Source organism: Pipistrellus hanaki (assembly GCF_964339955.1).
Source record: "Pipistrellus hanaki genome assembly, chromosome: 10".
NCBI classification, from domain to species: domain Eukaryota; kingdom Metazoa; phylum Chordata; class Mammalia; order Chiroptera; family Vespertilionidae; genus Pipistrellus; species Pipistrellus hanaki.
In genome coordinates, this window is record NC_140512.1 from 34,958,535 (window position 1) to 35,102,713 (window position 144,179).

Genomic DNA, 144,179 nt, shown 5'->3' on the forward strand with positions numbered 1-144,179 from the left:
TCAGACAAGGAAAAAGATCATTTAATTAAGCTTTGAAGTCTCTCAAACACAAAGGACATGGAAAAACCCAAAGGACAGAAATTGATCTTGAATTATGAACAGCCTAAATTATGATCCTAAAGCTAAAGAAGATAAATGATGGTGTTTGAGTCTTAGTGCTTGCTGAATGGTCTCTAGCTGCTACAATTCTTTTTAAAAAATGTATCTTTGAACAGATCAGGAAAATAGTACAAATACATCATTCTCCATCAAATTGTGCTCTTCATTTTGAGTCCAGAGCGCTACTAGAAAGATTAAGGGTCTCACATTGGAATCCAATCACCTCATATATGAAATGGATATTTTAAAAAATAGATGTAAAAAGCACACTGAAGAAGGGACAGATCACTGTCAAAATATGCAAACGTTGTATGTTTATTCAAATTTATTGAAACAATTTGGTCTTGGGCTAAATTATAGCCACCTTTTCTTTTTTCTTTTTTTATGTGTGTTCTAAACCATGATTTGTAGTTCCTTTCATTTTATATTTCAGCACGTTCAATAGGTCAACTATGGAGAGACTGAGTGTACATAAAAAGTACCAATTTGTATATATGGATTTCAAAACTTATTTCTGCCTTTTTTTATGGATTGTCTGGTTAAATTTAGGCAAATTATCTAACATCTCAAAGCCACAGTTTTCTATCTTGACAATAGAGATAACCCTTCTACAAATACTAGAAAATGTTAACAAGTTAAATGAGCTTTCTGCACTCACTATTTTGGTAAAGAATGTATCGTTTCATTATACCCCATTTATTCATTATCTTGTAAATTATTTTATGAAGTCTCAATTGGTGGAGCACATCTATGCTATTACATTATTTTCTGCTGTCAGCTACTTTTTTCTCATTATATGCATGTTACTAAGGAATGCTAGACATCTGAAGGTGGCTACAGTCCATTTCAGTATAAAGGGATAATAGAATGTATGGTGTGGTGTTTGTGTGTGTGTGTGTGTGTGTGTGTGTGTGTGTGTGTGTGTGTGGTTCATTTTGCTGCAAAAAGCTTTATTGTTTTATTTGGTCCAATGCATGGAGAGGCCTTCAGGTTGGCTAAAAGAATGGCTAGTAATTTCGGGAAGAGGCTCAGATAAAAGCCAGACATCTGGGCTCCAAAGGCTCCTAATTGTGCTTGAGGCTGAGCCTTTCAAAGAGATACCTGCCCAGCCCAGCCTGGGCGTCAGTCAGGTGTCTCCCATCTTCTTAATGAGTTTTACCTGCTCACCCACGAAGTGGTTCTCCTGGAAGTCAGAACTGAGGGTCTGTGTGGGGAGAACCCAGGGCCGGCAGCTCCACAAGGGCCTGGTTCAGGTTCCTCTCCAAGGCCAGGGCTCCTTCCCTGGCCTCCTGAGTTTTGCCCACTCACTGAAGGAAGGCTTTTCAGCATAGCACGTCCTGGAAGAGAATGCAGCCATCGTGTTGGTTTTGCAACTTTAAGAGATGCTCAGGTCCCCAAAAAGGCGAAGAAGGCAGAAGAAATGGCCCACACCCTGGATAGCCACATCATCGCGGTTAAAATAGAAACCCAGAGAGAAGTAGATGTGGGAGGCCCGCAGATGCAGGCTGGCCAGGCGGTTGACTGCAGCCTCCACCTTAGTGGAATAGTTCTGATGGATTTGGGAGCTCATGGTTGTTCAGCAATGAGTTGGCTGGTCTTGGAGGTGGTGACTGGATAAGACTCAGAGAGTGGCTGGAGGCTGGAAGAAGGGGCATTCCTGGGTCTGTTCAGTTTAAACACTTGAAGCAAGAAACAGAACTGGGAACACTGGGAGCACTGCCAGTAGAACGAATGTTGCTACACTTTTCTAAATACTTCTCTCTGACTTTTGGACTAAGCATTTCTTTTGTCTGCTTCTATTATGTTGTTTAATAGTTTCTCAATTGCAAGGAAAGAATTAAAATATTCTCCCCCCAAATTTGTCTCCCTTCTATTATCTTAGATACATGTTTGTCATATGTAGGCAGTTCATAGCAACTAATTTACATTTTCATTTTTATGCAACTTTCAAAAGTATTGCACCTTTCATTTTCTGTTTGTTTAAACTGTCCCATGGAATACTGAAAGTTGATATTTAGTGATGTGGTAAAGGAGATAATGAAGTTCTTAAAGTCTCTGAGAAATTGAGCTCTTCTCTGCTCCCTCTCACTGGTTGTCTGAGATACAAATTAAAATTTGCACATAGAAAGGCCTTGAAAGTAGAACTATAATAAACATTATGATGTCAGCTGGATGGGGGAAGCTGAGAAGAGTTGGCTTACATTAACCCATTATATTAATTAATGGTCATGAAATGATGGGACGTACTCATACAAAGAGAGCTCAACTGCTTCAAGGTTATAGCAGAATATGAGTCTGAAAACGTTGACAAAAATCAAAATTATAAATATTCATATTTTCCTCTAGATTCTTGTTTTGTCTTGGAAGAAATATAACCCAGAAAAGTGAAATGACCTACACAGGTTGTTACTCATTTAATCCTTGAATAAGACGTTTAACCTTTAAGATTTCAAAATATATTTCTCTCTAAAATTGGGGTGATTGAAGTGGAATCTGATTCCTTGCTTCTGCCAGAAAGTTTTTTATGAATCCTAAGAGCTCTGTAACTTTCCATTGATCTGAATTGTGTCTCATTTTCCACAGAAAGGGCAATAACAATAGTTATTGAGTCCTTACTATTAAGTTCCATTTGCTGCCTTGGATCTATGGCACCTGATGCAGACAGATATGCTGATAATACAGGGTCTTCATGGCTTCATCACTTGACTAAACAAATAAATTATATTTAATATTTTAATTAATGTCATAGAGAAGGAAAGAATTATGGTTACTAAAATGTGATTCTCCAGTTTATTTTAGCTCTCTAACAATTTTGGTGAAGCAAAGTACAATATTACAATCTGAATATACTATAGTGTTTTGGACAAAGATGTGGGCTCTGTGCAGGGTCAGACTGTATTCAAATCCTTATTTACACTATTCTTTTATTTATTTATTTATTTATTTATTTATTTATTTATTTATTTAATAGAGAGAGTGGAAGGAGGGAGGAGAGACAGAAAGAGAGAAATAGCTATGTGAGAGAGGCACATCAATTGGTTGCCTCCCACATGCACCCTGACCAGGGCCAGTGATTGAGCCTGCAACTGAGGTACATGTCTAGAATTGAAACCTGGACCCTTCAGTCCCCAGGCTGAGGCTCTATCCACTGAGCCAAACTGGCTAGGGCTATATATACTTTTCTGAAGCTTTAGTCTTGATTTTCATTATGTTGATCAGATGAGATAATTTGATAGTTTTCATCAATTATTAAATAATAATAAGTATGTAGAACAATGCTTAAAATGTATTTTAAATTAAAAATAAATAAATATTAAAGATAAATAAAATGTAATAAATATATATCAAATTAACTGAAATGTTATTGTCAGATATGAATATGATTAGCAAATTTCCTTAATGTCTACTATTTGAATTTGTCGCCTACTTTTTCTCCATGAAAATAATCGATGAATGCAATATAACATATGTGGCAATAGTTTTGACCTTTAGGATTATGAGCCTCATGCTCACTCTATTTGGATTTTCCACCACCCACCTCTTGCTTAATATTCTAGACACTTGGGGAGTAAACTCAGAGACTAAATTTAAAAAATTGTCTTCAAGCTCAAAATTCACACAAATAACCTATTCAAATACTAAAATCAACCCAATATAAAATAACTAAATTGAACATACTAGTAAAAGACATGAAGATATATTGCATGAACTTTAAACATTGTTTCTCCAGTGATGGGAGTTTGGTCTCAGCCAGGAGGGAGTGGCCTAAATATTGCCAATGTGTGAAAAGGGATCTTTTAAAGCTATATAGACTTCTTACATCTCCAATGACCATATAATGACAAGACCGATTGTAAGTGAAATGCTGAGTCCTTTACAGAAGACCAAAAATCATTTTATGTTCTTCACAGAAATAAGCCAATCCAATGAATTAATTTGGACCACTAATGGATTTAATCTTTAGGGCCAATTCTCTCTGTAAAAATTTCAATACTGAAGTAAGGGTAGTGGGAAAATTGCAAACTAAAATATCTATACTAATAAAAGGGTAATATGCTAATTAGACTGGATAGACCAGACATCTTCCAGGCATCACTCTGGACGTCCTTCCTGACAAAGCTGGGGCCCAGGCAAAGCTGCCCAGGGTCCCGGGTGCCTGCGGCTAGTCAGAGGGAGGGAAGCCCAGGTTCCAGGTGCCTGCAGCTGGCCAGATGGAGGGAAGCCTGTATCCTGGGTGCAGGGGCTGAGGCAGAGGTGGTTAGGGGCCATCAGACAGGCAGACTAGCAATTAAAGGTGATCAGGCTGGCAGGCGAGTGATTAGGGGCAATCAGGCAGGCAGGCAGGTGAACAGTTATGAGCCAGAGGTCCTGGATTGTGAGAGGGTGCAGGCTTGCAGGCTGGGCTGAGGGACCCCCCATCCCCTGTGCACAAATTTCTGTATATATAAAAGCTTAAGCAATTGTTCAACCATTTGACTGGTAGCTATGACACACACTGACCACCAGGGGGCAGACGCTTAACTCACAGGCATGGAAACATGGAACAGACTAATAAATCTCAGTGGGAAAGAGGGAGGGGGGAGGGCAGGAAGAGATTAACCAAAGATCTTACATGCATACTCGAGGCCCAGATCCATGTACCAGTGGGGTCCCTAGGCCTGGCCTGTGCCCTCTCACAATCCAGGACCCCTTGGGGGATGTTAGAGAGCAGGTTTTTAGTATTCAACTAAAAAAATGAAAACAAGCTTCAGTTATCTTAGTGGTTCATAAAGCATTAAAGCACTGGAAAGTAGTAGCAATTAAATATGTTTGTTTTAAAAATTCAGACATTTGTACAGTTATAACCAATGAGAACTAAATAAGCTGATCGTTATGTGTGGGAAACTAAAATATCAAGATTTAAAGTTCAGCCGAAACCGGTTTGGCTCAGTGGATAGAGCGTCGGTCTGCGGACTGAAAGGTCCCGGGTTCGATTCCGGTCAAGGGCATGTACCTTGGTTGCGGGCACATCCCCTGTAGGGGGTGTGCAAGAGGCAACTGGTCGATGTTTCTCTCTCATCGACGTTTCTAGCTCTCTATCTCTCTCCCTTCCTCTCTGTAAAAAATCAATAAAATATATTTAAAAAAAAAAAGATTTAAAGTTCATCCTAATTGTGGAGCAATTTATGAACATCATCCTAGAATCAGGTGACTCTTACCATTTATTCAAAGCAAAAGCAAAACAAACAAACTCCACTGGAGGAATGCCTATTTTCAAGGTTCCTGTGAGCATGTAGAAGAATATATGCTGACGGAAAGATGTCTAAACTGAAATTCGCTTAATAGGTTATAAATACCCAATGTCTCTTGGTAGATATTGTTACTTCTTTCCTTTTTTCTTTGAAGAATTTTTAAAGTAAAGCTTTGAGAGATTGTTTAATTTGAAAATCACCTCTCTATTTGGTCAGTGCCTTTCCCAAATCTAAGAGAAAGTTATTTAGTAAAATTCTCTTTCCCAAAGTGAGATTTAATAAGGGCAAATGCAAAACAGTCCACATATGACAGGAAAATCACAAATGCAAATACAAACCAGCTAAACTGTAGCGGAATGTCCATTACATCTTTACAATAGTTCTTGGAAAATTCTCTTCAATTAACTGATGAGTGTAGGAAGTAAGAGAGAGTTGTAATGCAGGATTTCAGAATGAAATCAATTCTGGATAACTGCAAATCTCACGGCAGAATTACACAATCCACAGACCTTGCTGCCAGCTGCAGCTGCATGAATGTAACAAACACAAGGTTGTTTGAAAGACAGCAAAAAAATTTGAAGCACTTGAAGACTCAGTGGGGATAGATTCCATCTTAAAAATTAATTTTTAAGCCCTAACCGGTTTGGCTCAGTGGATAGAGCAACGGCCTGTTGACTGAAGGGTTCAGGTTCAATTCCAGTCAAGGGCATGTATCTTGGTTACGGGCACATCCCCAGTAGGGGGTTTGCAAGAGGCAGCTGGTTTATGTTTCTAACTCTCTATCCCTCTCCCTTCCTCTCTATAAAAAATCAATAAAATATATTTTTAAAATTAATTTTTAATCTAAGAAATGAGATTAAAGTAACTATTTACAAAATATGTTGAGTGATTCATATTTTTAAGGATTTAGGTATCATAGAATATGTACATCCTGATGTTAGCTGTTATAAATATTCAATTTTTAAAAAGAATTGCTTTTTTATAAAACATAATTATCAGGGAAATTAATCTTGATCACAATTAATTTGTTAATTTTTTGCTATCAAGAGTTTTCATACATTGATCCATCTTTTATTGCCCTAGCTTACCATGGAAAATAGAGAGAAAGGGACCATAGGAAAGAAATAATGGGGAATAAAGAATTTAATATGATTATTATCACCCTAAATAGTAGTTATCATGGTAATATTTAATATTTGAAATATTTAAAAATCCACATTACTATACTGGGATAGGATATACATATTTTGGACATATTCATGTATCCTCTATAACAGTATATAGGCAAAAGCAGTGAACATCTATCATAATAAACAAATTGTCCTAATAGCATACATTCCAAGATTTTTAGTCTAACCTTACACAATTAATGTGTCATCTATAATAATAAAAGCATAATATGCTAATTAGACTGGACAGCCAAACAACCTTCTGGATATCATTCCGGATGACCTTCTGGATGAAGCTGCAGCAGTGGGGGCTAAGGCAGAGGCAGTTAGAGGTGATCAGGCAGGTAGGCAAGTGGTTAGGGGTGATCAGGTAGGCAGGCAGGCAAGTGAGTGATTAGGAGCCAGCAGTCCTGGATTGCAACAGGGTGCAGGTCAGGCTGAGGGACCCCCCCTGTGCATGAATTTTATGCATTGTGCCTCTATATATATAAAAGCCTCTGCCTGCCTGATCACCCTCCCACCCCCCCACCCCCATGCATGAATTTTGTGCACTGGGCCTCTAGTGTATATATAAATATAAACTGATTGGAGGCCCTGGTTGTATAGTTCAGTTGGTTAGAGCAGCGTTTTTCAACCGCTGTTCCGCGGCACACAGATGTTGCCTGGTGTGCTGTAGGTGCAGACAAGACAAGAATTTTATAATTTTTCACTATTTTGTTTACTTAATATTTCATAATAAAGTAATTATAAAATACTTTCTTTGTGTTTATTTGATTCCTATTCAAGAGAATTACTTTATATATAGTCAATATAGGCACAGAGTTAAATTTTTTAACATTTTCTAATGGTGGTGTGCCTCGTGATTTTTTTCATGAAACAAGTGTGCCTTTGCCCAAAAAAGGTTGAAAAACACTGGGTTAGAGCATTATTCCTGTATGCCAAGGTACATATCTTGCTGCTTATTGATAGCTGTACTGTATAGAAGATGAGTGGGAGGGCGATAAAGCTGCCAGGGAAGTATCACTTAGGTACCACTGACATTAGCTTTTATGGGCGGTTGATTCTATGGGTCAGCCGCCCATGAAAGCCATCCCAGAGCCATCCAAATTCTATGGATGGCTCTGGAAGGCTTTAAAAGCCATAACTGGTATAGACAGTCTGTGGCAAGTCTAGTCCTTTCCTTTTTTCTATTTTCAATACTCTTACAATCTCATTTCTTATTGAAAATATTTAAGCTATTGAAAATACTTCTAAAAAGAGTCATTATTTTCTTGCTGGTTAAACGTGGTTTGAAAACAGACATGTAGTAATATTAATAGTTAACATTTGTTGAGTGCTTAGCCTGACCTAACTGCTGAGCTAAAGCACTTTGAGCACCATATCTCATTTATAAATTAATGATGATTCATTTGCATTTTACCTGTGTTGTGACTAAAGTTCAGCAAGGTTATGTGAAGTAGAGTAAGCCCATTTTTTCGCATAGGTAATTATGCCCTCTGCTGGTAGTTAGAAGTTTCTGTACCATCTACTTTTTAACATGATGCTCTTCACATGAGCATTAGATGCCATCAGCAGGTAGATTAATTATAGACTACTTTCATCACTGGCTTGCTGATCCTCAGATCCGAATTCTACCAGGAAGGCTTTAAAAATGTAAAAGTTCACTTAGGGGAATGAAGGATTCTTATACAAAGTTAGGTCACAGAAAATGATTTTCAAGGTAGAGAAGAAATTGTCTGTGATGGGGCTTGGAGGGGAGGAAGGAGAAATTCTGTTAAAATATCTTGGAATTATTATCAAGAAAAAAGTGCACTGAATTTGGATACTGTGGAAATAATAGGAAATAATTGTCTGTCCCAAGGATGTGGTAATTATCATTAGGAGGGTGGGGGGGGGAGGCAAAAAAGAAATAATAATAACCTAAGCAAAACATTTATAATTTTTTTTTTTGGCAAAACTGAGTATGAGTAAGAATTAAATAATGTCAACTGGAAGGATGTAATTGGAAGACCTAACCATCATTCAAATCTTTGGATTTGCATTCCCACAGTTTCATTTGAAGGGCATCAGATTCAAAAAGTCTCCCTCTGATTTTCTACCTTAGGGGAAAAGTCTATTGTAAGTCTCTACTCCAGGAGTTGGCAGAAGATCAGATTTCTCAGTATATGTGCCTATCTGCAAGATCATCTAGAGGAGGTATTTAACACCATCCACAAGGAAAAGCTAAGATTTGTGGTAGGAAACATGACCTTCTCTTTATCAACTATTCCTCATGCGATCATCATATCAGCAGAATTTATTACAGGGATTACAGTCAATGGATTTCTGATAATCGTCAGCTGTAAGGAATTGATCAAAAGCAGAAAGCTAACACCAATGCAGCTCATTTTAATATGTCTAGGGATGTCTAGAGTTGGTCTGCTGATGATGTTAATGGGACAAACTTTTTTCTCTATGTTCTTTCCACTTTTTTATCGGACAAAAATTTATGGTGCAGTGATGGTGTTCCTTTGGATGTTTTTTAGCTCTGCCAGTGTCTGGTTTGCCACCTGCCTTTCTGTATTTTACTGCCTCAAGTTAGTAGGCTTCACTCATCCCTGGTTTCTTTGGCTGAAATTCAGGATCTCAAAGTTAATGCCTGGGCTGCTTCTGGGAAGCTTGCTGGCCTCGGTGAGCATTGCAATTCTGTCTATCGAGGTAGATTACCCTAAACATGCAACGGACGATGTCACAGACGATGTCCTCAGAAATGCCACACACACCGCATCTAAAATCAAAATTAGTGAAGTGCTTCTTGTCAGTCTTTCACTCCTATTTCCTTTAGCCATATTCCTGTTGTGCACTTTTATGTTACTCATGTCTCTCTACAAGCACACTCATCGGATGCAAAAGGGATCTTGTGGTTTTAGAAGTGTCAGCACAGAAGTCCATATAAATGCCTTAAGAACAGTGCTAACATTCGTTGTTTTCTTTATTTCTTATTTTGCTTCCTTCATAACAAACATGGCATTCATTATTCCTCACGGAACTCAGCGCTACTTTCTGCTGAAGGACATAATGGCAGCATATCCCTCTGGCCACTCGGTTATAATAATCTGGAGTAATTCTAAATTCCAACAGTCACTCAGGAGACTTTTCTGCCTCAAAAGGAATCAATGAAGAGAAGTACCAATGTAAAAACATTTTGTTATTTTCTTAACATGGAGCCAATGGACTTGTGTTTTGTTTTGTTTGCTTTATATGAATTGTGTGTGTTCTCCTATCTGGCAATTTCCTGTCCATCTCCCAAGACATGTGAAGCACTAATTTTGATGTTGGATGGATAGGATATCTCTTTTCTAGGGCTCATGTACTTAAAAATATTGTAATAGTAGCACATTTAAATAGCTAGTCCTTGCATTGGCATGGTAGAAATCAGAATAAAATGCTAAGACTTCTTTTGGCTGATCAATGTAGTTCTGTTATGTCTTCCCAGGTTGTTAAGAATCTTCTGATTTAGGTGAGGAAAATCACATAGATTTAGACTGAACAATAAAATAAATTGGCTATTTGGTTACACATAACTATTTTTCTTTTCTTTTTAAATGTATTTTATTGATTTTGTACAGAGAGGGAGGGAGAGAGACAGAGAGTTAGAAACATCGATGAGAGAGAGTCATCGATCAGCTGTCTCTTACATACCCCCGTACTGGGGATATGCTCGCAACCAAGGTACATGCCCTTGACCGGAATCAAACCCGGGACCTTTCAGTCCCCAAACCGACGCACTATTTATTGAGCCAAACTGGTTTCGGCCACATAACTATTTTTCAAAGACAGTCATGAATGTAAATATTGTTAAAATTCAAATTATGTGTTGAAAGGGCATAAGGCAACGAACCCAGTCACACAGGTTACTGTCTTATTTTGCTTTTGATTTGCTACTAGTTTAGGTTAGTAAATGCTCAGAGCTGTGCATATGCATATACACACACAAATCCAGGGTCTCCATTTTTTAAAAGATGAAGAAATATTTCCCCTGCATTGTTAAACTCATGCCCAAAGAGAATTGAGGGAGGCTGCTGACAATGAATTCCAAGCAGGAAACCATTCAATTGGTGCCTTAACCCTTTGGTGTCTTAATTCCTTCCAACCGAGAATTTCATCTGGAGTATGGCAACAGCAAATGACTTAAAGACCCAGAGAAGATTTTGAAATCTGTTACTAAACTTGAATGGATTCTGCTAATTTTTAAGGATCTTAAAGCGTCTTGCTTTCGGGAAGAAAAGAATTTTACAGTATCTTACATATCCAGAATATCTGTCTGTTTTCATCCGTGAAATTTTCATTGGCTCTTTAAAACAAAAGCAAAAGATGTGTAGTTGTTTTAATTATAAGTAAATTGTAATTAAAATGGATTAGAAGTTGTCAGAATGAAAAAAATAAAATGAGTGTGTGTGCGCGCACATATATATGTGTGTGTGTGTTGTTGTTGTTTTTTAACTTTACCAAATATTTTCACACATAATTGTTCAGTTTATTTTCAGACTATTCTGTAAAGTAGGTAGTGGGATTATCTCAGTTTTATACTTGGAAAAGTAAGATTTGCCTAAGGTCGCTCCACGGTGTAAAGAGAAAAGGTCGATTTCAATAAGAGTGTATATGCTGGAAAACTAGCTCTCTGTGTATTAGACTTAGAGGGGGTGGAAGCCATTAGGGGTGGAATAAGAAAGCGGACAGTGGGCCGAAACCGGTTTGGCTCAATGGATAGAGCGTCGGCCTGGGGACTGAAAGGTCCCGGGTTCGATTCCGGACAAGGGCATGTACCTTGGTTGCGGGCATATCCCCAGTAGGGGGTATGCAAGAGGCAGCTGATCGATGACTCTCTCTCATTGATGTTTCTAACTCTCTATCTCTCTCCCTTCCTCTCTGTACAAAATCAATAAAATATATTTAAAAAAAAAAAAAAAAAAAAAAAAAAAAAGAAAGCGGACAGTGGGAAACAAAGGAATAACATACCAGGTTTGCAATCTTTGTCTGTGGCTCTGCTCTGTGTCACAGATTCCTCAGTGCAGATGCTCACTGACACATGAAAAATGCTAACCAGATTCTATGCTTAGAGTTGAGGGGAATGAGTCATTGATGGGTTTTATGATACTGTACTATAATCCCATGTTATACATAAGTGACAAATCAAAGAAGATATTTAAATGTCATAATTCAATACCCCACTGTCACCTTTGGACAAATCATCTAAACAAAAAATCAGCAAAGAAATATCAATCCTAAATGATTCACTAGACCAGATTGAATTAATCGACATCTTCAGAACATTCCACTCCAAAGCCACAGAATATACATTCTTCTCAAGTGCACATGGGTCATTTTCAAAGATAGACCACATGTTGGGACATAGGCAAAGTTTCTTCAAATTCAAGAAGAGAGAAATCATATCAAGCATCTTCTCAGATCATAGTGGCATAAAACTGTAAATTAACTATAATAAAAATAATCCAAAGAAATCAAACACATGGAGACTAAACAGTATACTATTAAATAAGGACTGGGTTACCAGAGAAATCAAGAAAGAAATTAAAAACGTCCTGCCAACAAATGACAATGAAAACACAACAATCCAAAATCTATGGGACACAGCAAAAGCAGTTTTAAGAAGGAAGTTCTATCTCTACAAGCCTATTGCAAAAAAACAAGAAAAAATGGTACAAATTATCTAATTCTACAACTCAAAGAGTTAGAAAAAAGAGCAACAAGAAAAGCCCAGTGTAAGCAGAAGGAAGGAAATAATAAAAATCAGAGCAGAGATAAATGACATAGAGACCAAAGAAACAATACATAAGATCAACAAAACCAAGAGCTGGTTCTTTGAAAGGATAAACAAAATTGATGAACCTCTAGCCAGGCTAACCAAGAAACAAAGAGAGAGGACCCAAATAAACAAAATCAGAAATGAAAGCGGTGAAATAACAACAGATCCTGCTGAAATACAAAGGATTGTTACAAAAATACTACAGACAACTCTATTCCAACAAACTTGACAACCTCGATGAAATGGACATATTCCTAGAAAAATACAACCTTCCAAAACTCAATCAGGAAGAATCTAAAAATCTCAATAGACCAGTGGCTTGGGAAGAAATTGAAACAGTCATCAAAAAGCTTCCAGCAAACAAAAGCCCAGGGCCAGATGGCTTCACAGGAGAGTTTTTCCAAACATTCAAGGAAGAACTAAAACCTATCCTCCTCAGACTATTCCAAAAAATTCAAGAGGAAGGAACATTTCCAAACTCCTTCTATGAAGCCAGCATCACCCTAATACCAAAACCAGATAAAGACAACTCAATGAATGAGAATTACAGGCCAATACCCCTCATGAACTTAGATGCCAAAATCCTCAACAAAATTCTAGCAAATCGACTCCAGCGGAACATCAGAAAGAACATCCATGACCAAGTAGGATTTATTCCGGGAATGTAAGGATGGTACAATATCCACAAATCAATAAACGTGATACATCACATAAACAAATTGAAAAATAAAAATCATATAGTCATATCAATTGATGCAGAAAAAGCATTTGATAAAATCCAACACCCTTTCCTGATAAAAACTCTCAACCAGGTAGGAGTACAAGGATCATACCTCAACATAATAAAAGCTATATATGATAAACCCACAGCCAACATCATACTCAATGGGAAAAAACTAAAACCATTCCCTCTAAGAACAGGAACAAGACAGGGATGCCCACTCTCACCACTCCTGTTTGACATAGTACTGGAAGTACTAGCCATTGCAATTAGACAAGAAGAAGAAATAAAAGGCATCCAAATTGTAAAAGAAGAAGTAAAGTTATCCTTATTTGCAGATGACATGATATTGTACATAAAAAAACCAAAAGACTCCATCAAAAAACTAATTGACTTAATAAATGAATTTGGCAATGTAGCAGGATACAAAATTAATGCCAAGAAATCTATGGCATTTCTATACACCAATAGTGAACTTACAGAAACAGAGATTAAAAAAGCAATCCCATTTACCATTGCACCAAAAAAATTAAGATACCTAGGAATAAACTTAACTAAGGAGGTAAAAGACCTATACGCAGAAAACTACATGACACAAAAAAGAGATAGAGGAAGATGTAAACAGATGGAAGAACATACCATGTTCATGGATTGGTAGAATCAACATCGTCAAAATGTCCATACTTCCCAAAGCAATTTATAGGTTCAATGTACTCCCCATTAAAATACCAACGGCATATTTCACTGATCTAGAAAGAACTCTCCAAAAATTCATTTGGATCAATAAAAGACCCGGGATAGCCACAGCAATCCTGAGAAAGAAGAGTAAAATAGGAGGGATCTCAACACCAGATTTCAAGCTGTATTACAAAGCCACTGTTCTCAAAACTACCTGGTACTGGCACAAGAACAGACATATAGATCAATGGAATAGAATCGAGAACCCAGATATCAACCCAAATCACTATGCTCAATTAATATTTGACAAAGGAGGCATGAATATACAATGGAGTCAAGATAGTCTCTTCAATAAATGGTGTTGGGAAAATTGGACAGATACATGCAAAAGAATGAAACTACATCATCAACTTACACCATACACAAAAATAAACTCAAAATGGATACAGGACTTAAACATAAGACGGGAAACCATAAAAATACTAGAGGCATCCACAGGCAACAAAATCTCAGACATATGCCAAAAGAACTTCTTCACTGATACTGCCCCTAGGGCAATGGAAGCTAAAGAGAAAATAAACAAATGGGACTACATCAAAATAAAAAGCTTTTTTTACAGCAAAAGAAACCATCAACAAAACAACAAGAAAGCCCACTGTATGGGAGAACATATTTGCAAATGTTATCACTGATAAAGGTTTAATCTCCAACATCTACAGCTTGTACAACTTAATAAAAGGAAGATAAATGAGCCAATTAAAAAATGGGCAATGGACCTAAATAAAATCTTCTCAAAAGAAGGAAGGCCAAGAGGCACATGAAAACATGCTCAAAGTCACTAATTATCCGAGAGATGCAAATCAAAACAACAATGCGGTACCATCTCAAACCTGTCAGAATAGCCAACATCAACAAATGAACAAACGACAAGTGTTGGCGAGGTTGCGGAGAAAAAGGAACCCTCGTGCACTGCTGGTGGGAATGCAGACTGGTCAACCACTGTGGAGAACAGTATGGAGTTTCCTCAAAAAACTAAAAATGGAACTCCCATTTGACCCAGTAATCCCACTCCTAGGAATATATCCCAAGAAATTAGAAATACCAATCAGAAAGGATATATGCACCCCTATGTTCATAGCAGCACAATTTACAATAGCTAGGATTTGGAAACAGCCTAGGTGCCCGTCAGCAGATGATTGGATCCAAAAACCATGGTACATCTACACAATGGAATACTATGCTGCCATAAAAAGGAAGGAATTCTCATCATTTGCAGCAACCTGGATGGAACTGGAGAACATCATGCTGAGTGAAGTAAGCCAGTCAATGAAAGAGAAACACCACATGACCTCACTCATTTATCAATAATAAAGAACATTATAAACTGATGAACCAAAAGAAATAGACAGTAAAGCAACAAGCAGACTGTCAAATTACAGCGGGGAGGGTAGGGAGATCTGGGGGAGATAAGAGATCAACTGAAAGACTTGTATACATGCATATAAGTACAACCAATGGACACAAAACTCTGGGGAGGGAGGGCATGTATGAGAAGTGGGGGGAGGGAGGGCAATGGTAAGAAATGTACACAGATAATAATTTTTTTTTTTAAATCAATCTTTATTGTTCATATTTTTACAAAGGTTCCTCATTTCTTCCCCCCTACACCAGGTTCCCACCCCACCCTCCGCTCCCTCCCCATCCCCCATTGTCCTCATCCATAGGTGCACAGTTTATTTATGTTCAGTCTCTTCCTCCCTCCCTTTCCCCGATAGTAAATACCTTTTCAGATAGTAAATCAGTTACTTAGCATTTTCTCATATCAATAATACATCCACATGCCCAATGATACACTTCACACAAAAGACATTTCCAAATAGGTCAACCAGCCTCATCCAGGCCCCACCCAAGGCACTCACAGATCAACACCCAAGCGCTATACTAACACAACACATCCAGATCTAAGCCTTCATCACTTGATTCAGCAGACCCTCAAGTTCCCGCAAAAGTTTCCAGCCATGTCTGAGAGGCAGCCTTGGGGCGGGGGCAGGCGAGGAGCAAGCTGTTCCGGGCCTGGCTGCTCCGGGCCTGGCCTCTGTTGCTCTGGTTCGTTCCACAACCAGCTGCTCCGGGTCTGGCCACTGCCGCTCCCGACCTAGTTGCTCTGGACTTGGCTGCTGCTGCTCCGGGCCTGGCCGCACCTGACCCGGCTGCTCTGGGCCCGGATGCTCCAGGCCCGGCCGCTCCGGGCCTGGCCGCTCCCAGCCTGGCAGCTGCTGCTCTGGGCCTGGCCACACCCGACCAGGCTGCTCCGGGCCTGGCCGCTCCCAGCCTGGCAGCTGCTGCTCCGGGCCTGGCCGCACCAGACCCGGCTGCTCCGGGCCTGGCCGCTCCCAGCCTGGCAGCTGCTGCTCCGGGCCTGGGTGCACCCGACCCGGCTGCTTTGGGCCTGGCCGCTCCCAGCCTGGCAGCCGCTGCTCCGGGCCTGGCAGCTGCTGCTCCGGGCCTGGCCGCTCCCAGCCTGGCAGCCGCTGCTCCGGGCCTGACCGCTCCCAGCCTGGCAGCTGCTGCCACAGATAATAATTTAATAAAAAAATAAAAAATAAAGGAATACTAGTTAGCAATAAAAAAAATGTCATAATTCAGGAAATAGCACAGAGGTGATAAAGACTGGAACTCCATGAAAAATTATGAGAATTAGAGAGAATAAGGTTTTATAAATTCAGTTTTCTATGTTATGATTTTTAACTTTTAAATTTAAGTTTGCATTTTTGGATACACTAAGTTGTTGGGCTATGTTATACTAATTAATTTAAAAATGGCTAAGTCTATAGTTATATCCTTTTCAAAACAGTTTGCTTCCCCATTATGGTCTATTATAAGTTTTTCAATACCTAGTTTCACAAATGTGTAATGAAATGGCCATTTAAAATCATTAATGGATTTTGTTTTTGCTTTTCAAATATATATATCAAGTTTTCTAAGAAATTCCTGTAGCTCTGCCAGTATTCCTGAGTATGTAACTTATGCAGTATGTATGAAACTTCTGTAATTATTTTAGTCATAAAAATACATAAAGAGCCGAAACCAGTTTGGCTCAGTGGTAGAGCATCGGCCTGTGGACTGAAAGGTCCCAGGTTCGATTCTGGTCAAGGGCATGTACCTTGGTTGCGGGCACATCCCCAGTGGGGGGTGTGCAGGAGGCAGCTGATCGATGATTCTCTCTTGTCGTCGTTTCTAACTCTCTATCCCTCTCTCTTCCTCTCTGTAAAAAATCAATAAAATATATTTTTAAAAACACATAAAGGAAAACATCAATAATGTGTTACCAGGTAAAACAACCTTCTTCTCTCAACAAGTTTTAGAAAGTACCACCTCATTTCCTGCTGCCTCTTCTCTCATTGAAATGTAACTCGTGTGGTTTTATGGGCCTGAATTCATGTAAATAACTATGTTGGATTGTTTTGTTTTGTTTTGTTTTCATTTATCTCAAGCTTCAAATCATTCCTATTCATTTGGTTATTTTCACTTTTGCAATTGTTCCCTTTCATAAAAGAGATAAAATAGAAGTTAAAGTGTTTAGCTACATTATGGCATCTGCTAATATTACTCCTTCTGCCTAAGTAAAGAAACATCCTTATCCTTATTCTGGCATAACTTAGAACCAGTTTTACTTCATGATTAATTTATAGAGTATTTCAAACTGCAGTTACCAGTTATATGATGAAATTATTACTACAATGAATTTTAAGTTAACTTGTTTGTATAAACATATGTTATTCAAGTCGCTTTTTAAAAGTATGAATATTCTTAAGTACCTGGAAACATAAAAGTCAGAGGGTTGAGGTTTTTATTTCCCACATCATGTTATCTTCCCAAATTTGTGGATACTGAGTGGCACATCTCTGCACATTCCCTAGATATTCATGTGCAATAAATTTTTATTACGCACTCAAAATTATCTACCAGAGAGTAGAATTTGGATGGTTCTATATATAACTTGAACCACCTAACCATGAAATAGTATATTTCTATTATAAAATTCTGGAAAGACATTCATGAGAGCATTAAAGAGAATTCCGGTCGTTTTTACGCTGTTCACCCATTCAAATCACCACCTCCCTCTCTTTTTTATTAAGAACGCTGCTATCCTCAAGGATCAGAATTGAACTTAATTGCCCTGAGAATCTGCAGCAATCTTCTCTAACTTCAGGGATCTTTAATTTCCCATGGAAGTAACTGTTAGGACTGATCTTGGCATTTAGCACCATATTCTTATAGACCGATATATTTTCTAGCCACGTATTTATTATTTTATGAAAATCCAGGGCTATATTATATGTATTTTGGCATCCAAAACAACTAATATTAGTGAACTCAACATAAATAGATGCTTGAACATGAGGTTTTTAGAAAGAATCATGTATATCCTTTGGAGAGAAAAAAGAGAAAGCAGGGGGGTGGGTATCAGATAGGTTAATTTTATTTCCAAAATTGTAAGAAATTGAGTAAGCTAAACTCTATTGTCATTTCCATCAGGAAAAAAACACGATAAAATTGAACACTAGGGACACCAGTACCGACAAAATTCTTTGTGTCTGTTTATAAACTGGGATAAAAATCCCAAGTAATGCACTGCCACCCAGTGGCAAACCTTCGCTTTAAATGATATAATAAAGTAGACAAAAGACTACAGCCAGTCCTAGCCAGTTTTGCTCAGTGGAGAGAGCTTCAACCTGAAGATTGAAAGGTCCTGGGTTCAGTTCCGGTGAAGGGCACATGCTCGGGTTATAGGCTCAATCCCCTAGTAGGGGGCATGTAGGAGGCAGCCAATCAATGATTCTCATCATTCATGTTTCTATCTCTCTCTCTCTCCCTTCCTTTCTGAAATCAATAAAAATATATTTTTAAAAAACCAAAACACTATAGCCATTAGGAATCTTGCTTTTGGAACTGTTATATCCTGTGAGGGGGAATAAAAGAAGTTACTACTCAGGTCTTAGGAAAGTTTGGACCAAAAGAAAATAAATAGCCCAAATCAAACAAACAAACAAACTGTTAAGCAAAACAAAAATTATTTATGACTTTAGAAGATAACTGAAGAACTTGAATTTTGCTTGGGTATTCAATATCAATGAATTAATGTTCATTTTTTATATGTCATAGTGGAGCTATGCTTATGCTTAAAAAATAAAAGCATTTTTATCTTTTAGGGGAAACCTCCTAAAAGATAATTACTGATAAAATTATGTGCTATATCACAATATGAGGAATGGAAAGAGATATGTTGGAGGTGTGTTTGAAGAATTTGGGCTAGAAATTGATCACTTTTATGCTAGGTGATGGTTACATGGGGATTCATTACATGATTCTGAAAGAAAAAATCCTATACTTAGATTTATAATTCAACACATAAATATAACTCAATAAGAAAAAAAGCATTAGTACTGATAACACACACACACACACACACACACACACACACACACACACACCTAGAAAAAATAAATTTATTTCAATGGGAAAATATAGGAAAGCAGCTAAGAGTGTGGCCTCTGGAATCAGATTACCTCTGTTATGATACTCTAATAATTTTGGACAAGTTATTAAGCCTCTTTCCTTCTTTACAACATGGGATAGAAATACTACATAAATTATATGGTTGTTTTAAGTAATGAAAGAGACAAATACATACAAAGTGCTTACAACAGAGTCTGGAATATCAAGGTGTTCAATGAATGTTAACCCTTATGAACTATTAGGAAAAAAATTGCAAAATCCAGAAAGCCTCATTCATAACCCTGTTATTCAGGGAATTTAATCACTTTTACTCAAAATAAAGGAAAGTGTTACCTTTTGAAGGTGTGTTTAGTTAAATATTTCACTTGTTACAGTTAGAATTACAGACTTGAGTTGAAATTAATTTTCTTGGAGGCAACATAATATAAACTATACAACCACCAGGGATCAGTATTGTTACAAATGGAACTTCAACTGAAGAATTTTTTTTTAAATATATATATATATTATTGATTTCAGACAGGAAGGGAGAGGAAAAGAGAGATAGGAACATCAATGATGATAGAGAATCATTGATAGGCTGCCTCCTGCACCACTACCCCCCCCCCCCCCCCCCTGCCCAGGGATCACACTCACAACCTGAGCATGGAATTGAACCCAGCACCCTTATGTTCTCAGGCCGAGGCTCTACCCACTGAGCAAACCCAGTTAGGGCTGAAGAATTTTTTGAAACATAATTGACCTCACATTTTATTTAATTACAAAGTGAAAACGCTTATGGAGAGAGTTTCCTTCTTTGTGACTTTTAACATCTCCCATTGGCTTGTGGCAGGATTTAGAGCCACTCACTGAGAAGAGAACCCCGTTTAACTGCAGCTTGCAAAGGTCAAGGAACTCTTGCAAGCCGAGACATTAGTGATGTTTTTTTTAATTAGCTTCTGAAAGTGTACAAATCCTCTTTCAGTTCAAGCTAATGCATTTAAACCATCTAAGAAAAACTTTCTTTTATAACTTACTAAAAGCAATCACAGTTCATGCTACTCCAGGCTCAGCAAATATTTTAGTTTTGTTTAATAATTTTTGTGTCCCTGAAATAAGTTCAGCTCCAGAAATAGAATATGCAACTCTATGTACATTTAAGATTAAGTTGCCAAATTTTAAATAGATTCCCTTATTTTTATCCAGTTTAAAATACTATTTCTGATTTACTTATACAAGAATAAATGAAGTACTGGTCTTCATCATGAAATGAATAGTTTATACAGTATCTTGAATCTTAGCTTACTTTCTTTCAAATTTTCATATACAAGTTTTAAATATTATAACAAAATCCTCAAAATTGCATTTTGCCAATGGAATATTTGTTATTTGGAAAAAACAAATTCCAAATACAATAAGATACAGTATTTATTAGTAACAGTACAATCTTTTCCATATATATATATATATATATATATTCCCAGTATAATTTACCAAACTTTGTGACAACTTATGAAAGAGACATTTTTAAAAAAATATATTTTATTGATTTTATACAGAGAGGAAGGGAGAGAGATAGAGAGTTAGAAACATCGATGAGAGAGAGTCATCAATCTGCTGCCTCTTGCACACCCCCTACTGGGGATATGCCCACAACCAAGGTACATGCCCTTGACCGGAATCGAACCCAGGTCCCTTCAGTCCCCAAGCCGACGCTCTATCCACTGAGCCAAACCGGTTTCAGCAAAAGAGACATTTTGGATTAAAATTTAAGCATTGCACTAAGTACAGGTAATTAATGTTAGAAAATGAACTTCAGCAATATATTTTAATAGTAATACTTATAACAGCATAATACTAAAGCTTGATTTTTATTTATCACCTTTTAATAAGGTGGTAGCCTATAGAAGCTCTACAATCATAGGAACTATAAATAAAGTATTTTCATGATGCTTAAATCATTTTTTAGTGGAGCCAGAAAGAATCCAGTCCCTTGATCAAGTGATCATTATTTTTTCCTGGGTTTCAATGGAATGCTGGAAAATTACCAGTGACATGTCAAAATTCCAGGCTTGGTAGACACTGTTGGTGCTGCCTATATCCTCTCTCTCTATCCTGCCAGAGCATTTCTGCTTAACTTCCTCTCCTTACTGAAGGCTCTGGCTGCTGGAGGGCCACAGGTCAGAAGCGCCCAGCAACAGTCCTGACACTGAACTGAGGGGCCTGTCCTCCAGTGTTCCTCCAGGCTCCCCAAGACAGTGAAGCTCCAGTGAACCCACTTCCTTGGCTTCTTTCCTTTTCCTGTCTTCCTTTCTTCCATTCTTACTCTGTTTTGAGGATCACCTCTGTAAGGTAAACCTCACGTTTTAAAAAAGTTGATTCCGGAAATTCTGATCTCACACCTCTTTGTTCTTTTAGATAGCTGAGGGCTTCCAGAAATCTCTCTTGAATGTTTATCTTCCGTGCATTTCCTTATGAAAACATGGGTGGATTTGGGCATTGTCCTGGATCCTAGGGAAATATGCACTGTGCCAGAAGGAACAGAAAAGTTCCAAAACAACAAGTCACTTTTCAAACTAAAGTTGCCTACATTGAAATTCCCTTGCAGTAACAGTGATAAGAATACTGTCATCACGGCTTTGATTTAGTTTGTGAAAGTTAGATCTCTCAACCATACCTGGAAATGCTGAAAAAAACTTGCCCTTTCTGTTAACACCCAAAGTCAAAGTGATGTTCTAGCCTCAGGTGAAGCTAAGAAGCAGATAAGCGAGAATAATGCTTACTCATTACCAAGCTTTCCTAAAGCAGGCATTGCAAATTCTGTTGGTTTGCATCCTTCACTTAACAAGAAGAATTATATATATAGCCACATATTCTCTTAGAGGATAAATATCATGCTATCTGGGGAGGATATAAATGGTAAAAGGTAAAAATATAGAGAACAATGTGACAACCTGAGTTGAAATATACAAGAAGGACCCTTTTCCAGGGGGATTTTCCAATGATAAAAAAAAAAAAAAAAAAGAGAGAGAGAGAAAAGTTTACTTTGTGGTACAGCACCATTTCTTAAGGTTTAAATTTTCCCCTAGAAGTAGATTTCTTTTCAGAAATCTTAGAGTAGTATCTATTTCTCAAAAGAATTCAAGAGTTATACATATGAACTTTATGTTCATATGTATAAGGTGACATAAACTAAGACAATCAACATTTATTTTGTAGGTTTATGGCACATTAAATCACAGCCTGAATCTTTCTTTTTCTTTTCCCCCCAATATATGTTTTGAAGTTTTGGTGTTTTTGTTTTTTCAAACATTCAAATATATTAAAAGAGAGATCTCTGAGACAAAAACTGTCCTTGGTCCTAACCAGTTTGGCTCAGTGGATAGTGTTGGCCTGAAGACTGTATGGGTCCCGGGTTTGATTCTGGTCAAGGGCAAGTACCTTATATCTCCGTTGCAGGCTGATCCACAGCGCCCCGAAGGGCCCCATGCAGGAGGCAACCAATCCATATGTCTCTCTCACATGGATGTTTCTCTCTCTCTCTCTCTCTCTCTCTCTCTCTCTCTCTCTCTCTCTCTCTCCCCCTCCCTCCCTCCCTCCCTCCCTCTCTCCTTCTCTCTCTCTCTCTCTCTCTCTCTCTCTCTCTCTCTCTCTCTCTCTCTCTCTCTTTCTCTCTCTCTTTCTCTCTCTTTCTCTCCACCCCCTCCCTTCCACTTTCTCTAAAAATCAATGCAAAAGTGTCCAACAACAGCAAAAAATGTCCTTGAAGGTTAGGCTTGGAGAATTTCTGATTCCAGAGGGGGAAAAGTCTTTGCTTTAACATATTAATTAAAATTATTTTCTAAAATTTTGTTTTATTTTAAAATCTTGAGGGAAAATAAACAAATAACTTGAAATTTCTTTGTTTTTGATAACTATTTGCTAATTGTCATTTAAGTGAAGAAAAAAAGAGTAGATACTCATACCACTGACATTTTTATCATGTGAATTATCCTATCTTTTTTTTTTTCAGTTTAACTATGAAAACTAAATGGAATAAAATCAAATGAGGATTTAATAGCTCTGTTTGCATAAGCAACATTAAGTGGAAAGATGAGGCAATGAGTGATATCATTTCCCACAGGATGTTCTGCATAATAAAAATTCCTTGGAATTTTAACAGCTGAGCCAAGAACAAGAAATGCATTCTTTAGAAAAATAAATGTAGCAAATACTGGATTAAATACATTATACAAGTGAGTTTACGATTGTCCTTTTTACTTCACATTATCCTATAACCCAACGACTTTTAATCACTTGTAGTAAATGCACTGGTGCGAATCCCCTTCATCTCTCTCCTGCATTATTGCATAGCCTCCTATCTGGAGGTCCCCCACCTCAGTCTATGCTCAACAAACAGCAGTGTTTGGCTTTTCTAAAAGGCAATTCCTGCCCAGCAAGTGTGGCTCAGTGTTGAGCATGGACCTCTGAACTAGGAGATTCCTGGTCAGGACAAATGCGTGGGTTGCAGGCTTTATCTCCAGTGTGGGGCACACAAGAGGCAGCCAGTCAATGATTCTTTCTCATCATTGATGTTTCTATCTCTTTCTTCCTCTCCCTACCTCTCTGAAATTATAATATATATTTAAAATTAAAAATAAAAGGCAGTTCCCATCATGCCATTCCTCTGCTCAAAACTCCGATGTCTTTACATCTTAAGTCAAAATGTTTTCAGTAGCCTACATGGTCTACTTTATAAGAGACACAGCTTGTAAAGAGGATCTGGAAACAATATCCAGGCTTCTTAACTGCAAAACCTGGTCCATGTGCAAAACCCTTCAATGCACAGGCAGACACTCTATTCACTGAGCCAAAACATTTTTAATATTTTTAAACAAATAAAAGTACTTTCTAAAAAAAAAAAAAAAAAAAAAAAAGTACTATAGTGCCAAACCATAGAAAACACTCAAATACTATTTATGTAGTTCTTCCAATTAATAGTGAGGCTTAAATCAATGAGCACTCTTTATATATTTTAGTGGCCAGATTACTCCATATGTTCACATTACTTTTCCATAAAGTTCCTTGACTTTATTTTGGCTGCATCCTTTTGTTTTTATATATTCCTAATATTCTTAGTTATTTACAGGAAGTGAAAAGATTTTCACAGTCTACCACCCATCATTTAATTTTGTATTTTTTTGTCCTGTTTTGAGGCCACATCTTTAGTTGAACGTAGTCAAAGTGATAAAATTTTCCTTTATATTTATATTTCATGGTATTTTGGGTATTAAGAAATCATTTTTTTTACTCAGAAATCAAATACACATACAGTTTTTAGTATTTAAATTTATATCTCACTTTATAACACATTCTAACTATTTAATAATCTTGTTTGACTTTCTTATTCTATTAGTTTGTTAGGAGATTTCTTAGCTTTTTATTCTCAGACTACAGGCCCGGTGCACTGGGGATGGGGGTCCCTCTGCCCAGCCTGCACCCTCTCCAATCTGGGACCCCTCAGGGGATGTCCCAGGGATCAGTCCTAAACCAGCAGTCGGACATTCCTCTCACAATCCAGAACTGCTGGTTCCCAACCACTTGCTTACCTGCCTGCCTGATTGCCCCTAACTGCTTCTGCCTGCCAGCCTGATCACCCCCTAACCACTCTCCTGCCAGCCTGATCAATGCCTAACTGCTCCCCTCCTGGCCTGATCGCTCCCAACTGCCCTCCCCTGCCAGCCATCTTGTGGTGGCCATCTGTGACCAGATGGGCGCAGCCATCTTGTTCGAGGGCGTGACAGTTGATTTTCATATTACCTATTTATTACATAAGATTACTATCTGCCATTAATAAGTTTTTTTCTAGTAATTACTAATATCTTTTATTATTTTTTCTGATCTTATTGTATTGTCCAAGACTGCCAGTACCCTGTTAGATAGTAATGAGATATTGGGGCTCCTATTATTTTTTTCCTATATTTTTCCAATCAGATAAAATCCTTCTAAATTAAGCATATCAAACTCAAAGGCTAACATGGGCCAAATAAACAAGGCATGTGGCCCATGGGTCGCAAGTTTGACATGCTTGTTCCAAATGTTTTCCATTTGATATTTTATTGCTATAATTTATTATTGTGCCATTAGATAAAGAAGTGTTCCCTTTTTCTTAGTTTTGTCAGATGCAGAATATAGAGTTCTCTGAAATAATAAAGTAAAATATTTTCAACAATCCTTTCGATAAATTTGAATAGTCCATAGAAACCTCCATATATCAAGGTAAGGGGAAGCTAAGAGTGAAAGGAATGCCAGCCAAGTTGCTTAATTTAAACTCATATTAAGAGATGTTGAATCAAGAAGAGAATTAGCTGAAGGAAGTGATTTCTGGTCAGTGGGAAGGAAATCTTGACTTTCTTAAACAATCTGCTATTTTTGGTTTAGGTGAACTAATGAACTTTACTTTTGTAAGTACCTGCACAACAAAATGAAGATCTGATCATGTCTATGCTAAGTAATTGTTGAAGTATTTCTTGAAAATATGAAGTTATTTCTCACAAGCTGGTAAACTCAGGGCTACAAACAAAACTGAATAACATGTTAATTGTAATTATTAATAAATAGACACATTTATAAAAATCAGAGAAACAAAAGTTGTTATAATCTCAAGCAGTTTTAGCTCAATTTTATATTTTAAAACCACAATTATCTTCAGATCTCTACTCACATAAATATAAGCGTAAAGCAAAAATTATCATTTTAAAATCATAAATCTCCACAAGACCTTGGATTCTCAACTTTTCTTTTAGGCATAAGCATTCTCTAATATGTAATCTCCTAAACTGATGATGATGTCCTCTCTCAATAATCTTACAGGGGTTAGCTATTTCCTATATAATAACATAACAATAATAATAACAAATGAGCCGGGACCGGTTTGGCTCAATGGATAGAGCATCGGCTTGGGGACTGAAGGGTCCCGGGTTCGATTCCGGTCAAGGGCATGTACCTTGGTTGTGGGCATATCCCCGGTAGGGGGTGTGCAAGAGGCAGCTGATCGATGACTCTCTCATCGATGTTTCTAACTCTCTATCTCTCTCCCTTCCTCTCTGTATAAAATCAATAAAATATATTAAAAAAAATAATAATAATAACAAATGATTTTATTTATAATAAAAATATAAGATGAAAGTGCTGATTTTATCTACTATAGTAAGCAGGCTTACAAAATATAGATTATTAATCAAAACGGCAGACATTGAAGGCTAATAAAACTTTTACCTTAGTACTTACTGAGGCATTACTGTGCAATTTTTAAATAACTCATTAGTGAAAGGGAAAGTCCTAGATCCTGATTAATGCTCTTTTTTTTTTCTTTAGAAGAAAGGTGAATTTTAAAATAAGTTTTAATTTGTCTAGTATGAAGAGGGATGAAATACCCTTCCTTAGAATATATTTTCACTTTAATCATAACATATCTTTGATAATTACTGGGGCTAAGATCCCTGCTGATTATTAATTAACCTCATGTATATTGACTGTGTAGTCAGGGGTTTGCCATACATGATCTTTTTTAATCCTCAAAGCACTCAAGTTTTTAACTGCAGTTTCTATGCTTAAACCCTCAAATAATTTGGTAAATCAAACGTAAGTTACTAACAGCAGAATGTGTGAACTAAAATATAATAATGCTTTTCCTTGTACTTTCAAAGTTCTTTAGCTTGGCTAATAATCAAACTAATAGAGTCAGACTAAAAGGAGAAAATCAAATTTGTAATATGTATGCACAGAATATTCATATAAGCATGAAAATTCCAAAGACAGTGAGGCAAAATTGGGTATATATGACATTTTGGACATAGGAGAGAAGGAAGGGATGCAGTCTTAGATTTTAGAAGTGAAAATGAGCAATTTGCAGGTAATTGAGGGAGAGCCTGTAAGTAAACTTTTGCTAGAAAAGCCCAAAACAATGAGATGTGTGTTGGGGGTGGGTAAGATGGGGGGTAACTTAGTAAACATACCCCAGGCTAGATGTCCTCCCACCCACCATACTCAATTCAAAGTAGATTTATTTGCCAGTTTTTCTAACAAGTCTCTTGGGCAGAAAAGGAGGGGATGGTGAAACATTTTTCCTGAGACTTACATTCTTAATAACTAGCTTAAAATCAATATCCCAAAAAGCACAGATTTGGGGGTGGCAAAACTTTGGTTTCCTTTAAGGACTACCAGTAAAAGAAATCTATTATTAATTATATTATTTTGTTGTTTGTAATGAAAGGAAAGCAAATAAGTAGCACTCTAGAAGCATTTTTTTCTCCTTGGACAAAAGTCTACTTCCTGTCTTTGGCATATATTTAATTTCAACAACTCTGTGGTCACAATGCTGTGATGAAAATAAAATAAGAGCTTTTCAACTTTAAGAGTCTGCAACTTGGGGAATGAAGATTATTTGAAGCTAACTAGTGTGTGTGTGTGTGTGTGTGTGTGTGTGTATAACAACTCAATGAATTGCATGCACAATGAATCAATTATACTATTTAAGTTAGTTATTTATTTCCAGGGTTAAGCTATGCAACATTTCTCCTTAGTCATTAACATTCTAGAAGATCACCTACCATGAATTCAACCACAAGCTGACACCTCAAACCTCCTGACTCTTAGTAAAAAAACTTACTCACCTTACCTGTTTCTAACTAGCCTGAGAGAAGATTGATAACTTGATTTTTTAATGTAATTTAATCCAAAATCAACTATTCAATGACATCTTTTCAGCAGTTGTTACTGTTATTGTTGTAACTAGCGAGGTTATTAATATTAGTAAAAGGAAGAGAGCAAAGGGGAGGCTAGACATTATAAGCATGGTCATCTGGGCAGCTTCACCTGGAGGCTACAGCCTCACTCCCCAGGGACCCACACAGGTCCATCCTCTGCAGATCACTGAGGGGAGGGATTGAACGAAGGGGGAGGTGGGCACTCTGGCAGTGAAGATGGGAATCAGAAGGTGGAAGTCAGAGAGTGGGCAGCTGGGAAAAATTCTGGACACCTAGCTGATGAGCGTGGAGATAAAATGAGGGTGCTGAGTCAAAATGAAATCATGTTGTTAATGAAATTAGGAATAATAGGAGAAGCATGTTTGGATGGAATGATGAGACTGAGCATGCTGAACTTGACCTTCACAAGGTCAATTAAGTAGCTGTTCAAGTTTGAATCCAGAGATTGCCTAGCTAGGTCAGAGTTAGTGTGATGGGAGTGAGCACTTGACTCAGGCACAAAATTTAAGGGAGATGGGGGGAGCGGGGGGAATCAGTAATTAAGGTCAATAATATTTTAATGCAGTATGTTCTAAAATATCAAAATTAATGCCAAAATGATAAACCAAATACCAAAAGTTCAAGTAAAGGAAGATCAGTATTTCCCTTAAGGCCTCAGCTTTTAGCATGGTCCTGTGAAGCAGTGTTAGCAGTACTGCCTTTACTTAAAGTTTGGTATTTTTATCATGATTTTTGACATTAATTTAAAAATTTTAAAATACTACCTCAAAGTAGTATTGATCTTGATTACTAAACTTTTTTTTGGTACATTCTAGGCATTTGCCTCAGACCTGGTCTACGTGAAAGGGAATTTCACTTACCTATACCAAAGTTTTCTTTTTATTTCTTCATTAAAAGGAAAGGAATTATCACAAAAACTGAAATTGAACTAAACTAATAACTCTGTCTTAAATCCAGAGCTTCAGTTCTCATAATTTTTTTTTCCCTAGAGAAAACAAGAAAAAAAAAATGATTTCCACTTTACAGATAAGGAAATCAAGTCATACGATGAATGACTCAGAACAAAATTTAAACTTCTTGGTGTTGCATTAGACACTCTAGATCAGAAGCCTCTCTCTAGGAACAAGCTGGAAGAAAGTAAAAATATCACCTATACTTACGTGAACAAACCTTGACCAAATAATTTGGATTGAAAGAGTAAGTTTTTGCAAGCAGCATGTGCTTTTGCATTAGACACAGCTTGTCTTCCTCTTTGGCCACTCACCAGCTGAGTGACCTCTGACAAGTTCCAAAGTAGGGGTGTCGAACTCAATCAGAGAAGGGGCCAAAATCTAAAATCCAGCCTAAATCGCAGGTCGAATGGTTTACTGAACAGTCATAAACTGACAATGTCATAAACTGACAGCGGAGTGCAGTGATGACAGCGCGGTGCGGGCCACATTGCAAGGCCTGGCGGGCTGGATTTGGCCCGCGGGCCTTGTGTTTGACACATGTGTTCCAAAGCCTCAGTTTCCTCATCTGTAAAATGAGCCTGACACACCTACCTTTCATTGTCTGGATTAGGAGGGAAAATAATGTAGCTAGTGATATTTATCATCCCGGATCTTGACCTATAACACAGTGTTTCCCAACCTTCTCTCATGATGAGAATCACCTGGTGGAGTTGTTAAAACACAGATTCCTGAATCCCAACTAAGAAGTGCTAAACTAGAATTTTTGAGAACATATAGATAAAATTGCATACCTAACTTAGTGCTCTGTATATAACATCTGTGTTAGAGCACTAGTTAAGTATACAATTTTACCTATATGTTCCCAAAAATTCTAGTTTAGCACTTCTTAGTTGGGATTCAGGAATCTGTGTTTTAACAACTCCACCAGGTGATTCTCATCATGAGAGAAGGTTGGGAAACACTGCTATAACAGATAACACACACAACACAGGAAAATTCCAGATTTTATTTTTAAAGTGGCAGGTGAAATAGAGGTAAATATTATTATACATCTTGCACTTTTTTTTTTTTTTTTACTGTGGTCATATAATATCTATTAAAAACCACTAAGGAAATAAGTGAAGTATACATTGTTAGTGACTTTCAGAGTCTTGCAATTTGGGAAATGATGACAGGAAATGTACATGCATAAAAATCATCTTTCTTACTCTTCACATGGCCAGCAATTTGCTTTTTTAATAACAGTAAGTAAACTCCTTTGCCATTTCAGTTAGATGATTGCAAAATACATAGTAAAGTTCCATCTGTATTTTGCGGTGCTTCGCCTGTGCTGAAGAAGCAAAAATCGGGGGAAAAGGAGAACATTTTTGAAGCCAGATAACAGGTAAGGGGCAAGTCAGACCAAGCACAATGTCACAGCCGCACACAGCCCGCCTGAGAGCACCCCAGGAGCGCAGTACCTCTTCTTTTCAGCAACTGTCTTGACCAAAGGAGGCAGAGAGCTTAACCGCAGCTCCTGAATCCCAGGGGGATTACAGAGTCTGTCCCTGGGGTAAGACCCCCAGCCTTCCAGGTTTTCATCCCGCCCAAAGCTGGTTTTCAAGGCACATTCCAACTGGAAAGATCAGGACAGAGCAACTTCAGCCATCAAGAATGGAGCGAGTGGCCAAAACCTGTTTGGCTCAATGGATAGAGCGTCGGCCTGTCCCGGGTTCGATTCCGGGCAAGGGCATGTACCTTGGTTGTGGGCAGATCCCCAGTAGGGGGTGTGCAGGAAGCAGCTGATCAATGATTCTCTTTCATCGATGTTCCTAACTCTCTATCCCTCTCTCTTCATTTCTGTAAAAAAATTTAAAAAAAAAAAAAAAAAAAAAAAAGAATGGATCGAGTGACCAAGGAAACGAGGGCGTCGATTATAAGGATGATTGTTACCTGGACAGCCACTCTTTCCAAAAAGATGCGCCATCTAGTTTTATCGTTAATCTCCTCCATGTGTTGCCTGGCTCAGAGGAGGCATTTCTGTAACTTCCCTTTGGATTTCAAAATTCCTGAGACTCCCCTTTCCCTCCTGCCTGAGACTCCCCTTTCCCTCCTGCCCTGGGAAGTCCTTGGAGCTCAGGAGAAGGCTCCTGGGAGGAGATCCTCTCCTGGGGAGCCACCGCCGCCCCGGACACTTAGCCCCTCCCGCTTCGGGCCCCGCCTCCCCGCAGGGCGAACCCTATAAAGTCGGGGTGAACTGGGTCCCTCCAGCCGCTCCCGGTTCAGCCCAACTTCAAGGTCAGCAGGTCCCCCGGGGACACCCTCTCCGGAGAGCACGCGCCAGCCATGGCCCAGGAGCTGTACCACCCGGAGTTCGCCCGGGCGGGCAAGAAGGCGGGGCTGCAGGTCTGGAGGATCGAGAAGCTGGAGCTGGTGCCGGTGCCCCGGAGCGCCTACGGCGACTTCTACGTGGGGGACGCGTACCTGGTGCTGCACACGAGCAAGGCGTGCCGGGGCTTCACCTACCGCCTGCACTTCTGGCTGGGTAAGGTCCGGCCCCGGAGGGCGAGCCCGCGCGGAGCTGAGATTCCCCGCTGCGGGGAGGGAGGGTGCAAACGGCACGACCTGGGCACCTGGCTTCAGTTGCGTCCCCCGCGGGGCCGCGCCTTTGGGCTCAGCTGCAGACCCTGGGCTCAGCCAAGTGGGGAGCACCCTTATCCCACTGACTTTGACCTTTGCCGGGTCCATCTCCCGGGTCTGAGGCTGGTTGCTCTGGTTCCGCCCTCTTCCACCTTCCAGCTAAGCCAGGGAGCCGCTGCTGGGCACACCCACCTGGGCGCTGGCCAAGCCCGCTCACCTGCGGACAAGTTCAGTCCTGGTTTCCCTCCTGGGAGGAGACTAAGTCAGACAACTCTGTGGGCATCCCCCGCAGCTGGAGAGGTCTTACGTTGTTTGTTTATTTGTTAATCCCCCCCCCCCCCCCCCCGTCCCCTTGCGTATTTCTTTACTAATTGCTGTGATTCATTCAAGTCTGGCTGCTTCAAGTCAGGATCCTCACCTCCACCGCGCGGCTGGCAGAGTGCTGCTAACATTCCTGTGTATGGTGCTGGCCAACTTGGATAGCAGCAGGAAACAAATAATGCAACAACTAAAGCAGATATTGTCCTGCACATAAATCGCTTCATATGGCCTATTTATGTATTTACAGGAGCTTCTTTATAATGATTATTTTAAAATGTATCTTTTATCCACGTGAGCAAGGACACTCTGGCACAAATCGGCTCCTTCGGCCGTAATTATTTTGGGCTGCACTCAGGCCAGACGCTCAGGACACTGGGCCTTGTGTGTTCTACTTTTCCACCTTCTACTTTTACTCGTAAACATCCTGAATGTCCTGCCTCTCCCCGTGAGCTGCTGCGCCAGTGGGCACACCCCATCTGCTAGTAACAACGTGCCGATTATGAGCCTCACTGGCTCCTTTCAAAACTAGCTTGCCCCCCGGGGACTTGTGTTTCTTATTTTTAGTTTTATTCCTGAGCTTCTGGGAAAACCACACACACATACACTTTCTGAAACTCTGAGAGCCATTATTTTTGCTTCTAACATTTGAAAGTTTTAAGAAAGACAATGGTAGAAAGCATTGAGAAGTGATGTTCCCAATGTTTGTCACCATGTGGAGCGGATACACAGACGTCTATGGGAGAAAGGACTGCTTCAATGATAGCACTTGATAGTAAAATGCGGTGCTTGCTTCAGGATGCTGACGCTGGGTCCCAAACTCATTTTGATTCCCCATTGTAATGTTACTGTTCCTCATAGCCAGTCGTCTATTTTATGTTTTGTACAAAAACAAACAAACAAAAAAAAACAGCAGCACTGAAACCCTAATATATAAATAACCACGTTCATGAGTGAATAATGCTGATAGAAGAATAATGTCCTCACCTTGGTCTTTCTATCCAGAAGTTGTATTTGGGATGAATAAAAGTGAAATGTTACATTTGCCACATTGGTGAACTGAAACGTGAAAGAACTTCATTTCTTGCTATAAATAACAGTTAACTTTAACTTTGTTAGAAGGTTGCAAGAGCTCTTTGAGTAGTTTTTTTTTTTTTTAATTCTATAGGTTCCTTCTTATCCATATAAGGTTTTCAAGTACTGTATCTTCTAAGGTTTACACAGAATCACTATTAATTATTAACAATTAATTATCCACTTAGTGTTCACTAGAAACATTTTTATGATCTTAAATATCTGCTGAAACTGAAGTTAATAGTGTGTTAATTGATAAGTTAATTTCTTCAGTAATTATTTATTTATGGTGCCCAGCATTACATAAGACATTTTTGCATATGAATTATTTTTGAAACTTCCCTGAAAATTTATCATCTCAAAGATGCAATAAGACAAAACATGATATAAGTCAGGTAACATGTGGTAGGCACTATGAAAGACATACTGAGTGTCTGTGGTGAGGGGGAAGCAAAAAAGCCTTTGCAGAAAATGAGGGTAACTAGGAGGGATCTTGTGTCAAGAGAAGATCATGGGGAACATGGAAAAGTTTAGAGTAAAAGAGCCGTCAGGCCTTTAAATGGATTTGTTCATCAGCTCTTCCTGCTTCAGTTCTCTAAAGCAGGCTGGATTTCATCCGGAATATTTCTCTCTAAAACCTAAATTGGGATGAATTCAGAGGATTAATAAAACAGATTGAGAGTAAGTTTGGAAAGGAAGCACTGAAAGCTCAAGAAGAGAGCAAGTTTGACTAAAGGAAATCAGTTGGAAGGCAGGTGAGAGTGCGATTAAAATCAGACTGGAGGGAGAAAAGGTGCACAGGGTAGAAATGAAGGAACAAGCCAGGTAAGAGGGGAAAAGGGAGAAGGGAGAAGTGGGACATCCAATAGGAGAATGGAGTCATCTTGCCTGGTCTCTCCCACAGTGTCTTTCTGTAACACCCTTGCCTGTCTCGGATTATTTCATTTTTTATTTTTGCTTACAAAGTGTAAGAATCTGTGTGTATGACTGAAAGTGTTGCATTGGTCCTTCCTACGCATTTCAGCGTTGTACCTAGTGGTTTAAATGCACCACCTTCTGCTTCTGGTCACTTACAGCATCATGTCTATGAACAGGGCTAGATGATCAAGCTCCTATCTGTCACATCCAGATCTATGCTACCAACACCCACCCCCACCATTTCTCCTTGCCAGTTTTAAACTTTACGTAAATATAGAGCAATGAACATTTGTGGTATACTTAGTCTGCGCTATGCTCTATGTGCTATGCATATCAAACTCAAAGGCTAACATGGGCCAAATAAACAAGGTTTAAGTTTATGTGGGCCACCAAAAAACAAAAGCTTCAATTTTCATAGAAACATAGGTTTATTTCCATAGAGACATGCTGAATGCAAAAAGCTGAAATAAATGAGTAAATGTTAACATAAAATAATAGAACATGTTAATAGAAATTAATATTTTTTTCTTGAACATTAACTTACCAGACACTGAATCACTGCACAAATTAATAAGCGTAAGGCAAATAAACCTATTTTCCTTGTTCTCCCAAAGCGAAATATTTCCTGTATCACACACCAAACAAGTCAGTACGAGACTAATGACATGGCATTCGGCTGCTAAAATATTCGCTGCTGGTATTAATGGAGAGAAATTGTGTGTCTGCGCATAAGGGAAATGAATGAATGCAACACGATTAGAGTCATCAGTCATCAGCGAACGTTGTAGTTCATTATTAATAATTATATATAACAGGATATTGTAAAAATTTAAGTAACAAAATTTTTATTAAAACGTTTCTTGCATACAGTTAATATTGGCTGGGCCACAAAAATGTTGGTTGTGGGCTGTGAGGTTGACATGCTTGCTCTATGCAAAACACTGAGGATCCAAAGAAGTGGATTGCAATATACAAACTACAATACAAGTAACTTACTTACATAAGAGCCAGCAAGGATGTGAGAGACTGGATCTTTGTCTATTGCTTGGGGGAAGGTAATAAGTGAGGGATACTATGCAACTACCATATGACCCAGCATTTGCTGCATGAATGTAAGTTAAGTTTATATTCATGTAGAAACCTATATATGAATGTCCATAGCAACTTTATTTAACTAGACAAAAAACTTGAATCAGCTCCACTATACTTCAACAGGTGCCTGGATAAAAAAAAAATTGTGGCACATCAATAATTAAAGATATTCCTCAGTGATAAAAAGGAACAAACTTTTGATACACATAGCAACTCCGATAAAGCTCAGGCAATTATTCCGAGTAAGAGGAAAAAAAGCCAAAATGTTACATACTAATAGTGTATAATTTTATTTATATACCACTTTCTTTTCTGACGCTGTTTAGCTCTGGCCTATGATGTGCATATTCCTTATAAATATTAACATATTGACATGTGAGATGCCTAAAGATGAACGCTAATAAAGGCTAAAATAATTGCAAAATATTTTAGGAGCCTGATTTTTTTTTTTTTTATCAAATGAGTCTGAATCCTATTAGAATATATGGATATGTCTTCCTGAGCATATTCAGACTGTGGTGTTTTGTTTTTTAATTTAAAAAAGAATTGGAAAGCAGAAACAAAACATTCTTTTATTTATTAACAACATAATATTTTAAAAATATTGTTCTATTGAAGATGATTTGTTGTATTGATATTTTATTCAAAGAAAATTTCCGAGTTGTTTTTTTTTTTTCATCAGAAACTCTGCCATAATCCTTTCCCTTGCTTGGTAAGTGAGGTGCTATCATTTGCCATTTCAGGAAGGGAGTGTTCTCAGGATGAAAGCACAGCAGCTGCCATCTTTACTGTGCAGATGGATGACTATTTGGGTGGCAAACCAGTGCAGAATAGAGAACTTCAAGGCTATGAGTCTACTGACTTTGTTGGTTATTTCAAAGGTGGTCTGAAATATAAGGTAAGCTGCTCTTCAAACAGTTTCTGTAAATGACGCCCTTTCTCTTTCTATTCATGCACACCTCTTGCCTTCATAGAATGAAAGTACACTGAGGGCAGACTTTTATGTTTTATTTTTGTTTTAATCTATTTTGTTCACTGATAGATCACCAGTACCTGATGAATACATAGTAAGTGCTCAATAAATGTTTTTGGGATGTATTGGGCAGTATGTTCACTACTCTGATTTGATTTTACTTAGTAGATTGATTTTTCATAAAGTTAAGAGTTTTCAGCTATGTTATCACAAGGAATTATTGAAATGAAAATTACTTTAATAAATAAGTATTGGTAAATTGGGTATTAACAGTTTTTGTTTTTGATATTCTGAAGCATCTCTGAATTTGCTGCAAATAACCTAGTGATCTGGGAATTTCAGTTGCTAGAATATCTTATAGTATAACAATTATAACTTAATACAAAAAAGTATACACACATTTCCTACATAGTGTGGTTTGACCTTGGAAATGAAATAAATGAAACCATTGAGTTGAACATGTGTGGTTTCAATCCACAAATTCAAATGCATACACTGACACATACACACATGTACACACAGTTTATGCATGTGGGCCTGAAAATCATCAAATGGTTCTATTTTTTTTAAAAAAACAAACAATAAAACCTGTTAAGTTTGTCTGTCTCTATAAGGCCATTTTCAGTAAAAGATAGCTTTTGGGGGGAAATCTCCCAATGACCTTTCTTTGTAGACTGGCCATCCTTCACCACCACCCCCACCCCCCCCAGCCCTAGGATTGTTCAAACAAAGTGTGAGTATACCGTCCCTAGACAAACGTTTTAGAAACAGCCCTTTTCAAAATCAAGCATGCTCCAATAGGGGTTCTACAGATCTCTCAACTCCTCTCAAGCATATTAACTTCATGAAGACCTAGACCTCAGAGATAAACTAGGATCCTGAATATATACTAAACATACCTACTCTGATGCCAAGGTTTCTTTCTGCTCTTATCTAATCAGAGACTTTGTTAAATATTTTGTGATGTCAGTTAGATCAGGACAAACACAAGTTCCCATATCTCTCTTGAAATCATTTTTCTACCCTAGGGTATCAGCCACCCTAAACATGGAACTATTACCTCTTATTTTATTTAATTCACATGAATTCCTAGCTTATATCAAATTATCCTGAAACCTTTCCTTATGTGAGTGAACTCAACATTTTGAAAAAGCTGTTTCTTATATTTACTAAAAGCATGCTGTGCCATTAAACTGGTCATGAGCACATTTCTGCCATATATTACTGGTCTGTCTCAGGGCAAGTATGTAAGCTTTCTGGGCTCAGTTTTCTCATATGTGCAATGGGAATAACAACAGCTTTCACTGTAAGTGTTGTGAGGATTTAGGATTTAATTCATAATACAATACCTATTGTATATGGTACATACACAATCAGTAGGAACTTACCTTATTAGTAATTTTTTCTGGCTATTTGTAGGACTTCTAAAGTCAAACTTCTGGATACATATTTAAAAGTGGACATGATAAAAGTAACTTTACAGTTATTGGATACTTATATTCTAATTGCCAGCATTAAAATCACTGCAAATCAGCATTTTATTAGAAAGAGGGTATTTGCAAATGGAGGTCAAATGTATCAGCAAAGAGAAATTAGTTCACTGTCTTATCAGAAGTGACACTGAGCAGATGATGTGTTGCAGTTGTAACAATATCTGATAGGAAATGTAGAAGCAGAGATAATTTACTACCCAGAATAGCAAAGACTGTTATGCTATACTTAATTTTCATGAATATTATCTCGTTTAATTTAAATAACAGCCCTGTGGTGCAGTTCTATCATTATCACACTATTACAATATGTAAATGGAAGCCTAGAGAGACTATGTACTTGCCAAGGTCTAATAGCTAGTATGTGAGTGGGTGACCATTTGACTCCATTGCCCAAGCTGGTAGTCATACTGGGATGCTCTCAACATTCAGCTAGAAAATATGAGGACCATCTTTTCTTGTCATTGCATTGACTTGAGGTTTTTCCTCTGGGAGGCGTTTTATGGTGTTGGAAGGGGTTATCGAAGACTATTACCACCACTCCCTCCCATTAAATCTCCCATAAATCACGCCTTTCCCAAGAAGACCCAGCCCTTAGCCATAATTGTGAATAGCAACCATCTGACATCTGTCAGCCAGGAAAAGTGTATTTATGGCACCACAGATATAGAGGACTTTGTTGAATGAAAACATCCACTTGTTTTCATTCTGTAGAATTGGTAGAAGGAGGCAGGGAATTTATAGTGTTTATTTAAACAATATTCACAGAACTACTTGCTGTCTGATACAGACATATCTAAAACTTAGTTTTTCTCTTGTGCATTTTTGACATTAAATAGTAGAGATAAAACTAGTTTTAAAATACTGTTAAATGTTCATAGGCTATATATCATTGTGATGATTCATCAGATGACATTAGCCTAAATGTTGTTATATGAATCCTCAGTCTAATCTATATATTTTTATGTTTATCTTTATTTTGAAAGTATTATAGATGTCTCCTTTCCTGGCCCCCCAGTAAACCACCCCCCTCCCCATCCATCTGTACTTGAGACCTCTGACTCTCCTCCAACCTCCTGTAGCTTTTTTTCCTTGAAATCCTTATCTACCTTCTCACTCCATGACTTGGAAATAATTAGTTTCCAAAGGACAAGAGCTACAGCTCCTCCTCCTCCTCCTCCTCCTCCTCCTCCTCCTCCTCCTCCTCCTCCTCCTCCTCCTCCTCTTCTTCTTCTTCTTCTTCTTCTTCTTCTTCTTCTTCTTCTTCTTCTTCTTCTTCTTCTTCTTTGCCTTCCTGTAGCAGGTTTTATACTTTGAAGTTTCTCATAAAATATTTGCAATGTTGATATAGAAAGGACAGAGCCTAACTTAAAAAAGAAAAAATTGTTGATTTGCTAAGGAATTCTCTTCTTCCTATTTAATTTTTCACATGCTCCGAGGTGGCTGTTTTCTCTTGGCGTGGTAGGCTGTTTTGGCACAAGCACCTGTGGTTTCACACATGACTGTGTCTAGTTCGAAGCCTCATCTGTTTTGTTTTCTTTTCTGCCCCCTCCCACTGATCAGGCTGGCGGTGTGGCATCTGGACTAAATCACGTTCTCACCAACGACCTGACCGCCCAGAGGCTCCTGCACGTGAAGGGTCGGAGAGTGGTCAGGGCCACGGAAGTTCCCCTGAGCTGGCACAGTTTCAACCAGGGTGACTGCTTCATCATTGACCTTGGCACTGTAAGTTTTATATTCACCTGTTGACATCAAAAGTAAATTGCCTTCAGATCAAAGCCGATGTACATGTCACGAAACATAATCACTTTTTCTGCACCCTGAAAAGAGGTCATGTTTCTGTGAGATGCAAGGGTATCGTGTGAGTAACTGGCTAGTATTTACATGACACAAAGTGGGACTTCAGAGTTTTTATTTTCTTTGATAGGTTTAGAATGACATAGTGATTTAGTTCTTCCTACCATAGAACAGAAATGAATAATTTTTAAATATATTTTCCCTTCTCTTTGAACAGAACTTCCTCTAATTATTTTTGTCCTTAATTGTTTATAGGAAAACATTGCTTGAGGGGAAAAGTGATTCCCCCAGAGACCAAAGGTTCTAAAGTTTTAAATAGACACAGCATGAGTGTAAGCAGTGTGCCTGAAGAGTTTTGGGCAAAGTCCCTTAAATACACACACATGCACCATACTACTTCACACTTAAAAAAAAAAAATATATATATATATATATATATATATATATATATATATATATATAATATATATATAATATATATATAGTGATTTCAGAGAGGAAGGGAGAGGGATGAGAGAGAATCACTGATTGATTGCCTCCTGCACGCCCCACACTGGGGAACTTAGCCCAGGGCTTGTGCTCTGACTGGGAATCCAACCATGACCTCCTGGTTTATAGGTCGACCCTCAGCTATTAAACCACACTGGCCGGGCTACTTCACACTTTTTAATTATCTCAGGATTATTAGAAGAACAGACATAGGTACAAATATCAAGTATCGTCTTATTTACTCTTTGACCTTGAGCAAGTCATTAATCTATCTGAGCCTTAACTTCCTTATTTATATTTTCATCTTGACTCTGATTTTCAATGTCATTTTTAACCTTAGTTGGCTATGATTCAGTCTCATCTGACACACAGTCACATCTGGAAATGGCAGTTATTATCCCAGTTTCACAAGAAGAAAATCAGCCTTGGAGGGTGTGACAAAGTCACTTGGAATGATACAGGATTGAGTGGTGACCTGGAATAGTATCTGTTTTTTTTGTTTGTTTATTTTATTCCTAGTGCACATCCTTTTCACTACACCAAGTGAACTTGGTAGTATATAAAATGGTATGGCTCTATAAAGTAGTATCTTGTGCCTTGGCGGGTTTGAATCAGTGAATAGAGCATTGGTCCATGAACCAAAGAGTCCCAAGTTTGATTTTGGATATACCTCAGTGCAGGCTTGATCCCCAGGGTGCATGTGGGAGGCAACCAATTGGTGTGTCTCTCCCACATCAATGTTTCTCTCTCTCTCTCAGTCTCCTTCTGCCTTTCCTTCTCTTAAAAAAAATTTTTTTAACAGTTTCAGAATCTACTGAATTCAGAATTGAATATGTTTATTCTGGCTTAGAATTAACTGAAAGTAGTTCTATTGGTGAAATCATTCATTTTGTTAAACATGTATGAATTGACTTTCCACAATGGGCTAATAGATGGGTTTGGTTGTAGATTGGCATTCTAATAACATATACTCTCTTCCCCCAAGTCAGGCCTGCCCCTAGGAGTCTGACCCACAAATTCAGGCTCATAAAAAAGGGACAAAGTCTCTAATATAAAGTTCAAGGCACTTCATCTGTTTAATAGTAAACCATCTTTATTTTATATAGTTAATTATCCTTAATAACTTTGGGGTTGCCACCTACCCTCATTCCTGGAATTAATTTGTTGCAGAGATACTTGAGTTTGATTATCCCTTCTGTGTGGAAGAGATATTTATACTCTATCACACCCTAAAGGGATACCCCAGTAGGAATTGAGCTCTGGATCCCTAAGTACATTGGAAAAAATACCTACAAGATCTATGTTTATGTTAACTAACTTTTAATCAGTTGGTATGTGGCCAAAAATTACTAAATGGTAATAAGATCTTGGAGTTGCCTTAGTGACTTTATTTTGGGTGTGTCAGAGTAAACAAAAAAGGTATGGAGTCACATCTTTCTCTACCATAATGTTATAACTTGAGTTAATTATTTTGTGACCACTTTCTGCATTGACAACACAAAAAGAAACCAGTATAATTTCTTCACATTTGTTTGGTTACCCAGGTGTGACCAACAAAAGCAAACTGGCCAACACTAAGGTTATGATATAACCTAAATCCTGTATCTTGACTCAGTTTGAGGGAATTTGTTTTTTTAATAAATAATCACTATTATTAATATGATATGCCATATACCTTTAAGACATTTACTATGTTAGGATTTCAGACTATAGTAAATACCCTCTAGACATGACAATGTAACCTATTCAACCTAAAGCATGATATTTAAAAATTATCCATTTACTTTGAAAATTAATGCCGTGGCCGGTTTGGTTCAATGGATAGAGTGTCGGCCTGCAGACTGAAGGGTGCCAGGTTTGATTCTGGTCAAGGGCACATTACCTGGATTGCGGGCTTGATCCCCAGTAGGGGGCGTGCAGGAGGCAGCCAATTAATTCTCTCCATCATTGTTTCTATTTCTCTCCCTCTCCCTTTCTCTATGAAATCAATAAAAATATATTAAAATGCATTATTTTTTAAAAAGGGAAATTGTCAACATTTTAGAGGATGTTTTCGATAAGTTGTCTTATATTTAGTGTGTTTTCAGAAAATAGTATGGGACATGGTTAGATCTCACCAATTTGGAATTTACTGGATCTTCGGAAAATGCTTTGAACCATGTATTTTTATGTTGGTGAATGTATATATCATTATTTTCTCACTATTGTTAAAGATATGGGGTATTGGTAGACATTAAATAATAAAATCACATGTAAGTATATTGCGACAAAACACCCATAACTATAGCATGTAAGTGAATAATAACGAAAAAGACCATATTCTCAAAGTTTGGCATCTGGAGTGAACTCCTAGCCAGGAATGGAGAATTTAGTTCCACAGAGCGATGAGTTCCGTTTCCTTGTTCACTTGTTTGGTCAGGTGTGTAACTTTGCCCTACTCCCCATGCTATTTATACTCTATCACCCCCTCATTGTTTCGTCATGCTGCTCTGGAAAAGCAGGCAACACTTCCTCATTCACCAGCAGGTCTTCAACCCACATTTCTGGACTTTCCCTCCCATTCTTTCTTTGAAACTGTTCTTCCTGCAATTTATCCTTCTGATAAATCCCGTGGGCATTTTGATCATTATCCACTTGCAGGAACTAACACACTTCATTACTCCCTTCTGCACCAACCTCACTCTTCCCACCTTCCCCTCCCTTTAAGCCACTCTGTTCTCATTCTTCTGGATGTGGTCTGCCTACCCCCTCACGTTGTTTTGCTCTGGCCTGATCTCTATGTCAGTATTTCTAACTGCCTCCCCAATGTGTTAGCTTGTGTGCATCATGAGAACCTCAAACATGACTCATCTAACCATGGAAATCATCAACTTCACTCTCATTCCCAAACCACTTCTCCTTGTTGTCCTTGTCTTGTGAATAGTGCCACCTCTCGTTCACACCCTCAACCCCCAAATCCAGGAGTTACCCTGACGACTTCTCCCAAATGCTGCGCGTGCGGTCAACCACTATGCCTGGTCCGTGCCGCCTCCTCGCCGTTTCCTCAGTCCTTCCTGTCCACTTTCTCACCACGATACCTGCGCATGGCACTCTCCCTCACATTGGCATGCTTTTGTGCACATTGTTCCTTTGCCTAGAATACTCTCCTTGTCAGCATCACCTTTCTCCAGCAAGCATCAAATATCCTCTCATCTTAACTTTCCAATTCAGATATTGCCTTCTTTATGTGTTCCCTGACCTCTGCCTCTCTCTTCTCCTTCCACTGTCCCATGTCACACCCCCATAGAGTTCTTCGGCACACCTTATCTGAACTTTCCTACCCCTCAGGGCCTTGCCTGTAGTACTTTCCACATCGCCTGTCCATTCACTTATTAACCTCATTTACTCACTTTGTTTCTAGTATTTGGCCCAGAACTTAAAACCACTCAGCAAGTGTTTCAACAGATGGATAGCTGTCCGACATAAAGCATACAATCTCATGCAGTCCTCTGTACAAGGGTGTAATTGTTTTCATTTATAACTCAACCTGACTATATTGCCAAGCTTCAAATTCCAAGGGTAAAACAATCTTGTCTTATTAAGGTGAAGTTTGTTTACTATTAAAGCAATGCAGACTTATCCCACCCATCTCCTTCCTACCCCTAAGGCTCGAATGCACGTGCAGTAGGATGATTTGGGCATGGGGGTTGGGTTGAGAATGGAAGTGTGAGTCTGGTTTGCAGTCTTCAGGCCTCACTCCTCTCTGAACTTCCACTGTGGCCTCCCCATCTCATTCATTCCTGAGCTCTGGGCTTTGGCCGCTGTCCCAAGACATTTGTTGGAAAATATCCGTGGCCTCACTTTGGTCTTCTGATCTGCCCACAAGATCCCTGCTGATTCTGTCAGCACCTCCCTCCTGCCTCCCACTCCAGCCCAGAAACCCTCCCTTGCTTTTCCCTTGCCACACTGGACTTGGGGGGACACTTGTACCACCCTGCTTTTCCCATGCCACACAGGAATTGTGGGAACACTGTAGCCACATGGCCTTTCCCATGCCACACTGGGCTTTTGTGGGGACACTGGTAGCCACATTGCTCCAACTGCCTAGACACTGCCCACCGTCATTTCTGTGTGTGTGTGTGTGTGTGTGTGTGTGTGTTTTAATATATTTTATTGCTTTTACACAGAGAGGAATTGAGAGGGATGGAGAGTTAGAAACGTCGATGAGAGAGATTCATCGACCTGCTGCCTCTTGCACACCCCGTACTGGGGATGTGCCCGCAACCAAGGTACGTGCCCTTGACCAGAATCGAACCCGGGACCTTTCAGTCCGCAGACCGACGCTCTATCCACTGAGCCAAACCAGTTTCGGAGTCATTTCTGTTTTTATGCTCAGGATCATGGATGACTATATGACTAATATGCTGATGGGAAAGTATACCAAGCTCTTTTCAAAGATTCACTGCACCTGATCAGATTCTCCAATTATCTTTTAATCTCCTACTGTTCTATTCTTGGGCCTGACAAACTAGTTTACACCATTCCATGGTTTCTACTCTAGGCCCTAAGGCTAAGACTAGTTCTTGATTTGCAAAACTAGCTATCTAGACTGAAAACTCACTCTTCCCCCAAAATCTTTAACAAAATCAAGGTTCTTTTCAATTAAAACAATGTTGGCTTTCAGGCTTTAGTCTCTGCTATGACTTAAAAATGCTAATTTTAAAACTAAAAAACACGAAGCAAAATCTTCTTTGTTCTGGATAAATTTGTGGGATCCCTTAACACGACCCGCGTGGTTCAGGGCCCACTCAGGGTCCGGTTTCTGGAGAAGGCCACACACTAAAATGAAGAGAGAGACTGGAAAAGAGTTAATTTGGGAAAATGGGGGCCAGGCAGGAAGTCCACCTCTAGTGGGAAGACTAACTGCTCCCTGGCCTTTTACCACTCCTTTTATTGAGATTCTGAAATGAAGACATCTCTTAGGCGGGAAGTTCCAACAGCAGAAAATCAATTTACATTTACATATGATTAACAAATTAAAGTTGCCTCAGGCACCACTATCTCAGCTAGACAATGAGTTAATGGCTCTGACCCTTCAGAGCCATCAAGGTTGGCAAGCTCTTTTTACATTTTATCTCCAGTGACAATGTTAGGTTTTGGTTCCTGGCATAAATTCATCCTTACCTCAAAGTAATGCATTCCACTAGATTTGTGAGGGGAGAGCCTTGAGGCAACAAGAAAAGATAAACCTAATATTAAATCTGTAAAATTTATGGTCAGTGAAAGTAGGGATCAATGGCATTTGCTGTGTGCTTAGTATATGCTGGGTGTGAGGATAAGGTTGAAGGCTCAGGTAGCCTTTGAGAGCCATAGGTGCTGTCAAATGGTGAGAGGTCACAGACACATACACAAGTTAGAGTATTAGCATCATTTGGAAGAGGTTTTTTAAAAAAATCTATACCTGTCATTTGATCTTTAGGATTCTGATTTTAAAGTTTTGGGGTGAGACTTTGGTATAAGTACTTATTAAGCCCCACTTTGATATGGGAAATGTCTGAAGTTGCTAGAACATTAAGGGATTATATAATTGGCGAACCAATGAGTCAATTAAACATAGTTATGTCAACTTATGTGGCTGGCAGAATTGGTTTTTGATAACCTGATGATAAACTTCTTTGGTGTGTTAAATACTTGGATTTGTAGAGAGAACATGATTTCATCTATTCTCACTGTCACTATAAAAAGAACCCTCCAAAGTTGTCCCTGGTCCCAGTAGGTGCCATTGTTACAGAGAACCGGAATAATCAAACAATGCCGGAAAGTTTGGAGTCACACTTTATTACACGTGGGTCCAGATAAAAATGTCTCTCAAACTCTGGGCCCCAACATGGAGGAATTTTCCCTAATTATATGTTTTTACCTTCCTTGTCTCCCAAATATGGGGTGTTTCTGGCCCCCTTTGTAAGTTCTTAAAGAGCCCCTATGTGCTGGGGCCTTGAGACCTCAACCAAAGGTTTGGCCTGGTGCCAGCACTGATAATTTCATCTGGGGAAGGTTTAATGGCCTCTCTGAAGTGGGAGTAGTCTTATTTTCCTTATTATTTAAGTAAGCAAGCATTTACCGAAACCAAATAGCAGGGTTACATTTTCATACAACAGTTTTTATATGAGATGGATGCTTCACCATCACTATCAGCAACTAAACTGGAGTTGTCCAAATCATTTCCCCCTTTCCCTGGCCTCCAGTACATGTCCAAACGGTATGGTTGACCAGTTCTGCAAGGTTTAGCCTACTAAATATCCCTGGATTCTTCTCTTCTCTCCATCACCACTACTCTGCCCTGATTCACGTACAGTTCATTCCCTTCTAAGTCTTTTGGATCTTAGAAGGTAAATAGTTGCCTCTGAAACCATGCTTGCATTACATTTTCTCAGGTCTAGTATGCTTAAATAAGGTTTATGAAAGAGGTATTTCTTCTAAATCCTAGCCAAATCCTATAAATAAAACAATTGAGGTTATAATAAAAGCATTTTTGTAATAATACAGATCCACCTATCTCATCAATTTAGACAGTTTTTAGCTCTATGCAGAATTTTTTTTCTTTTTGCAGCCCACTCCTGGAATTATAAAAAGAAAATTCTTCAAGCATGGTGCCAGTTGAGTACAAAGCTTCCTTGTGCACAGTGGTGAAGTAGTCTTAACCAACCACCTCTAAATAGAGTAGTGTTGAGCAGTACGGTTTATTAATAGTACTACACATGTGTTTCAGCACAGTGGAGCTCTGTTAAAATGAAATGTAATAAACACATTATCCACACATAGTGGAATATAAATTACCGAGTTGCTAAAATTCTGTTTAAGATTTTAAAGCACATTTATAGGTGTAGCTGCCATGATCGAATGAACTATATTTGCATAAAAATTAATTAGCATTGTATGAAAAGGGTGTTTTCATTAATATGACTATTTAACCAGTTCCAGCTTTTAGCAGTATATAATTAGAATCCACTGAAAATTAAGTCTAGTAAATAAGATGTCACATTTATAAAAATATAAGCATAGAGTAAGGTGTAAGCATAATAGAAAACATTCATTTTTGTGCTCAATAGGAAATGTTCTATAACACTTTTTTAAATGATTCAGTCATCTTTGAGCTAAGGAGAAAACTTCACTCTTAAAGTTTTATTATTTTTATGGGTATTTCATAGGTCTGTTTTTACTTTTTTTAAAGTCAAAACTGTAGTCTTGCCCTAACTGGTTTGACTCAGTGGATAGAGCATCAGCCTGCGGACGAAAGGGTCCCAGGTTCCATTCCAGTCAAGGGCATGTACCTTGGTTGTTGGCACATCCCCAGTAGGGGATGTGCAGGAGGCAGCTGATAGATAGTTTTCTCTCATCAATGTTTCTAACTCTCTATTTCTCTCCTTTCTTCTCCATAAAAAAATCAATAAAATATATATTTTTAAAAACCACCAAAAAAAACCCACCTGTAGTCTTAAGAAATGACTATTTACAATTCACTTTTAAACACATTTACCAAGCTTCCATAATGCTTTGCAGTTGCTCATAAAATTTTGTATGATTTTATATAATCTCTTTGAAGTAGGGGAGAGGTCATTATATGACTAAGGTAGGGAGCACAGACATCTGTTAAATAATTGTATAAACACAAAGGAACTCAGTAATGAAAGTTGCTAGTAAGTTTGAGAAATTAAAAAGCTAACTTCTGACCTACCTGCTGAACTACACTGTAGTGTGAGTATTAGAAGTTTGCTTCCTCAGGCCTACTGAGAAGAGAATCATTTACAGAATCACACAGAATGAGGCAGTAAAAGATTCAGAGCTAAGAACCTGTACTCAGGTGAGGAGCTGGCATGGCGCCATTAGATAATTAGATGTTACAGGTTCCCTGTAATTTGTGCTCAGTGCAAGGTGCTCAGGACGGCCAGCAGGAGCCCTCAGCCCTGGGTGAATGCTGGAATCACTTGGGGAAGGCTCGATAAACACACTTGAGATTACCTAAGGGTAGGGTTCAGATATCTGTATTTTCAAAAATCATCTTCCTTCCCAGCCACAGCAATCAGACCAATAAATAAATAAAATTTGGCAGAAATAGCAAAGGAAGACTCAAAACTGGCCTTATTTGCAAATGAAATAATACTATATAGAGAGATGGATCAAGAAAACTATTATAACTGATAAATAAATTCAGTAAATTAGCAGGATACAAAATAAACATTCAGGAATTGGACCCACTTTTATACACCCAGTTTTTATATATAATAAAAAACTAACAGAGGCTGTTGCAGCCGGGTGGCTCGATTGGAGCATCATGCTATACATCAAAAGGTTGCAGGTTTAATTCCTACTCAGGGCACAGACCTTGGTGGAGGGTTCAATCCTCTCGTTGGGGGTACATAGTTTCTCTCTCTGTTTCTCTCTCTTTCATTTCAGGCAAGCAGTAAACTTTTTTTTGAATAAAGAAATGACTCTGGACTAGAAATGTCTTCTAGCCAGAGAAAAGAGTCAATGCCTTTGAATCTTGGGCACTCTTTTATTTTGCTGTTATTAATTTGTAGAGGCCCAGTGCACACAATTTCATGCTTAAGTAGCTTGCTGTGCAGCGAGCCCCACGAGCCCTGCAGTGCCACTGAGCTGTGAGTCCCATCATGCCACGTGAGCCGGGGGTGGGACTGAGAGGTGCTCCACGCACCTCCTGGTGACCAGTCATTTAGTCATTACGGCCACTGGGCTTTTTATATATATAGATTTTCTCTTTTAAAAATTGCAAACATAAAGTCACATAGTCAATGAGTGGCCACTAAGGTCTGTCTCCTTCGCACTTATGGCTATGCTAACCCCCTCTCCAAGACTGACTAGATGAAATATGTGTGGAAACTTTTGAAAACCAAATGTAGTGCAAATATATTATTAGCACTAATTGTCTACATGTCAATTTCTCCTGCTCATTTTCCTGCATTGATCTCTCTATCCCCAAAGTCTAGTTCATATTAGGCACCTATAAATGTGACAATTTTTTAAAAAGGAAAAAACACTGACTTTAGCTACTGCAAAAATTGCGGGCTTTCTTTCTGCATATATATGATTCTCCCTTTGTGTTAAAACTGTGTCTTTTATTTTAAAATCTTTTTTCTGCAAACACAGGAACAGAGATGATGTTTTTGTTTCTACTTGATTGGAACTATATTATTCTAGGGCTTATTTTTATCCTTGATGATATACCTTGGATAATTTTCTATGTCAGTACTGAAACATTTTCCTCAATGTTTAGTCACTGAAGTCTAGTCTCCAGCATCCATGTAATACATTTATATAGCTATCTTTCTGTGGATGAGAAGTTTTGTTTTGTGTGTTTCTTTGTTTTTGAATCCCATGTTTGACTACTATAGAATAGATTCTTAGGAGTGAAATTTTCTGATCTAAAAGCAATTATTTTTTTATATGATGCCAAACTGCTCTCAAAAAAAGCCTGTGTCAGTTAATATCACCCACATAGTATGTGATAATGCCCATTCCCACAACCTGCCAGGCTGAGAGATACTATTAAACTTCTCTTTCGTATTTTTCTTAAAACATATTCAATGTCAAGGGCACATGCCTGGGTTGTGGGTTCAATCCCCAGTGGGAGGCATGCAAGATACAGCCAATAAGTGATTCCCTCTCATCATTTATGTTTCTATCTCTCTCTCTTTTCCTTCCTCTCTGAAATAAATAAATATATTAAAAAATAAAATAAATAAAAAATGCTTAATTTATAATTCTGAGAGCAACAGAATACAGAATAAGATATAAATTAAATATATGAAATAATGTATACCTCAACAACAGATGATTTAAAAATATTTTTATTATTAAATCCTGAAATAACATTGGTTAATAACATTATATAAATTTCAGGTGCACAACTTTATAATAAAACACCTGTATATGCTCATTACCTGAGGTCTAGTCTCCTTCTGTGACCTAATATTTTTTTAATTTTATTTTTTTATACCTTTTGGTAGTTAATCACTATGTGTATTACAATATGTCTAAATGTTCTCCACATATTATTGAGGTGAAAAGATCTGCCTCTTTCTTTTAGAAAATTTACCAGTGGTGTGGTTCCTCGTGCAACAAATATGAGCGCCTGAAGGCCAGCCAGGTGGCCATTGGCATTCGGGACAATGAAAGGAACGGAAGATCTCAACTAATTGTGGTGGATGAAGGGAATGAGCCACCGGAGCTGATAAAGGTATTGTGACTTAGGTTGTGTTTGCAAGGTTACTACTTTTAGGTCAAGCATGCAGGGCAAGGTTGTGTGTGAATGTGTGTTAGTTTCAACAAATTTCTACTATTTAGGCTCAGATTAGGTAAGAGGAGATAGAGTTAGCCACGGTCATGGTACTAGGAAAGCAGAGCATCAAGACTTTGCTCTCACCATTGATATGACTATCAAAGGAAGCCTTGACCCTATGTCAGTGGTTCTTAACCTTTCTGATGCTGCGACCCTTTAATACAGTTCCTCATGTTGTGGTGACCCCCAACCATAAAACTATTTTCGTTGCTAATTCATAACTGTAATTGAATCGTAATGTAAATATCTGTGTTTTCCCATAGTCTTAGGCTCTACATCAGCAGTTCTATTAGCAGGGTCGCCTAAGACGATTGGAAAACACAGATATTTATATTACGATTCATAATGGTAGCAAAATTAATTTTATGTTTTTTATGTAAATATCTGTGTTTTCTGATGGTCTTAGGCAACCCTGCTAGAGGTTATGAAGTAGCAACGAAAATAATTTTATGGTTGGGAGTCACCACAACATGAGGAACTGTATTAAAGGGTCGAGGCATTAGAAAGGTTGAGAACCACTGCAGTCTAGCTGTTTCTGTCTACCATTTATTGAGCTTACTATGTGCCAGGCACAGTTCAAGGCAGCATTCATTTGTTGTTTATTTTTAATGAATCTTTTGTTTGGATTTCTAGTATTTAATTCAGATACCCATTTCATTCCTCATCAATTCATCCAGTGAGGGAAGTTGAAATATTATGAAGAACCCTAAGAAATATATTAACTGTGTAGTTAACCATATGCTGTAATAAAATGATAATATTTGAAATAGTCTTTCACTTTGTCACACCAAAGTTCAACATGAAGACTGTGACCTTACTGATAAGATGTCACTTTTATATGATCAGTCCAAATTGACACCACTTAGCAATCATTTCTGAATGAGGTACATTTTTCCTTGGTTTGCAGGTGGAGTGAGATAATAGTGATAGGGCCTATAAATAGAATAATCTATTTATAAGACAGATGGACCACATGGAAGGGTGGATCTTTGCCCCCACACAGTCTATATCTGACTTGATAAACTAACATAAATATTAAACCAGAATGCAGGTTTCTAATCTTTCTTAAACTAACATAAATATTAAACCAGAACCGGTTTGGCTCAGTGGATAGGGCATCGGCCTGCGGACTGAGAGGTCCCGGGTTCGATTCCGGTCAAGGGCATGTGCCTTGGTTGCGGGCGCGTCCCCGGTAGAGGGTGTGCAAGAGGCAGCTGATCGATGATTCTCTCTCATTGATGTTTCTAACTCTCTATCCCTCTCTCTTCCACTCTGTAATCAATAAAAATAAATCAATAAAAAAAAGTCAACAACTCATAATCCCTTAGTGTTGGTTTTGTAATTAATATTTGTTTACTATCAGGAGGAAATGTATTCACATGTTGTAAAGAACTCTCTAAATCAAGGTCATCTGGATGGTGCTTCTAAGTCCTGTTTTGTGGTGTGTTTTGGGTGTTTTTTTGTGTGTGTGTCATGTTTTTTTGTTGTTTTTTTTCAGAGCAAAGAACCACACTGTTGCAGAACTGGGCTATATTGATAGTACTTGGGCAAATGAAAAAGTGGTATTATGTTTATAGGGGTATTGGGTACATCACAATTTTACAATTACATTGTTTTGGAGATTTTGATATAGATAGGTATATAGATAATTGTAAGTGAAATTCATTGTTATACCATTTTAAATGTGGGAACAAGGTCAGAGAGTCTCTTAGTAGTGGGTCCACCCAGCTCAGATTGCCTGAGGCTACCAAAGGAAGGGATTGTCAGAAAGAGGAGGGGGGATGCTCATTGCAAAGCACAGAAATTAGGAATCCCAAAGGCACACGGTGGAAGTGTCCATTCCAACACTGAGCAGGTAGAAAATGTTCAAAGGGGTCTGAGGTCTTACAGAAAAAGGTCTAATGATCCCAGAAAAGGCAAATGGCCTACAATCGTTACCTGACCACCCGAGCCCATGGAAATCGTCCAGGTGAGACATTCTCTGAGAAGCTACGTGGATGTCAGAAATGCTTGGCAGACCTGTCCTGGTGGTTAAGATGAGCCAGGTTAAAACAAAGCTGATACCACCAAACACCTGAATGTATCACTGAACCAGGGCCAGAGGGCTTTTTAAAAACACAATGCTGAGTTTCTGTCTGAATCTCGGGCTCAGCTCCAGACTTTTGTAGTCTTTACTTCCCAGATGGCTCCAATGGGCGCCAGAGAGAACAATTCTGGCTAAATTTGTTGGCATTCTGGCTTATGTGTTTTAATAACTTGTGAGCTAGCTATCAATGTTATAATAACTTGTAAGTTATATTTCCATGTGAGAGTAACTTGTGAATTAGCTTCCCATATAATAATAATTCATGAATTAACTTTCTTGCGAATTGTACCCTCTAAATCTAATCTCAAATATGTTGATGTTACTTTACCACTTAGCTGGCTAGTGAGGTACAGCTCTCCTAAGCATCACCTGTGCTTTTATTTCCTGTTAGTTTAGCAAACATGTTATCTTCCCTATTAGCAAATATTTACTTGTCTTAAAGCAAGTAAAAACACCATAACAACAAGACTATTATTCTCTTTTACAATTTATTTCTATTTACCATATGCTTGCAAAATCCTGATTTTTTTTTTTCATTTAGGGAAAGAAAATAAGACATAAGAATTACTGAGTAATTAAAATGTTAGTTCACTGACTTTGAACATCACTAAAAACAAAGTCACTGAGAACTGACTTTGTTTTTAGTGAAAAACAGAAGCACAAGGCACACTGAAATGATGAAGATAAGAAGAAGGTGATGTCTCATTTCCCATAGAGAGCAGTGGAGGCTGGGGGCTCTTAGGGGATGAAAATGACATGTGACTGAAGCTCTTGCTACAATGTGTGACTCAGTAGACATTCAGTAAGTGGTAACCATGACTGTGCAGCTTGTAATTCGCTGAACCAACCACGGAATTTATTGCTCAGTCATGCTTCGGCCACACCCAGTCAGCCCAGGCAGAAGTTACACACGGTGTTAGGTAAGACTCTGGGGAGGGGAGGGAACGTTCAAGGCTCCCTTAAAGGAACACCCAGAACATCAGCCTGGTTGGAGACAGTGGTTGGTAGAGACACTGAGAAGCAGTGCAGGGTGGGTAACAGCCAGCTCTGGGAGGGCTGAGGAAGCCAGACGGAGGAGTTAGGCTCTGTCAGGAAGCATTCGGTTCAGAATGATCCAGAGTGCAGATTCCTGGCTTCAGCCTTGCCGGTTACTTAGTTGCTGGCAGTTGGACAATCTTTATTTTGTCAAGTTACCCAGATGTTGCTTGAACACTGAACTTGAAGACCACTGTTCCAGATATAAATCTTTATTTAGAAGTTGTTGTCTTGAAATAGAGGAGTAAAATGAAATAAAGGGCCAGGGTCCAGAATAGATGAAAGGATGAGGGGAGACCGAGGCAGGAGGGAGTTGACAGCAGTAGGTAAAACCCATGACACGGGCGATGAGGGACTTCAGTAGGGTGGGAATTAAGGAATCAGTGACTCTAAACATTACCATAAAAGTGGAATTTAATGACAAGTGGGTAGGAGGTTGAAAGTGGGAGGCAGCAAGCAGTCATAACTGACCACGTGGTTTTCCGTTTGGGTGGGTGGGAGACTGGAGAGTCACTGGCATCACTGGGGAGTGAGAGTGGTGTCTTGTGGAAGGATAGTTCCATTCATGTTAGAAGGTGGTGATACTTTTAAGTAGAAACTTACAGAATATCCTTAACAGAAAGGAGGGCTCAAGCACTCAACCCAGGCATGTACTCTGACCAGGAATTGAACTATAAACTCCTGGTTTCTGGGTTGATGCTCAACTACTGAGACACACCGTTTGGGTTAAAGTATTTTATTGTCCAACTATAATAATGAAAGCATAATATGCTAATTAGACCTTCAGAACAAAGCCAGGGCTGTAAGGGAAGCCCTGGTCCCAGATGCCAGAAGGAAGCCGGTGCTTGCACTTGGAAGAAGGAAGACCCACTCTTGTACAAATTTTGTGCATCAAGCTTCTAGTTGTATAAATAAAAAGATGGGCTTGCCGAAACCGGTTGGCTCAATGGCTAGAGCATCGGCTTGGAGACTGAAAGGTCCCGGGTTCGATTCCAGTCAAGGGCATGTACCTTGGTTGCGGGCATATCCCCAGTGGGGGGTGTGCAGGAGGCAGCTGATCGATGATTCTCTCTCATTGATGTTTCTAACTCTCTATCTCTCTCCCTTCCTGTCTGTACAAAATCAATAAAATATATTTAAATAAATAAATAAATAAATAAATAAAAATAAAAAGATGGGCTTGTTTCCAGAGGAAATAAGTTCTTTAATGCATTCCTAAATTTAAGGCTATGCCTATACTCTTGCAAGGATTAGGATTTGTATACATTTTTATTGTTGTCTGCCATTCAGCAGTTTGAATTTCACACAATATGTTGTAAGGAATGTTGAATATAAAATACAATGGATTTCATTATATATATATATATATATATATATATATATATATATATATGTGTGTGTGTGTGTGTGTGTGTGTGTGTGTGTGTGTATTATATATTTCTTTATTGACTTTTTACAGAGAGGAAGAGAGAGGGATAGAGAGTTAGAATTAACGATGAGAGAAAATCATCGATCAGCTGCCTCTTGCACACCCCCTATGGGGATGTGCCCACAACCAAGATACATGCCCTTGACTGGAATCAAACCTGGGACCTTTCAGTCCGCAGACCAACACTCTATCCATTGAGCCAAATGGGTTTCAGCAGATTTTATTGTATACTAAGTATTTGTTAAATCTAAATGAATACCTTTTGTGCATGTTCAAAACTTAAATTTATGTCAATGTTTTATATCAAATTTTATATAAAAAATCACATAGTTTAGAATAAATTTACATTTTATTCTTGTCCTTAACATTCTGTATTTGTATACATTAATTAAGGATTTCTTATAGAGATTTTTTTGTGTGTGTGATTTGAGTGTACAGAAATTCAAAGCATATTCAAGTATACTTTCTATGAAATAGGTTGCTTGAATTTTTGGAGTGAGTTATATATGAAACAAAAATAAAATTATTCATTTAACAACGAAATTATTGAACATCCACTATACCCCAGACACTATTTTAAGTGCCGAGGATAGATTAGAAAATGAAGCATGATATGGTCATCAAGAACTTGCACTTTATGTAGCCAATAATATGTCAATAATGGTAATAGTACCTTATCCTCAAATAGTAATTTTGAACCAAATCTTTGTAATAATAAATTAATTAAACCTATAGATTGCTTTTTTCAAGAAGCAGAGGTCACAGAAGTGATTCTGTTGCAGAACTAAATTTAGAACTCATATTTTAATTAATTTTTTAAAAATCTTGATTGTTTTTCCCCCCCATTGACTTCTTCTAGCCTACACCTACCTCCCACCCCAGGCCTTCCCCATACTACTGGCTGTGTCCATGGGTTATGCGCATATGCATACATGTTCTTTGGTTAATCTCTTCCCACCTGTCCTTCACTCTGAGATTCAACAGTCTGTTCCATGCTTCTATTCCTACTAATTTTTAATAATATGGACACCTCACCTTATAAACTTGGAATTTTATTTTCTTGGAAGTTCCCATCACTAGCAAACTCAGTATTTATTTGTTTACTTAATGCAATTGATTGGTTTGACCCATAGGAAAAGGCCAGTGTAGTATGATTGCTGAGAAATGTTTGAGTCTGTTCATTTTAATTGCACATATTTTGTAATCTATGTCTTTAGAAATGCTACATGGTTTTCTTTTTTTTAGTTCTGCATTCTTTAAAGAGAGGTCTTTATCTTTAATTTGTGTGCTTTTTTCCAGGTTTTAGGAAAAAAGCCGGTGCTTAGCCATGGAGATGATGACGATGACATCATAGCAGACATAACTAACAGGAAAATGGCTAAACTCTATATGGTGGGTTCACTGTTAGAGTTCTGGGTGTGTTTTTTTTCTCGTTTTGTTTTGTTTTGTTTTTTTCTTGTTAATCTTCACCCCAGGATATTGATTTTCTAGAGAGAGTGGAAGAGAAGGGAAAGGCAAAGAGAGAATCATCAACATGAGAAGGGCTGGTATTGAGGCTACAACTAAGATTCCTGCCCTTGGCTGGAATTGAACCCAAGACCCTTCAGTTCGCAGGCCGATGCTCTAACCACTGAGCAATCTGCCAGGGCAAGTTCTGTTGTTTTTACTGGACTAGATGTAGAGGGGGAGGGACACTTTGCCAAACTGATATTCAAAGAGGAGAAATGTGTAGATAAAATCCATTGTTTTCGCTATTTAGTATATTCATTAAAATTTCTCTTTTCATTATTTTATTAAAAACAAATAAGAGAACTCATTGTTCTAAAAATAAAAACTTACAGTTACTGTTCTAGTTTGCAGCAATGTGTTTTGATATATTACATTTAATAAAATGTATTCTTCATGGAGTAAAAATATTTTGTAAGCTTTTTTCTTATAAACTCTTGATAACCTATAAAATCTTCACTTTATTTCAAATATCCTGTTTAGCCCCAGGGAAGGCTTTCCTTCTTACAGGAGAGCAAAGCTATCAAATCAAGCCGCTGGAAGGAAGCAGGGCAGAAACCAGCCCTGTCCTGGGGACCGGCAGAGCCAGTTCTAGGTCACGTCTGTGGAGAATGATGGGCTGAGTGACCTCGAGCAAGACATGGCCATTCTGGGTCTTCGTTCTCTTATCTGGAAAAACGAGAGAGAGAAAGAGAGAGATTAGATTAGAAGATTACCCAGTTCCTTCGAACTCTATACTTTTATGATTTTATTGCTGATGTAGTAAAAGAAAGCCACAAGATATACCAGTTGAGGAGACTGCTCACATGGGATCGCTTATGTGTTCCCTCCCCTTATAGCTCCCTAAGCACATGGTTGGGAGCAGATTGCCATCTCCTTACAGAATTAAAATTTTCTCGTCTGTTATAGGAAGGAGTTACACTTGCTCTTTAAGTGACTTTCCAGCCCAGAACCACTGATTTTAAGTGAAGATCAAATTACTAACTTGTGCAGCACCACTTCCTTTTTGTAAAGGGGAAATGGATGGCTCAAAGGAAAATGTGGTTACCTCTTCTAAGTACACTGATAATTTTAATAGAAGTCATACTGAAACATCTAAAGACTTCGTGGCTGATTTTTTTTTTTTTTTAGAAATTACTATTTCTAAAACTTATTCTCAACAGCTGAACAAGTATCTTTTAAATCGCTTCATTAACTAAAATGATTCCCCCTCTTGGACAGCCTTAGGGACTAAAGAAATATTTTGCAATGTGAGCATGTTCATCCTGCATCATGGCTCCCTCTTGTGGGACTATCGTGTATTGCATACATCTAAGCTATGAAGTCCACTTGAAAATGCAATACTTTAATTTGGGATCGCTGAATAAAGCAAGCGGGGAAGTAGAGTCAGCCAAGGGCGGTTTTTAGACATGCAGAATTTAAGCCCCATCATGGTGCTGTAAAACTCTTCCTCTGAGCCAGGGGGGAATCTGCATGTTTATCAAGTACCCAAGTGATTACATTGTAGCCTACAAGCTGACCTTTGAAAACCAGTGACTTCTAACCTGAGCATGAATATCACTTTCAAATTTTTAAGTCCACCTTCAACTTAAAAAAATGATCTGTAGTCATTTCCAAACTTCAGAAATCTAGATTAATCATTAATCTGTGGCTGAGGAAGTTTACTTTGATAATTTATACAAAAGTATACTTAAATTATAGTGCCAATATTGGTGGGGAAATATCTATAAGGATAAATGGTAATGTAGCAATGTCTTCCTTAAAACAATGGCCTAGCATTTGGTAGGCACTCAGAAAATGTTAGCTGATTAAATATTTAAGCTTCAGTTTTTTGTGTGTGCGCAATGACTGTGCGATTATTATCTATCTGAAAACATTGGTGTAAAAATAAAGAAATAATCATGTAAAGTTCATACCATGGTGTCTAGTATACGAAAATCTCAACAAGCCATGACCATTATTATGATCACCATTATTTTTTGATGTTTCAGATAAAGAGTCAAAACTTCACATTTTATGAATAGTTCTTTTATCCCAAAGAACTTTTAAAAAGCTTTTGAGGGTATAATTGGCCTCACAGATCTTATTCATTTGCTTTCTTTAAAACAATTTCTTTCATCAAAGTTTTATAGCTTTCACTGCATAATTTTCTCATTTCCTTGATCAAATCTATCTCTAGCTATTTTATTGTTTTTAATATTATAGTGAACAGAATGATTTTCTTTAGATAAAAAAAAAAACATCTTGGTTGAGGTATAATTTACATATGGTAAAAGCTCACCCATTTAAAGTGTACCATTCGGTGATTTTGTTACATTTGCAGAGTTGTGCAGTTATCGCCATAATCTAACGTTGGAACATTTTTATCATCCCCAAATGAGATCATGGCTTTTCTCTTAGGTTTCAGATGCCAGCGGGTCCATGAGGGTGACGCTGGTGGCAGAGGAAAACCCCTTCTCCATGGCCATGCTGCTCTCCGAGGAGTGCTTTATCTTGGACCACGGCGCTGCAAAACAGATTTTCGTATGGAAAGGTGAGAGAGGCCATTGACTTTGGTGCCACACTTCTGATGTATAGCTATTTCTTTAGTAGTGTAAAGAAAACTTCTTTTCTGGTTTAAAAAAAAACACACAACAACCTACCTTTCTGATGTATAAATAGCTCATGTAAATTGCAGACACCAGAGCCACATTTTCTTCTGCCATCATCATTTGTCAGGGATGATGGTGGTAAAAAGGCACTTGGACAATACAAACAATCTTTTTTTATGTGCAGTGCTCATTACTACATTTTAAATATATTTAATGTACTAAAAATTCTTGCCATTTCTCAATGTCATATTTAAATTCAATAATTATGTTTACTTTTGTATACAAACATTACTTGATCATATAATATCCCCCTCACTAAAATTCTGTCTTTTTTTTTTTTTTTTTTTTCATTTATCTTGTACTTTAGGTAAAGATGCTAATCCCCGGGAGAGAAAGGCTGCAATGAAGACAGCTGAACTGTTCCTAGACCAAATGAACTATTCCTCCAAAACCCAAGTATGTATGGGAATGAACTGGCTAGAAAAAAATTAAAACACGGGAGCTCATGACTTCTCCACAGAACTCAGGGAAGAATTAGATTTACAGTAATATGTAGGTGTGAAGCCATTCTTCCCTTGAGTGTGTGCAGTGGTGTGTCATATACCCTCGAACCCTATCTGTGTGGAGGATGGGATTTTGCAGAAACTGGAGAAAACACTCCCATGGGGCTGTGTAGTGAAAATAATAGTTCATCTGTTTCCTCTCAAGTCTTCAAGTCAAAACAGTCAACCACAGATGAATTAGCTAAGAGTGCTTATCAGTTTTCCCTAGAACAGGCTGTGCAGATGTAGACTAATATGTGGTTTCATCAAGGTCAGTTTAGATACTGGCTACTCATTCTTCCTTTTTTAATCTCTCAGACCCGTGTTTTCTCTTCTTTTTTTTAAATCCTTGTCTGAGGACATGTTTATTAGTTGTTTTTAGAAAGAGAGAAAGGACCATTGAGGTGAGAGAGAAACATCGATTTCTAGCCTCATATACACACTCTGACTGGGGATCGAACCCACAACCTAGCCATGTGCCCTGGCCAGGAATCAAACCCACAACCTTTTGGTGTATGGGACAGTGCTCTAACTAACTGAATCTTGGCACTAGTATCATCATGAGATCATTTCTTCTGGGTCACAGACCTCTTATGAACATAATGTAGGGGGGGAAAAACTTACTTGACTGCCATGATAACATAGGAAAGAACTTTATTCTTACTGTAGACATCCAGACTCAGTGGCAATAACTTCAATTATGAGGGGGAAAAAAGGTTGGATTGTTTTAGCTTTATAATATTTAACTAGAGGCCCAGTATATGGATTCGTGCTTGGCCTGGCCTGTGGGCATCCCCCAAGGGGCCCCGGATTGTGAGAGGGCACAGGCCAGGCCAAGGGACCCCACGGGTGTACTATTTGGGCCAGGGAGGGACCGTGGGAGGGCTCCAGGGTGTGTCCAGCCCATATCGCTCAGTCCCAACCAGCTGGACCCCAGCATCAAGCAACCTAACCCTGGTGGTCAGTGAGCATCATATTGGCTGGTCCAATGGTTGAATGAATGGTCAGACACTTAGCATATTCAGTGTTTTTATATAGGACTAGAGGCCCAATGTATGAAGATTCATGCAAGAATGGGCCTTCCTTCCCCTGATGCCAACACCACCTTCATTCAAGCCCAGAGCTGCCTTTCTGCCTTCCCATGCTGCCCAAGGCCCAGAGCAGGTGGGGCAGTGAGGAACGCCTGTGTTGTCACCATAGTGATGACGCAAGCATCCTGCCCCATCCCCGGTCGCTTGGCATCTACATATGCAAGTTAACCCACCATCTTTGTTGGGTTAATTTGCACACTCACTCCTGATTGGCTGGTGGGCGTCACAAACGTACAGTCAATTTGCATCTTACTTTTTTATTAGTGTAGATTATATAGGATAACCTCTCCTTTTGCAGTCATTTAAGGGTCCCAGCTCCTGCGTTTGCTTCTGTCATCACTGAAGCCAGGACAATCTTTTCATTTTCTTACTTTCTTTTTCACTACTAGATTAATGTTTTCTTTCAGTCTCTTATTTTTTTGTTATTATTATTTTAAATTTCAGATTCAAGTTCTTCCAGAAGGAGGTGAAACACCAATCTTCAAACAGTTCTTTAAGGACTGGAGAGATAAAGATCAGAGTGACGGCTTTGGGAAAGTGTATGTCACAGAGAAAGTGGCCCAAGTAAAACAAATTCCATTTGATGCCTCAAAGTTACACAGCTCTCCACAAATGGCAGCCCAGCACAACATGGTGGATGATGGCTCTGGCAAAGTGCAGGTACGTACCGTCTGTTTGTGGGCTTGTTTATATCATCAAGCCCATTTACGCCACTTTATGTGGAAATAGAACTTTAGGGAAATACAAACTTGATAAAATGTGAATTTTACTTATGAATAAAGATGATCCAAGACTGGAAATTAAACTGAGCACTGGAAGCTAGAAGAGATGTTATCTGACCTTCAGTTCCATTTTATAAAGCAGATGTTGGGATTCCAAGAAGTCAGGTGATTTGTGCAAGATCACATAATTGTCATCTTAGATTCCACATGGAGCCCCATCTTGTTTCTTAAATCAGAACTGCTCCAGCTCTCAGAACTGGGGTTGTCTGCAGAAGGGGTGTTGCCCCAAATGTACCAACGACTGTCAGTTTGTCCTTCCCTCGCACGTTCAAGGCATTCACAAGAACAAATTGGACATGTGTTATGTGTTGAAATCAGATCTTTTTAGAGCATTCGAATTAGTTCATTAATTATTCCTTGATTCTTTTTACAAAAATGCTAAAAAAAAAAAAAAATCTAATAATTTTCCTAACTGAAATCTCTTTACACTCAGTCTACTATAGAGTCATCTAACTTCATGACAACTGGGTGATGTCTTACCTCCTTGAGGGCATGCATTGAATATTTTTCTCACTATATCCCCAGGGCTTACCACAGTGCTTGAACCAAAGTAGATAGTAAAGAGATTTCGGAAGTTGTTTTTCTTCCGATCAAAGACGTTGAAGTCGGAATCTAAGCAGCTGTACAGCACTGAGGGAACTGCTAACGGAGCAGTGCCCCTTGTGGCCGTTGGCAGAGGGCTCACAGCTCCTGGGTCTGGCTCCATCTCCTGCTCAGATGCCCTTTTCTGGAGCTGAGCACAGCCATGTCACCCTGTGGCACGTGTGTCCTGGCTACCGCCCATGTCTGGACACAGCATCTCTGAGATGTCCTGCCCGGCCACCCAGAGCCTCTGAAGCCCAGCTCCCTCTGGGCGCTTGGGTTAGCCAGGCCTTGCTGCCATTTGTCGGCTCACCGGAGGGCGTGGGAAGGCTTCTATTGAAAGCACATCTCTCCACCTGCTCGTCTCCAAGTTCCTATCCTCCCCCTTTATAATACAGTGACTTTTAAAATAAAAATACTAACTTTTACTATTAAAAATTATTTAGTAATAGATCTAGACCAACTTTTAAAAAAAAATACGTCTGAGAAGTATTATTAGATCAAGAAAAATACTAATTTGGGCACGCATATTTCAGATTTGGCGTGTGGAAAGCAATGGTAGGATCGAAATTAACCAAAATTCATATGGTGAATTCTATGGCGGTGACTGCTACATTATACTCTACACGTATCCCAGAGGACAGATTATCTACACATGGTAAGTTTCCCTCTGATATAAAACCTCAAGTTTCATTGGGCTAGATAATGCTTCCAAGTCAAATTGCATGAAATTCTATGCAACATAGGATAGAATTGTCCTATAGTTATCCTAGTGAGATTTGTATAGCTTGTAGTGTTTCCTTTCAATATGATTTTGACTATATTTTGTAGCTTCTGCCCACAAGCAGGAGGCATTCGATAACAATCTTTTCTCTAGTCTAGGAAAAAGGTTTTGCTATTCACAGGGGAGTGTTCTCCTAGCTGAATAGCTCATTTCCTGTGCTCAGACATTTGGTGTTATGCTCACGGAATATTCATGGAACAATGAAGTGCCTCCGATATCCAGCCTAGTAGGATTGGCTCATGTTTTCCTACTCAGGTGGAGAATTTTCATTATGGATATGGTTTCCCAAAATAGGTAGCTCCAACTTAAAGCCAGACAGACCCGATAACTCACCTAACTTATAAGGAGCTAAGCCCCATTTCTTTACCTACTACACAATGGAGATAAGGATACCTACCACATGCAGTTCCAGACAGTACACAGGACAAGTCGCGGCTCCACGTTAGCACTTACAGAAAAATGGTGGCTTCTACAGCCACATCATGTCAAACCACAATAACGCAAGCCTCTACTCGAAATGCCTGTGTTAGAAGGTTTTAAAACTTAAATACAAGCTAATTTACTTTGCTTGGGTCCCCTCCAGGCAAGGAGCCAATGCCACGAGAGATGAGCTGACAACCTCTGCCTTCCTGACTGTTCAGCTGGACAGATCGCTGGGAGGAAGTGCTGTGCAGGTAGGGATATTTTTATGAAGTTCAAACTCTACTAGCCCAATGTCTAGTGTAAGCCCCCAACCCAACTTTGAATGGGAACTTGACCTTTTCTAAATATTACCTTTTTTTTTTTTTTTCATTTTGGAATTCAAATACCTCTACTCTTGTGCCATAGCAATTCTCTCAGACTTGAGAAGAGAGGAAGGAAACAGAATAAAAGACAACAAAACCCAAACATACTATCAATAGACTGAAGAGCCTAAAGTAGGGGTGTCGAACTCAATCAGAGAAGGGGCCAAAATCTAAAATCCAGCCTAAATCGCGGGCCGAATGGTTTACTGAACAGTCATAAACTGACAATGTCATAAACTGACAGCGGAGTGCAGTGATGACAGCGCGGTGCGGGCCACATTGCAAGGCCTGGCGGGCTGGATTTGGCCCGCGGGCCTTGTGTTTGACACATGTGGCCTAAAGGGATCTTTCCTTTAGAATCTCATCATATGTCAATATCAGCCCCTTGACATTAAAACTGTTCTGAGTTATCATGTCCAGCTGTTGTTAAGCAGATGTGATAAGGTAGATTATTCCCCCACCCCCTCCCTGCAAAGATGTCAACATCTTAATCTTTTGGACCTGTGAACATGCTATGTTATAAGGCAAAGGGGGATTAAAAATGGAGATAGAATTAAGGAGGCAATGCAGCATTTCTTAAAATAGGAAGATTATCCAGGATGACAGGGTAGATCCAGTGTCATCACAGGACCCTTACAAGTGAAATAAGAAGGCAGGCGGAGTTAGAAGGAGGCAATACAAGAGAGACTCAACCAGCAATTGCTAACTTTGAAGATGCAAGGGGCCCCCACCCAAGGAATACAGGCAGCCTCTAAAAGCTGAGAAAGACAAAGAAATGGGTTCACTCCTAGAGCCTCCAAAGGCACGGGGGCACCTGGATGTCAGGCCAGGGAGACTCGTTTAGGACTTCTGACCTCCAGAACTCTAAGATAAATTGTGCTGATTTAAGTCACTAGAATTATAATCTACCTAATAAAGAGGGAATATGCTAATTGACCATCATGCCCTCAAAGATGGCGGCACCCACAGCCACAAGATGGCAGCGCCCAGTCCCCTCAGCCCCACCGGGGCAGCAGGCACGTGGCAAGGCTGCACCTGCCTCCAGAATCCCCCAGTCCTCTCAGCCCCCCAGCCACCCAGGGCCGCCCAAGCCTTGCTCTGCAGGCTGTGGCAGCAGCAGAAGTGTGATGGGGCATCACCTTCCCCTGATTGCCAGGTCGCCTCCTGCCCCTGAGGGCTCCTGGACTGTGAGAGGGGGCAGGCCGGGCTGAGGGATCCCCCTCCAACGCATGAATTCTCATGCACCGAGCCTCTCGTTTGTAATAAAAGCAATAGGAATTAAATACAGCACTATAAAACAAGCATTGATAAAGATCTTAATTAATAGAACAATGTTTTACACTCTCCCAAATCACAAAAGTATGTAAGGAATGTCTGATGAGAGCATAGACCCTTACTTTTCCCTCTGGGTTCCAGAAGTTTGACTGACACAAAGTCTAGCAAACTGAGGGGGGTGGGGAGTGGAGGAGAGGGAGAAAGAGAAATGGGAAAGAAAGAGGAGAGAAGGGGAGAGAGAACAGGAGCGAATAGGAAAAGAAAGGGGAGGAGAAAGGGAAAAGAAGGGAGAAAGGGATAGGAGGAGAGAAAAGGAAGGAAATCATGGAGAAGGAAAGAGAGGAGAGAAGAAAAAGGAGAAAGGAGAAAAATAGTGTGTAGGAAGAAAGATGGATTCTTTGTTTGGAAGTTTCTAAAAATAAATGTTTCGTTAAGAATGAACGAACCCAAATTCTAAATGATGTTTATACGAATGAGTCAACCAATATATCTGTATTTCTATGTATCTCTATATAGTTCATGTATGTACCTACATCTAGATATCTAGATATAACTATCTACCTATTTATCTAGAGAGAAGTAGACTGAGACAGAGAAAGAGGGAGAGAGAGAAATATTGTACTGACCAATCATAAAAGTTTGAACGTCATGTAATGGGACTCTAGTATCCGTGTCTAGTTCTACCTGTCCTCATTGTGTCAAAGGGACCATTTCCATCCTGGTTTGGCCTTCTTTCCTGTTCTCTCTAGTTCCTCTTCTCATGGTTATGGTGGAATATTTGCTACTTGTTTCAGGACCCTTAGAAGTAATCACAGGAAATTCTTGGTCTCGGCTTATTTAATTCCTCAATGTGTAATTCAAATGCAGACTTCAAGGAGGCTTTGTAACTCTTCCATGTGCTCCAATCTGTCTGTCTACTGTTCTTCCCTCAGGAGTGGCATTGGCTTATCCCTTGCCTATCCAGCTCTCTTCAGTGTGTATGTTTCTCTTCTCTTCCCTCACTTTCTAGCTGAATCAGCTCACACTGCCTGGGTATTTTCTCTGGCTGGCTTTGGGAAAGGAGTCTGTTCCCATCAGTGGGGAAAAGCATCTCCCAGATGGGGGTTTACACTGAGGGCAGGCACTGGTTTGGCTAGCACAGTAACATTCCTGATACAGTAGCACGAGGCATTCCCTTCCCAGGTACGTGTCTTACTAACTTCCTCATGCCTAATGTCAAGTGAGCAAGAGTCTATGTGGTATATGAGTGTTTTGTGGTGTTTTTTTTTTTTTTTTTACTTTGTTTGCAAAGCTTTATAAATGTGTAACTGCTTCTTAGTAATTAAATAGGTGAGTCAGATACTTGAGCACATACAATCTAAGAGGTGGAGGCACAATTTGATCTTCCAGCTAGTTTCCCTTTTGCCTTGGTAGTTGTTGATAGATATACTGTAAAACAAGTTAGCCTATAGGTAAAGGTGCATATTAACTTCTTAAACAATGAAATTTGTTCATTTTTAATTAAATTAATAAGGTGATTGAATTTTTAAATGTACTGGACTATATTTCACCATGAAGTATATTCTTTCCTTGAATTAAATATTTCTAGCTAAAAACTGGCATCTTCTATGCCATTTACCTTTAATATATTTTTTACCAAATTATGTAAAAACTTTGAAGATGTTTATTATGCATTGTATGTTTCACACTTCATAGTAAAATATTTGAGATACCCAATATAGGTATTTATTTCCCTTGTTAGCCAGTTGAATCCTAAGTTGACAAAGTGGTAATGTGTAGTTTAGTCACTAGATGGCAGTAGTTTAATGCATAGACTCAAGTTCTTACCTAATTGCTGTTTTAAACATTTTGTAGAGTACATTAACAGTATTGAAAATTCTTCAACTTACTTTTTCTCTCTCATTTCACAGGTAGAATGAGTCTTAATCAGTGGTCTTCTTCTTTTAGGTTGGCAATTAAGGTTTCCTCAATGTTGTGGCAAGTGCTAAGCTAGCAACAGTGTCAGGTACTCCTAACTAAGCGCCCCCCACGCTTTGGGGTTGTGACTCAACAGACATTTTCATAATTTGCTACTCACTTATTTGAATATCTACTCATTGAAGGATATCGGTGAAATTAATTATTGCCAATGCTCCTTAGGCCTCCCTACAATGGTTTATGCATCAGCATTCCTACTACCCTGGCTTCTAGAAAAGGATGCAACAGAGGAGGTGAGAGAGCCATTAATTTTAGCACAGGGCAGAATAATTCACAAAAATTAGGGAAAAGCACAAAATTTGAACAGTTTATATTTTAAAAATGCATCCATGGTTTATGCAAGAAATAGAAAGTGCATTCCTAATGCAATATCTAGTGTTAAGCTAATGGGTGAAATGAAACAATTTTCCACTTATTTTCTTAAAATTTCTTATCCTGAAAAGTCTTTATAATGTATTTTAAAGTGTTTATGTTAAACAAATTATTATCGTTTCTGAGGTTAAGTTTAAAAATAGAGAGCATATTCTGTTTATTTTTACCTGTTTTTGGTGTTTGGATAGAAATCATTTATCTGTCCCCAGATGGCTTTACAATTATTATTTTCCACATCTGCGTTATAGGGATGTGGAAACTATTAGTATGTTTTAGTGTTGTCTTACTTATAGAGGCATTTGAGTGCACATCTCTTAACCTGAACAATATCCAAATGATGTGAGAAACAACAAGTATATCCCCAAACATCTGCAAAAGTGTTAGTACTCTTTAAAAAAAAAAAAAAAAAGAGTCATTTTCATGAAAGATGGCATAATGCGTCAGCACTTGTTTTTTCTCTTCTGGAGGTGGATGGACATCTGACATCGTTGTGCTTTCTGGGAGCAGAAAGTGGGTGCCGGATGGCAATCTGTCCCCTGAGAAGTGCTGGCCAGGAGAGTGGGGTCTGGAGTAACCAATGTTTCTTAAGTCAGTGAGGAAGCTGGACTTCGTGATTATGAATTAACATCCTCTGTCCATCACTGTTCCTTCGGTTCTTGACTTCTGGTTTCTTATTGTTTGTTTGTTTGTTTATTTGTTTTATTTTTAAAAAGAATAGTAGGAGCACACTTGGAAATACGACCTTCTCTCATGGAAACCCTTTATTTATTTATTTATTTTTTTATCTCCCCTCCCCCAGATTCGAGTCTCCCAGGGCAAAGAACCTGCTCACCTGCTGAGTTTGTTCAAAGACAAACCACTCATTATTTACAAGAACGGGACATCAAAGAGCGGAGGGCAGGCACCTGCTGCCCCCACGCGCCTCTTTCAAGTCCGGAGAAACCTGGCATCCATCACCAGGATTGTGGAGGTAAGTCACGCATTCAGTAAAACCACCTGAGCCCCCAGCAACTATTAGCCTTGAAAAGTTGGCAAGAAAACTCCCTTCACTTTTATAACGAAGCTGGTGTTCACAGTAAAAAACAGTAAAGGCAAGAGAATTGAATAAATAGCTAACTCCACACACTAGGCCGCTCACATTTGTTAATTGCATTATACCAAAGCAAATGGATTTTAAGAATAATGTAACAAATCAAGCTGTCAAAGGCATGAGGCAGCTTACGCTCCACCTTGGAAGGCCTGGGGGAAGATGGATGGCGGGTGGTGATCAGCTGACCACCCTGGGGAATTCGAGAGGGAAACCCCTCGTCTGTACGCCTGTAACAAATGTGGGAAACAGGCTTTGCCACATTGGGCCAGACCGTTACTCAGTGTGACAGCAGCTGTGAAAGAAATCAAGCCCCACGTCACAGTGTCATAGGACAAGAAGGCCTCCAGATAGGGCAGGATATCACTCATATCCCGCTCTCCGTCACTCTTGAAGTCCACATCTCCCAAATCCTAAACTGCCCTTCTCACCCTCCTCCTCAAACATGGACCCTCTGCCAACCCTTCCTCTCTGCACAAGCCACTCAGCTGAGGCCTTAAAACCAGGTAGGTCATAGCATCTCTCCACCTGCAACCTCTTCTCTAAGCCACCCTCTCCCTTCATGCTCTACGGTCCTCGGAGGATGCAGACTCCCATGCAGTCCACTCAAGTAGAAATGGTGTTTTTCTCCCGTGCCAGGTGCAGTGATGGAGGAGGTACCGTCCCCGCTTATCCGATGACTTCTCTTTGTATCAGACTCTCCCTCCCCCAGCCCCTTATGCTGCCATCGACTGAGCAACCAGTCCTTCCTCTCTTAGTCTTGGATGGCTTCAGCCTGGCCTCACTGTCCCCATCACTCTGTCTTCTCTCATCCTCGCTTGCCCTTGAGCCCATTTCATCTCACACTCACCTTGCCATTGGTGACAAGTGTAGCGCCTCGGGTATTGTTTCAGACTAATCTCTGGCAAGCATGCCTTGTCCTTCAGCTCCTTGACTCCAGAATGCATTTTCAGCAATTCTTCAGTCTCATGCCCGAATGCTCAAACCTTTTCTGTCCACCACACCCTTCAGTCCTCCTCTCTTCCCAAATCTCCAACATCCTGCTCTCTACAGATAACAGAATCAGAGTTCACAGAGAATGTAAATGTGATCACACAAAAATCACCTCTACACCCTCCAATTTCACCAAGATGTCTGCATCTGGATATTCTTCACAGCTGTTTTATGAAATAAATTTGAATAGTTAATTTATTTACATTTAATAATATTTTATAATAGTTATCTACAAAATAAATACAAAATCATTTTATAAATTAATACCAATCTATTCTTACCCATAAATTAAAAATAAATAGTAATGTTTGTGTAAAGGATATATTGGCAAATAATTTAATGCATATTTATTACATAAAGAAATAAAACATGTCCTAGCCAGTTTGGCTCAGTGGATAGAGCATTGGCCTGCGGACTGAAGGGTCCCAAATTCGATTTTGGTCAAGGGCACATGTCTCTGTTTCAGGCTGGATCCGCGGTAGGGGCATGCAGGAGGCAGCCAATCAATGATTCTCTTTCATTATTGATGTTTCTATCTCTCCCTCTCCCTTCCTCTCTGAAATCAATAAAAATATATTTGTGGTTGTTTTTTTTGTTTGTTTGTTTGTTTGTTTGTTTGTTTGTTTTGTGTGTGTATGTGTGTGTGTTTTAAAATATATTTTATTGATTCAAAGCCAGAAACATCAATGAGAGAATCATCGATCAGCTGCCTCTTGCACACACCCCCACCGGGGATTTGCCCAAAACCAAGGTACATGCCCTTGACTGGAATAGAACCCGGGACTCTTCAGACCGCAGGCCGATGCTCTATCCACTGAGCCAAACCGGTCTCGGCTGTTTGTTTATTTGTTTGTTTACAAAAGAAATAAAACATGACTCCTATTAAAATGTGACATCTGGGCTTCCTAGGGACTTCTCTGGATTTTTCTCTGTCCTGTGTTATTGTCCCTCCTCCAGTTCACTGTTATGGCAGTCAACACACTTCTCCCGCTTCTGTATTATCAATGTATCCTTCTGTCCCGGATCAGTTATTTCAGGATACAAACATGCCTCTCAGAGACTCTCATCCTCCCTTTAAAGACTGTCTCTTGACCTGGACCATCTCAGTGACATCCTTTCTCTTTAAGCCACAAATCCTCAAAACCCATGTCTTCACTTATTCACCTTCTCTGCTCTCTTAAGCCTATTATTCTCTCTCAGCCACTCCCCTCAGACATCCATTCCCGCCGTCCCACCTGCCTTCTGCCTTCTCCAATCTCACTTGTCTTAACCTCCCACGAACATTTCCACAGTCTCTCTTTCCTGTGTTTGTTTTGAGTCCCCTCCTCCCCCCACGAAGCCTCTGAAACACCACACTCACCGGGATTTCTTCCAAACCCCAGGAGAGCCGCTCTTCCAAGGCAGTCCTGTTGGGTTCTCATCCTCAACTCGTCCCGTGAGCACTTGTGTGCTCCGAGGCCCAGCCTTGGCTCTCTTCAGAGTGGTTTCATTCAGTTATGCAGTTAAAGGCCATCATATGTATTGATCTCTTCCAAAATAGTCTGTGCATGCCTTCTCCTATTCAATTATGACTAATTTTTAAGGAACCTATCAAACTAAAAGATGGGTAGGCTCTCATCTTTGGGCCCCTCAGTTGATTTTTGATGGAAGAGTCTGCGAGAATTGTTGCCTTCCTGGTTTCTTTCCAGTGGACACTTCTCTCTGAGACACAGTGGACTGCTTGGGCCTCCCAAACTGGCCACCACATTCCTACCTCTCTGAAATGCGCTAATTGAAATCATTGTTTCATCTCCTGGGAGATGAACATTTGTAACACTATTTTGTGGGATTTTTTTTCTCATATTTTATTGATTTTTTACAGAGAGGAAAAGAGAGGGATAGTTAGAAATATCAATGAGAGAGAAACACCGATCAGCTACTTCCTACACCATCCCACCTCCCCCTGACTGGGGATGTGCCCACAACTAAGGTACATGCCCTTGACCAGAATCGAACCTGGGACCCTTCAATCTGCAGGCCGATGCTCTATCCACTGAGCCAAACTGGTTAGGGCTGTAACATTCTAATATTTTGGAATGGCTTCCCTGACCCCTCAACATCTGGGCCTGGGTCTCTTGCCACGTGTCTCTCCATCAGCCAAGTTCTTCCTTCTGTACTGATGGGGAGACGTTTGGAGTAGAAATCAGAAGTCATGATTTCTGTAATTCTGTCATCATAGCAGACAGATTCCTTTGAGCTTGGTCCATGAGCGCTCGTTTCTACTGAAAGAGGACAGTAACCGCATCTCCGAATGTCCCCTACCCTGAGACACATCTTTATTATTCCCAACAGCCATTCCTTCCTCCTTAACTGCTCTCTGGGGACAGAGTCCTGACAAACCGGGTGAAATCCTACTCTGCACAGAGTCCATGCCTTGGCCTGGTACCTCAGTGTGGTTAGCCAAACAGCGCCATTTGGCACAGCTGGTAACCAGCTCCCTCCTGAACCACTTCCTTCCTCTTCCTCATCGCTCCATCTCACTCTTGCTCCCTCATTCTTCATCTCCCTGTTACCACACATCACACGGAGTGCCACAGTCATGCAAAAAATGATGCACACTCTCACAGTCACACCGTCACAGCCAGAGGTCCTCACAGTCACTCACACCGAGTCCCAACATCACCAGGTCCTGGATGCAGAGGCACAAGCCCACCTAGACTCTACTCAGGCCCCCTCTCTGAGACTCTGCACAGCCAGTTCCTGCCCAGAGGCGCCCCCGTCAGCCTCAGTCTCCAGCCAGAGTCTGGGCCCACCGGGGTCCCTTCACTCCCTTGTGGCCACATAGAGCAGACTGTTCACCGGGCCGATCCAACACAGTGGCCACAGCGTCTTGGCTGAAAGGAAGGGGCATGTCAGTGCTGTGTTTTTAATCCCCTGTAAATAGTCCTTTATAATTTGAGCGATAATTTATCTGAGCCTGGAGCACTTTTTAGTGAAACTATAGTATTCTCTCTCTGCCTAATTTCAACTCCAGTCCCTGTTTTGTGATTTTAAGGTGTCCCTTTGGTTATCTGATAAACCTCCTGTTTAGCAGGGGAGAGAAAACTGAATGGCTTTGCTTTATCTATATCATTTGTAAAGATTATGCCCTCCTTCCCTCTCTCCTCCCCATTATAGCCTCTCCTTGTTCTTATGGTCCCTTTGAATGTTATCTCTGTCATTTATCACTGAAGGTTGGCTCATTTTGTCCTCAGAGCCCCTGGCTGTGGGCAGTTGAGTTGAGTTAAACGTACACAGACTGCAGTGCTCCTGCCCTGATGTGTGTGAGCCGTGGTGGTGTCCCCGTGCTGCCTGAACAAGCTTTGGGGAGTTGGGGCAGAAGGCGGGATGGTTTGTGCCTGTCACCATTTCTCTGCCATGTTCATTGAGGGGGCAGCAACGCATCTGGCCCATTGTATTGTTTTTCTTCACACTGTAGGTAGATGTGGACGCCAATTCGTTGAATTCCAATGATGTGTTTGTCCTGAAACTGCCACACAATGCTGGCTACACGTGGATAGGAAAAGGCGCCAGCCCGGCGGAGGAGAGGGGAGCGGAGCACGTGGCCGGTGTGCTCCGATGCAGAACCACGAGGATTCGGGAGGGAGAGGAGCCAGGTGTGTGCTGTGGGGCCGGGGCCACCCACCCGAACTTACACTTGGTAGGATTGCTAACCATGTATCTTACTTTTTCCATAACTAGTGCCTTGGTAAAGGTTACTGGTGGAGGAGGGCCTGTAAGAACTCATTAGTTGCCAAAGTGGGTGATGATACCTGATGTATTTAAATAAATTTCTTAACATGAAAGTCGAGGTAAGCTAGTATTTGTTAATGGAACGCTACAGCAGCCAGATGCTCCCGGCAGTGCGCCGGGTAACGCCGAGTGTCTTCCACAGAGGACTTCTGGAATTCCCTCGAAGGGAGGAAGCGCTACCAGACCTCCCCGCTGCTGGAGACCCAGGCCGAAGACCACCCGCCGCGGCTGTACGCCTGCTCCAACAAAACCGGACGGTTCATCGTAAGTGTTGGGGCGGGGGGACTTTCCCGTGTTGGCTGTGTCACTCTCCGATGCTCTGGTTCTCAGTTTTCACGTCCCTGCAAACCACAGGTGGTCCTCTGCACTCCACACAAGGTAGCTTTCAGAGTCAGTGACGTAATGGATGTGAAAGCACAGGGATATTGGAATGTGCCCTATACACCAAGCAGCTCTGAAATATACCAGCTACCACGCACTGGTGCCGGCGCGCATGTGGATGGATCTGCTAATTGAATAATTTGACACTTCTTGTAGGCAAAAAGAGTCGTTTCTGATCCAACTATGTAAATGCTACCTTTCAATTTCCAAGGCTCACCAGGTTGACCAAATAATATATATTATGGAAATATAATCATTGGGCAAAAATCACAGAATGCTACATACCCACTTGCAAAGTAACAGAAATCAGGAGGAATGTTTTATTTCAGTTACTCACAGGCTTTGAATTCCAGTAATTTGGAAGTAAAAGTATTGATGTACTAGTTCAAGAGAGGTTTTGTACTAGGCTCTGGAATATTCTGGTAGCCCATTATCTCAGTTTAACTATAGAAATTCTGTGGTTTAAAAAGTTGCATCCAAATAACTTTTCAGCACATGCTTCTATGATTTCTTATTAGTAATATTTGCTAATATTGCTAATAACTTTGCCAGGCTAGGCTCCTATATAAATACTAGAGGCCCAGTGCACGAAATTTGTGCACTGGGTGTGTTCATGTGTGTGTGTGTGTGTGTGTGTGTGTCTCTCAGCCTAGCCTGCTCCCTCTCCAATCTGGGACCCCTCTCACAATCTAGGACTGCTGGCTCCCAACTGCTCGCCTGCCTGCCTGCCTGATTGCTTCTAACCGCTTCTGTCTGCCAGCCTGATCACCCCCTAACCACTCCCCTGCCAACCTGATTGCCCCAACTGCCCTCCCCTACTGGCCTGGTCACCCCCAACTGCCCTCCCCTGCAGGCCTGATCTCCCCTAACTGCCCTCCCCTGCAGGCCTGGTCCCCCGCAACTGTCCTCCCCTACTGGCCATCTTGTGGCAGCCATCTTATGTCCACATGGGGGTGGCCATCTTGTGTGTTGGAGTGATGGTCAATTTGCTTATTACCTCTTTATTATATAGGAGTTTGCTTAAAGAAAAAATTCCTTTACTATGTAAAATTTGATCTAAAGATTTTGTTACCAAACTCTGGTGAATACAAGCTTCATTTTTAAGCATGCACACTTGAAAATTTCCCAAGTATTTTCCCAGCTACATGCTTGCTAGAAATAAAATGCTTTGAAGAAGAAACTGCTCAGGTACAAACAACACTTAATGTTTATAGGTGATTTGACCTAAAAATTAAAGATTTAAATAGTGGACTGTGATAAATATTTATTTGTTGGGCTCTGCAATTGATCACCTACTTTTTATTTATTTATTTTTTTGATCACCTACTTTTTAGAAATCTCTGTATTTTATAAACTTGTCATCAGAAAATCTGTTGTTTTTTATTCTTTTGATTGTAAACTTGAAGTTGCATACGAACAACTTTTCAGCACATGCTTCTATAATTTCTTTTTAGTATTATTTGCTAATATTGCTAATAACATGTTTGTTTTAAATGGAGATATATTTAAAAATAATATCTAGGCTTTGTTCTTAGATGTAAAAAATCTAATAGAATTTTATTTTATTTTCATACACATATTTAAAAGAAAAAAAACTTTTCCTCTGCACCTACTCATTTTCTTGTTTAATATTTGGAGCTCCTACTTCACAATTTTAAAAAAAGGAGTGCTACTAAGAAGTGTTTCATCTTATCAGCCTCAGAAAGCTGGCTTTGGGCATGCAGATTCATGTTGAAAGGCAGCAGAGCCACTGGTTAAAAAGCACAGCTTTGAGAGCCAATCTGCCTGTGTGACATTACTTTCTTGGTGATATTATTGGGTCGGCAGCTAAGTAATTGCGGATTTTTTAAAGAAAATCAAAGACAATTTTTTCATGGAACTAAATAACTTTATTCTGTAATGTATTGCCCATTTTGATCAATGAGCTTTTGCCATCTTTCAGGCAGCATCATAATCACACGTTCAAAAAACTTCTGGTTTTTATTAGCAAAAAACTGAATCAGGTACGATTTGACATCATCATCATTATTGAAATTTTTACCATTCAAGGAGTTTTGTAAAGATCGAAACAAAAAGTAATCAGATGGTGCAAGGTCAGGACTATATGGTGGATGTGGCAAAACATCCCAACCAAGCTCCATTAATTTTTGCCGAGTGACCAAAGATGTGTGTGGCCTTGCATTGTCATGATGGAATACAACACCTTTTCGATTTGTCAATTCGGGCTGCTTTTCTTCAACTGCATTGTTTAATTTCGTTAGTTGTTCAATGTAGACATCAGAATTGATCGTTCGGTTGGGTGGTAAGAGTTCAAAGTAGACAATTCCTTTGTAATCCCACCAAACTGATAACAAAACCTTCTTTTGATGAATATCAGCTTTTGATGTTGTTTGAGTTGGTTCACCTGGCCTGCTCCACAATCTTTTCCACTTGATATTGTTGTAAACAACCCATTTTTCATCGCCAGTTATCAGTCGTTTTAAAAATGGATCATTTTCATTACGTTTCTTTAGCAAATCGCAGCTGCTAATGCGTTGCGTTAACTGTGATTCTTTAATTTCGTGAGGAACCCATGTATTGAGTTTTAAAACATAGCCAAGTTGTTTTAAGTGATTTTCAATGCATGTATGTGATACATGAAGCTTCTCTGCAATCTCAGGTGTTGTACTGTGACAGTCCGAATTGATTATTGCTTTGATTAGGGCGTCATCAACTTCAACTGGACGACCAGAGCGTTTTTCATCTTTGAGTGAAAAATCACCAGAACGAAATTTGGCAAACCAATTTTGACACTGCCGTTCTTTTAAGGCTTCGTCACCATAAACAGCACATAACTTTTTATGAGCTTGCGATGCGTTTTTCCCTTTGAGGAAATAAAAAAGCAAAATATGACGAAAATGTTCCTTTTGATTTTCCATTTTTTAACGAACGCCAAACGAAAACTACAAAACAGATCAAAAAACTTTTTTTACTGATTAACAGCTGAATAGCCAACTATCAAATAACAAAATGTGTTTTACATTTGTACTACGTCTGCAAACCTAAAAATTCAACTGAAGCCATATATGTGTGAAACCCGCAATTACTTAGTTGCCGACCCAATATTTACTGGCTATGTGACCTTACGCTGCTTACTTACCGTCTTTGTGCTGTAGTTTTCACATCTGTTCAATGGGGCTAATCCTAGTATCTTCTTCATAGGGTTGTTGTGAATATTAAATTAGTTGTTGCATATAAAGGGTTAGAACAGTGCATAGCACAAAGTACATAATACTTAAAGGGGTTTTTTTTGTGTTTTATTTTTACCTTTATGTGATTAGCAAATATTCTGTTAAAAGATAATATAAAAAAATTCCTTGTCCTTTGTAAATGGATAGCTCTTCGTTTGCTTGCTTATTTATTTATTTATTTTGTATAACAAACTCAATATGTCATCAGTTACAGCATACAGTATATGTATTGTCTTGCTAAGAGGACTACAGATCAGTTAGGACAGTGGTCGGCAAACTCATTAGTCAAACAGAGCCAAAAATCAACAGTACAACGATTGAAATTTCTTTTGAGAGCCAAATTTTTTAAACTTAAACTTCTTCTAACACCACTTCTTCAAAATAGACTCACCCAGGCCGTGTTATTTTGTGGAAGAGCCACACTCAAGGGGCCAAAGAGCCGCATGTGGCTCGAGAGCCGCAGTTTGCTGACCACGGACCTAGGATCAGGTTGCTGTGGGCTGGGCACAGCTGGGAGGTTCTCCGTTGGCTGCAGGTTAGGTTCATGCCTGTGTTTCCCATGACAGACTCCAGGGGCACAAGAGGGCCCTGCTGAGTCACACCAGCTAATATGACACAGCCAAGGCCACAGTCCACTCTGCCTCCTGGACTGGACTGCGAAGTCACATGGCAGATGGAAGGAGTGAAGAGTTGGGAACTATAATCCAATCTACCACACTTTCCTAAGAATCAAGGGGACTTTATCCAGAATTCTTTAAACACATTGAACTTTTCACTAACAAGTGTGCCTCAGTTTGTTGGAGTATTATTCCACATACCAAGAGATCTTGGGTTTGATTCCCAGTCAGGACACATACCCAGGTTGCAGGTTCCATGCCAGTCAGGGTGCAGTCCCTGTGTATAAAGAGGCAACTGATCAATGTTTCTCTCTCATATCAATGTTTTTCTCTACCTCTCCCTTCCTCCTCTCTCTAAAATCAATAAAAACATATTCGCTGGTACTGGATGTGTTAAACTAACCTCAAACCCTTTAATGTTAGCTATAGAGAATACAGTTTAACCCACTCAAAAATAATGAAACTTTGCATATGGAATATTATGTTATAATCTCATCTTATTGAGAATTTGGTGATATATAAAAATGACCAAACCTATTGATTTTATTAAAATAACCTTGACCTACAAAGAGAAAGAAGTTTAATACCCAGACCGTAAACTCAAATGTGTCGACATGAGAAATGTCCAAACCTGTAGAGAATTTTTACAAGAGTTTGAGCCAAAACTGACAACATGTGCCAGGAGCAGATCTCAACGCTCCTGGGAATAGCAGTTGTGCAGCAGCTTTTGTGCATTGGAAGCTAAGGAGGGAACGCAAGGAAGGTTACATGGAGGTGGGAAAAAGCAAGGTGGCGACTACATTACAGGATCGGTGACAAGTCTATGTTACCTACAGTCAAGACCTCCTTTGAGGAGAATTGCTTCTGGCGTTTCCAAGCGGTGTTAACCCAGATGCACAAGAATAACGGACAGCGCTGGCTTAGACTTTTCCCTAAAGAAGTTACAGGTCTGGAGTATGGCTGTCCACCATGATCTGCCCAGTTAGAAATGTGTGATCTGATCACCCTGTGTGGTTACTACCCACAGAACATTTTTCTTTTGCCCACAAATGCAAAAAAAAAAAAAAAAAAAGTATTTATGTTAGGAAAGCAGCATGAATCTGTGAAGCAACTTGTCTATATATTAGAAAAATTACTTCTTGATGGGTTGGTCATAAAGTGTTTTTATACATTTCAGATTGAAGAGGTCCCAGGAGAGTTCACCCAGGATGATTTAGCAGAAGATGACGTCATGTTGTTAGATACATGGGAACAGGTAAAACTAAGGCATTCAGTTATGTTACCCCTTAGGGTCTTGTTTAACTAGACTTACTGTTGTGGTGATCATTTCACAATAGATATAAATACCGAATCATTCTGTTACACATCTGAAACTAATATAATGTTATGTTCAATTATACCTCATACTTCTCATGTACACTACCAGACTGTTGTAGCTTGTTCTCCACCCTGCAAGCAAATATCCCAACCCTTTCAGAATAAACTAGAACACAATCAGAACTAATCTGACCAAAATTTTCCTGCCAACAAGTGGCTTTAAAATGATTTCCATATAAGGTAATTAAGGAGAACCTACATATTTAAGAAGGAGAAGGACACAATAGAATGTATTATTACATCAGCTTAAATAAAACACCAGTATTTAATTATTCAAGCACTTTTACCAAATTGTTAGAGAATACAGTACTATAGGAGAACACGAAGCTTCAATCAGAAGTTCCTCAAGGGAGTCTGGAGTGCCATAGACAAGCTAAGTGTGGTTCCCCAGGATAACATGGGATGATTGTCTTTCACACCCCAGGGGAGAGGGCAAAAGAAAATTAATCAATTCCTAAGTTGTTTTTGAGAATGTTCATCTTATTAACTGGGAAACACTATGTAAACACAAAATATCAGACTGTGAAATCTGGACTGAAACTTGTCTGGACAGAAGTTGTAGGAGGCTCCTAAGAAGTGTAGACACGGGAAAGTGGTTGAACGTCTGGGCAATTGTGTCCACATTTCTCACCTGTGAGGCTGTGAAGGTTTAAAGAGCAGTGTGTGAGGAGGACTTTGCATGGGGCCCCGCACTGAATCAACATTCCTCCAATACGATATATGGTTTCATTTTTCAGATTTTTGTTTGGATCGGCAAAGATGCCAATGAAGTTGAGAAGTCAGAATCTGTGAAGTCTGGTAAGCTAGATATCAATAATCCTGAAATGTTTTAATTCACTTTTTTTTATTATAGTTATAGTAAAATCTATATAATTGTTATAACCTAGGTTGTTTTATTTTTTTTAATTCCTTTTGAAGGATCCTGTGGTTTTTTTTTTTCTGGCACAATTTTTGTTATTGAAAACATACCATAAGTATAAATTCCATAAAGTTTGGATTTTTTTTTTCAGGCAATAATGAAACTCGCATGGTACATTCTATAGTAGATGAGAGAAATCTATAAGTAATTGTTTATATGGAACAATATTTGACTACTTGGGGGCAAGGAAGATTTAATTTGTTACATTTATTGAAAAACGTTTCACTCTGTAGCTACTTTAATGGAGACTAATTAATTAAACTTTATTTGTCTTTGTGCTTCTTTTTAGCCAAAATGTACCTTGAGACAGACCCTTCTGGAAGAGACCGGAGGACGCCAATTATCATAATAAAACAGGGCTATGAGCCACCCACATTCACAGGCTGGTTTCTGGGCTGGGATTCCAGCAGGTGGTAAACTGGTTTTTGGAGGAGTAAACAAACATTGTGGCTGTCTTATTCCAGTTTGGGGTGGTGGTGGGGGAGTAGAAGGGGGTTGTTTATTTGACTTTAGAAAATTAGCCCCAGCTCTATGGCTATTTTTTAATGCCTAGGATTGGTTTGATATTCTTTTTAAACTGGAATTTTCTGATGTCAATAGATAACCAAAATTAAACTTTTGTTATGGACCGTTACTGGCTGTGCTTGACATTGATTTCTGTCTTTTTATATGATCTATAAAGGTGAAAAACTAGGCACAAGCTAAGGGAGTTTGTCGGAAAATCTTAGTATTCGGGAGCCATTAGCCAAAGCTGTTCTTTAACGTGCCAGAGAAAACAGCCATAATGTTTCTTCGGCTCTTCTCCTTTCTACGTGTTCAAACAAGGAGTATGTTTGCAGTACAGTTTGTTATTATGTCTTTAAAAGTTTGTTTTCCTTTTTTAGCCAATGTGATTTTGATGCCATTAATTCCTAAGTGTCATTTTCCAGGAGAAACTTCACCTTTTGTGCCTTTTTAAAAGCCTTTGAAAGCACAGCTCTTTCATGACAAAACAATTTGTATTCTGTTTCATATATATATATATATATATATATATATATATATTTGAAAGTACATGTTTATCATTCCCATACAGTCTCCCATCATTAAAATACATCTTTTTGAAAAAGTATGTTTGTTGTAACATTTTATTCAAATGTGATATGTGAGTTAATTACATTAATTTTAATGTTAAATCCTTTTATGCATAAATAAATGAATTTCACATTTCTTTTTTTTTTAATTTGTGTTGATTTCAGAGAGGAAGGGACAGGGAGAGAGAGATAGAAACATCATGAGAGAGAATCATTGATTGGCTGCCTCCTTCTATGCCCCAGTATAGGTGGGGATCGAACCCACAACCTGGTGTGTGCCCTGACCGGGAATTGAACCATGACCTCCTGATTCATAGGTTGACGCTCAACCACTGAGCCACTCTAGCCGGGCAATTTAGCATTTCTTAATCATCCTCATTCAGTAAATAGTCAAAATTAGACAACCTTTCCATGCTTACATAATTATGAAAGATTTTAGTTAATTTTTTAAATCAAGCCATTTTATTATTATTGTTATTGTTAAAAAGTAAAACATATATATTGCATCCTCAGCTATGAGTGCTTTATAGACCTTGCCTTGCTTCATATAATATAGTTACTCATTTTTGAGCGAAATTTTGTGAGACCATTAAAAAATTGACTTCAAAATAGCATATACTGGAAAGGGCATTCAGGGGGATAAAATAAACATATAGATTCGTTTTCTAAAGGCATTTAAAATATGCACAAAGAGAAAATTTTGGGGCCAAAAAACAAATTTCAGCACATGTAAAGTATTGAAGTTATACAAACCATGTTCTCCAACCACAATGTAGTAAACTAGAAATCAATAACAGAGATATCTGGCTAATCCTCAAATATTTAGATGAAAACAGAAATCACAAGGGAAATCTAAAAATATTTTCATCTCAATGAAAATTAAAAGCAGCCCACCAAAATATGTGGGAAACAACAAGCACAGTGCTTAACAGGAGGTTTATAGCATAAATCCTAACACAGATAAATAGAAAGACCTTACGTCAGTGATCTAAATTTCCACCTCAAGAAACTGTAAGAAGAGCAATTGAACACAAAGAAAATAGAGACAGGGGAATGGCTAATACACAAAAGAGGGGGGAAAACAAATGGCTGGTATTAGAAATAAAATAAGGGTATCACCACAGAACCTATGGACCCTAAAAAGAAAATATGAAACAGAATATTGTACCTATAAATTTGGCATTGGTGAAATGGATAAATTTCTTGGGAGATAAACTACTGAACATCTTCAGGAAGAAACAGATAAACCTAAATAGCAATGTACACTCATATTAGAGAAATTGAGTTCACAGTAAAACACCTTCTGAAAGAAAAGTCTAGGCCTAATTGAGCTTTAGGGGTGACTTCTAGCAAACATTTAAGCGATGAAACCAATTCTAGGCAAACTTTTCCTGATAATACAAGATGATGATAGATGATAAGAGAACTTTTAAAATGAAACAAAAAGATTGTAAGAACAGAAAATTACATACCAGTACTCCTCAAAACATTCTATCAAATTGAATCCAACAATACAAAAAATTAAAGGGGTTCTATCCCAGGCCCCAGCCAGGTAACTCATCTGGTTAGAACAGTGGTCAGCAAACTGTAGCTCTCAAGCCACATGCAGCTCTTTGGCCCCTTGGGTGTGGCTCTTCCACAAAATACCACGGCCTGGGCAAGTCTATTTTGAAGAAGTGGCATTAGAAGTTTAAGTTTTAAAAATGTGGCTCTCAAAAGAAATTTCAATCGTACTGTTGATATTTGGCTCTGTTGACTAATGAGTTTGCTGACCACTGGGTTAGAGCATCATTCCAATATGCCAAGGTTCTAGATTTGATCTGATGTCAGGGCATATACAAGAAGCAACCAATGAATGCATAAATAAGTGGAACAACAAATCAATCTCTCTCTCTCCAAAAAAACCCAATAAATTAAAAAATTTTAAAAAAGGTGTTTTATCCCAGGAATTCATTTTAACATTTAACAATTGATCAAGAATTCTCCATATTAACAGCCTAAAAGAGAAAACCAGGTGACCATCTGTATAGATGCAGGAAAGTGTTTGATAAAATTCAGCAACATTCATTTTTTTAAAAAACACACAAAAAAACAGAAACTTGGGAATAGAATGGAATTTTCTTGATCTTAAAAGGGTATCTACAAAAAATGTATAGGTGACATATTTAAGAGTGGAAGAACAATTTTTCCCTACTAAAAAACTGAAACAAGATAAGATGTTTATTCTCATCTCTTCTCTATTCTCTTGGAGGTCCTAGCCAGTCTATGGGGGCAGGGTTTCTCAGCCTTGACACCACTAGCCTTTGGACAGTTCTTTGCCCTGTGCAATAAGGATGGTTAATAATATTTCTGGCTTCTGCTCACAAGATACCAGTACCATCCTTTTCTCACTACCCCCACCAGTAGCATCTTTCTCTCCTTAACCCCTACATCCAGTTGTAATATTTCTGAATATCCCTGAGGCAGAGGGAATCAAAATTGCCCCGATGGAGAACAAATCAATAAAGTAAGAGAAAGAACTGAAAGCCTAAGAGTTGGAAAGGAAGAAAGAGGTACTTTTGGTGAAAGGGATTTATCTGGTCGCTAATGGTCTTTAAATGCTCTCCGGTGGTTGATTATAATATGCAGCAGGCTAGAGGCCTTCTCCGGCCTGTTGAGAAACAAATACAGCTCTCTCCAGCTCTAGATCCTGTTGTTGTTTTTGACCAAATGATTTATTGATATTGCATTACAGTGAGTGACAAAATAGTGTTATCTGTATTTTTAGACGTTATGGCCACCCTATAGAATCTTTCGACTAGAAGAAAAATGAAGATTTTGTTTTCTCATCATCATAAAACTGTCATCCTCAGTCTAGGCACAGCTAGTACACATGTTTCTGCAACCCCACAGGCTCCATTCCCTTTACCAACTATTTACTCCCAGGAGAAAAACAGCATCAACATTTAGCAGCATTTCCAAAATACTTTTTTTTTTTTTAATTGGACAATTCTTTCAGTCCAACAACTCCCTGTGGTCTTATTACATCTAATACATAAGTTAGAATCTTTTAACATTTATGTAGGTGAATATTTCTTATTTTGAAGATTTACAAAAGACAATGAGGATTTTATTTTTACACACACACACACACACACACACACACACAAAGGAGCAGTAACTACCAAGGAGAGTGAGACCAGCAGTTTAAGCAGCTCAGTTCCTGGTGCATGAAGTGATCTGACATCCTCTTGCTCTCATCGCTTAGGAAGGAAGTTCAGAGGGAGAAAGGCAGGAGGGAGCAGGGGAGAGGAGGAAACAGATGTGGAAAAACAAAACAAAAAACAAACAAACATACAAAAACCACCATCTAGTAAAAACAGCAGAAGTCAAATCCCTCCGTTCCAGGGTGTCTGAAGAGGAGAGCTTCTATGGAGCATGGATGAGGAAAGGGAGATGTCTCTCTTAACAACAAATAAATTGCGGGTACGGTCACTCCAAGTCAGAGAAGTGACCGCTGCGAGCAGCTGGCTTCCACCTCACTGTCTCCAGGGGAGGACACACCAGAGAACGTGGGACAGAGCCCGGCCACCGCCCTGGGCCTTCGCAGGCCTCCAGGCGCTGTGGCTCCGCAGCCTTAGGGGTGGGGAGAACCAGTGAGCACCGCCGTCATGGGTACACAGGCTACCACATGGCAGCAGCATGACATGAGTCAATCGTCAGTGATGCACCATTGAAATCCTGCCTGTCCTCGCTTCCTGGGAAGGGCTAGAGGCCCGTGCAGAGCATCTTCAGGGGCAGGTGCCCCTTCGTTCGAAGGGAAGAGAACAGCCTCTTCATGAACACCCTTTGCTCACTAGTTTCCATATCCGCTCACCCTTTAATCTAGAAAAGACGCTGCAAGCTGTCCTAAGCTGGCTTCTGATTGGCACCACGCCGCACACACAATTCAGAAAGGACCTTGTCGTCCTGGTTCCTCCCCGGGGCCGCTCACCTGGCTTCTCTGCACCGAACAGACGTGATCTTGTTTGGAAAACCGGGTAAACGCAGGGCAGACTTGGTCTCCGTTCCAGAAAGCTCCGCACTCCTTGGGTCTTGCATCGGGTCTTGCAGAGTTTAACCACCGGGTTGGCCACCTCCGAGCGCTGGCTTCGTCTGACCTTGACCGCTTCCGGTGGAGCATCCTCCTGCGGGACCCACCGCTCACCTGTGACGTCATCGCCCCGTGGGAGAGGCGGAGTGACGTCCAGGTTATTCACCCTCCCGCTAGGAGGGGCCTTGGACCTCGGCCGGACCACCTCCGGGTGTTTAAAAAATGCAGTTTCAGAGTGGTCACGGAGCCAGGGCACAGAACCTGTCCGGGGCGGCAGCCTGCACCGAGGTCCTGGGAAACCGGCTAGTCCCGGAGCTCATCCCCCCGGAGCTGATCCCGCCGGTTCTCCAGCTCCCGCCGCACCAGGCGGGTGATCACAGGGTCCGGGATGCTCTGCAAACCTCTCTGCGGCCTCCCCAGCTTCCGTGTTGGCTCTGAGGTTTTCCCGCAGGAAGAGGCCGCTGGAGAGGCGCTGGGCCCAGGAGATGGTGCAGGAATGGGGAGCCCCCTGGCCGGTGCGGGGAGCCGGGCGGCCACGCGGGCTGGGGACCGCGGCCTCGGCCTCGGCCTCGAGAGGCACCTGCAGCGTGGACTCTTCGGCTTCTGACGCCTCCGCGCAGGTGGGCACCTGACTGCCGCCCCTGGTCGGCTGGGACCGGGCGCTCTGACAGCTAGGGGGGAGGGGGGGTCTTATCCAGAGGCCCTTGTTTATTGCACTCCGCTTTATTGAACTTCACAGGTGTTTCATTTTCTGCAAATAAAAGAAAGACCTTCACCAGCAAAGTGACGACAGCTGGCCTTGCTCGCTTTACTGCGCTGGAACCCAAGCTGTAAGGGCTCTGAGGTATGTCTGCGTTGAGGGGACCCTCGAGTAAAGCGAGGATTAGGGGTGCCGAAGCCACCACTACGCACATCCTTTACTGCTCCCCCACCTCTCCCTGTGCGCTCCCCCCCCCCTCCCCCCCCCTCCCCCCCCCCACACACACACATTTAATACAAGATTGGGAATCCACGGTTGGGAATGTGAAAATACTGTTTTCGGTTTGCAGTTGGTTGAATCTGCAGATGTGAAACCAATGGACACTAAGGCCTGAATGTATTTATGGGGAAGAATCATGCATAGTAAATCCACGCTGTTCGAGCCCGTGATGTTCAAGGGTCAGCTGTATTTTCACGTGCAGAAGTAGCAAAAACGCTCTTTCAGACACAGCAGTTGATAACTGGCCAAACATCCCTTTGACTTAAAAGCCCTGAAATGTCTTACCTGGCCTCAACATTGGAGGCAGTGAATCCTTGGTTTAAAAAAAATAATAATAAAATCTACAGGCCAACAGCATAAGATTTACTTTCTGTTTTTCTAGAAATAGATTTTTTTTTTATTTTAAAGCATTAAGGATGTGAGTTATCTGTTGTATATCTCGTTAAGTTCTTCAAAACAGTGTTCTCCCTGATGAAAATAAAAATCGAAACAAGCAAAATAGAGATAGGCTCAGTGCTAACCGCTGTGGGGTGCGGGGCGGGGAAGAGTGGGAGATGGAGGAATTGAACAAAAATGAAAAAACTCATGGACGGGGACAACAGTGTGGTGATTGTGGGGCTGAGGGAGGTGGAGGAGGGCATGGGGGGATAAATGGTAATGGATGGACACGTGAGTTGGAGGGGGGGTGTGTGAGCACACAATACCGTGTACAGAATTGTGCACCTGAAGCCTGTATAATTTTATTAACCAGTGTCACCCCAATAAATTCAACAAAAGAAAAAAAAAGTAGTTTATGATATTCTATGCTGGTCCAATAAACCACAAAATGCTTTTGGACTTGGGGAGATGTATCCATGTATTTAGCCATTAAAAAAAAAAAAAGAGAGAGAAAGAGAAAATACCTTCAGAGATGTGCACATCCAACCAGTAGAGGGCACTCTGTGTCCATGTTCATGAATCATGGCTTTGCTAGTTTCTGCAAACACTGAGAAATAGCCATTTGTACGTTTATTTTGGACTGGAAAAGTGTTGTGTTTCTACGGAGGTTAATGTGGCTCTGATCCTCCCCTATGAGCATTTTATACTGTGTTCCATTCCATGAGTATTTTACCCTGTCTTCAAATTCTGAGGTTCAATGGCATGCAATCGTCTTCATTTTATTATGTACTTGCTACATGACAGGCTACCCTGACATCCTGGTATCCTGATACATATGTTTGTATATTTATTTCCTAGTGCTGGTGAAACAGCAGAGAGCAGATTGTTAAGGGGATCCTGCCTTCATGGAGCTACTATAGTCTAGGCAGTGGTAGCCAGACTCATTAGTCAACAGAGCCAAATATCAACAGTCCAACGATTGAAATTTCTTTTGAGAGCCAAATTTTTAAAACTTAAACTTCCTCTAATGCCACTTCTTCAAAATAGACTCACCCAGGCCGTGATATTTTGTGGAAGAGCCACACTCAAGGGGCCAAAGAGCTGCATGTGGCTCGAGAGCCACAGTTTGCCGACCATGGGTAGAGAACTGCTAGCAGGGTCGCCTAAGACCATCGGAAAACACCGATATTTACATTACGATTCATAACAGTAGCAAAATTACAGTTATGAAGTAGCAACAAAAATAATTTTATGGTTGGGGGTCACCACAACATGAGGAACTGTATTAAAGGGTCGAGGCATTAGAAAGGTTGAGAAACACTGGTAGTGGGTGGAGACAGAAAGGAAGCAAATATTCATATACAAATTCTGCCATATGAAGAAAAACAAAGCCAGAGAGGGCTAGGGATTGTGAGATGAGGGATTATATTTTAGATAGAGAAGGCCCCTCCAACGTGACATTTGGACAGAGACCTGAAATAAATGAGGGAGTGAGTCTGTGATAGTTAACTTTGTGTGTAGCCTTGACCAGGCCAAAGGATGCCCAGATACCTGGTTAAACATTATTTCTCCATAATCATGTGAGCCAACTTCTTGTTAGAAATGTCATTTTATATATACCATAGCCTATTAGTGTCTTTCTCTGGAGAACCATGACTAATGACTAATATCGAGCTCTAGGTGTATCTCTGGGTGGGGACTTGCAGAGCCTTCTATGCAGAGGGGCAAGAAGCCACTTGGCTTGTTCAAGAAATTGTGTGGAAGGGGTGTGGGTAGAGTGGCTGAGAGAGATGGAGAAGGGTGAGAGATGAGGTCAGAAAGGCAGTAGAAGCATAGCTCAGTGCGATTTCCATTTTCCCTCTGGGTGAGATGGAGTGACATGACTTGTCTCACTTTTTTTTTTTTTAAATAAATCTTTATTGTTCAGATTATTACACTTGTTCCTCTTTTTCCCCTCCATTGCTCTCTTTCACCAGGTTCCTATCCCACCCTCTGCCCTTTCCCCACCCCCCATTGTCCTCATCCATAGGTGCACAGTTTTGTTCAGTCTCTTTCCACATCCCCCTCTCCCCTTTTCCCCGAGAATTGTCAGTTCACTCCCCTTCCATACCTCTGATTCTATTATATTCACCAGTTAATATTGTTCATCAGATTTCTTAATTCCCTTGGTTTTTAGATTCACTTGTTGATAGTTACGTATTTGTTGTTCATAATTTTTATCTTCTTCCTCTTCTTAAAGAATACTTTTCAGCATTTCATATAATTCTGGTTTGGCAGTGAAAGCCAGATAAAGAGCTTCACAAATAAAAAAAAAAAAGCTAAAGGAGTTCATCATTGTCTCATATTTTGAAAGGCTCCATCTCCCTGCAGTGTGGAGGAGACCCTGCAGGATGGCCATCCTGGAAGGAGAGGCCAATGAAGAGGCTGTGGTTATAATCCAGGTAGAGCTGGTGGTGATGGTGGTGAAGAGGGACTGAAGCCAATAGGAGGAGGATGGATTTGATATAGGACCTGAGAATTAGATAAACTGAGTTTCACAGGAGTTGCCATTTACTGATCTTGGAAACACTGTGTGAGGAAAAGGTGTGACTGGGGAAACAGGAATTGGTGATGTCCATTTTTCGACTTGCTTATCCTACTGGACAGTCAATTGAAGTTATTGAGTAGGCTGTTCAAGTTCAATAGAGAATTCATGGCCAGGAAAATATATTTGCTGTGAATCAGTGTATGCGGTAGATACATTTAAAGACATAGGATGGATGTGATGACCTAGACTCTAGATCCTAGAGTGTGAGTATAGATGAACCGAGTCCTGGGATGTTCCGTCATCTAGAGGTGCAAGAGGAGAGGAGGAGCTGGAGGAGATGATGAGGAAAAGATCCCAGTGAGGCAAGAAGAAAATGGAGGGGATCCATGAGCGAATGCTTTGCTGAGATGAATTATAAGGAAACAACTACCCATGCCTTTCTGATGATTTCCTAATAATATAGCTAAATGTTCCTGTGAATGTTCTAATGGACACTTATAGGATATTTACCATCACATTGTGCATTGCCTAAAGCAGTGATTTCAACCAGGACTGATTTTGCTCCCCAGGGACATTTGGCAACAATGTCCGGTTACAAGTTTGGTTGTCAGGACTGAGGGACATCTAGTGTCTATGGAGTAGAACCCAGGGATGATGCTAAGTGTCCTACAGGGCACAGGAGAGCCCTCACAGCAGTGGTCATCTATCCAAAGTGTCAGTGGGGCCAAGGCTGAGAATCGCTAACCTAGAATAGCTACCTTTCAACATGGAAATAAAGCAGTGTATTACTACAGAAAAATTAAAAAACAAACAAAAATAATAAAATACCACATGACAGGGCAGCTGCTTCTTTTTCATATAGTGTTTAACAGAAAGAACCAAATAAGATACCTGGATAAATAAACTAAATTTGCCATATTCTTTTTTAAAAAAATATATTTTATTGATTTTACACAGAGAGGAATTGAGAGGGACAGAGAATTAGAAATGTTGATGAGAGAGGAACATCGACCGGCTGCCTCCTGCACACCCCTCACTGGGGATGTGCTTGCAACCAAGGTACATGCCCTAGACCGGAATAGAACCCGAGACCTTTCAGTCCGCAGGCCGACGCTCTATCCACGGAGCCAAACCGGTCCCGGCTGCCATATTCTTATCATCATAAAGTAAGAACTTTATATATAAGACCTAATTATTTAACAGTACTAAAATATATAGACACAGCTTTGTGTGTAAGGTAATAATTCTTTGAAAATTCTAAACACTATAATTTGGATATTCGGTATTTAAAATTGATGTTGTTGAATCTTAGTGTATTCATTTCCTGTTGCTACTATAACAAATTATCCTAAATGTAGAAGCTTAAAACAAGACAAATAGATGGACTTTTAGTTCTGGAGCTCAGAATTCTAAAGTGGGCTAACAGAGTTGCTTGCATTTCTTCAGGAGGCTCTAGGGCCAGAATCTCTTGCCTTGCATTTTCCAGCTTCTAGGGGCCTCCAGCATTCCTTGGCTTGTAGCCATTTCTCCCATCTTCAAAGCTAGCAGTGTAGCAGCTTCAAAGATCTCTTTTTTCTATCTAAACTGCTGTGTGACCATCAGTAACATCTCCTTCTCTGACTCTGATAACCTTCCTCCATTCCTCCCTCCATCCCTCCCTTCCTTCCTTCTTTCCTTTCCTCCTTCCCTTATAAGGACTCTTGTTATTATATTGGGCCCAGCTGGGTTATCTCCATTTCTCAATATCCTCAATTTAATCACATCTGCAAAGTCCCATTGCCCTGTAAGGTACTATACTCCCAGGGTCCAAACAGGATATGGTCAAGAAGGCTATTATCCTGTCTACCACTCTGAGTGAAAAGGTATACAATAAAATCAGTATTCTAGTTGGTTGGCATATTGGGTAAAAGCTGATAACCTGAGAAACAAGTAAATACTCCCACTTCCTTTCATTAATTTCACCTTCAGCCTACACCCTCATTTCTAAAATAAAAAAATAAATGTAATTGTAATGGGGAGAAAGTCCAGTCAGCACTTCATCTCTTTCCTAATCTTTGCAAAGTTGCTGGTCTTGTTCCAACCTGACACTTATATACAGAAGCAGGAAGAATGTCCTCATACTGAGCTCACACAAGACAGCTGCCTCTGCACCATTGCAATGACGCTACTTGGAAGACAAAAGTATAGGTGGGACAGTTAAGGAGACAAGGAAGCAGGTAGGCCCGTGGTGGGCAAACTGCAGCTCGAGAGCCACATGTGGCTCTTTGGCCCCTTGAGTGTGGCTCTTCCACAAAATACCATGGCCTGGGCAAGTCTGTTTTGAAGAAGTGGCGTTAGAAGAAGTTTGTTTTCAAAATTTGGTTCTCAAAAGAAATTTCAGTGGTCGTACTGTTGATATTTGGCTTTGTTGACTAATGAGTTTGCCGACCACTGGGGTAGGCTATCTCATTTGAGTTTAACCAAAACCAAAATATTTTGAACTAGAGTTCTAATTTAATAAGATAATTTGGTGTTGGAGAGTGGCATTTTTCTGTTCTCAGTCACAGGGTATCTGTAAATTTATGTATCTGAAGATCCAGTAAGGACATTGCTAGAATGATAATATTCTCAGCAGGTCCTCAATGAGGTTAAACAACAGACCTCTAATGGTGCATAATATTCAACCCAGGTTTGAATGAAAAGAAGCATTATTTGAGATTTGACTTCTGAATATAAAAGTGCTTTTAAAAAAGGTCATGTTTTTATAAGATCAAGTATTATTTGACATGAACTTCCATTGAGGGCACCAGAGATAATGTCTTTTTTTGCAATCCTTGAATCTTCTGCTCATTTGAGTCTGCATTTTATTCTTTTTCATAATGTTTCTGGCCCCAAGAGGTCATCAGAGCCTGAAAGCAGAAAGTTTTTATACTGCCTAACAGTCTTCGTGGGATTCACAGCCCCTTTGTTATGATTCCATGAGGATATTCCTTAAGAAGAGAGGTCACTGCTAAACATGGTATATTTCTCAAGAAATTTTATAGATGACCCATAAGAGCAAATTATTTCATATTCCAACACCCAACCTGCCACAAAACTCAGAAGAACGTGTAGGCAAAAATAGTCACAGAATAATGAATACCCAATTTTTAATGTAAAAAAAGAGCTAACAAAAAGTATGGAAATTATGTTCTATTTTCTTATAAGGATTACAGGTACCCTGTAGTGCACAAAAATATTCTATGATTCTAAAATTTCCAACTCTATGGGTTTTTAAAAATGTACTTTCCAACTCTATGGGTTTTTAAAAATGTACTTTGTACTGGCTGTCTTTTAAGATGATTATTAAGTGAGATCAGAAAGAAAAGGGTGTAATTTTCTTCAATTTTCTAGGCATGCATTTCCCCCCCTAGAAAGTAATCTACTGAGTCTTGGCAGAATCAGATCCCCTCCTGGGCATGTCCCTGATGAAACCTAATGACCAAATATAAGGGACACATTTCTGATGCTGTTGGCCTTCCTTTGCTTTGTCTGAAAGCAGTGTGGTTGATTACAATGACAGTACAATACAAAAGAACACTGTGTGGTGTCCAGGTAGGTCCTTAAATTAGAAGACCTTCTGAAGAATCCTGGCTCCACCATTACTAGTTGGGCCAGGTATGTTAGTTACATCACTTAATTACTTTGTAACTTCAGTTTCTCTGTTGGTTAAGAATGCATTTGCCTACCTATTCACCTTACAGTCCAGGTACTAGATGAAAGAGATTGAAAGAAGTTCAAGAATTGAGTAGGAGCCGAAACAGGTTTGGTTCAGTGGATAGAGTGTCGGCCTGCGGACTGAAGGGTCCCAGGTTCGATTCTGGTCAAGGGCATGTACCTTGGTTGCGGGCACATCCCCAGTAGGGGGTGTGCAAGAGGCAGCTGATCAATGATTCTCTCCCATGGATGTTTCTAACTCTCTATCCCTCTCACTTCCTCTCTGTAACAAATCAATAAAATTATTTAAAAATATATATATTTTTAAAAAAAAGAATTGAGTACGATAAATAAAATAATAACAGTGGTGGTGGTGGGGGGGTTTGATGATGAAGAAAACTGAATGCCAGAAACTCTCACTAGTTTGAAGTACTTTGTGCTCGATGGATTTGTCATATATGCAGAGGTGAGATGTAAAAAGTGAAATGAACTCTTATGCAGAATATCGGGGAAAGTCCTCCTTTTTGGAAGGAAAAATAAAACCCTCCTCTTATAAGCATATTAATAATTTTCTGTATTCACTCACCTTTTCCATTTACCACATACAGTCTGCCACCATCAAAGACATCAGTAAGGAATTTATATTTTATTGAACATTTCAGAAAATAGAACGTAGATGTTTAGAGAGGTATTCTCTTTAGCTCTGATAAAAACTGAGTGTAACTTAGATTAAGAACAAAAACAAAATTAGAATGTATTACGAGTAAAAATATTTTTATCGGTTAGTGAATTGGTGTTGATATCAACAGCCTGAATATTCCAAAGATAGGAAATCTGACTTGAAAATGTGTAATTTTTGCATGTAATTTGGGAGCTAAAAATATTGTTTCTAAATATGTATGCTATTTCCTCCAAAGTGCTGTCAAAAAAAAAAAAAAAAAAAAAAAGCAAGGGAGGAACAAATTATATTAATGCAATATCTATATCTGATAATTGGTCTCCATTATCCAGTCTTTCCTTTTTCCTTTTAGTACTGTAATAGAAACCCACTTAGTAGGTCACATTCTCTGTGTCCCTGGCAGCAAGGTGTGGTCAGCTGACTGTATTCTGGCCATTGACATGTGAGCAGAGATCTTCGCTTCATAAGGGCAGGGATCCAGGTATTTGTCTCTCCTGAAAGGAAACTCTTTGTCCTTCCCTTTCCTACTGGCTAGAAAATGATGAGAACTCGAGTAGGCTCCTTGGGCCCAGAGATGGAAGCCTCACATACAGTTAGCAGAACTTCCCTACCGTGACTAGATCTGTTTATTTAAAGACCAATAGATTAAAAAAAAAAAAGAACTTGCTTTCTTTTTTGAACCTCTATATTTTGAAGTCTGTTTTTTAGAGCAGTTATGCCTGTACCTTAATTTATAGAAAAGCTGGTTGTCAGAAGTGGAGTTTTTCACAAAAATGTTCTAACACTTGTGGTCCTGCCTTAATGGTAGATACGTGAAGAGTGAATAGATACGTCTGGCTGGGGAGCCAGTAATCCTTTTTATGGCAAAACATTTAAATGAAACTGTTACCAGTGGTCATTAAGAAGGCAGGATAGCCAAGACCGGTTTGGCTCAATGGATAGAGCGTCGGCTTGTGGACTGAAGGGTCCTGGGTTCGATTCTGGTCAAGGGCATGTACCTTGGTTGCGGGCATATCCCCAGTAGGGGGTGTGCAAGAGGCAGCTGATCGATGACTCTCTCTCATTGATGTTTCTAACTCTCTATCTCTCTCCCTTCCTCTCTGTACAAAATCAATAAAAAATAAAAAAATAAAAAAAAGAAGGCAGGATAGACCAAGCCTAGAAGGGAGCTTGGAAAATGTGGAATATTAATGTGCACTGGCTGTTCCTGGCAGCTTTTAGCAATATACTTACTGTAAGAGAGATGCAGTCGGTTGAGAAATACTCAGTGTAAAGAAGAGATGAAAGGAGATATAATTCTGCTCAGCAGGTGGCCTTTAATCTAAGTTGACTCGGGGATTAGTAACTTGGAAAAGCCTACTGTTTTCTGTAAACAGAATAACGAAGATAAAGTTGTCACTCTGGACATTGCCCAAGAGCCTTCCCTTAAGTGTCCTCAACCAGACGTGTGAGCCAATCTAAAATCAGATGAAGGGTGTTGTTTTCCCCCTCAATGTGGCTGCTCTTAATTCAAGGGAGAGGGGCGTGATAGCTCTGTCAGATTTATATCCAGATAGAGCCTTTGGTTGTGGTTTCTTTCATATACAACTACCTGGAACCACATAGACAAACATAATCAACGTGTTTTTGAGAAAATTATATTGCTAAGGAACTTGGAAGTCTAGTCTACACAAGTTTGTGGTTGTTTAACCATGAAGCACCTCCTATCCCAGCAGTAGCAGAGAGCTGAGAAACGTGAGCTGTATTCGGCTTAAAAATAGAACTCCATGTCCATCACCCCATCTTAAGCAGAAAAGAAGGGATGCTCTCCAATGTGCACAGTCATGTCTCTTAGGGGTTCATGGACCGAGAAGAATTTTCCAAAGGACAAAGCCAGGAGATCAAAATGACAGTGGGACAAGAAGTTCTCCAGAGAGCAGAGATAGGATTTCATCAAGAAACTTAGCCCATCAGCAGATGAGTGGATTAAAAACTGTGGTACATCTATACAATGGAATACTATACTGTTATAAAAAAGAAGGAACTTTTACCATTTGCAACAACATGGATGGACCTGGAGATAATTATGCTAAACGAAATAAGCCAGTCAGAGAAAGATGAATATCCCATGGCCTCACTCATATGTGGGATATAATGATCAACATAAACTGAGGAACAAAAACAGATCCAGGGACAAATGGTAGAGGAGGTGGAGGGTTAGAGAGCAACCAAAGGACTTGTAGGCATGTATATTAGCATGACCAATGGACACAGACACTGGGGCAGTGGGGGCTTGCCCGGGGTGGGAATGATTGGGGCAGGGGGTGGGGGGAGAGGGTCAATTGGAGAAAAAAAAGACAAATGTAAAGCTTTAGAGTAGGGGTGTCGAACTCAATCAGAGAAGGGGCCAAAATCTAAAATCCAGCCTAAATCTCGGGCCGAATGGTTTACTGAACAGTCATAAACTGACAATGTCATAAACTGACAGCGGAGTGCAGTGATGACAGCGCGGTGCGGGCCACATTGCAAGGCCTGGCGGGCTGGATTTGGCCCGCGGGCCTTGTGTTTGACACATGTGCTTTAGACAATTAAAAAAAGAGTTGATACTGAATTATATAAGAGGAAATAATGAATATCTTAAGAGTACAAGATGTATACGTATTATGGCAATTCATAGATTGAACACCTTTAAACAAATCTCAAAAGAACAACAAAAGAAAGAAAGAAAGAAAGAAAGAAAGAAAGAAAGAAAGAAAGAAAGAAAGAAAGAAAGAAAGAAAGAAAGAGTTTGCCGACTCCATTGCTAGTGAGGACAATCTTCGTAATTTCTGCCCAGCAAGATTTCAGCATTCCTATCTACAAGTGGTCCTGTGTGTTTCCCATTCTTCTCTTCCTAAAGTATGATACTTTGCAGGTATCCTGCTTCTATTCCACCATGAATGTTAGTGTTTTGTGTGTTTGTGTGTGTGTGGAACTTGGGGGTTGGGGGAGTGACAGTGACGTCATCTACTAGTTTATTGGTCATAAAACCAGAAAGTGCCACATCAGGACCCATGGGAAGAACTTTGCATCACATAGATATTCTGGATTTTGAGCTAGACTGGATCAGACTCTACATTGTTCACCTTTGACAAGGAGATGTGTTCCTTAAGGGAGAACAAGAGATAATTGAGTTACCATACAAATAGGTTGTGGTAGAAACTGCTTAATGTTTTCTGATAATCAATATCTCTTAGTTCCTTCCAATCATAGGAACTACCACCATTTTAGCCAATTTGTGGTTGTCCAGGTGGAAATGAAATTTCCCAGCCTTACCTGGAGCTGATTATGACTATATGACTCAGTATTGATTATTACCCAATAGGATATTTCCCTAAAAAGGAATCTTTTTGCTACAGCAGCTTAATTGTACACTAAGCAACTATGCACAGGAGAAAATATTTCTCCTACATTTAACAAGAACAATATAGAAAAGCATTTAACTATTTCTTAGAATAATAATGGAAACAAAATAAAAAAGAGTAAGTATCTTATGAGGCAAGTTTAATATTAGACTTGTTTAAGGCTAGAGAGAAGGACATGTTTGAAGAGTAGTTTTTCACAAAGTTAGTGGGTTGATTTAAATTATATTTGACTCTGTCTCCATAGTTTACCTTCTGACTTTTTTCATCTCCAATTGCTAGGCATATAGTAAGACCTCAATTAATACTTAATTGAATGGCAATCTCAAAAATAGGATAGGTGGCAAGATAATAAGGGAAAATATAGTGAGAGACTAAAATACTTATTCAATTGTATTGCAGAATGTGTTAACCTGCTCCCTAAGGAGAATACACAGCTATATCTTTTCTAAGTGTGCCACAGCAAAAACATAAGCACTCATGAAAGAAAAACTTGATGCAACTAACTGCATGAAAAGATAAGAACCAAAAAGCAATGAGAAACTTAGACATTAATGTGTAATACACATAGCCAACATTATAGTTATACAAATACTAATTTTAATTGAAAAGGAACGCTTACAAATCAACAGACAACAACCCAATTAAAAAATTGTCAAAAGACACGACAAGACAGCTCACAGAAAAGAATAAAAATGGCCTTGGCCGGTGTGGCTCAGTAGGTTGGAGCATCATTCTGTACACCAAAATGTGTGGGTGCACACCCGAGTCTAGGTTGATCTGCAGAAGCCAGGTGCAGGAGGCAACTGCTTGGTGTTTCTGTCTCTCTCTCCCTTTTTCTCTAAAATCAATAAGCATGTTCTCAGCCAAGGATTAAAGGGGGGAAAAAGAATAAACATTACCAACAAATATTAAAAAGATATTCTAAGACACTCATAATTTAATACATTTAAACTATAACAGAAGAAGCATATTTTTGTCTACTTACTAAATTGGCAAATATTAAAATAGCAAAGCGTTATTGGCCATCAGAATATGGAAAACAGGTTCACAGTTATACTACAAATGGGTGTATAAATTGGGCAAAACTTTTTTTTATCTGTAACAAAGTATTATTTTAGTAAAGAAAAATATACCTGAAACATTATCTGTTTAGCAAATGTGCACTAATCTGAAATCAAAGACATTAGATGAGTACTTATGGAAGAGAGAAAGATATGTGTGTTCTCAAGCAAGCTAATCCCTTCAAACTGATATTTTGGCATATGTTTGCAACATTTAATCAAAGGCAAGAGAAAGCAGAGAATCTAGATCTATTAACAGAGGCCAGTCTCATTTCTCCTCTCTGATCCTGCCTTAGAGAGACAATTAGAGATCATCTGTAAGATCATCTATTTAAGCGCAGCCCTCGGTATTCTCATCTCTTGTCTCAAGCGGGTTATCACATAATTCTTTACACCACCTGTTTCTAACAGTCCTGGAAAGAAGAATTGCCTTCACATTGTATTTTTGTAATGTTGGGCCTCCAGCAATCTCAAAAATGGGATAGGTGGCAAGATAATAAGGAAGAATATAGATTTAAACATTAGCCTTAGCTGGTTTGGCTCAGAGAATAGAGTGTCGGCCTGCGGACTGAAGGGTCCCGGATTCAATTCCAGTCAAGGGCATGTACCTCAGTTGCAGGCTCCTTCCTGGTCAGAGCTCGTGCAGGAGGCAACCAATCAATGTGTTTCTCTCATGTCATGTCTCTATTGCTCTCTGTTTTTCCCTCTGTCTAAAAGTCAATGGAAAAATAATCGGTTGAGGATTTAAAAAAAAATTTTTTTTAAATAAACATTAAGCATCTGTCCACCTGGCTTACCATTCAGTCATGCCTACCAGTCATTTTCCAAAACTAAACATTGTAAATGTATACTGTTGTATAGAGAAACCAGCCTTTCTACCAAAATAAATAAGTTGAGATTTACTTTGAATTAAAATTTAAAAAACTAATATTTACTTTAAGCCTAATGCATTTGAAGTGGGTCTGAATTTCAAAGCCTGCATATGCCCAGCATATGTAGAATGACCATTCGTTCCAGCCTGCTATTGTTTCTAGTTAAGACAAACACACACAGAGAGAGAGAGAGAGAGAGAGAGAGAGAGAGAAAGAAGACGAAGGAGGAGGAGGAGGAGGAGGAGGAGGAGGAGGAGGAGGAGGAGGAGGAGGAGGAGAAGGAGGAGGAGGGGGAGGAAGAGGAGGAGGAGGAGGAGGAGGAGGAGGAGGAGGAGAAGTCTTATAAATGCACTTCACAAAGAATAATATAAAAAAGCCTTTAAAACCTCTAAAACATGATTCAACCTAAGTATTCATTAGGGAATGGCTAATATCAAATATTTCACTTGGCAATACCAAGTAAAAATACTAGTGAGGATGTGGTGCAATTGGAACTTTCATCCACTGCTGGCGAAAGTGTGAATTGATCCAGTGGTTAGAAAAACTTTCACTTTCTATTAAAATGAATATATACATGCACTATAACCCAGAAATCCCACTGCATGGTACATACCCAACAGAAACCCATGCAAAAGGTTACCTAAGGATATGCTGACTTCTTAAGTGATAAATTTCTTTTTTACATGGCAAAGAAATGAAGACACTGATTAGCAATTTCCTTCTATCATGCAATCAGCAGAGGACAAATCAGAGGTATTGTTGTCCCTTGTGTTTTGCAACTTGTGTTTCTCTTTTTCATTTCTCCTGATCCCAAAAGCAGCCTGTTATTAGACAACATCAGTCCCCTACCACGACAGCATTTTCAGCATGCAATTATGATATCTGTATGTGTTTTACCAAGTCTCCATCTCTTCAGAATAAAGATTTCTAATGTATTTGTTTCCTAACTCAAGAATAAGAATTCAATAGTCAAAATGTTTTCTTTTCCCTGTGGAAAAAATATTTAAATTTAGTTAACATAAAAAAGTCCATCTTATTTAGATGGATTATTTTTTTTTTTTTAATATATTTTATTGACTTTTTACAGAGGAAGAGAGAGGGATAGAGAGTTAGAAACATCAATGAGAGAGAATCATTGATCAGCTTCCTCTTGCACACCCCCTACTGCGGATGTGCCCACAACCAAGGTACATGCCCTTGACCGGGGACCTTTCAGTCCTCAGGCTGACACTCTATCCACCGAGCCAAACTGGTTTCGGCAAGATGGATTATTTTTAATGTTATAATGAAAATGACACCTTTATTAAAAATGCTTGGATCATAACATGCTTTTCCATTATTTCTGCACTGACTGCAAACAGTAGTGAATTAAATTTGTATTCTTGACTTAGTCTAAGGCCTTAATAATTCATTAATTAAGATTGATGCTGCTGTTATCCAAATCGTTCTGGCTAATGCCAGCTCCTGGGTAAACAAGGACAAGCTCATTTCTGCTTTCCTAATCACCTGGCATTGGCATTAGCTTGTGGTAGGTCTAGGGTTGGAATATGTTTTGCCAGATCTTTCCTCCCACGGGACTAGCTGGAATGGAGTGAGCATGACAGGGGATGGCCTTGAACTCCTTAGACTGGTCAGGGGAAGAGATGGATGTGGACACGTTTTCGTAGAGCACTGGCCCACCAAAGATACTACGGAGGTGGAAATCCCTCCTGATCTGTTCCCTTTCACAGTCACATGTATAAATTAGCACGCAAATTTCCCTGTACAGCTGTGTACAAAGTAAAAGCCTCGATGGATATAGACCGAGTGACCAGATTATTATGATCTCTGAACACATAATAATCTGGCCACTCAGTGTGTGTGTGTGTGTGTGTGTGTGTGTGTGTGTGTGTGTGTGTATTAGAGGACCAGTGCATGAATTTGTGCATGGATGGGGGGTCTGGCCAGCCTGGCCAGGGGGAGGGGACATGGGCAATTGGCCGGCCTGCCTGCTGGTTCAAACTCTTGGTCGAGGGGACAATTTCCATATTAGCCTTTTATTATATAGGATATACACTGAGTGGCCAGATTATTATGTGTTCAGAGATCATAATAACCTGGCCACTCAGTGTATATCTTCCCCTGATATGTCCCGCGATATAATCCAGACTGAAGACTAGTGAAATGGGCTGAGCTGTGTGTGAACAGCCTACACGCCTTACCTCTATGCCCCATCAGTAGTCAGTGCTTCCACCTCGTGATAAGAACCCCTGCTAACCAGACCTGCACTAGAACTTGGAGCAGCTTACCCATAGAAGGAATTCAGAACGTGCATTAGAGGAGTTGAAAAAATGGAAGGGTCTTCCAATATCCAGAAAGTTTCCATCTGTCAGACCTAAGTTTGTGCCATCACCCCTCCTTGACTTTGTCAGGAGAGGAGAGGAATTGCTCCTGCACCTTGAAAACTGCTGAGCATGTCAACAAGGGACCATCTATGTGTTTATTTCTCAGACAATAGGAAGATTGTGACCTTGTAACAGTTTAACGTGAAAAAAATGTCCTTGAAGCCCTTTAAAGAAGGAGACTGTGTGTGCCGAAACCGGTTTGGCTCAGTGGTAGAGCGTTGGTCTGCGGACTGAAGGGTCCCAGGTTCGATTCCGGTCAAAGGCATGTACATTGGTTGCGGGCACATCCCCAGTAGGGGGTGTGCAAGAGGCAGCTGATCAATGATTCTCTCTCATTGACGTTTCTAGCTCTCTATCTCTCTCCCTTTCTCTCTGTGAAAAATCAATAAAATATATTTAAAAAAAAAGAAAAAAAAAAAGAAGGAGACTGTGAACAAAGGGAGAAATGAGAATGGCACAAAGGGAGAAATGAGAATGGCTCCGAATCTTCAGAGTTTACAAGCCCACGTCTCCCTGAACATAGGGCGCCATGCTTCTGGTGTTGACCAGCATTCAGCCTGGCTGAAAGGGGCTGCTACTCCCCTCTCCACCTCCTCCTCCAGAGGCCTCCCTCCCTCCCTCCCTCCTTTCCATTTATTTATCTCTTTATTTCTTTGGACCGCTACACCAGACCAAAATGTTAGCGTAGACATTTCCTTGAAAGAAAATATGAGATGTAGTCACTTCTCATTCTGACCTCACTGAGGGCTGTGGTCCCAGAACATCCGTGGCTAATGCAAAAAGTTCCACCATCTCAGAAGAGTTCTTAACGCTGCTTTAGCAACTTTTATCTCAAAAATCTAAAAACGAACCAACAGTTTTTTCCTTCCATGTGTGAAATGATTTGTTGTCTGGGCTCCTTCGGATGGAAAAAAATTTGGCATCCAGATCTCTGTTAAGCCACTTAAAGTTATGTTCCAAGAAGAGGCACGAGGAAGACACAAAGCAAATTTAAATTTTAGTATCCTGTGTATTTTATTAAATTTGTTCAGGGTATTTTTTACGGGTTTATGTTTAGGGCTAACATCATGAAGGGAAATTATACGTGGTGAGACCTTATTATAATAATGGTTAAAGAACATACTGTATTTCTTTTGCATGATTTTATAAATAGGTACCATAATGCATTCTATTTCCCCAGAGCCTAGAACAGTGCTGGCGAGAAGGCAGTCTATAAATACAATGCCTTTGTACTGACATAGTCTGTCTTTGCATATATGCATGTTTAATCTCCAAAACATAAATATCAGGCTGCCAAAGAAATTCATACACATAGCACTGTCTGTGTTTACGCCCAAGTTTTACTAGTCTCATGGGTGTTTGGCTTGCTCAGGAGTCCGAACGTTCAGCCTGGATTAGAATGTATGCAACACGCCTGCCAGAACTGAGATCTGTGACTCTATCCACTGGCACAGCAGATTGCCAAATAGCCGTGGTTGATCTCTGTTTAGTTCTCTTCTTTGATGTTGCCGCAGTGCCGTTTTTATGCTTTATTTGGAGTGGATTATCGGTGAGATGAAAACACGTAATGGACACAACTCTAAACTGACCCCCTCAAAGGCATTCTGCTGTTTTGGGAGCGTCTCGCATGTGTAACTGGACACAATCAGCTCATATATGCTGATTATTTGCTTGTCAAACAGTCACTCTTCGGTTGACCAGCTATTTTGGTACAAAAACTCAAGGAGATCTATCCACGCCTGATGATAGCTTCCCTTTGAAGTAAAAGAGCTATAATGGATTCAGCCAAAATGTTAGTTCTTCTGAACACCACATGCATAAGAGCCTACAGCTCTAGCCTGAAGAGCAGGAGGATTGCAAATGATTTCTTTCTGCCTCTGTCAGTGTGCTAGATTTAAATATCCTTGTGCATGGGCACATGTGTAAATCTCTTGAAAAGAAACCTGATTTACTTGTATAAACTGATTAGTTTTGGAGTTATTGCTATTATCCTCCCTTTTTTTTAAGCCAATTTAATGATTTTATTTTTTTTATTTTTTTTTTTTGTCTAGTCAGTGTTGTATAATCATCATCAAAATCCATTTAAACCCACCTAGTATTGCTCAGTGGTTGAATGTTGACCCATGAAGCAAGAGGTAAGTAACTGTTTGGTTCCTGGTCAGGACACATGCCTGAGTTTCAGGTTCAATCCCTGGTAGGGGGCGTGCAGGAGGCAGTCCACCAATGATTCTCTCGTGTCATTAATGTTTCTATTTCTCCCCTTTATTCCTCTCTCTAAAATCAATAAACACACATATGTTTTTTTTAAAGAGACTGTTTTTCAGGGGAAAATATCCCCTGGAGTTAAAAATAACAAAAGCATTTTAGGCTGTTTTTGTAACGCTAAAAAGAATTAGCATCACTTCTCATTTTTCCCCAAACCCCCCTCCCAGCTTTAGGAAACTATCAATACACTTTCGATCTCTATAGATGTCATGTATTGGACATTTTATGTACATAGAATTGTACACTATTTGGTCCTTTGAGACTCAGTTCTTTCACTTAGCATAATGATTTCAAGGTTCATGCATGTTATAGCATTCATCAGTATTTCATTTATTCTTATTGCCAAATAACATTTGTTTGTATGGATACACCTCATTTTGTTTATCCATTTATCATTTGATGGACATTTGGGTTGTTTCCATTTTGTAGCTATTATGAATAATGCTGCTATGAACAGTCACATACAAAATTTTATATGAACATAGTTTCATTTCTCTTGGGTATGTACCATGGATGGGATTGCTGGGTTATATGGTAATTCTGTGTTTAACCTTTTGAGGAGAGTTTTCCAAACCAGCTGCACCATTTTGTATTCCCATCAGTGGTTGCATATAATCCACCAAAAGGTGGATCTATCGGTCACTATGGTGGTCAGCGTGCATCATAGTGACCAGTAGATCCACCATTTGGTGGATTTGCATATTATGCTTTTGTTGCAAATGGCAATATTTCCCCTCTCTTTTATGGCTGAGTAATATGCAGTGTATATGCACATCATAATCTCTTTATTCATCTATTATACTAGAGGCCTGAGGCACAAAATTTGTGCATAGGTAGGGTCCCTAGGCCTGGCCAGCGATCAGGACCAATCTGTGGGGCAACTGGTGGGGAGATTGGGGCGCCCCCCCTGTTGGCATTCGCCTTGGCTAGCCTGGGATCTGTGGGCTGGAGGAAGCTCTTGCATTGAGTGTCTGCCCCCTGGTGGTAAGTGTGCATCATTGTGATTGGTAGATCCATCATTGGTCGATTTGCATATTAGGCTCTTATTATATAGGATCAGTAGACACTTAGGATGTTTCCCTACCTTAGCAATCCTATATAATAAAGAGGTAATATGCAAATTGATTATCACTCCAACACACAAGATGGCCACCCCCATGTGGACACAGCAGGGGAGGACAGTTGGAAAGGACCATGCCTGTAAGGAAGGGCAGTTGGGGGGTGGGCCTATAGGGGAGGGCAGTTGGGGGTGGCCAGGCCTGCAGGGGAGTACAGTTGGGGGTGAACAAGACTGCAAAGGAGGGCAGTTGGGGGGGCCAGGCCTGCAGGGGAGGACAGTTAAGGGTAATCGGGCTGGCAGGGGAGCGGTTAGGCATCTATCAGGCTGGCAGGCAGGCAGGCAAGAGATTGGGAGCCAGCAGTCTGGGATTGTGAGAGCAATGTCCGACTGCTGGGATTGGGCCTAAATGGGCAATTGGACATCCCTTGAGAGGTCCCACATTGGAGAGGGTGAAGGCTGGGCTGAGGGACACCCCTCTCCCCCATGCACAAATTTCATGCACCAGGCCTCTAGTTGTAAATAATGCTGCAATAAACATGGGAGTACATATACCTTTTAGAGTTAGTGGGTTTTTTTTCCTTCAGATAAATACCCTGAAGTGGAAATTCTGGATCATATGGCAGTTCTATTTTTTTATTTTTGAGAAACCTCTATACTATTTCCCACTTTAAGTTCCTACCAGCAGTGCAGAAGGATCCCCTTCTCCCTGCATTCTTGCCAACATTTACATTTACCAATTATAGCTATAAATAGATAGAACTAAGAAATAATTATAATTTTACTCTTAGATACAAAACATTACATTTCTCTTAGATACAAATATTACATTCTTAAGTTTATCTTTTGATACTAATAAGTTAGCAACTATTGTTCTTATGGTCAGATTTTAACACACACACACACACACACACACACACACATCTATAGTTATCCTAAGATATTCTAGTAGATCATTTATACTTTCTTTATACATCCGTTTTAGAATGAAATAAAGTTTTGTTACAGTATGAGACTAAAATGGTGGGATTAAGTCCCATTTTGTTTACTATATCACAAGCTATCATATCTAATAAAGACAGAATATGCAAATAGACCATCACTCAGTGACAAAGATGTCGGCACCCACAGCCAATAAGGAGGGAATATGCAAACTGATGCGACAAAGATGGTGGTAGCCGAGGGAGGGCAGGAACCTGCTATGGCGGGGGAGGGGTAAGGGGTGCAGGGAGCTACTGAAAAGTGGCAGGGCTGGAGCGAAGGCAGAAGGCACTGGCCAGAACGAAGGCCTGGGTCCTGGGTGCTGGAGGGAAGCCTGTGTCGGCAGCCAGGGGAAGGAAGGCCTATTTTTCTACGAATCTTCGTGCATCGGGCCTCTAGTTTTATATAGAACAGGTTTTTCAAAATGAATGCTACTTGTTTTTGTAGTTATTCAACACACTTCTTTCCAATATTTCAGGTTTTTCCTGAAACACTGTTGTCTTACAATATTTAGTGTTTAGGATACCTTGGAGACAGGTTTAATTTCAAAATTATAGAACCTCTTGTGACCCTCTCTTAGTACAACATTTCTATCTAATGTCTTAAGCTATGATGTAAAAACAGGGCTATTTCACAGTCTGAATATCTGATCGATTTAATTTTAGGTTCTTAAAGAAGCGTATTGCCTCTAAGTTTGAAAAGCAATCCGGCATACTTTCAATTTATATCACAGCAAATTACTATTCTAAATAAAACAAAAAGACCTGTAGCTTTAACGTATGATGGTCATTGGGGCACTAAGAAAACCCCCAATTTCCTATTAAAAGGCAGTTTTATCTTTAACTAGAAGACAGCAGGGCAACTGCCCAATACTAGTTATTTTTGTGTGTGAGGGTTAAACCATAAACTCATTTTATTCCCTGATTTTGAAACTACATCTGGATATGTCTTAGGACCATAAAATCCTTTTGGATTGAGAACATAAATTTGTTGCCAGCTCTCAATACATTCCAGACTGATGGTTATTAATCCTTAAATATTCTCATGATAAATGAAGCATACTGAGGGATTGTTTGTTGTGCTAAAATCAGGAAACGTACTTTTAAACAAGGACATAGTGCTCTCCCATTTTTAAAATTTTATTGCCTTCATCTGTTATAGTGGAGACTTTATAAAAGAACCTCTTTCCTCTTCCATACTCCACGACCCAGAGTGAGTCAGCATGCAGCCACAGGCAGAGCTCTGCCTTGGAGTCAGCCAAGTTGTATCTCCAAAACACTTGTCTGGTGACCCTCAGCAAACGAGTCATTTAACCTCACGGAGCCTCGGTTTCTCCATTTATAAAATCAGACTAAACCACACAGATCTTGCTTTCCTTACAAGGCAGTTGGAGGAAAACTGATAAATAAGGAAAACTCCTGTTTAAGTAACTTTATAAAATGTAAGTGCTCTTTACTCATTTGTTTAACAAATACTTATATTTATAAAAATGCAAATGACTTATCAGATGCCAACTTTCTCATTAAAGTAGTTGAACTTGGACAGCGATTTTCTTCTTTTCTTCAATGGAAGGTCATAAATGATGAGGTCTCTTTGCTCAGTTCACCAAAAATATTCAGTACCTTAAAATAATTTTAAACCCTCATTTCTTATGACTAAAATGCTGTTGATTTAATAAATTCTGTAATCTTTCGGCAGCTAAAAAAATAAAAATAACATATTGTTACCGTGTTGTGTTATCTAACAAAAACTGAAGTTGTGCATAAAGTAACTTTACTCAATGCCCCAGAAAACCCAAGGAGGAAATGATACACAAAGATTCTAAGCACACTTAATTTATTTATTCTACAGATATTTTCTAACTTCCTGTTAGTTGCCAGGTGCTGGGTTAGTAGAAGAAAATAGGAGAATTCAGGCTCTGTCCGAGTCTTCCTTTGACACTGTACCACCTACAGGGGGCGCCCTTCCCACTCCCGTCTCGATGGGCCTTGACCGCTTGCTCTGCTTTCACAGCACACCCTTCTGGTGAAAGAACACCATGTATCAGTCACGGAGCAATGCTGAATCAATTCTCCTGGCCAGTAGCAATTCCTTCCTCAGCCTCTGCCCAGCCCTCTTTGAGTTCTGAACACGAAGATCACGATGTTGATGCACACTGAGCTGCATTGTGCATACGAAATGGAGAAGCCGTCTCCTTGCCAGAGCAAATACACCTCTTCTGACCCCCTCCTGGCAGTTGGGCAATTGTATAAAGTAACATAATTTTTAAAGTGCTATGTATGTGAAAATGCAGGCTTTCCTCCAACTTTCTGTCCTCCCCTCTTCTCTAGTAACCATACCAACCCCCTGTCTATGCCAAAAACCCTGGCAATTTACCCTGCAACTACTTTTATCCTCAGCTTCAATCAAGGATTTCCAGCTATTTCTCATTCCAGAAAGTTCTAAAGACCTCATCCCTAGGTAGCCTGCTTCAGTAAATCTGGATCTGAAAACTGTAAAATCATTTGAGCATACATAGAGTTGTATTTCTAAAAGACCATACAGGTACATTATCCCCAAATATGCTATTATCGATGACAAATGAGAGTTAGAAACTAAAAACTTTTAGTCACACAGGGAAATAATTTTTTCCCTGTACCATTTAAAAATGATAATAAGAGTATGGCTATAAAATAGCCCTAGCCAGTTTGGCTCAGTGAATAGCGCATCTGCCTGCGGACTGAAGGGTTCTGGTTCGATTCTTGTCAAGGACACCTGCCCGGATTGCTGGCTTGATCCCCCAGTAGGGGACATGCAGGAGGTAGCTGATTAATGATGCTCTCTCATTATTGATCCTTCTGTCCCTCTCTCCTCTCCCTTCCTCTCTGAAGTCAATAAAAATATATTAAATAAAATAAAATAGATACAATATCAAGCAAATTCATAGATGATTTCGTATAACATTGCCTACAATTGATCTCTCCCCACCAGAGCTCTTGTTGGCACTGAGATTCTTATATACAACTTACCACTTTTATTTTTCATTTTATTTTTTTATTGATTTCAGAGAGGAAGGGACAGGGAGACAGAGATAGAAACATCAATGATGAAAGAACATCATTGATTGGCTGCCTCCTGCACGCCCCACAGTGGGGATCGAGCCGGCAACCATGGCATGTGCCCCAACAGTGAATCGAACCATGACCTCCTGGTTCTTAGATTGATACTCAACCACTGAGCAACACCAGCCAGGCCTGCAACTTAGACTACTTTTGAAAGCTGTTGACACAGGAGGCACAAAGCCACATAAAGCAGCTAGTTACCCATGAAAACAGCGTTTACTTTAATGCCTGCTGCTGGATTTCCAATCATCATTTCCCTGCTCCTTTCTGCTCAGGATAGCATTATAATCAGTGGCAGTTTGTAGCAGTGTGAGAACATCAAAATGTGCTCCCTGCTTAATAATCAGTCACGATATATCAGCCTATAATCTAAAATTCCAAGTCTAACAGACATCTCTGCATTAAACCAATAGACCTTAGTGGTGATTCTAATGGCAGGTTTGAAAACCACTGGGCTAGACTGTTCTCTAGGTGTAGCCTAAATCACCACCGCTTCAGACCTGCATGCTTCTCTCAGACCTGCTGTCTTGTCTACCACATTGATTTCAAGTCAACATTGTTGGCTAATAATCCCACTGTTTTTCTAGTTACTCTGACTAAACACATAAGAGCCAGATGACAGCCTCCTTGCTCGGAAGTGGCAGGAAGAAGATGTAAGGAAGGGTAAGGGATGGAGAGTGCTGGCAGGGAAAGGAGGGCAGGACAGATACTGTAGGTAAGATGTTCAGAGAAGGCCTCCCTCAGGAAGGAGCCCCCAGAAGCAGAGACTACATGCGAGGACCAGGGACACGATGGACATGAGCCGGAAGGACAGCGGTGGGTGGGGAGAAGTGGTCAGGGTTGGGTGTGTGTTCATGGAACTTGCTGATGGTTAGTGCGATGTATGAGGACAATTCCCAGGTTTTTCTCTGAGTAAGAGGTAAACCGGGTTGCCAATGCATAGGATGAGAAATGCTGAGTCTGAGGGGTCGGAGTAGGAGTTGTTAGAGGTTCTTATATTTAGTTGTGGAGTTCAGGGAAGAGACAAAATTGAGAGAGTAAAGGATTTTTTCAAACCGTGGCCTTGGAGGCAATTACTTAGGGACAAAGTAAAGACCCAAACGCCGAGTCTTGGAGAACTCCAACCACAGGACATGAAACCCTTGTCAGAGGTGATTAAAATGTTCACAATGGAAGACAGGAATGCAAAAAGGATCGGACAGAAATGGATTGTGAAAGAAAACATAACACGGCATGCCAGTTAAACTGAGAAGACTAAGGACTCATGTAGTAGCATTACCGGGGCCCTGTTGGACAGGACATTCTCGCTGTCAGTCATTTTAGAAGAGGCAGGTCCCAGACAGGAATGGGGACATAGGAAGTAAGCCTTGCATGGAGGGTGGTGTCACCCCTCTCTACCACCGGGCCTGTTGGCCGTGGTGCCCAGATGCCCGTGAAGGCCCGCCTCCCAGAGGAAGGGACAAACTGCCTTGACTTGAACCTGAGTGCCCCTCCCGGGGAGGGTTTTGGACACGTGTTTCCAGTGGACTCTTACCTAGGAGACATTCCAAATGAAGTTCAGATTGCACTTCCCTTCTGACATCCCCTTTTCACAGACTTGTCAAAAACTGCACCCTGGCTTTGTGCTGCAGTGAATCAAAGCGAATTAACCCTGCATGTGGGCTCCCAAGAGCGTAATGACTGAGAGAACAGACACAAGGGACAAATCCAAGCACCACTGCCTTGAAGAAAGAAATCTGTCAGGAGGTGAATTAACTAGTTTAGAGGAGACACCATGAGAGCCAGATACAAGAGGTGGAGATGGAATGTGAAGGAAGAAATGCATTAAAGAGATGGGGTGAGGGAGGCCATCATAAGTGGGGCACAGGATGATTTTTTAAATGACTCCGAGGTTTCTACTTGAGGCTATTAAATGAATTACCATCCACCAAAGCAGGGACTGAAGGGGAGGTCATGCGTTAGCAGGAGGGAAAATGAAGTGCTAATTAAGTTTTGAACATGCTGTGTATTTGGCAGATGAGTTCAAGAGGCAATTAGAAATGGAGTCCAGCTCAAAAACACTTTCTGATTATAAGGTAATGGAGCATAAATAAATTACCATGCATATTTTGGTGAACGGTATTGATACACTTCAAAAACATAAACTGCATCCATTTTTCTCCTATCATTCTATCAAAAGGCTCAGGAAAATGCCTTGTTCTAGCACATTTCCCCCCAGCTTTACTGACATATAATTGGCATTCAACATTGTATAAGTTTAAAGTATACAACATGAGGATTTGATAGACATGTTTATTGTGAAGTGACTACCACAATAAGGTTAGTTCAGATATCCATTATCTCACATAGTTTCCCTTTGTGTGTGTGTGTGTTAACATTTAATAAGTACCCTCTTTGCTTCTTTCAAATAACAATGCCAGTATGGTTACACCATAGTTACCATGCTGTACATTAGATCTTCATATTTACCTCATAACCGGAAGTTTATACCAGCGGTGGGCATTTTCTCTGTTTTCCGCATCCCACATGGAAAATGACAGGTTCCTGAGTGGAGGAGCTGGGGATTAAGAAATTAGAGACAGAAAGAGACAAAAGGCAGAAATAGATTCATAAACCTAGGCGCAAGGTGGGTGCCATCTCTCTGATGGAAAGACAGTCACACTCACCACAGACAGCACAGCATATTTATTGGTTTCCAAAGGGGAGTTTAAGGTCAAAATGAGTTTCGTGTGTGCCCAGGTCCTATTCATCAAGACCTGGGTAAGTTCCTTATTTTTTGGTACAAGATTTATCATATCAAGATCTGGATAAGTCAAGGTCCTATTTGTTCCTCATTCCAAGCACATGGATAAAGATGAGAAATCAGTACTGATAACAGGATTCTGCCAGTGCCCTCGGACTAAGCTGATAAGAATTAAAAGAATGTTCATGTGCCTTCTCAGGCAGCTCTCTACACTTACCCATTACTGAGTTGATCAATATCTCCCTATTTCCCCTTCCCCTCAACCCTTCGTCACTGCCATTCTACTCTGATTCTCTGAGTTCAACTTTTTAAGATTCACATATAGGTGATCTATGGTATTTGGCATTTGTCTTTATCTGACTGATTTAGCATAATGACCTCCAGGTTTATTCATGTTTTTTTTGGAAATAGCAGAGTTTTCTTCTTGTTTAAGGCTAAAAATTACATATATCACAACTTTTTTATCCAAACATCCATTGACACTTGGGTTGTTTCCATGTCTTACATATTGTGAATAATGCTGCAATAAACATAGTGGTGCATATATCTCTTAAGACAGTGATATCCTTAAAAGATACGCCCAGAAGTGGGATTGCTGGGTCATATAGTATATCTATTCTAATGTTTTTTTGAAGAACCTCTATATTGTATTCCATACTGGAAAACCAATAGTACAAAAGGGTTCCCCTTTTCTATGCATCCTTGACAACATAATATCTCTTGTCTTTTTTATATCAAGCATTTTAACAGATGAGAGGTGATATTGCATTATAGTTTTGATTTGCATTTCCCTGATGATTAATGATGTTGAGCACCTTTCATGTAACTGTTGACTATTTATATGTCTTCCTTGGAATAATATTTGTTCAGCCCTTTGCCCATTTTTAAATTGGATTATGGTGTTGTTTTTTTTTAAGGGAAAAAAAACTTACCCATTTCCTCAGAATGTTGAATCATTAATTACCTGGGATATTTGTTAAAAAGACACATCACTAGTCCCTCCCCTGATTATTCTGATTTGGCACAATCTATAATTTTACAGACACTGTGAGGTGATTCTCATTATTAGCCAATTTTGGAAAATCAGAAGTAAGGACAGAATTTCACAGCTTCCCTAGTGTCTCAGTAATTTTTTCATGGTGGATCAGGCCAAAAGAAATAATCCAAGCTTCCACTTGTATAGACAGATCCAGACACCTTAATAGTTGTAGTTTTTAAAATGTCCAACAACCGTAGCTGGTTTGGCTTAGTGGAGAGAGCATTGGACTGCGGACTGGAAGGTCCTGGATTCCATTCTGGTCAAGGGCACATGGCTCCATCCCCACTAGGGGGCGTGCAGGGGGCAGCTGATCAATGATACTTTCTCATCATTGGTGTTTCTTCCTCTCCCTTCCTCTCTGAAATCAATACTATATATATATATATAATTTTTAAAATGTCCAACAGATGGCACTGTGTTCCCCTCAAAAAGTTAAATACTATCTTATAGAATCCCCATGAGTTCCCAGAGCTCCTCAGCACAGTTGAAATATAGCCTAAAGGGAGCATTTCCCTGGCACAGCATCTAAATATAATATCTGAATGGGCCTTCTACAGGAACATTGTGCTACAATGTGAACAGTGTATTTCATATATTTCATCACTTTTTATATCATTTGTTGCAGTTTTATTTGATTGTTATTGCTCAGAATGAAGGAGTATGACTTCCCTATGCAGAGCCAGAGAGCAAATATTTTTAGGTTTTTGTGGGCCACAGATGGTCTTGAATGCACATTCTTATCTTTTCTGCTGCAGCCCTTTAAACATATAAAAACCATTCTTATCTCTTGAATTTGGCCCTCAGGCTGTAATTTGCCACCCCCTGTTCTAGTTATAAGCTTGCTTCTAACGTTAACGTGCAGTTCAGTGAAGGTGATTCTGCAAGGCTGGAAGCTCTCAGAATTCTCCTATCTCATCCTTTTGCTCCCCCGGGGAGTCTCTGCAGAAACACCACCTGCAACCACTATGGGAAAGACCTACTTGATTTCAAAGCTTTTGTACAGAAAGCTGTCCTTGCATCATGCTCTTAAGACTTGATTTAATGAGAATTTGCAAATTTTTTTTCCAGCTTAATAATGAATCCTGTTAAATTTCCAAGGAAAAGACTAAACTAGTCATTGCATTAAGCCTTTTATCACCTGCCTACTGGTATATGGCTAATGGGAGTTCACAATTATAACTAATAAAGCAAGTCTTACCTTATGCTGGATTCAGTAAATAACTTGGTAAAATATGCAATTTGAGGCTTTTAACTTTATTTTCAAAATTAGTGTGACTATCTTGGAAGTAGCATTGTGCTTAGTTCTTAGGCTTTTTGTCAGTTGTTTAAAATCAAGTAGGACAAGTACTGTTCCTATGCTAATCATAAAGGAGATAAATATCACTAGCAACAATGGTCTTGAGAAAAATCAGGACATTTGAGGACATTCAATCCATATCTAAAAAGTGCAAACTTTTGCCAAAACCGTTTTGGCTCAGTGGATAGAGCATCGGAGTGCAGACTGAGAAGTCCCGAGTTCGGTTCTGGTCAAGGGCATGTACCTTAGTTGTGGGCACATCCCCAGTGGGAGGTGTGCAGGAGGCAGCTAATCGATGTTTCTTTCTCATCTATGTTTCTAGCTCTCTGTCCTCTCCTTTCCTCTCTGTAAAAAAAAATCAATAAAATATATTTTAAAAAATTAAAAAATAAAATAAAAAGTGCAAACTTTTAAAAATAAACTGCACCATATTAGATTCTTCCAAGTTCCAAACTTGCAACCTCACCAAAAGATGTTTGTTTACGAATGCCTTCCCAGAACTTTAAAGGGACCATTCCTCCTCTATTGTCACAAAGACCCTGACATTATCAACGACCACATTTTGTTAAATTTCTTCAGATGGAAATCTGGTTACTTTCTTTTCCTCCCACAAGACTTCAGTATTCCACGAGAGCAGAGACAGTGTCCGCACTTGCTCACCATTCTATACACAAGCTACTGCCCATTAGGTTTCAAAACATATTTGCAAATTTATGGGTCAAATACATAAATGCACTTAGAGTTATCCAATAGAAGGCATTACACATTTAATGACTAGCAGACTTTATTTTTAAAAAATCCTTACTGTTGAGAGTATTACATACATCTCCCTGGTCCCTGGATATTTACTCCCCCTCCACCCTGCCCCTCCCCCCCCAGGTCTTCACCACCCTATTGTCTGTGTCCCTGGGTTATGCATCTATGCATACAAGTTCTCTGGCAGATCACCTTCCATCCACCACCCCCCCCCCCCCGCCTTCTTTTATTTTTCCCCCTTGGTGCTAATTGCATTTTTAAAAAATCTTTATTGTTCAGATTATTACAAATGTGTTCCTCCTCCCCCCCCCCCCATTGCTCCCCTCCACCAGGTCCTCCCCCGCCTTCTTAATACACTTTAAAAATCATGTTACAGCACCACCACTCATTTTCCTTGGGCCATTCGAAACAGCCATTTAATTTTTCCGTGTTAGGCCCTCATCTATGAAATCGGCCTATTTCTATCCGTCGCCACCTCATTTCGAGGTGCTGCTAGGTTCAAGTGGAAGAGGGAGTATTTTGTTTGCTTTTGCAAAAAAGGAAGGTGAGTTTCAGACACCAGTCCGGCCCAGGCCTCTCAGGGCAACTACTGAGAGGCGCGTCCCAGTCATCCGTCCTATAAGGTCCCGCCCTGGAACCCTTGACCTGCGTCCCAGACAGACGGCTGGGACCTGGGTGGGTGTGGGTGTGGGTGTGGGGTACACCCCAGCCGTCGGCTGCAGAAAGCAGCGGCTCGCGGGGCTGAATCCTGAAGTCCCACCCGCGCCGGGGGGCGGCAACCACCAGGTCCGGGAGGGTCCGCACGTGACCTTGTTTTGCGGTTGCTAGGCGACCAGGCGCCCGCCCGCCCCCTATTGGCCCGCGCCGGCGAAGGGGCGGGGCCGCGGCGGCTCGGGAGCGGCCGGCGGAGCACCGTTAGGGCAGCCCGGCCCCGGCGCCCGCCCGCCCGGCCCCTGTCGCAGCGGCGTGTGGGCCCCTGCCGCCGCCCGGGCCTGGCCGGTGGCCTCCGGCAGGTCCCTGCGCGCTCCCGAGCGGCTGTGAGCGATGCGGGACGCGGACGGCTCGTCAGGTGAGCGCGGCGGCGGCGGCGGGGCGGGCGGCGGCGGCCACGCCCGGTCGAGGCGGACTCGCTGCTGCGGGGTGCGTGCGGAGGGAGGGCCGCGGGGACGGCTTCTCGCCGAGGGGAACGGCGGGCGTCGCGGGTCCGGAGTATCTCGCCGGGGAGCCGGCGTGGCCGCCGGGGGTTCCCTCCCGCCAGCGAAGGGTTAAGGCGCCGGCGGCGACGCGGGCCCCGGATGTGCTAGCCGAGGAGCGGCGCCCGAGGGCCGCGCTGCAGGTGCGCCCGGGCCGGCGGGGCGGGGCGGCGGGCCGGCGGCCGGACGGAGAGCTGCGGGGCCGCCGCTGCCCTGCAGGGGCCGCTCGGCTCCCTCCGCGGGCGCCGTGTTTTCTAACTTAAGGGCAACAGGTGGTGCCCGCGGACCTGCGGGGAGCCCGGCCCCGCCGCGCCGGCGGCGGCAGTGACTCCCCCCCCTGCCCGCCCCGGAGGCGGGCGCGAGGGCGGGCCTAGCCCGGACGAGCGGGCGCGGCGGCCAATGGGATTTGGGCTCCTGGGTGGGCCGCCGGGGGTGGGCGTGGCCGGAGGCTGGGACCAGGGTTTCAGTGCAGCGGGCGCCAGAGCTGCGCGGACTGCCAGGCTGAGCGGCCGTGCGGGGCTTCTCCCCACCGCGCAGGAACGCCCACCAATGCTGTCTCATCTGGAGATCCCAGTTCGGGAGGTGAGCCTGGTGGGGTTTTTTTGGGGGTGGGGTCGTGCATAAGGTGGGAGGGTATCAGTGACCTTGGGCGTGCTTTTAAAATACATGGAATTAGCTCCTCGAGATAGGATGTGTGTTTTCAGCCAAAAAAAAAAAAGCAACCACTCGGCACTAGTATTGTTGCTGCAACCTGGACGGGTGGTGGCTAGGTTGTCTCCGGGATGGATTCTTTGAGGTTTGGGGACTCCAGAGGGTCGAAGAAAGTATACGCATTCCTGCAACTTCACTGAATGTTAAAGCATTTCAATCAGTGATTGTTCTCTCTCTCTCTTGCCTCGGGTTGCGCGTGCGTTTCATATCTCATTTGGTTCGTTACTGAAGCATGTTTTATTTATCCAGTACCTCGTGTGGCTTCTTTTAACACAGAAGAGAAATAAAACTTACATTTCCCCCCCCACACACAAAAGAATAACTTGTTCATTTACCCCCTCTCAGCAGTCTTGTAGCTGGATCCCCTGGGAAGGAAAGTTGTAAAGCATCGAGAAGAAAGCCTTTTCCACTGGGAACACTGATTTGCACCTGGAAATGGGGAATGGACTGTCAGACCAGACTTCTATCCTGTCCAGCCTGCCTTCGTTCCAGTCCTACCACATCGTTATCCTGGGCTTGGACTGTGCTGGGAAAACGACGGTGTTGTACAGGCTGCAGTTCAACGAATTCGTCAATACTGTGCCCACCAAAGGATTTAACACCGAAAAGATTAAGGTGACCTTGGGGAATTCTAAGACTGTCACGTTTCACTTCTGGGACGTCGGTGGCCAGGAGAAATTAAGGCCCCTGTGGAAGTCCTACACCCGATGCACAGACGGCATTGTGTTTGTCGTGGACTCCGTTGACGTTGAAAGGATGGAAGAGGCGAAAACCGAACTTCACAAAATAACTAGGATATCAGAAAACCAAGGCGTCCCTGTACTCATAGTTGCTAACAAACAAGACCTGAGGAACTCGCTGTCTCTCTCGGAAATTGAGAAACTGTTAGCCATGGGGGAACTGAGCTCGTCCACCCCCTGGCATTTGCAGCCCACCTGTGCCATCATAGGGGACGGACTCAAGGAGGGGCTGGAGAAACTCCACGAGATGATCATTAAGAGGAGGAAAATGTTGCGGCAACAGAAGAAGAAGAGATGAATGGTGACAGCTTTCCTGTCTGTGTGGAGTCGATTTCCTCTGGTCTGATTTTGACAAATGGAAGCCTGTTTGCCCGCCTGTCCTTCTGGATGCCGTTAAAGCTTTGTGTTGTTGAACAGTCAGATGCCCAACTCTGTTGCCTTGTGGAAGATGAGCAAATGCAGTGCTTCTTAAAATGGTCTCTTCTCCCTCCCCCACAAATCTTTTGGTACTGCCATTTTGGGAAGCCAAGCAAGGATAGTAAATTGACCAGAAAACAGTTGTGGAAATTTGACCTGAAGTTAGAGAAATAAAACTTTGAAGAATGTCTGTGTTTTGTGCTTATGTTTTCTCGGGGGGGATGGCTTTGCAAGGAAATTGCTTACAAGGCTTTTTATGTAAAGATAAATGCTAATGGATGGAAATGTGAAGGTAGATTAATATATATATATATACACACACACACACACACACAGTGATACTGATTACATTGGTCTACCTAGTAAGGGACAAGAGAAAGTGTTTTTTTTTAAGTTTTGGCCAAATGAATTTTGATATTTCCTGCAGTCAAATGACGCAATGCTGTATCTTATTTCTAGACAATGTTTAAGTTGGTCTAACTTAAATTAATAAAGATGAGATATTTGAGGCATATTCAAATCAAGCGCATGGATTAGTTTTCCCAACACAGCATGTTTTGGTGTGTAGTCTTCTACTTTTTAGAAATAGCTATGCATCTTACTGCACAGTCAGGTTTAAAAACACCTTTTGGTGGGGGGTGGGGGGAATTTAGAAATAGTTTATCAGAAGCAATTTCACTTGGAAAACCTAATTTACTTGACTCTTTCGTATACTAAATTTGGGCATGTAGACTTGTTATAAATGCATATGTTTGGATGTATGTCTGGATTTACCAAAAAAGCAGTTGATGAATTCAGACAAGAGGATGTAATTGCAATACATGGTCTCTAAAGTATTCCCATTGTAAAATGCTTTATTAATATTTGCTGGCTAAACACAGATGTGATTTTTCATATATTTTTGTAATGTTTTGAAAGGAGCAATAGCTTTAAAAGCAGCACCTGATGCACTGTGGAGTGAAAATGTAAGAGATAATCTTATATTATACTTTGAGCTTTAATTTTCTGTTTACAAACTGAACAGTGTTACACAGGCGGTCCAGTCCTGATTATAAGGTAGGAAGAAATGATACAGTACTGCAGAAAAGAATTACTGTTATAGAAAATGAAGGGGAAAGCAGCAAAGCTATGTTTTGTGAAATTCACTGGTGCTGTTTACATTGGAATGCACAAACTCTATAAATTAAAAGGAGGAAAAATCTTGATCTAATTCTTATCTACAGGCAAAGATTTAACTTCCAGTGATCATATATAAACAAATCATCATTTCTACATGTAAAGCCAACACTTATTTGTAATGAAGAGAACCAAAAGAAATTCACTTTGTTAGCGAGGTGTTTTTTTTGTGGCACAGTTGAGTTTTAGAGCCTTGATTCTTGTTACACAAAATGAAGTAGCTTCCAGTGGAGCTACTCTCATGTTAAATGTACCTGAACCAGTGACAGTCACTTAGAATGTTTATATTTATAGAAATCTGGATAATGGCTGCCAATAAACTACTCGAGGCACTAGGGAACAGTGTTTGAGTTTTGATGTATTTCCACTTTCGCTGCAGCCTTTAGTTGGGCGTGTGAAGTCTCACCAGCTGGGTTGCCTAGTCCTATAGTAGTTCGCTTCTGCTCAAGTGTGAGAGCGGCACTGGAAGTATTTTCTGGGAGGACCTTTATTTTCCCTTCACTGATGTGGAATCATGGTGTCACCACACACAGCATTAGGTCCATGGTGCATGAACAACGTTGCTGAGAAGTGAAAGGTGCCCAGCCTTCCTGTACTTTTTTATATACTTGCTGTATAAAATAGTATTGTTCTAACTGTCTCTTAAAAGTTTATTCCGTGTTTGCGTTAACATTTATTTTTAGCCTAAGAATTTTTTTTTTATTTTTTATTTTTACTTTTTTTTATTTTATTGATTATTCACAGAGAGGAAGAGAGAGGGATAGAAAGTTAGAAACAATCGATCAGAGAGAAACATCGATCAGCTGCCTCCTGCACACCCCCCACTAGGGATGTGCCCACAAACGATGTACATGCCCTTGACCGGAATCGAACCCGGGACCTTCCAGTCCACAGGCTGACGCTCTATCCACTGAGCCAAACCGGTTTCAGCATAGCCTAAGAATTTGATAAACAGTCCATTATCTTAGTTTTTTTAAATTTAGTGAATAGCCAAAACTGGTTTGGCTTGGGGACTGAAAGGTCCTGGGTTCGATTCCGGTCAAGGGCATGTACCTTGGTTGCTGGCATATCCCCAGTAGGTGGTGTGCAAGAGGCAGCTGATCGATGACTCTCATCGATGTTTCTAACTATCTCTCTCCCTTCCTCTCTGTACAAAATCAATAAAATATATTTAAAAAAAAAAAGTGAATAATGAAAAAAAAGTAATGTGAACATCATACCAGCTTTTATTTATAAAGTATATTTTCAATTACAGAACTCATTGTAAGATCTTCCCGGGTTGCTAAATTCAAGTTCCTCAACACCTATTTGTTAACACCAGAGCTGTTAATACTATTAGGATAGCGGGATAATGAGTCAAACCCTGAAGAATTTAGACAATACTTTTATATTTAGTTTTTAGTTTTTTGTTTTTAAATTAAGATATACTTTTTCTAAAGTGTCTTTCTAAAATATTTTCCTATAGGCCCTGGTGGGGTAGTGCAATTGATTAGAGTCGTCCATCCCCATAGACCAGGGTTGTAGGTTTGATATCCAGTCAAGAAGCAACCAGCATATAAATAAATGGAACGATAAATCAATGAATTGATCTCTCTCCCTCTATCTCTCTTTAAAAATCCAATCAATAAATAAAAATATTTTATATTTAAGGTTATTCAATTTAATACCAAATAAAAATCAAGGACTGGACAAATCTAATTTCAAGTTGCTATCAAAGGCAATATTGAATAATAATTTTTTTAAAGAACCTTTTGCCCAGCCAGTATGGCTCAGTGGTTGAGGGTCGACCTATGAATCAGGAGATCACGATTTGACTCCCCAATAAAGCACATGCCTAAGGTGTGGGCTCCATCCCCAGTAGGGGACATGCAGGAGGCCGATCAATGATTCTCATCATTGAGGTTTCTATTTCTCCCTTTTCCTCAAATCAATAAAAATATATTAAAAAATAAACACAGCCTTTTGATACAGAGACTTAAATGTCTAGAGTTGTTATAAAATGGATTATGAACATTTAGGGGGAAAGAAAGTATCCTTTAGCCCGAATAGGTTCACTAAGAATCAAAAATATGAATAAGTCATGGAAGCCAAAAAATGAAGTCACTAAGTATAAATATATGTATATAGAGAGGATTACTAGTCTATAGAAGAAGCATGGCTATGAACAGAGGGAAAGGCACAGACTTAGAATGTTTTTGTTTGTACAAGGCATTTGACACTTAAAGAATGTTTCATTAATTATACATGTTGACCTGGAAGGAGGTCTTTGGTAGAGTGTTTCAAGGTACCATTTAATATAATTTCATCAGTAATGCACACAGATGGTTTCATCAGCGATAACATACAATGTTTAAACTTTTTAGTGATATAGCACTTAACATTTAGCTAATACAACAAATCTTAATTTAAAGTTTAAATTTAGCAGAACATTCTACAAATGAATAGTGATGATGCTTATGCAACATTGTGAATGTACTTAATGCCACTGAATTATACATCTAAAATAGTTAAAATTGTAAATTTTATGTATATGTTAGCACAATGAAAAAATGTAGCAGAATGTTAAATGTACACTTAGTTTCAAAATCAGCTAAGAGTATAGTGAGGGCAACCTGATATAGAGACCAGATTTAATTACAAGTTAAATGGAAGACTGAAGAACTAAAAGCAGAATACAAACTGATAGAGCATGCCAAACTAATAAAGTTAATAATAAAATGTTTGACAATCAGTCTCAACTAACCACAGCTGAAGTATTATTCTAATATGAGAGTTAGAAATATACCATATGGGAGGCTACTTTAGGGAATAAGTGAACAATAGTATGAGCTTTGGACTCATATCAGGGTTTATATTCTGGCTCTCTTGCTATTATTATACATGTGATCTTTTGGAAGTCCCTTGCAACTTGTCATCATATGAATGCCCTCCTGGTAAAATGAAGACTTACTAGAATTTGATAACAATAAATGGTAGATATTATAGATTCAATATATGTTGAGAGGCAGTGTAATATAGTTTAGAATAACCATTCAAGCCCATGTTTGAATCTTAGATCACCACTCACTAGTTTTATCTTGGACAATTTATTTATTCTCAGCCTTCATTGGTAAACTGAGGCATATATATAACGACCATTTATGTTTAATTGGTTAAAAGGACGAAATGAAACATTGATATTTAGCAGAGTCCCTGACACATAGTAGACATTTAATTGATAGAATATTATAGAAAGAATATTTTCTGACATGTACTTAAAGAATACTTTTAAGGGGACTATTTCAGAAAAAAAAAAGCTCTTTATATCTTTTTTTAATTTTCAATTACAGTTGATATACATTATTATTTTGAGGTGTACACATCAGTGACTAGACATTACATAGCTAAGCAATCAACCTGATAAATCTCTCACCCATTTGACACTCTACATAGTTATTAGACTATTATTGACTACATTCCCTATGCTGTACTTTACTTTCCCATTGACTATTCTGTAAAAATCAATTTGTACTTCTTAATCTCTTCACCTTTTTCACCCAACCTGTCAACCCCACTTCCATCAGACAGTTGTCAAAATGATCTTTGTATCTATGAATCTATTTCTGTTCTAGTTGTTCATTTATTTTATTTTAGATTTAATTGTTGATATATATACTTATTTGTAGAGAGCCACCTGAGAAGGCACATGGACATTCTTTAATTCTTATCAGCTGAGCCCGAGGGCACTGGCAGAGTCCTGTTATCAGTACTGATTTTTTATCTTTATCCATGTGCTTGGAATGAGGAACAAATAGGACCTTGACTTACCCAGGTCTTGATATGCTAACTCTTGTACCAAAAAATGGGAAACTTACCCAGGTCTTGATGAATAGGACCTGGGCACACCCGAAACTCATTTTGACCTTAAACTTTCCTTTTGAAAATCAATAAATGTTGTGGTGGGTGTGACTACCTCTCCATCAGAGAGGTGGTGCCCACCTAGCACCTAGCTTGATGAATCTATTTCTGCCTACATGTCTCTTCTTTCTTTCTCTAATTTCTTTTTTAAAAAAAATATATTTTATTGATTTTGTACAGAGAGAAAGGGAGAGAGATAGAGAGTTAGAAACATCAATGAGAGAGAGTCATCGATCAGCCGCCTCTTGCACACCCCCCACTGGGGATATGCCCACAACCAGGGTACATGACCTTGACTGGAATCAAACCCGGGACCTTTCAGTCCCCAAGCCGACGCTCTATCCATTGAGCCAAACCGGTTTCGGATCTTTCTCTAATTTCTTAATCCCCAGCTCCTCCACTCAGGAACCTGTCATTTTCCGTGCGGGACTCAGAAAACAGAGAAAATGCCCACTGCACTTATTGCCATTTTATTGTTCATACTTTTTGTCTCTTTTTCTTCTTAAAGAAGATTCTTTAACATTTTATGTAATACTGGGTTGCTGGTGGGTAGTCACACCCACCACATTTATTGATTTCCAAAAGGAAAGTTTAAGGTCAAAATGAGTTTCGGGTGTGCCCAGGTCCTATTCATCAAGACCTGGGTAAGTTTCTCATTTTTTGGTACAAGAGTTAGCATATCAAAACCTTTAGTTTTTTCTTATCTGGGAAGCTCTTTCTCTGCCCTTTGATTTTACTAGTAAATGATAGCTTTGCTGGGTAGAATAAACTTTGTTGCAGGTCCTTGCTTTTCATCACTTTGAATATTTCTTGCCATTCCCTTCTGGCCTGCAAAGTTTCTGTTGAGAAATCAGGTGACAGTCTTAAAGGAGCTCCCTTGTAGGTAATGCTTTTTCTCTTGCTGCCTTTAAGATGCTCTGTTTCTAATCTTTGGCATTTTAATTATGATGTGTCTTGGTGTGGGACTCTTTGGTTTGGGACTCTGCACTTTCTGGGCTTTTTTATCTATTTTCTTCACCACGTTAGGGAAGTTTGTCATTATTTTTCAAACATGTTTCCAATTTCTTGCTCTCTGTCTTCTTCTGACACCCCCATGATGCAAATGTTAGAGTGTTTGAAGTTGTTCCAGAGGCTTCTTACACTACCCTCATTTTTTTAATTTTTATTCTTCTTCTTTTTGCCATTCTAATTGGGTGGTTTTTTTGTTTTTGTTTGTTTGTTTGTTTTTTCTTTCATGTATTCCATATCACTGATTTGATTCTTGGTTTCATCTACTTAACTGTTGATTTCCTGTAAATTATTATTCATTTCAGTTAAAGTGTCCTTCAGTTCTGACTGTTCCTTTTTCATGCAGTTGAGCTTCTCACTAAGTTCACTAAGCATCCTTATAAGCAGGTTTTTTTTGTTTGTTTGTTTGTTTGTTTTTAACATTGCATCTAGTAGATTGCTTGTCTCAATTTTGTTTAGTGCTTTTTCTGAGGTTTTTTTCTGTCCTTTAATTTGGGACATTTTCTTTGTCTCCTCATTTTGGCAGCCTCCCTGTGTTTGCTCCTGTGGATTATGTAGAGCTGCTATGTCTTTGAGGGTTGGTAGAGTGGCCCGATGTATTAGGTGTCCTATAGGGTCCAGTGGTACAGATTTTCCAATCACCCAAACTGGGTGCTCAAGGCGTGTCCCACTTGTGGGCTGTGTACACCCACCTGTTGTAGTTGAGCCTTGATTGCTGGTGGCATGGCAATGGGAGAGATTTACCCACAGGCCCGATCAGCTGCAAGGACTGACTGGACCACCAACTTCGGACTACAGTGGAGGATCAGCTGTGCAGGGGTCCACTTGTGGAGATGATTGGGTAGTGGCACTTTGATGTGGTTTTTATAGTCAGAAATTATAGGGACATCTCTTCCTGGCACTGGACCCCTGGGCTGGGGGGCCTGGTGTGGGACTGGGATCCCTTGCTCCTCATGGGGGTATCTCCACAGCTGAGATAATCCATCCTGATTTATTTACTAGCCCATTCAGCATCCCCACTTGGCTTCTTTATTTTCATAGTTGTAGGACGTCCATTCAGCCATTCAGCTATGTTTCAGACAATTCTGAATGATGGTTGTTCTGTAGTTTAATTGTAATTTTGATGTTGTTGTGAGAGGAGGGAAGCACTGCATTTACCTACATTGCCATCTTGACTGAAAGTCTCTAAAGAAAGCTCTTAATATGTTTGTCTTAGTTCTCGTGTACATGGCACAAAATGGGAACTTAGTAGAACTTGGGAAATACTAATCAAACTAAATTTTCTTGAAATATGGGATCAATTTCTAAAGCACCAATCTATTTTAGCAAAAATAATCTCACCTTCCTCCATAAGAAATGAAATTTAAAATCATGGTTGTTTTCTGGTAGAGACATAATTTACTTTGCAGAAATTGATAATCTGGAACTGTCTATATATTGTGGTTCTTCTAACTGTTTCAAGATTGATATCGGTCAATTCACAAATTTTATCTAATGATAAGCAGGGCTCTGTATTCTGACCCTTCTGTGGAAACTTGTGGGTACATCTGGTAGGTGGTGGTGGTTTATGTTTGTAGGGCAGGTATGTGTGCCGTGTTATTTTTCAATTACTTTCAAATTTCAGTCTTTTTTATATCTGCTACTTATGTTCTATTGGAGTTGAGATTACCCATAATAAGCACTGGGTCATATAAACAAATTAAGCAGAAAACCCTGAGTTATTAGTAAAAAGTAAACCCATACTTTCTTGGGCCCAGTCTTTTCTACCTTTTTTTTTTTTTTTTTTTTTTTTTTTTTTTTTTCAGGTAGTAAATCAATTACTTAGTATTTTCTCAAATCAATAATACCTCCACATGCCCAAGGATACACTTCATTCTCTACCTTTGTAATAAGGAAGAAATTAATGGTGCCCCAACAGAATTACCTGGAGTATTGTTGCTGACCCCCACTCCTCCTGTTTGAAGACTAACTTGTAATGCAGCTTTGACATAAACTGTATTACCTGTTTTCATCGACCAGGATTGGTATGGGTAATAGTGGTTTTCAAAGCGTTGTCCCTGGACCAGAAGCATCATCATTACCAAAGAACGTAGCTAGAAATGCAAATTCTCATACTTCACCCCAGACCTACAAACACAAATTTGAGGTTGGGCTCAGCAATATGTTATCATAAGCCCTCCAAGTGATGGATATTTCCTAAACCAAGTTAACAGACATCAATTTGTAAGTCATTTCTCATGCTTCAAAAATTAATATTTTTAAATGTGTAGTTATGTCACCACATGTTTAGATACATGTGTTTCAGATTTTTTAAAATTTACTTTATAGAAATGTTAACTCTGGCTTTTTTAATATATATAATTCCTCCAACATATTTAAAGTCTTCAATTTAGAATAAAAAATTTACACAATACATTTTAGGAGCCTCTCTTTTATATGTTGAGCAACATGAATATTTTCTATTATACAATCAAGAAGAATTTTTCTCTAAGTCCCCCCCCCCCATTTTTAGTTTGAGACCCATACTTTGCAATATAATTGTTTCATGAAAATTTAAGTTCCTGTAGTTTGTGTTGAGTGTATACACTTTGAGTGTATACACTTGGAAACAAAGTGGGCATGTGCTAAGAAGAGTCAACTGTCCTAGAAAATTAACAAGCTCACCGCACAAAAGATAGAGATGAGTTAGAGATTTAGAAATAAAGGGCTAATTGGTGCTTACAAAGACATCTGATAAAAAATAGTCTCTGGTTGAAAATGGACTCTTGCCATCATCCTATTGCAGCTGTAAGTAATATCAATAAGAATATGAATAGTCATTTTAAAGATTTTAAATGCAGAAACTGACTAAGCAATAAGTAATTAGAAATCATGACATCCAGTAGGCCAACATATTTTTAAAATATTAAAACAAGATGTACTTGTTTCTCCTAATCTTTCATCTCTGTAGATCCTTTGAAATGGGTCAATGACAAAATGGAGTTCCTTAGAACAACATTTTTCAAACTAGCTCTACTTCAAAATGGCTTAAGGCACTTTTTAAAATCCCTGGGCTCTACCTCGGACATTTTGAATCAAATCTCTGTCTAAGAGATGGAGCCAGTGCTTTAAAATTCGAACTCTTCTTATGTTTCCAGCACACTGAGATCAGCCAGAATCAGACATCGTTGCTTTGTTGGAAATGATGGAGGGATGCACTTTTAGTGGCAGGAAAAAAAAAAAGCATCATAAATAGGACAGTCCTAGTGAAGATTTGCCTGGCTCTCTCTGATTCCTTTTCTTCTGCATGGTGGGACTTTTTTCATCAGCTTGACATTGATGTCAAAGTATCTAAGCTGAGAACATTGATCCAGGGTTGTCTCAGAACAGATGGCTTAGGGCAGATTTGAGACCATCCAGGGGAAAGGCAATGTGGAATAAGCACTTTTCCATCTGTAGGCCTTGTACATGCTTTGTGCTAAGAAGAGTCAACTGTCCTAGAAAATTAACAAGCTCACCGCACAAAAGATAGAGATGAGTTGGAGATTTAGAAATAAAGGGCTAATTGGTGCTTACAATGGTGCTTTTTCATACTACTCTTGGAAACTTTGAGTGTCATAGATTTCAAGATCATGCCAATTATTTTGGGACCAACAGGTATGAGAAAAACCAAAGGTGTATGTTAGTAGCAACATCTTAAGAAAGTGGGCATTGTCGAATGGTCTAGACTAAACACTGACGCATTTGATTAATCAAATAAATAAAACACTTTCAGTCTCTCAGTGTGTGTTTTTTTTTGGGGGGGGGGGTTGTGTGTGTGTGTGTGTGTGTGTGTGTGTGTGTGTGTGTTTCAGAGAGGAAGGAAGAGAGATAGACAGAAACATCAATGATGAGAGAGAATCACTGATTGTCTACCTTTTGCACATCCCCTACTGGGGGGGCGGGGGGGAAATCGAGCCCACAACATGGGCATGTGCACTTGGCTGGACTCAAACCTGGGACCCTTTAGTCCACAGGCCAATGCTCTATCTATTGAGCCAAACCAGCGAGAGTGGTCCTTCTTGTTCAGACTGTCAACAACTCCTCATGCTAAAAACTGAGTGCTTGCTTTAAATTTTACAGAGAGTTTAAATCATGATCTTGACATGCATTAGCTGTGTGACTAAATTACTTAGTGTCTCTGAGCTTCACCCTTCTCGCCTTTAAAATGATGATACTTCCTCTTAAAGGGGTAGGTAATAAAAGGTTTATAAGTCATTTGGCATGGTTTCTAGAACATGGATTATTCAATCAAGAAGTATTTGAATGACTGGCTCCTGCTGTCAGGTATTTGGGATACAGCAATAAGTGAAACAGAGATGGGTCCTGTGTCTATCTCCTACACTGGAAAGTCAGCTCCAACAGGGCAGGGAATTTATCCATTGTTGTATCTTTAGCTCTTAAAACACTCTAAGGCACATGCATGCACATACTACACATCCACACATCTACATAATGAACAAACAAAGCTTAATTTTCATGGGGAAGCCAGTGGTGGTGATGACTTGTAAAGCTTGCTATGAGAGAGGTCAATATTATTAAGAGTTTGGGTTCTGGAAACTGCTTGGATTCAAATGCTGGTTTACCCATGTATCAACTGTGTGACTTTGGATAGGTTACTTAACCTCTCTGGGCCACAACATTAAAGTGGGACAACAATCATAGTCCTTTTAGAGTTGTTAAGGGGTTTTACAAGAATCATTACATGTTAAGTATTTGGAATCTTACCCACTCTTAGCAAGCATTCAATTTGTTATTATTTGTTCATCCTCACCAGAGGATATTTTTCCATTTATTTTTAGGGAGAGTGAGAGAGAGAGGAAAAGACAGAGAAACATGGATGTGAGAGAAACACATCGATTGGTTGCCTCCTTCATGCACCCCAACCAGGGGCCAGGCTAGGGAGGAGCCTGCAACCAAGGTATGTGCCCTTGTCTGGAATTGAACCTGGGACCCTTTGGTCTGCAGGCTGACCTCTATCCACTGAGCCAAACTGGCTAGGGTATTATTATTATTTTACCAATAACGTTTCCCAGATAGAATAAGTTTGGTGTGGATCTCTGCAATCCCTGACATTCTATCAATCAATGTAATTTTTAGAGATTCTTTGGCAGTTTAATGAGCTATGACTCTCCTCTATATGACAATCTGTGGCCTGTAGAATAATGAGCAAAGGTTTACTTAAAACTTAGTGTTGGAACAGGGAAGGAAGACTTTGACATAAATAAACATGCAAGAAATAAAGACATTTTTCAAGAGTCAGCACTAAAGTGTTGCCTCCTGGCTGCAAAAGGGCATGTTCAGGGAGCTCTGATTCAAAGGGAGGAGCAGCGGCCAGCCACAGCCTTGTCTCGGCCCTGCCTTTCCTGGGTTCCTCTGACCCCATTTGTAAACGAAAGTCAGGTAGACAAGGGCTGCTGCATCCTGGAAGTCAACAACAATGTGCGTAGTAAGTGCTACCTCTTTAATTACACTGCCTTGCCAACATGTTGATGGCTCGGTTTCACAGGTGTACTGTAATACTAAATTGCCTATGACCACAACAGGATGTCATTGTCATTCCTTTCAAATTACAGAGCAGTAATTTGGTAATGTGTGAACACCTGGATTTGTACCGCCTTTAACCTGAAATAAAAGAGAGAAGAATAGCTGAGTCTAGTTTTGTCTTTGTTAGAGCTGACCCATGGCTCTCTGTCCCTTTATAAACATTGTATTTGGATATGTGCCCCTGTGTATATGTTTTTATTTTTTTAGAAGTGCTCCTTGAGGGAACCATTGCTTTTGCCATATTACATATAACAATGCGGGTGCTGGATAAATGGTAAGTATTAATAATAACAATAATAGAAATGCATAGATGAGGCATTTGGTGAGTCACCACTTACTGGGTGTTCAGTGTTTAAACTTGATTTTGCAAATGTATTCTATTATTTCTTACATGAACTCTACTATTGGGAAATTCAACCACTGCCTCTGCTCTGGCACAGGAGTGTCTGACCCCCCTCTGTCAGCTGAGCAGTGCTCCCACTGTGGGAGCGCACTGATCATGAGGGGGAAGCTTCTGCATTGAGCGTCTTCCTCCTGGTGGTCAGTGCACATCATAGCTACTATTTGGTAGTTTGGTCGTCCGGTCATCTGGTTGCTTAGACTTTTGTATATATACACTGGTTGAAAAATGTTGATTTTCTAATCCTTTCATTCCTTCTACATTATGAGGTATTAATCTGTAAGGAAGAGCTTTTTGTTCTTCCCATTTATTTTCTATAATATTGAGGATTCATGAATTCCTATTTTATTCAATGAGTTATAATTCAGTGGTGTTATAACTGCACAATGGCATTTCTGTCAATGATGAACTGCATATATGACAGTGGCCCCGTAAGATTGTAATAAAGATGAGAAGTTCCTATTGCCTAGTGCCATGGTCAGCAAACTGCGGCTCTCAAGCCACATGCGGCTCTTTGGCCCCTTGAGTGTGGCTCTTCCACAAAATACCACGGCCTAGGAGAGTTTATTTTGAAGAAGTGGCGTTAGAAGAAGTTTAAGTTTAAAAAATTTTGGCTCTCAAAAGAAATTTCAATTGTACTATTGATAGTTGGCTCTATTGACTAATGAGTTTGCTGACCACTGGCCTAGTGCAATGCATTGTTCATGTGTTTGGTGATGCTGGTGTAAACCAACTATGCTACCAGTCCTGTGAAAGTATAGCACATACCATCTAGGTTGTTAACTCACTCTATGCTGTTTGCACAAGGACAGTCACCTAGTGGGGCATTTCTCAGAACATACACCTGTCATGTTCTGCATGTGCATGGCTTACTGTTATTATTTGTTTTGATGCTCAAATTGTCCCAGATTTGTTCAGTAAGAGCCCCTTCATGGTATAAAGTGTCTTTAACACATGCTTATTGGTTAAGCCTCTCAACAATGAGGAAACGTGGGTTGATTTTATTGCTCTCCAAATAAAAGTTATTGCTCCATGGCTTCCAAGAAAGGAAGTTAAGGTACTTGGAGAAATTGGTTCAATTTTCCATGCTGCAAATATTGATAGAATGAATCAATCCAGGTGAATGAACCTTGGCCTGTTTTCTCCCTCAAGTCATCTGATAGAAAAAATAGATGACATTGAGAGTCAAATTCTACTTCAGAAAGCCATGTGCCTTGTCAGTGCTGGCCTTCAAAAATTTGAGATGCTCAATTTTTAAATAAAATCAATTCACATTGAAAACTATTCTTTGAGCTTACCAAACAAGGACAATTGTACTGTAATTAAAAATCCATTGAAACTCTTTTCTCTCTGCATTACAGAAATTGACAACTCTTTAATATTATACTAACCCTATTACGCCACCATTATATATTTTACAATATAAAGATATTTCTTAAATGAAGGACTGGTATTACTTAGAACTGCATTTGTCTCTCTATATTTGATATGGGGCATGGATACTGATCACATCCTGACAAGGATCTCGGGCCTGTTGAAAGCTGATTGAAACTCAGGGTGGAGTCTGCAGGAGAGGCCCATTGTAATTACACCTGGGCCACAGCACAGGGACACTTTCCTACACCTTACAAGTCCACGGAGTTCATAGAAATTCATGTAAGCAAAATGCCTGAGCAGCCACATAAAAGGCAATTTGTGTTTTGGGGGCACCTAGGTTTCTATTTTTATTCATTTCTATGTATCTAGAAATTGCTATGGCTATCACCTTGGAATCCTGTCTTGGTGTAGGTACAATGAACTCTCCTTACTTAATTTGGATTTGGATGATTTTAAAGCCAGAAAATCACTAAGTCCAGCACAATCACCTTGTTTATTCTTTTAGAACTTTCTCCCTATTTCCTTTGGTTTCACTGATAACTCTGTTTTAAAAAAAAAAAAAAAAAAAAAAAAAAAAAAAAAGTCATGTAAGTAGGAAAGAATTTTTGAAAATCTTCTTTCAAAGCTGTTAAAGGAAGATACTTTTCTGGGATTTCCCTCCTGGATCGATTTTAGTTGGTAGAATACTATGATACAATACTTTCACAATTATTTCATCAAGCCTAATATTCAGCAAATTATAATACTAACCTTATCATACAGAGCCTCAGGAAATAGGCAATAAGTATTATTTTGTGCTTAGTGATAAAAACATTAAGGCTGGCAGTAATGAGTGATTTTAAAATAATGATTAGGTTCCAGCTAAACTAGTCTTTTGACAAGCATTTACTGAAAACCTGCATTTGAGAAGACAGCAGTGGAAATGATAGCGATAATAAAACATAGCAGGATAGACTTGCCTCTTTCATGCCTATGACTCTTGCAATGTGTGTAATTAACAGCCATCGAAACCACTGAAGGCACATCCTGTAACATGGTTCAGAGAGACCTTTGTCCTCAGATTTATTAGCTAATGATATTCTCTAATGACTTGGTAAATCATTGAATCCTATTGATTCTTAAGTATGTGAGAATATAAAATTTGACAGAGAACTTGGCACCTTTCCTTTTAAATTCTTCACAGTAACCTCCCAACATGTTCTCAGCTTTTATGGAATGCCTACAATGTTTGTCTCTCAATAAACGAAATGAAGTGTCAACAAGAGACTTTCATTTTGAAATCTAGCAATTTCATCAGCCCACTGAAATTATGTTTATTATTACAAAACTCCGCTGGTATAAATATTACATAACGAAATCATGATTTATTGGTAAGTCAATTGCTTTGAACTTTTGTAACACAAAGATCAAAAAACAGCACATTCTGCATTTTTTTCTGCCAACAATAACTAATGTATTTTTAAATGATAATATCTAAAATTATAATAAATGTCCCAGGTCTTTGCAAATATACCGGGCGGAGGGAGGTAAAGAGGGGAAAACGGGGGAACATCTGTAATACTGTCCACAACAAATTTAAGAAACACACAAAAATATATGATTTTAAGGAATAAAAGTTGTATGAAGTGTACCAATGCACAGTGGCAGTGAATATTACTGTTAAATGGAAATATAAAAGTCTGGCTGAGGATTTGTTGAAAATAAGTTTGTAAAATATGTTTTCAAAGAAAAAAAAACACAAAGATAGACTGAAAGTATTGCTTTAATGTGGTTTCAATTTAATTAAAAACAGCAATAAACCACTTCTTAGTACCTTCTCCTGAGATAGCATACACACAGCCATGTTTAAAGATGCTCCTAGAACAGAGATTCCCAAACTTTTCTGGTTTATGGCACTCGTAGTGCCTCAATATATTTTCCTGGTGACCCTAGGGCAAAAGAAATACCTAATATTGCACTTATTAAGTAGTTAGACCAAGATTTAATAGTAGTATTATAGTAGTAGTTTGTATAATATCTGATAGATACTTCTGTGCTTCCCTCAAAATTTAAAGATATTCATAACATTCATGTGATTTTTCAGGAGCCAGCACAGTTTGTGAAATGGGATCCTAGCATCATTAATGGCAAATCACTGGTAATGACCTATATGCTCATTAACTGAATGATGAGTAAATGATGTAAAACTATGTAGGAGTTAAAAAGAATGTAATAGATCAGCACATACTAAGTTAGAAAGGTGAAATTTGGAAATATGCAAAGTAGTAGCTATAATATAATACCATTTAAAACACATACCCATATATGGAAAACAAAACTATGTGTGTATATATGTATATACACAATTGTATGTATGTATATACACATGTGTATACATGTATACACACACACACACAAAAAAAATACTGATAAAAAATACTAAATGGGATATAAGGTTGAAGGTAATTGCAAAATGCCTTTCAGCTTTATCTATGTTTGCAAGTTTACTTACATATATAATTTATAATTTAATATATAAATTTATTTAGGTTAATAATATAATTACTACATAATTTTAGTTATGGTCCAACATTTTTTTAAAACAACTAACAATGTAAGATAATAATATTACTTGAAGACCTGGATCTACCTAAAATATAAACAGAAATCAATAGAAATAAACATTGAAACAAACTCATCCTAAAATTAAAGATATACAAGCATGAAAGCATTCATTTTTCCTTTACACAAGACGTGTTCTTTAAAAGAATAATGGTAATGGCCCTCGGCAGTCTGGCTCAGTGGATAGACCGTAGGCCCGCGACTGAAGAGCCCGTGTTTGATTCTGGTCACGGGCATGCATCGTGGTTGCAGGCTCGATCCCGGGCCCTGTTCTGGGCTTGTGTGGGAGGCAACCAATTGATGTGTCTTTTTCACATCAGTGTTTCTCTCTCTCTGTCTCTTCCCCTCCCTAAAAATCAATGGAAAAATATCCTCGAGTGAGGATTAACCAATAAATAAATAAATAAATGAGTAAAACAAACAAACAAATAAAATAATAATGTAACACAAATAAAAATGGTGACAGTCTCAACTTCCTCTCTAATCCTACTCTTTGAATACACATACCTCTGCATCTCAATGTAGAAACTTCTTCTGTTTTCTCACTAGTCACATAGGCCAATTTGCTCTTGTCACAGTGTTTTTGGAGATCATTCTAGGTTGATCGACTGGTCCAGGTTTGTGGGGACTGTCCTTATTTTAATACTGAAAATCCTGAGCACTGCCCCTAGCCGCAATCCCAGACAAAGCAAGTCAGTTTACTGCAGATCTCTGTCCGCATATGAACGGGCATTTCAAAAAACGGATACACATACTTTGAATAATCATAAAGTCAGTGTTTATTAAAACATTTCAATTTCAAAATTGATTCATCAGTTGTTAAAGTGTGTCTACATGTTTTTCAGGACACTCGGTAAATCTATCTATCTATCTATCTATCTCAGTTTTAATATCTGCATAATAGTCCATAAAAAAGGAATACTCTACTAGTCACTGAAATAGTTTTTCAATTATTTTTATTATTATGAACAATTAGATTTTAATTTCTTTTATAAATTGTATTTGCTATACACTAAGTATATGAATCATTCTTGCTGTAAGAGAGAGTAAATCCTCTTTATGGTTTTTAAAATACCTATTTCTGATTTGGTGAATAATTTTAGGAAATTTGATCAAGTAGGTAAAGTATGCAGGGCCGTCCCTAGATTACCCTCCAGTCACATCTTGAGGTGTGGTGTGCTGTGGGTGGCACACATATTTTGTGCTGGTCCCTGAAGAGCATTCCCACCCCTACATGTTTTCTTCTCTGAAGTATGAAGTGGAAAATCCAGGCTTCCCTAACATTAATTGTTTTCTCCCTTTTTCCAAAATTGCTGTGTTCGACTTGGCATATTCCATTTCCTACTCTCCCCACTCATTTTTTTTTTTTTTTAAGAATTAGAACAATTTTCAAAAGAAATTACATTATGAATAGGGTAAGTTTAAAGTTATGCCCTGATGTTAGAAGAAAATCAATTAAAATCTCAGAACTTCCCTAAGGAGCTCTCATTTATGGAGCCTCTCTTCCTAACTAGGTTCTTCTGACCTCAGGTTCACACATTTCTCTCAAAGTGCCTCCTCCTCCTGATGTTACACAGAAACTCCAGACCCTGCCCACTCTGCAGTTGCATTCACTATGGCATCTTGCCTCTCTCAGTCCATCTCCATCCTACCTTATATGTTCCCCATTCAGGACATCTCTGCCACATGGTGAGAAAGGGTGCTCTCAGTCAATTCTGACCCTCATGATTTCTCAACTCTGCAATGTGCACACACGCTGTTTCTGCTCTAGGGCTTTGCTATAGCTTACTTCTAGCATGTCATCAGTATCACATTCTCCTGGAGGCCTTTCTCAACCTCCCAGTTTCAGAAGTCTCTCAGGTAGGTGTTCAGATAAAGCACAGGAGTTTCAGATAACCAATAGATTTTAAAAAATAAATAAATAAAAGTATGTCCCAGATATTGTATGGGACATATTCATACTAAAAATTATTTAATATTTAATTCAAATTGAGCTCAGCCTCCTATATTTTTATTTGCTAAGCCTGGCAACCCTACCTCTATTTTCTAGTACAACACTCTGTTGTAATTTTCTTTTTTGCAATCCCTACTCTTGTTGATATAGTTGCTTGTGTGTTTAATGCCTGTCTTCTTCCACAGGAATATAGGGTCCATGAGAACAGCAATCTGCCTGTCTTATTTCCTACTGTAGTCCCAGGATCTAGGACACTACCTAGGGTACACTTAGGTGTGCAATACACTCTCTTCACGGGATAAACACATCTTCCAAAGACAAATATCATTTTAAAGGGTACTACATTAATTTTTTAAAATTTCAATTACAGTGAACATTCAATATTAGTGGTTAGATATTTATATAACTTATGAGGTGATTTCCATGATATTTCCAATATCATTAACTATATTCCCTATGCTGTACTTTATAGCCACTGGACTATTTTGTAACTACCAATTTGTACTTCTTAATCCCTTTGCCTTTCTCACCCAGTCCCCCAAGTCCCCTCCACCTGGCAATCATAAGTTTGTTCTCTGTATTTATGAGTTTTATTTATTTATTTATTTATTTATTTGTTTATTTATTTATTTATTTATTAGATCCCATATATAAATGAAATCATCTGGTATTTGTCTTTCTCTGTGTGACTTAATTTCACTTAGCATAGTACTTCTCCAGGTCCATCCATGTTGTTGTGAATGTTAAAATTTCTTTTTTATGGCCACATAATAGTCCATTGTATATGTGTACCATTTCTTTATCCAATCATCTATCAATGGACACTTAGGTTGCTTCCAAAAATATTCTCTACCTACCTTGCATTTTGTAAGGAACCTTCCTTTGATGGATTCCTATTGTCACATTATTATAGACAGTGTAGTTTATCTTTTACTGCTCCCAGTTTTGCACTTCAGAACTTCTAGAGTAAGAAAAGAGTCACGTAATCCAGTCAGAGTAAGAAAAACTTTAAAAAGATCAATTTAAAAACACCTACCCATACCCTATTACATTATTATGTTTACTAATGTAGACGAAGGGAAATCTCATATTTTACCAAATACACACACACACACACACACACACACACACATATATATATATATATATATATATATATATATACTATTTTTTAAAACTTTAATGAAGAGACTCATAAATATATACAATTTTAACCCATAGGATATTGTCAGTAGATTAGGTTGTTCTGGGGTTAACTTCAAATGATTTTTTTTTTTTTTTTTTTTTGCCAAAAACTCACACTAAAGCTTCTTTTAATTATCTATTCATATTTTATATTTTGGAACTTTTGGGGGGAACTTTTTTTTATGTTTTTGTTTTTTTTTTAACAAAAATTAATTTGGCCCTGGCAGGTGGCTCAGTTGGTTGGAGTGTCATCCTTTATACCAGAAGGTTGCAGGTTTGATTCCCTGTGGGGGCACATACCTAGGTTGCAGTTTTGATCCCAGTCGGGGTTTATAAAAAAACAAACGAACAAACAAAGAAAACGCACACACACTTATTTATGCATTCACTGGTTGTTTCTTGTAAAGCCCTGACCTGGGAAAGAACCCGAAACCTTAGCCTATTGGGAGGAGCTCTAACCCAGGGCAAACATTAATCTTATTAATAGAATATAAAGTTTTACATGGTTTTTTTCATGAAAAGTTTCCACATCTTTAGGTGAAGCTAAGTATATTTAGACAAAATGATCCAAGTTAAATTAGATTTGAGCAATTATAAGGAAAATTTAATCAAAATTATGATTTTGCATAATTTAGACCTTTTTTTTAAATTTCAGATAACACTTTCTAAAAATGTGCCATTTACTTATATGAAGTCTAAATTGGTGGTGGTTGCTGAAACCGGTTTGGCTCAATGGATAGAGCGTCGGCTTGGGGACTGAAGGGTCCCGGGTTCGATTCCGGTCAAGGGCATGTACCTTGGTTGTGGGCATATCCCCAGTAGGGGGTGTGCAAGAGGCAGCTGATCAATGACTCTCTCTCTCATCGATGTTTCTAACTCTCTATCTCTCTCCCTCCCTCTCTGTACAAAATCAATAAAATATATTTAAAAAATAAATAAATAAATAAAATAAATTGGTGGTGGTAATGGTGAGTGCGTGTGTAGAACATTAAAAAGTACATGAGCAAATCCTCCATAGATTTTAACTCTCCAATTTATTTGTATGCAATGAATGTGTAACTGTCAGTAGTTTGCTTTCAAAGCACAGGTCTCTTTTGGATATTGATCATCAAAGCATCTATTTATAATGATATTCATTGTAAGAAACATGCTTCTAATTCATCTTCATAGAAGAGAAACAGCATGTGTCCAGGCCCTTACTGAATCCTCCCCCCCTCTCCCCCCCCTTCCCGCCAGCAAACAGGATGTGGGGTGTGGGGAGAGGGTGTGAGAGCTGGGGAGGTGGAGGCAGCTAGAAAGGTCTCAGCCTATATATTAATGGTCCAATGGGAGACAGCAAGACGTAGGCGACCTAAGGGGGGAAAGGTGACCTCATAGGGCTCAGCCAATGAGGACCCGGAGGAGGGACTAAATACACCTGTTGTGTTCCTGCCCCACCTGTGCTCCTCCTCAATGGGCACCACCCTCCGGGTAGTTATTAAAAGTCTCTTTGTCGCCTTGCTTCTGTCTCCCAGTCCGTCGTTTGAAATTGGGACAGGGGAGCCATTTCTCACATTCATGAGTCCCCCCAATATTAACTGGGGATGTTTGATGTGGTGAATGGTGATGGAGCGCAGTTAACGGGCCTCCCTTCCTCAGCCCCTGAGAGGGACTGAGGTTTCACTGGAATGAGGCAAGGAAGAAGCAGGAGCCTGGAGAGGGGCTGTCAAGAGCGGGTGGTGGGCTCTCCCCGAGTTCAGAGCTCACCCTGGGCCTGGCTCATCCTCTCTGCTTCTGGGTGCGGGGCCCGGCTGAGGAGCCCCTGGCTGCGGGCCTGGGACGGGACGGGGCTCTGCAATCGATAAGAACGAGCTTCCTTTCCCACCGCTTTCCGCTGAGTCAGTCCGTGCCGAGCCGGGCAGGATCTCCAGGCCTTTGTGTTCAGAGGATTTTACTGGCCGCAGAAGCCACACCCTGGTGCTGCACAAACAGAACACTTTGTCCTTCCTGGAGGTCTGTACTTTGACCGCAGCCCCGGGATCTCTAAAGGGCCTCGCGCAGGCCCGCCTATTGTGATGTAGAGTGTTGGGCCGGGAGATTCTCCCGCTCTGACTGCGGAGGCTGACCAGTGGGAACTCAGGGACTCACAGGCTGGTGGAGGCTTGGGAGGAAGATCGATCCCACCACTTAACATAGGCTCGGAGATCCTTTAATATGCACACACAGAAAAAGTGCAGTGACAGCGAGGAAGAAATGGATTGATTTGTGTTTTGATTCAGAAAAAGTCATGCTTTTATTAGTAAGAACACATTCGTGTCTAGCAAATACCCTTTTCCATACGTCAGGGTAGTCAGTGACCCATTCATTGGTCTGCACAGGCAGCTCTAGGAAGTGGTGTGAGCCCAGGAAGGCTGCCCTTGGAACCTGACCCGAAACTGGCAAACAATCTCCTGCTTCCCAATCGCCTTCATGAGATGTTAATCATCTTCCTGCTCTCCTCACACCCTGTTACAGGTTCAAATGCATCTCATGTGACATTCCATTCTGAGCTCTCTTGTATGCGATAGATAATACAAAACCATCCTTCATTAAATGCTGCTACCGACAAAATTCAACTAAGTACATGTGAAGATTTTATTGGCTTCATTAAATGATTCCTGAGTGAGGCAGCATCCCATGTACGACTCCTCAGAGTGCAACCTTTGGGGCACTCTGAGGAGTCACAAAACGAAAGGTTTTTATAGAAAGAAGGGTGGGGCAAGGGAGCTATTAACAAAAGAAAGTTATTTTTAGGCCAGGGTATCTTCCCTTGGAGAAAAGGAAGTGGCAAGGATTTTTACCCGGCAGATTGCCTCTTCTTTCTATGGGGGGCGTGGAGGGTCCATGTGACAGCTTACGTCACTGGTGCTTGACCAGAAGATTCCAGACTGTTTGATGGAAATTACATTTCTAGGAGAGGATGAAGCTGCAATTAAATCAGGTATTAAATCTAGGTTTGATATCATGGGCTTTTAGCACAAGCGACCCCAGTTTGGGTCTGCGGTTTTTGCAATGCTATATTCATTTTCTCATTTAATTACCTGGTGGGGTAACTTCCATAATCCTCTTTTCACTAATGAGGAAAGAGAGGCTTAGAGGTGTTATGTCTCTTGACATGGTCACTCAGTTAATGATGGGAAGAACTGGAGTTCTAATGAGGCCCGGTAGAATGCAGAGCTCAATATCTTATCCAGTAAGAAATTCAGCCCACTAACCAATACACCAGCCTTTGCATTAAAAAGCGGGCTTGGGGTGTCAGTCTGGACAAACTGGGGGCCAGAGGACTTCCCTTGAAGGTGGCATAAGAAGCATGTTGTTTTTATTTAGATTGGATGCTTACTGAGGTGGGGATGGTGTTGACAGATATTATTAGATAGTCAAGCACCTCCCTCAGTGGCCTCTCCCCCCAGCTAGAATCACCATTGTCTCTTCTATAGCTTTACCAACTTCATAAAACAATTTGGCATATCATCTTCACTCCAGGCCAGTACACCTTACTGAAGTTTTCCTTTTTATTATCAAACCCCTTCTCTGGGATAGGTGTTCACTATTGGCCATCAAACTATATCATAATCCTTCTGCAAAGTGAATCTCACAAAAACGTATCATCATGGACATTTTTCTAAAGTCTCACACTTAGATTAATCCTGCAACCAAGTTCGATCATTGCAAGAAATAGTGTAAGGCAACTTACTTCTGCCTTTTTTCTCTTAACAAAACCCTATTGGGTCTGGTCTGAGGCGTTGTAAAAATAGTTTTGGTTTCTGTATGCTTATGTGTTTTTCTAATTTTTTAATTTTAGATATGTGGCTTTAAATTAGCCAATACCAATAGCACTCATTTGGTGAGCCCTAAACCTGAAGCTAGTGATTCTCAGAAGTGTTCTTTCTTTAGGATTCTTTCTTTGGAGAGATGACTTGCTCACCTGTTCTGGAAGCACTCTGTCCTCAGGGCTTCTGTGGCACTGCAGTTATCTTATTTTCTTTCTGCTCATTTGCTATTTCTCCTTGCTTGTCCTTGCTAGTTTTTCCTTCCCTACTTAACTGCTAAATGCTGAAGGACTTCGGATTTGGCTGTGATCTCCTTCTCTATCTATTCTCTATCTCTTTCTGACCTCATCTGACTCCACAAATTTCAAAACCTTCTCTATGCCGATGAGTCTAACATTTCTCTCTTCAGTCCTGCCATCTTCCTTAGTGCCAGATGTCTAGTACACACACCATTCAGCTTTATCATGACAGTGTTTTTCACGTGTACCAAGGACGACTTTTAATTTTCACTATTTCACTAATCCATTAAAGCACTACCTACCCTATTGTTCAGGCTATGTCATGGCCTCTTGTCTTTACACCTCTCCTCCACATCTCTTTCATTCTTCTCTTTCTCTAAAGACCAGCTTTTCTGCTGTATATTACTTCCCAGCATCTAGGAGAGGGGCTGAAGTTTCTGAATTCCAGCTCTATTCCTGGCTTAGAAAAGAGAATCATTTGCACGAACTCTTGTTACCTTTCTGCTCTGATTCACAATAGCCAGAATGGGACCAAGGTCTTGTTCTATAATCAGGCCTGGTTATGGGAAGGGCGTTTTTCAGAAAGGGGAAGTGGGTGGTGCATGGGTTAGACAGATATCCTAATATTTACTATACAATATTACCAAATTTCCAATAATTTTTATATTCAAGACCCCCTTTACATGAACATTCATGTAAAGAATCATAAAGGATAATGTTTGGCCCTGGCCAGGTAGTAAAATTGGTTAGAACATCTTCCTGATACGCCAACATTGCTGGTTCAATCCCCAGTCAGGGCACATAAAGCATCAACCAAAGAATACATAAATAAGTGGAAACAACAAACATTGGTTTCCCCTTCTCTCTTTTTAAACAAAAATAATAAATTATAAGAAATAAAGGATAATGTTTTTGTTATTATTGTTATTATTAATGGTTGTTAATCCTCACCCGAGGATATTTTTCCCATTGATTTTTAGAGTGGAAGGGAGGGGCAGAGGGAGAGAAAAATAAGAGAGACAGGAAGAGAGAGAGAGAGAGGGAGTGAAAGGAGAGAGAGACATCAATGTGAAAGAGACACATTGATTGGCTGCCTCCCACATTTACCCCAGCCAGGGCCAGGGATTAAATCTGCAACCTAGGCAAGTGTCCTTGACTTAGAATCAAACCTGTGAGACTTCAGATGCTCTAACCACTTAGTACACTGGCCCGAGATAAGATAATGTTTTTATCAATAGTGATTGTAGACAAAAGACTTCTTTTTCTGCTCCATTATTTCTTCTTTTTCCTTATTAAGAAAGAACTTAGACTACATGATTCCCCAACCCTCCTTGACATAAGCTCTTTCTCTAACCTCAGCCCAGCAAATTTTATTTTTATTTCTTCCCTGAACATGTACGCCTAGTTTAGTCTACCAACCATTTGCCTAGTATGTCTTTTGGGAGTAATCAAATATAATAGGAATAGTGGTGATTAAGCAGCCTCTAATTTGGTGGATTTGGCTAAGGTTAATTTAATTATGAATTTTATAATATGATCCTAAGTAATTGACAAAAAAGTATACAACTGTAGGAATTCCCCAAAAGAGAGGAAATCTAAGTTAGAGAGAGCAATAGAGAAAATGCTCTTAATGTGGACAAGGCAGTGAAAGTCTATGGATGGTATTCACCTTTCCTTTGGCCGGGATTTTGATCCATATCAAGTGAGTGTGCATCGCAGAAGGAGAAGCTGGATTATACACTATGATCCATCTCTCTGAAAGTGCATTCATGCCAGCAAAGAAGGGGAAGGCCTCTCTTTTCATGAACTGGAATTATTCATCTTATTTCTTACCTCACCAACCTCTCAATAGTACTTTTTAATGGAAATCTACCAGTGGTGTTTTTTTTTGTTTATTTTTTTTTCTGGGATGGGCCTTCCTGTCTAGCAATGCAGCTATTTTCATTTAGTTATTACATAATTATTATGGAAATTCCCCTTTAAAGGCATTACTTTAGAAAATTGTGCAATATTTCTGCCTAGAGTTCTTTTTTTAACCTTCATCTGAGGATGTTTTTCCATTGATTTTTAGACAGAATGGAAGAGAGAGGGAAAGACAGAGAAAACATCCTTGTGAGAGAAATACGATGATTGGTTGCCTCCTGCAGAAGCCCTGACCAGGGCCCAGGCCTGGGAGGAGCCTGCAACCCAGGTACATGCCCTTGATCAGAATCAAGTGCAAACCCTAGAATGAAACTCACAGTTTTCCCCCATCTGCTTTCCTTTATTCATTTCCTGCTAGGTATTCATTCCTAATAGCTTTCTCTTTGTTACCTCCCCTCCCAGTCCACCTTGGCTGAAGTCTCTAATTTTATGCCTGTCTGATATTTCTAACAAACTCCTTTTCCCTGCTGTCAATCAGGTCACTGTCCAGGCTCTGGCCTGTCCAGCTTACATTCATCCTCTCCTAATTCATCCTTCACACTGTCGACACAGATTTCCTACACAAAATCTGTCCCAGCAAGTCCCCTATTAAAATATTTAAATGGCCTGGCCGGTGTGGTTCAGTGGTTGAGTGTGGACCTATGAACCAGGAGGTCAGGGTTTGATTGATCTGTGGTCAGGGCACATGCCCAGGTTGTGGGCTCAGTCCCCAGAGAGGGATGTGTAGGAGGCAGCCGATCAATGATTCTCATCCAGTTGTTTCTATCCCTTCCTTCCTCTTTGAAATCAATAAAAATATATATTTTAAAATATTTAAATGGTTTCTCTTCAGGATAAAGTTCCTACCTCCACTCTTTCTCCCCCTAGACCCCCATCTCCATGACATGAACCCAGGGCTTCACAAGTTCTCTAAAATTAATGCTCTTTTCCCCATCCTGACTGCACATACTATTTTGCAGAAACACCCTTCCCTTCTTTGTATGATTGATCAATTTCTTCTCATTCCAGGCACAGCTCTTGTGTAACTTTCCTGACACTTCTGTCTCCACCTTTCTGAATAATGTGCCCCTCCCTCCTTTAGGCTCCTGAGACAGGGCTCTGACATAACCCTAAGAGGCTGAAAGATTATTGCCACTGGAATCAGACAGATCTGGGTTTGAATTATGAGTCTTCCATTTATTATACAGAAACTCACACTTATAGTTTAACCTCAATATATATGACATTTTTATTTGAAATTAATTATATTAATAACACCTGCCATAAAAAGTCCATATATGTTTTAAGTAAAATAAAGTATATAAAGCATAAAAGAAAGAGTGCGTACTGTGATAGGCATATGTAGTTAGATCTCCCCTTAATCGTGGTTATGTGTGTCTCCTTCGGGTTTTTAAGCTAGAACAGAATTGGCCCTCATATAATGCTGTTAAGATGTCAGCATTTGACACCATTGCCAACTTTTTCTTAAAACATATTCTCCTGACTTGCATTTTCTTACACAAGTCTCATCTATATTTCTCCTATCATTTGGCTGTTACGTTTCCATACATTTTGTTGGGAGTTCTTCATATATAAAAGGAGTGAAAAACTTTCCCTCTAACCTTTTAGGTTCAGTCTCAGAGGACTGCAAATTAAACTGGAAAAAGACCAATTCACAGGAGGAAAAGCAAATAGTTTTATTTATTTTTTTCTTTTACTTGCATGGGGGCACCACAGAAAAGAAGTGAAAACCCAAAGAAGCAGTTAGACTTGGAGGCTTCTGTACCATTTTAACAAAGGGCATTAAATGATGGGAGAGTTTGTAGGTAATGTATGGTAAATATTGTTTATAAGGTTTGTTATGCAGACTTATCTCTTTGCTGTCTCTGATCTTCTTGGTATAGAAGGAGAGAAACTTTACAAATGAAAATATATGTAATCTTTACAAAGGACATTTTATGCCCTGCTTTTGGGCTGTTAATGTAAAAACATTCAAACCTGTAAAGAATTTTTGTGAGTTTATTTGAGCCACACTGTCGACAATTGCCAGGAAGCAGATTCTCAATGGATTGGGATGATGCTCCAGAGAATGGCGGTTTTTCATCTGTTTTTATACTTTGCAATCAAAGGAGGAGATGCAAGTGGGTTACACAAAATCCATTGGTGATTAGAGAGGCAGGAGAAAGCAAAGGGAGGAAACCTCTCGGATTGGATCTAGAGTAAAATGATGGACACATTCTTCTTTCAGTGGTCGGCAAACTGTGGCCGGCTGGCGAGCCACAGGTGGCTCTTTGGCCCCTTGAGATTTTAGCAAAGACCAGTTTAGGAGGACCCTAATTAAGTTAATAACAATGTACCTACCTATATAGTTTAAGTTTAGAAAATTTGCCTCTCAAAAGAAATTTCAATCGTTGTACTGTTGATATTTGGCTCTGTTGACTAATGAGTTTGCCTATCACTGACTTAGGTGGATACAGGATAGT

The 144,179-nt window shown here is 39.8% G+C and overlaps 3 protein-coding genes across 7 annotated transcripts; all 3 read left to right on the plus strand.

The window, feature by feature from the left end:
* Positions 1-8,743: 8,743 nt before the first annotated feature.
* Positions 8,744-9,658, plus strand: LOC311629291 (taste receptor type 2 member 2-like; the record flags this gene model as incomplete). The annotated part of the gene is made up of 1 exon (XM_084897278.1): positions 8,744-9,658. The coding sequence occupies one exon, from the start codon at positions 8,744-8,746 to the stop codon at positions 9,656-9,658; it is 915 nt and encodes a 304-aa protein (XP_084753404.1).
* Positions 9,659-29,896: 20,238 nt separating this feature from the next.
* SCIN (scinderin) lies at positions 29,897-80,746 on the plus strand. Of its 2 annotated transcripts, XM_084897100.1 has the most exons (17): positions 29,897-30,565; positions 30,793-31,427; positions 35,668-35,822; positions 38,951-39,112; positions 49,758-49,907; positions 55,859-55,951; positions 58,466-58,598; positions 59,024-59,112; positions 60,734-60,949; positions 62,190-62,311; positions 63,021-63,111; positions 67,646-67,816; positions 72,384-72,561; positions 72,840-72,961; positions 78,103-78,180; positions 79,040-79,100; positions 79,511-80,319. In XM_084897100.1, the coding sequence occupies exons 2-17, from the start codon at positions 31,229-31,231 to the stop codon at positions 79,636-79,638; spliced, it is 2,148 nt and encodes a 715-aa protein (XP_084753226.1). In that variant the 5' UTR covers positions 29,897-30,565; positions 30,793-31,228; the 3' UTR covers positions 79,639-80,319. The 2 variants fall into 2 exon arrangements, with proteins under 2 accessions (XP_084753226.1, XP_084753227.1); XM_084897101.1 differs by lacking the exons at positions 29,897-30,565; positions 30,793-31,427; positions 35,668-35,822; positions 38,951-39,112; positions 49,758-49,907 and adding an exon at positions 52,967-53,015 and having other exon boundaries at positions 79,511-80,746.
* A 33,690-nt stretch (positions 80,747-114,436) lies between these two features.
* On the plus strand, positions 114,437-118,115 carry ARL4A (ARF like GTPase 4A). 4 transcript variants are annotated; one of them, XM_084897216.1, is made up of 2 exons: positions 114,437-114,612; positions 115,793-116,794. In XM_084897216.1, exon 2 carries the CDS (start codon positions 115,883-115,885, stop codon positions 116,483-116,485), a length of 603 nt encoding a protein of 200 aa, XP_084753342.1. In that variant the 5' UTR covers positions 114,437-114,612; positions 115,793-115,882; the 3' UTR covers positions 116,486-116,794. The 4 variants fall into 4 exon arrangements, with proteins under 4 accessions (XP_084753342.1, XP_084753341.1, XP_084753340.1 ...); XM_084897215.1 differs by having other exon boundaries at positions 115,796-116,794; XM_084897214.1 differs by lacking the exon at positions 114,437-114,612 and adding an exon at positions 115,145-115,318 and having other exon boundaries at positions 115,793-118,115.
* Positions 118,116-144,179: the final 26,064 nt, after the last annotated feature.

What these genes read in the sequence shown, in the direction of transcription:
- ARL4A (XM_084897216.1), top strand. Translation starts at nt 115,883, where the DNA reads ATGGGGAATGGACTGTCAGACCAGACTTCTATCCTGTCCAGCCTGCCT.
- SCIN (XM_084897100.1), top strand. Translation starts at nt 31,229, where the DNA reads ATGGCCCAGGAGCTGTACCACCCGGAGTTCGCCCGGGCGGGCAAGAAG. An exon ending in CCGCCTGCACTTCTGGCTGG is followed by an intron (nt 31,428 to 35,667) that starts GTAAGGTCCGGC and finishes TTGCCATTTCAG; the next exon opens with GAAGGGAGTGTTCTCAGGAT. An exon ending in AGCCACCGGAGCTGATAAAG is followed by an intron (nt 49,908 to 55,858) that starts GTATTGTGACTT and finishes GCTTTTTTCCAG; the next exon opens with GTTTTAGGAAAAAAGCCGGT.